We start from the raw sequence: 144,179 nt of genomic DNA, 5'->3' as shown, positions 1-144,179 counted from the left end.
TCTCGTCGACAACAAGTCCGTCAACTTGTGTCGATCACTCGGGGTGGATACTTTAGGCCGCCATAACCTTCACAAACTTTGTCTTCGTGAGCTACAATTACTCTTGGTTACTGAAGAACTTAACCTAACTGTCAAGGGAGTTGGCAACTCTCAAGAGTGAAAGGTGGAGTGTACTAAACTTAGATCTTTGTGGTGCTAACCTACTATCTAGTTTTTTGGGTGTTGGTTTTCTCTCGGTAGATTTTAAACTCAAATCTTTCAAAGAGAGGGTGCTAAGACAAGTGCGGCATTTTGGTGCCCAGGCTCATCTGCACTCGGTCGGAAAAAATCACAAAAAATTCCAAAAATTCCCCAAAAAAATTGCATGGTAGAAAATTTGCTGTGTGAGGCCCGGTCCAATTTTTAGATCATTTGGACATGTTGATAGCTCTGAGCAAAAAAGACAAATTGGATCAGAAAAGTGCATGACGAGTAAACTTTTTATAGACCCCGAATTTGCAATTTTTGCTGAGAGTTACTCAGAAGTCTAAATGATTTGAAAACTGGAGCGAACCTCATGCATCAAATTGTCTACCACCCAAAAAATTGGGATTTTTTGATTTTTTTCTAGTATTTGTTTTGATTTTTTCCTCGGCATGGGTGTGGATGAGCCTGGGCTCAGAAGTGGATTGTCGTGCTAAGATAATCTTGTCACAATAACACAGAGCAGCCAACGATGAACATTGGAGCGGGGTGGCTTTTTATAGCCGCAGCCTTCCCGAGGGGGAATGACCAGTTTGTACATGACATCTAGCCAATGAGCAATCACATGTTTCCAACGGCCGGATTTCAAACGCACCGACAACTTTATTTTAGGACTGAGTAAGCTGACTCCTCGATTGGAAGCAAATCTCTCGCATCCCAGAAGATCAACGTCTCTACTGGCAAGTATTGTTTTGGAACACAAAGAGATTTCTCTCAACTCTCATAGGTTTCGGCTTAGCATCAGAGAAACAAAAGTTTCAAACACTATACCTCTCTTGATACTATGGTGGTCCTATGATTCAAGAAAGAGAAAATGTACTAAGAAAGAAAATACTATGTATTTTCTCCATCTTCATTCTTCTCGTTTGCAGTCCAAATTCATGGACCAGGTATCGAAGCAAATGCTTCACTTCAGCAATTTTTGGGGGTTAACTTCGTCATGCATAATCTTTGATGTAAATCTTCACTGATGCGTACGTGATTATCTTTGGAGTTTGCACCAAACTCCTCTTAACCCTAGGGACCTGTAATCTCTGTGTGCCTAGCAAACACATTAGTTCCTCATTGTTTCCAAAACAAACTCCAAAACACAATGAGGACTATTATTGCACCAACAATCTCCCCCCTTTTGGACGATTGTTGAAAAAACAGATAATCATCAAAGTAAGGATAGACTATGGAACCAGTAGCATGCAAAATTTTAAAGTGTAACAAATATCTCAAAGATGAAATAGGCTCCCCCTAAATGTATGCATTAGTCAAAAGAATTGAAGTCCAATATCCAGCATATATTACTATTGACTCGGTGGAGAGACATTTCATATCCTCGATGATAATGGATTGCAATAATAGATAACAACCAACGAATTATGTAGTGCATCCAACAGTGACTTCTGATAATAATTCCACCTAGAAAATAGATTCTCGAGAGACATATAGTGCAAAAGGAAGTGTTATTAATCATTAAAGACCAGGAGTTCACGAGAGAGTTTCACAACACGATAAAAATCAAATGAAGAACAAGTGTTGTAAACTCAAGATAAAACAACCAAACAAAAGATGAGAAAATCTATCAGCACTCAATGTCTTCTCCTCCTTTTTGTCAACATGTGTCAAAAAGGTGTTGAAGAAACATGAGGCACTAAGGTTGCGCAGAAGAATTTGAATCACTACCAGAGATACATGACTCACTTGGTGAAGACGTTTCTTCTTCAGAAGTAACAACGACCTCTTCTTCTTCCGATTCGCTCTCTCCAAGTTGAACAATTTGTGGCTGAGTGGAAGTTCCCGATACATTTGGTGAGGCATTAGTTTTGATAGGAGGTGGTGCATTTTCTTCAGTGGGCTTGATAGTTGGTGAAGTTGCCTCAGATTCAGCGATATGTTTCTGAAGTTTGAGAAGTAGCAAATCTGTCAAAGCAGCACGATTGGGAAGTGGTGTTGTGTGCTCCTTTGCTAAAGATCTTCAATGGTGAAATTAACATCAATGTAGTCGTATATTCTTGATATCTGCATGTGTCAGTTTGATACGCCTCCAACGTATTTATAATTTATGAAGTATTCATGTTGTATTAACATCAATTATATATAGTTTTAGTGCACTTTTATATAATATTTATTTGGACTAACCTATTAATCCAGTGCCAAAGGCCAGTTCTTGTTTTCTAGTGTCTTTGGAAATATAGGTAACAAATCATGGAGTCAGAATGATCTGAAATTTTTTGCGGATTTTTTCTGGAATATATATCTGATTTTTTGGAGGAAGAATAAACTCAAGGTGGTACCCATGGGCCCCACATGGACAAGCCCTGCAATCTGGGGGGTAGGCTATGCCATGCGTCCATGTGGAGAGGTGTGATACGTCTCCAACGTATCTATATTTTTTGATTGTACCGTGTTGTTATATTATCAATCTTGGATGTTTTATAATCATTTTATAGTCATTATATATCATTTTTTGGTACTAACCTATTGACATAGTGCCAAGTGCTAGTTGTTGTTTTCTGCATGTTTTTTACATTGCAGGAAATCAATACCAAACGGAGTCCAAATGCGAACTTCACAAAGAATTTTTTGGGACCAGAAGACACCTAATGGGCCAAGGCTGCGCCTAGGGGGGTGCTCCAAGGAGAGCACAACCCACCAGGGCGCGCCAGGAGGCCCAGGCGCGCCCTGGTGGGTTGTGCCCCCCTTGGGTGCCCCACGGACCGCCTCTTTGCTCTATAAATACCCCAATATTCCAGAAACCCAAGGGGGTCGACGAAAATCAATTCCAGCCGCGGCAGAGTCCAGAAACACCAGATCCAATCTAGACACCATCACGGAGGGGTTCACCACTTCCATTGGTGCCTCTCCGATGATGCGTGAGTAGTTCTTTGTAGATCTTCGGGTCCGTAGTTAGTAGCTAGATGGCTTCCTCTCTCTCACTGAATTCTCAATACAATGGTCTCTTGGAGATCCATATGATGTAACTCTTTTTGAGGTGTGTTTGTTGGGATCTGATGAACTTTGAGTTTATGATCAGATCTATCTTTTCATATCCATGAAAGTTATTTGAGTTTCTTTGATCTCTTATATGCATGATTGCTTATAGCCTCGTATTTCTTCACCGATATTTAGGTTTTGTTTGGTCAACTTGATCTATTTATCTTGCAATGGGAAGAGGTGCTTTCTAGTGGGTTCGATCTTACGGTGCTTGATCCCAGTGACAGAAGGGGAACCGACATGTATGTATCGTTACTACTAAGGATAAAACGATGGGGTCTATCTCTATATAGATAGATCTTGTCTACATCATGTCATCGTTCTTATTGCATTACTCCGTTTTTCCATGAACTTAATACACTAGATGCATGTTGGATAGCGGTCGATGTGTGGAGTAACAGTAGTAGATGCAGGCAGGAGTCGGTGTACTAATCTTGGACATGATGCCTATATAATGATCATTGCCTGGATATCGTCATGATTATTTGAAGTTCTATCAATTGCCCAACAATAATTTGTTTACCCACCGTTTGCTATTTTTCTCGAGAGAAGCCACAAGTGAAACCTATGGCCCCGGGGTCTCTTTCTCATATTATTTGCCTTCGCGATCTACTTTTCCTTTACTTTTATTTTCAGATCTATTAAACCAAAAATACAAAAATACCTTGCTGCACTTTATTTTATTTGGCGTTCGATCTATCAATATTTACTACTTTCTCCCATCCACGTGCCAATTTCTGGCGCCGTTACCCGAAAGGGATTGACAACCCCTTTAACACGACGGGTTGTGAGTGGTTGTTATTTGTGTGCAGGGGCTGTTTACGTTGTGTTGCTTGGTTCTACTAGTTCGATAACCTTGGTTTCATCACTGAGGGAAATACCTACCGCTGCTATGCTGCATCATCCCGTCCTCTTTGGGGAAATACCGACGTAGTCCTTGCAGACATCAGAAGGAATTTTCTGGTGCCGTTGCCGGGGAGGATCTTCAACATATACCAGGCTCCTAATCACAAATGTCATCTCCTCGCAATTTCTTTTATTTGCCATTTGCTTCTCGTTTTCCTCTCCCCCACTTCACAAAAATTTGCTGTTTTCTTCGCCCTCTTTTTCGTTCGCCATTTTCTTGCCGGATCTGTTTTTTTGTGCAATCTCGTTTGCCGTTATTATCGTCATGGATAGTTCTTCCTCTATTGCGTGCACTCCCGAGAACGAGGTTCTCAACTTTAAACAAAGGGGAGGGGAGAATTTAAAAGATGCTTGGTATAGAATTTGCAATGCTCATAATATATCTATCCATAAGCAATCCACCGTTGTTCTTCTTCGTTGTTTTTATGTGGGCATCACCACTTGGTATAGATTCGTCCTTAATACGATTACCGGTGGAAATTTCTTGATGTGTCCCTCTTTTGATGCTTTTAATGCTATGGGAAATTTAGTAGGGTCACCACCTCTTATGATTAATGAAACAACTTTGACTCTTGAGCATGTTATGGAAAGATTATATGCTATTGAAAAGAAAATGCTTACTGTAGAGCATATTGAAAACTTGGATAAAAAGATGCATAATTTTGCTACTAAAATTGGGTCAAAAGCGGGAGAAGTTTTTAAGTTGTTAAAAGAAAAGGGAACCATAATTCATGAAAGAATTGAAGAAAGTCCGTCTCGGATTGATAAACTGGAAGAAATCTTTAGTAATTTGAGCACGGCTCTTGCTTCCGCTAAAACTATTGAAAAAACTCCCGTGAAGATTGGCAAGATTACTCAAGTTACTAAGAGCAAGGGTGCAACTTCTAGTAATAACAGAAAAGAGGATCTTAAGATGATTAGTATTCACCCGGATTTTGTTGAAGTTATAAGAGATCCCTTTGGCAAGAATGAATGCTTTAATTTGTTCCTAGGAGTATTGTCATTGCAAATCTTTATGCTAAATCTCTGAAGAATTCTAAGTGTTTGATTGAGGAATTGGACAAGGATGACAAAACTTAGATCCTTCCTTTATGCCTAGCTAAGGGCGTAAAACGATAGCGCTTGTTGGAAGGCAACCCAATGAATAAAATTTATTTTTGCTATTTGCTTTATGTTCTTGAGTGTTAGCACAATTATGCTACTGTTATGATTGTGTTTTTTGTGTTTTAATTAGTGTTTGTGCCAAGTAAAGCCTTTAGGATCTTCTTGGGTGATAGTTGTTTGATCTTGCTGAAAAACAGAAACTTGTGCGCTCACGAAAATAATTCTCATTTTTAACATAAGAGAGCTTTTGAGTTGATTCTTTCTGTAGAAGATTAATATACAAATTTCTCAGGTCTTCCTAATTTCGCAAGATTTTTCGAGTTTCAGAAGTATTCGAAATACCCAGATTGCTAGAGACTGTTCTGTTTTTGACAGATTCTGTTTTCTTTGCGTTGTGTGCTTGTTTTGATGATTCTATGGTTTTCTTTGATGAGTTTTTGCCATAGAAAAGTTGGAATACAGTAGATATAATGCAAGAATAAAATATGAATTGGTTTGATACAGTACTTATAGTAGTGATTTGGTTTCTTATACTAACGGATCTCACGAAGGTTTTGTTCGAGTTTTGTGTGATTGAAGTTTTCATGTTTTGGGTTATCTTACGATGGATGAAGGAATAAGGAGTAAGAAGAGCCTAACCTTGGGGATTCCCATGGCACCCCAAGCTATTATCCAAAGAGAAGCAAGCAACTAAGCTTGGGGATGCCCCGAGGTGTATCCCCTCTTTCTTCTAACGACCATCGGTATTTTACTCAACGCTATATTTTTATTCGTCAGATACTATGAGTTTTTCTTGGAGCGTCTTGTATGATATGATTTTTTGCTTGTTTTTTTTGCTTTTTAAGTCTTGAATCTTTGCTGGACACACCTATTTGAGAGAGCCAAAATTATGCCATGACTTGTTAGAATTGCTCTCTATGCTTCACTTAATTTTTTTTATGAGCTATGGATTTGCTCTAGTGCTTCACTTATATCTTTTTTAGCACGGTGTGCTTTAGTATTTTTTAAGAAATGCTCTCTTGCTTCACTTAGATTTATTTTAGAGTTAGTAAAAAATTTCAAGCAATTCTCTCTTGCTTCATTTAAATTAATTTGAGAGAAAAAAATTATGCTCGTGATCTCCATTATATTTGTTTGAGCTTATCAAAAGAACCACATGAAAATTAGTCCCAAAGTGATAGATATCCAAGAAAGGATATAATAAAACTTTCATGAAGATCATTGGACAAAATAAACTTGATTCCTTGTAATAGTTTTGAGATATGATGACGTGATATGTGAGTTATGTTGATGAGTAATTATGCTTTAGTAAGAATATTGGTGTTAAGGTTTGTGATTCCCTATGCAAGCACGAAAGTCAATAACTATGCAATGAAATTATATCCTACTTGTGGTGCATTATTCGGTGTTAATTATGCTTAATGCTCGCTTATGAGATTATTTGTTTCTTGGTTGGTCGCTTCTCAATCTTTTGCTAGCTTTCATTTTGCACTAAGTATGATCACTACTTGTGCATCCAAAAACCTTTAAACCAGTTTTGCCACATGAGTCCACTATATCTACCTATTTGCGGTATTCTTTTGCCGTTCTAAGCAAATTTGTATGTGCCATCTCTAATTTTCAAAATAAACTTCTTTTTTGTTTGTTCGTACTGCTCGTGGAGCGGTGAGCGGTGGCTAATATTTTCCATGCTAGATGTGTTATTCTCATGATGAGTGTTTATTCACTTGTCATTGCACGAGAGTAAGGCAAAGGTATTAGGGATGCCTAGTCCCGAAATGAAAAATGAATTTACTTTATGTTGTCAAATAATAAATTCCTTGGAAAGTGTTGGTATGGAAGGCAACCGTGGATACGACTAGCCATGGAAATTGAAAAGTATGGTCGAAAAAGGAATAAACTTTATTTTCTGTTTGGGAACTGCCTATGATATATCTAGCATGGGAAGTGTTGGGAACTCTAAGTCCTTTTCGTTGGTGGGAAAGACACACCTCCCAAAATGTTTTTATCTCTAAGTTTTTCTCTTTGAGCTCTGGCACCTCTACAAATCCCTACTTCCCTCTGTGAAGGACCTTTCTTTTACTTTATGCAATTTTTATTTTTGAAATTGAGTCTCCATCTTCTGTTATAAAAGCACCAACTAGGAGGCAATATGATCGTACTTGAGTATTGGGTGTAGTTAATATGCGAGTGTGTTTCATGAATGGATCAATGATTGAGCATGATGGGCTAGGGATAGCTTATTTTAGCGTTGATATTTTGAAAGACATGGTTACTTGTTGATATGCTTGATTATTTAAATTATCATGTCAAAACTAGACTATTACTTTGAATCACATAAAAGTCCAAATGTCCATGCTATAAAGAAAAGAATATGATATGACATGTTAGACAGCATTCCACATCATAAATTCTGTTTTTATCACTTACCTACTCGACGACGAGTAGGAGTTAAGCTTGGGGATGCTGATACGTCTCCAACATATATATAATTTTTGATTGTTCCATGCTGTTATATTATCAATCTTGGATGTTTTATAATCATTTTATAGTCAGTTTATATCATTTTTTGGTACTAACCTATTGACATAGTGCCAAGTGCCAGTTGTTGTTTTCTGCATGTTTTTTACATCACAGGAAATCAATACCAAACGGAGTCCAAATGCAACGAAACTTCACAGAGATTTTTTTGGGACCAGAAGACACCTAATGGGCCAAGGCTGCGCCTGGGGGGTGCTCTGAGGAGAGCACAACCCACCAGGGCACGCCAGGAGGCCGAGGCGTGCCCTGGTGGGTTGTGCCCACCTCGGGTGCCCCCCGGACTGCCTCTTTGCTCTGTAAATACCCCAATATTCCAGAAACCCTAGGGGAGTCGACGAAAATCAATTCCAGCCGCCGCAGAGTCCAGAAACACCAGACCCTATCTAGACACCATCACGAAAGGGTTCACCACTTCCATTGGTGCCTCTTCGATGATGCGTGAGTAGTTCTTTGTAGACCTTCGGGTCCGTAGTTAGTAGCTAGGTGGCTTCCTCTCTCTCGCTGAATTCTCAATACAATGGTCTCTTGGAGATCCATATGATGTAACTCTTTTTGCGGTGTGTTTGTTGGGATCCGATGAACTTTGAGTTTATGATCAGATCTATCTTTTTATATCCATGAAAGTTATTTGAGTTTCTTTGATCTCTTATATGCATGATTGCTTATAGCCTCGTATTTCTTCTCCGATATTTGGGTTTTGTTTGGCCAACTTGATCTATTTATCTTGCAGTGGGAAGAGGTGCTTTGTAGTGGGTTCGATCTTACGGTGCTTGATCCCAGTGACAAAAGGGGAACCGACACGTATGTATCGTTGCTACTAAGGATAAAACAATGGGGTCTATGTCTACATAGATAGATCTTGTCTACATCATGTCATCGTTCTTATTGCATCACTCCGTTTTTCCATGAACTTAATACACTAGATGCATGCTGGATAGCGGTCGATGTGTGGAGTAATAGTAGTAGATGCAGGCAAGAGTCAGTCCACTAATCTTGGACGTGATGCCTATATAATGATCATTGCCTGGATATCGTCATGATTATTTGAAGTTCTATCAATTGCCCAACAGTAATTTGTTTACCCACCTTTGCTATTTTTCTCGAGAGAAGCCACTAGTGCAACCTACGCCCCCCCCGGTCTCTTTCTCATATTATTTGCCTTCGCGATCTAATTTTCCTTTGCTTTTGTTTTCAGATCTATTAAACCAAAAATACAAAAATACCTTGCTACACTTTATTTTATTTGGCGTTCGATCTATAAATATTTACTACTTTCTGCCATCCACATGCCAATTTCTGGCGCCGTTACTCGAAAGGGATTGACAACCCCTTTAACACGTCGGGTTGTGAGTGGTTGTTATTTGTGTGCAGGGGCTGTTTATGTTGTGTTGCTTGGTTCTCCTACTGGTTCAATAACCTTGGTTTCATCACTGAGGGAAATACCTATCGCTGCTGTGCTGCATCATCCCTTCCTCTTTGCGAAAATACCGACGTAGTCCTAGTACATCAAGGTGATATGTCTCCATCTTATCTAATTTTCCAAACTCTTTTGCCCTTGTTTTGGACTCTAACTTGCATGATTTGAATGGAACTTACCCGGACTGACGCTGTTTTCAGCAGAATTGCCATGGTGTTATTTTTGTGCAGAATAAAAGGTTCTCGGAATGACCTGAAACTTCACGGAGATAACTTTTGGAATTAATAAAAAATATTGGCAGAAGAATCAAGTGAAGGGGGCCCACACCCTGGTCACAAGGGTGGGGGACGCGCCCACCCCCTAGGGCGCGCCCTCCGACCTTGTGGGCCCCCTGGACCTCCACCGACCTCAACTCCAACTCCATATATTCACTTTCGGGGATAAAAAAATCAGAGAGAAGGATTCATCACGTTTTACGATACGGAGCCGTCGCCAAGCCCTGTTCTTCCTTGGGAGGGCAGATCTGGAGTCCGTTCGGGGCTCCGGAGAGGGGAATCCATCGCCATCGTCATCATCAACCATCCTCCATCACCAATTTCATGATGCTCACCACCGTGCGTGATTAATTCCATCGTAGGCTTGCTGGACTGTGATGGGTTGGATGAGATTTACCATGTGCGTGAGTTAGTATTGTTAGGGTTTGATCCCTAGTATCCACTATGTTCTAAGATTGATGTTGCTATGACTTTGCTATGCTTAATGCTTGTCACTAGGGCCCGAGTGCCATGATTTCAGATCTGAACCTATTATGTTTTCATGAATATATTTGTGTTCTTGGTCCTATCTTGCAAGTCAATAGTCACCTACTACGTGTTATGATCCGGCAACCCCGAAGTGACAATAGTCGGGACCACTCTCGGTGATGACCGTAGTTTGAGTTCATGTATTCACTAAGTGCTAATGCTTTGGTCCGGTACTCTATTAAAAGGAGGCCTTAATATGCCTTAGTTTCCAATAGGACCCCGTTTCCACGGGAGGGTAGGACAAAAGATGTCATGCAAGTTCTTTTACATAAGCACGCATGACTATATTCGGAATACATGCCTACATTATATTGATGAACTGGAGCTAGTTCTGTGTCACCCTATGTTATAACCGTTGCTTGTGAATGCCATCAGACATAATTATCCATCATTGATCCATTGCCTACGAGCTTTTCACATATTGATCTTTGGTTTGTTACTTTTCTGTTGCCACTGTTACGATTGCTACAATACCGTTACTGTTACTTTTGCCACCGTTACCGTTACTTCCATACTACTTTGCTGCAGATATTAAGTCTTTCAGGTGTGGGCGAATTGACAACTCAGCTTCTAATACTCAAGAATATTCTTTGGCTCCCCTTGTGTCGAATCAATAAATTTGCGTTGAATACTCTACCCTTGAAAACTATTGCGATCCCCTATACTTGTGGGTTATCAAGACCTTTTTCTGGCGCCATTGCTGGGGAGCATACACTACTGTAGGATGCTGCTAACGCGACACTACGATCAGAGACCCTTTGAGAAACTGTGTGCGATGCCATAATCGGAAACGGCGCTGTATGAAAACCGTCAGAAATGTGTAAAATGTTTGCGATGACGGATGCATCAAACACGGTTCAGGTTTTAGTTGCGTGTGCGATGAAGGGCATACGGTTCAATTAAATGAACTATTTGTGATGAGGAGGAACAAAACAAATGGGCAGCCAGATGGAGGCGTGTGTGATACACATCATACGGTTCACTCGGATGAACTGTTTGTGATTAGGCAACACAAAAGAAACGGTCAGCCAGATCAAAGGTGTGTGCGATATACGGCATGCGGTTCAATCGGATGAACTGTTTGCGTTGAGACATGAGAACAGAAACGGTCAGCCAGATCAAGGTGTGTGTGATTGAGGGCATATGCTTCAGAAGGATTAACTGTTTGCGATTAGGCAACAGAACAGAAACGGGTAAGCCAGATCAAAGTGTCTGTGATTGATGGCATACACTTCACATGGATGAACTGTTTGCGATTAGCCACAACAAACTGAAACAGTTAGATAGATCAACGTGTGTGCGCTAGACGGGCACACCCATTCTAATTAAAAGACGTGTGCTGACATTTCCTATTGCGGTGCACCCTATGGTGCAAACGCCACGTACGCGGCCGAGAAGGCGTACGTGCCCACGCTACGCCTTCCGGGAATAGTGCCGCACTTATAACCGTCAGTAAATTTTGAGCATGCATCCCGTCACATTCCAAATTGCAAACCTGTTCACACCAATCAAAACCTAAACGGTTTCCCACTTAGGAGCGTATAACTACGCGGTTATAAATACTACTACTCCAAGATGACTGCACATTCCTCCTCAACTCCTCATCCACAAAAAGTCAAAAACAAACAAGTCATTCATCATCGTTCCCTTGCGTCCGCCATGGCCAGCGTGAGTTCTGGGTCGAGAGATTGCGACCAGGGAGAGGCGAGCCTGGAAGCGGGAGCACGAGAGATGTCCTGCCTCGCCGCGATAGCAGCCAATATGTCCCGCCGCACGGCCGTAGCAGCAGAGAGGTCCCGCCGCGCCGCCGAAGCAGCACGGAGGACCCGGCGCGCCGTCGATGCAACAGACTGGTCCGACCGCGCCGTGGAAGCAGAAGAGATGGCCCGTCGCGCCGCGAATGCAGCAGAGATGTCCTCCCTTGCCGCGGCGGCCTGGGAAAATGGCTCACGGGCAGGCGAGTACTCTTACAGGCGCATGCGTGCCCTCGTCCATAGGCTGATGGATCAGATCTCCAGGTGGGCGAGGTTGCAGGATGACCTGCAAGCCTCGTTTGAACAGTCTACCGACATCATCCGACAACTAAATGAGAGCAATGCGAAGCTCCGGGCTGATCGCGACCCGCTGAGGGCGAAGATCGTCGGAAGTGCGGAGCAGCAGGAGCAAACCACTGCCTTGTTGAAGAGGACCGGCGTCAGCATCGAGAAACTTATGGACGAGAATAACAAGCTGCGCATCGAGCGCAAAAGGCTGATGGAGGAATCCGTGGATGCTCTCAAGCAGCATCTTGAGGACAAGAAAGAGCTCGTCACCGCTCGCCGTGGAGACTAGTTCCCGCGGCCTGCAGCAACGCATCAAGAAAGTAGAGATCAGCGAGCCAGATCATTGTCTTCCTTCTTGTTTTGCCCTTGTGTATTTCAGGCGTTGCCGCATGTGGCTTTTTTAATTATGTTTCTAAATATGTAAGACAATTATTATGCACTGTCATTGTCCTTATATTCATCATGCTTGCTATAAGTCGCAGTCGATGCTATATAGGTCCGTCGGATCTTACATCAAGATCTGTGCAAAACTTTCTTTTCAGATTTTCATTTTTCTCTCTTAAATCTCAGTCCAGTGAGACATATAGCCATGCCGTACAACAGGTGCTTGGGCGCCATTAATGGAGACGTTGGGAGGGAGGTGCGCGGCGGGTAGCGGTCAAAGGGCTCTCCTCCCGATGAGCACGCGCAGGGGTCTGATCGCACGCCTCCCGTACTCAAATAGCTACCCCGCACGGCACCTCCTAGCCAATAAAAAAAGGGACGCGTCGCCGCACGTAATTGGTAAGTCGAACGCCCACGGTTTCAATAATACTCGTGTTTTCGATTTGTAACATGACATCACTTGTTCCAAAATGACTTTGTTCATTTTTAATGTGTGGGCCTTCACAAATCGGATAGAAAAATTACCACAACATGTTGGGGCCATGTCATGAGACCATGCCAAGTTTCATGATTTTCAGGCGTGTTTTGGAATTACAGGAATTAAAAAACCAAGTTTCTCAATCTTTCCCGCCGAGCCACGACGACCAGATGTTTGAATTTCACTCTCATCTCTTGCATGGGACCTAGAAATTCACCCAAGGACACACATGTGATATTTCAAACAACTTTGGTGCACTGGAGCATGTGTTTGTAGTTCAAATTTGAATTATGCACATTGAATGCCCAGAAACTCAATAAATGTATAAAAAAGGCCAAACGAACCCGGAATAATTCCAAAATTTAGCACGGTACTTCTATTTGGTCTAATCTGGCTGTGTAAAAAAATAAGGCGGGAGAAGGCAGTGTACATATGTCGTTTTGCACACGGAGGTGACATGTTCCCTCTCGGAACCACGAGCCTTCTTGAGGGAAGCTCCGGTTTGCAAGAAGCTTACACCAAAGCTTGTCCCAATTCGGCCAAAAATATTACCGCAGCATATTGGTGCCATGTCATGACACCATGCCAAGTTTCATGATTTTCAGGCGTGTTTTTGATTCACAGGAATTAAAAAACCAAGTTTCTCAATCTTTCCGGCCGAGCCACGACGCCCAGATGTTTGAATTTCACTCCCATCTCTTGCATGGGACCTAGAAATTAACCCAAGGACACACATGTGATTTTTCAAACAACTTTGGTGCACTGGAGCATGTGCTTGTGGTTCAAATTTGAATTATGCACATTGAATGACCAGAAACTCAATTAATGTATAAAAAAGGCGAAACGAGCCTGGAATAATTCCAAAATTTAGCACGGTACTTCTATTTGGTCTAAACTGGCTGTGTAAAAAAAGGCGGGAGAAGGCAGTGTATTTATGTCGTTTCGCACACGGAGGTGACACACATTCCCTCTCGGAACCACGAGCCTTCTTGAGGGAAGCTCCGGTTTGGAAGAAGCTTACACCAAAGCTTGTCCCAATTCGGCCAAAAATATTACCGCAGCATGTTGGTGCCATGTCATGACACCATGCCAAGTTTCATCATTTTCAGGCTTGTTTTGGAACTACAGGAATTAAAAAAACCAAGTTTCTCAATCTTTCCGGCCGAGCCACGATGCCCAGATGTTTGAATTTCACTCCCATCTCTTGCATGGGACCTAGAAATTCACCCAAGGACACACATGTGATTGTTCAAACAACTTTGGTGCACTGGAGCATGTGCTTGTAGTTCAAATTTGAATTATGCACATTAAATGCCCAGAAAACTCAATTAATGTATAAAAAAGGCGAAACGAGCCCGGAATAATTCCAAAATTTAGCACGGTACGTCTATTTGGTCTAATCTCGCTGTGTAAAAAAAACAAGGCGGGAGAAAGTAGTGTATGTATGTCGTTTCGCACACGGAGGTGACACACGTTCCCTCTCGGAACCACGAGCCTTCTTGAGGGAAGCTCCGGTTTGCAAGAAGCTTACACCAAAGCTTGTCCCAATTCAGCCAAAAATATAACCGCAGGATGTTGGTGCCATGTCATGACACCATGCCAAGTTTCATGATTTTCAGGCGTGTTTTGGAATTACAGGAATTAAAAAACCAAGTTTCTCAATCTTTCCGGCCGAGTCACGACGCCCAGATGTTTGAATTTCACTCCCATCTCTTGCATGGGACCTAGAAATTCACCCAAGGACACACATGTGATTTTTCAAACAAATTTGGTGCACTTGAGCATGTGCTTGTAGTTCAAATTTAAATCATGCACAATAATGCCTAAAAACTCAATTAATGTATAAAAAGGCGAAACGAGCCCGGAATAATTCCAAAATTTAGCAGAGTACGTCTATTTGGTCTAATCTGGCTGTGTAAAAAAAGGCGGGAGAAGTCAGTGTACGTATGTTGTTTCGCACACGGAGGTGACACGTTCCCTCTCGGAACCACGAGCCTTCTTGAGGGAAGCTCCGGTCTGCAAGAAGCTTAAAGCAAAGCTTGTCCCAATCCGGCCAAAAAATCACCGCAGTATGTTCGTGCCATGTCATGAGACCATGCCAAGTTTCATGATTTTCAGGCGTGTTTTGGAATTACAGGATAAAAAACCAAGTTTCTCAATATTTCCGGCCGAGCCACGACGCCCAGATGTTTGAATTTCACTCCCATCTCTTGCATGGGACCTAGAAATTCACCCAAGGACACACATGTGATTTTTCAAACAACTATGGTGCACTAGAGCACATGCTTGTAGTTCAAATTTGAATTATGCACATTAAATGCCCAGAAACTCAATTAATGTATAAAAAAGGCCAAACAAACACTGAGTAATTCCAAAATTTAGCATGATACTTCTATTTGGTCTAATCTGCCTGTGTAAAAAAATTAAGGCGGGAGAAGGCAGTGTACGTATGTCGTTTCACACACGGAGGTGACACGTTCCCTCTCGGAACCAGGAGCCTTCTTGAGGAAGCTCCGGTTTGCAAGAAGCTTACACCAAAGCTTGTCCCAATTCGGCCAAAAAATTTACCGCAGCATGTTGTTGCCATGTCATGACACCATGCCAAGTTTCATGATTTTCAGCCGTGTTTTGGGTTTACAGGAATTAAAAAACGAAGTTTCTCAATCATTCTGCCCGAGCCACGACACCCAGATGTTTGAATTTCACTCCCATCTGTTGCATGGGACCTATATATTCACCCAAAGACACACATGTGATTTTTCAGCAAACTTTGGTGCATTGGAGCACGTGCTTGTAGTTCAAATTTGAATTATGCACATTAAATGCCCAGAAACTCAATTAATGTATAAAAAAGGCCAAATGAACACGGAATAATTCCAAAATTTAGCACGATACTTCTATTTGGTCTAATCTGCCTGTGTAAAAATATTAAGGCGGGAGAAGGCAGTGTACGTATGTCGTTTCACACACGGAGGTGACACGTTCCCTCTCGGAACCAGGAGCCTTCTTGAGGGAAGCTCCGGTTTGCAAGAAGCTTACACCAAAGCTTGTCCCAATTCGGCCAAAAAAATTACTGCAGCATGTTGGTGCCATGTCGTGACACCATGCCAGGTTTCATGATTTTCAGCCGTGTTTTGGATTTACAGGAATTAAAAAAACAAGTTTCTCAATCATTCCGGCTGAGCCATGAAACCCAGATGTTTGAATTTTATTCCCATTGGTCAGGTGGTAGGTGCGACATATGCCAACGGGTGGCTTATCATTGTGGGAGCCAGTAAGACGTCGCCGGTGCCTGGAAACGGGATGAGACGAAGACATGCACGCCGGCGAATCTTACCAGGTTCGGGGCTCTCCGTGGAGATAATACCCCCAGTCCTACTCTGCGGGGTGTCCGCATGATCGCTAGATCAATACAAGTAGCTACAAGTGCTCCTTGAGCTGTCTGGTTAGAGGAAGAAGAAGGGCAAGGCTAGCTCTCCATTTCTCTCTATGTGGTGTGTGAAATTCTATGAGCTCCACCTTTTGCATGGGTGTCTCGGGGGGTTTATATAGGTCTACCCCCCAGGGGTACAATGGTAATCCGGCTGGGCGCGTGTCACGCCCAATATGCGATACTATCCTAAGGAGACTCGAAGGTCCCACCAAGGATAGAACCGCATATTGAAACGCTTTTGCAAGGTGGATATCATTACATCAGCATTACATAATATATGAGGGTACATACAAGGCATACAAATGCCGCAAGAATACATCAATACATCATACATAAGATCAACATCCGACTACGGATGAAACACAAACAGAAACTCCAACGACATCCACCCTGCTAGCCCAGGCTGCCGACCTGGAACCTATTCCCTGATCGAAGAAGAAGCAGAAGAAGAACTCCAAAACAAGTAACATCGCTCTCGCGTCATGATCATCGCACAACCTGTACCTGCAACTGGTGTTGTAGTAATCTGTGAGCCACGAGGACTCAGCAATCCCATTACCATGGGTATCAAGACTAGCAAAGCTTAATGGGAAAGGAAAAGGATAAGTGGTGAGGTTGCAGCAGCGACTAAGCATGTATGGTGGCTAACTTACGCAAATAAGAGCGAGAAGAGAAGCAATGGAACGGTCGTGAAACTAGTAATGATCAAGAAGTGATCCTGAACTCCTACTTACGGCAAACACAACCCAGAAACCGTGTTCACTTCCCGGACTCCGCCGAGAAGAGACCATCACGGCTACACACGCGGTTGATGCGTTTTAATTAAGGTCAAGTCTCAAGTTCTCTACAACCGGATATTGACAAATTCCCATCTGCCACATAACCGCGGGCACGGCTTTCGAAAGATAATACCCTCCAGGGGTGTCCCAACTTAGCCCATTATAAGCTCTGACGGTCAACAAAGGATATTCCTTCTCCCGGGAAGACCCGATCAGTCTCAGAATCCTGGTTACAAGACATTTCAACGATGGTAAAACAAAACCAGCAAAGCCGCCCGAATGTGCCGACAAATCCCGATAGGAGCTGCACATATCTCGTTCTCAAGGCACACCGGATTGTCCAGGCTTCCGGTAGGCCAGACCAGAGTTGCCCCTGGTGGCCACCGGCGACTGAGAGGTTTGGACCAACACTCGAAGGAGCACTGGCCCGGGGGGGGTAAATAAAGATGACCCTCGAGAGAGCGACTCCCCAGGGAAAAGAAATAGGCTAGGCAAATGGTAAACCAAGGTTGGGCCTTGTTGGAAGAGTTTTATTCAAGGCGAACTGTCAAGGGGGTATGATGGACGCAAAATCACCCAACCGTGTGAGGGACGCAAAATCAAGGAACATAACACCGGTATGATGGAAACTAGGGTGGCAAGAGTGGAACAAAACACCAGGCATAAGGCCGAGCCTTCCACCCTTTACCAAGTATATAGATGCATTAATAATATAAGAGATATTGTGATATCCCAACATAAACATAATCCAACATGGAGCAATCTTCATCTTCACCTGCACCTAGCAACTCTATAAGAGGGGCTGAGCAAAGCGGTAACATAGCCAAACAACGGTTTGCTAGGAAGGGTGACAAAGGTTAGAGGTTCATGGCAATTTGGGAGGCTTGAAGAGCAAGTGAATAGGTAGCGCAACATAGCGACAGAACGAAGCAACTAGCATAGCAATGATAGTAATGAGATCCAAGGTGACGGTCATCTTGCCTGAAATCCCGCTAGGAAGAAGAACGAATCCATGAAGAAGATGAAGCCACGAAGACGAACGAATCCTCACGATCGCAACGACACGGGAACTATCGAGAAGAAGCACACAACAAGGTAAACACACCACACATGAACAAGGCATGATGCTCAACCAAGTATGATGCATGACAAGGCTATATGAAGCTACTCATGACGAGAGATGATGCATACAAGAACAACACATCAAGGCAAGTTTAAATGAGGCCGGAAACAACATATAACAAATCCGGTAAGTCCTCATATGCAAATTTCGAAATTGGTCCAGAACTGAACAAGCATTAAGTTGAAGTTGTTAAACAGAAAGTTAAAGAGCACCATGATGATCTACACGAAATTCTAGTCAAGTTACATATAAAGTTCATTAGATTCGGAGCTACGGCCCAGAAGATATGAGCAAAACAAGTTAAACATGGCATTGGTGCAAAATGCATACAAACTTCAAGCAAACACCTCAAAACACGGATGCAACATGATAATATGAAACTACATGAAAAACTAAGCAAGTTTCATATAGAGCACACTCCAAACGGAGCAACAGTGCAACACATACACTCCAAACAAGTTATAGCATCAATCTGTCTAAAACAGCAACTAGGCAGCTAGCAAGCATCAAAACAATATGCTACAGCAACTCAACATGAAAACAAAAGGTATGGACATGATGTACAGGTAAAGAACAACAAAACATGAACACTGAGCTATCTCCAGAAATCACTAGAACATTCTCAAAAGGACGTGGCAAGATTGCAAATAATAACAGGTTCACAGACTTGGCAGAATTACTGGACATGGCAGAAATAACATCAGGTTGCAATGTTTAGCGCTATCAAGAAACATGCCATAGGAACAAATCATAGCAAAGAAAGGCATGGAATGAATCTACTCAAAACATATAACAAATGTCCTTAATGACCATAAGTCAAAGAGGACAAGAAGATATGATGGCAACCATGTAAACATAGCAAGTTCCGTTAACAGGTTCCAGACTTGGCAGAAAAACAGAGCATGGCAGAAACAATAATATGAAGGCATCTTGGTGAGCTTGATGCACTCATCACAAAGCAATGCATGACAAAACAAGCATACCTAAAGCAAGATGGCATGTTTATGAAGCTATCCATCGCAAGAGCAAATACATAGCGTGTATGAAACAACTACAACAAGCTTGGCAAAATTGAATAATACGTAAACAATCTGCCAGGAACATTTTATAGCAAAAGTAGAGCAAGATTGAGTCATGCTGGGGCACTCCATAATTGCAAACAAGGGCAGGAATAGATCAATTACATTAATATCTACAAAACATCCTTACTGAACATCTCCAAAATATGCATGGATCTCTCTGTAGCATCAAGTTTATATGGCACCAAAATAACAGCAGACACAGACTTGGAGAAATCACCAAGTCCCTGAAATCAGAAACATTACGGAGCCTAGTTTGCATGCTTGTTCTAGTCACCACAGAGATCACAAAAATACATGGCATATACCACTGGAAAGATGGCATGGCATAAAACAAAACACATGTAGAGCTTATACTCATAAGATGCACAGATTAAATGCAACAAAAATAACAAATCACCAAGTTCTGATAAGTAACAGCAGATAACAGCAACTAGCACTCTTGCAACGATGATTTGGGCATCAAGATGGACTCAAATTAACATGGTGCAATGGAACAAAATGTAGAGTATCACGAGACGAACAATTTAACATATCACACGCACAAATCGGAGCAGTATGCATGAAGTTATGGCATCACGAACAGAGCAATATAATGACAAGTTTTCGGATCTAGGGTTGACTCGGGCGCGGATCCCGAGGTTCGCCGGCATCTTCGCCGGAGTTGAGGGAGAGGACGGGGAAGGCCGGAGGAAGGCGGATCCGTGCCGGATCTCGCCGGATCCGGCGCCGGCGTGGGCGAGGGCGAGGCCGGGCGGCGGAGCTGCTCCGGGGCGGCTTGGCCACAGCGGGCGGCGAGCAGGGCCGCCGGCGAGGGGCGGCGCCGGCGGGAGGATGCGGGGCGACGGCGCGGCGGCGGAAGGGGCGGCCGGGGTGGCACCGGGCGCCCGCGCGGCGGAGACGGCGGCCCGCGGCGACGGGACCGGGCGGAGCCGAGGCGGGACGCGGGAGGCGCGCCGCGGCGGCGAACTTCCGTCGGAGGCGGCGGCCGGAGCGATGGGCGGCGGGGCCGGAGGACGGCGGCGGAGGCGCGGGATCCCTCGGGCCCGGCGCGGCCCGGGGCGGGCCCGATCTGGGCTCCGCGGGCCCGGCGGCGGAGGGAGGAGAGAGAGTGCCGGCGGGGCGACGTGTCGCGCTGTGGTTGGTCGGGGCGGCGGAGCGGACATGTCCGCCTGTGCGGGGAAGCTTCCGGCGGCGCGAGGGGAAGGAGGCTAGGGTTCATCTGCGCGAAAAATTCGGGGAGGGGCACCTATTTATAGGTAGAGGGAGCTAGGAGAGTCCAAATGAGGTGCGGTTTTCGCCCACACGATCGTGATTGAACGACCGAGAGCATGGAGGGGAGTTTGCTGGGTTAGTGGGCTGCTAGAAGGGGGTTTTGCTGCAACACACAAACGGACTTTGCGGTTGCCCGGTTAACCGTTGGAGCACCAAACGACCTCCAAATGGAACGAAACTTGACCGGTGGTCTACCGGTGGTATACCAAGGCCACTTGACAAGCCTCGGTCCATTCCGAGAACGTTTGACACCCGCTCACGAAAAGAAACAAGAGGGGGTGCGCCGGAGGAGATGGGAGTGCCGGATTGCAAAACAGACAACGGGGAAAATGCTCGGATGCATGAGACGAACACGTATGCAAATGCGATGCACATGATGACATGATATGAAATGCGGATGATGACATGGCAAAATGCAACACGCAAGCAGATGACATGGTAACGATAGCGAATAATTGGCAGACACCTGGCGCATCGGATCCGGGGCGTTACAGCGCGGGTCCCAGCCGTCAGTGTCTATGATCGCCGGCTTCTCCGCCGGTCATTGGGGCCCGCCGACTGGTGGGTCCCGCCGGCTGCCAGCTTCTCGGCCGATAGGCCGGCCCCACCGCTTGGGGGCTTTGTTGGCAGCTGGTTACTGTTGCCTCGCCTCTGATGACGATGTCTTTGTCGAGGTAAGCGTGGCTTCAGTGCCGCCGCCTTGCGAGCTCTCACTATAGCCTTACCTCGTCTTGTTTCCTTAATGGGGCGCTCGCTTCGAGGGAGGGAGGTAGCCGGCTATCGGGAGCCGGCCACACCCCGGGCCGACTAGAGGAGGCCGGGCCGTCTTCAGATGTCTCTCTGGCAAAGGGGCCCGCCGCCCACGGGCCGTACTGGCACCTGCCGTGGGTGACATTGAGGCCAACATGGCTACAGTGCCGCGCCGGACGGGGGATGGCTGGCCCGTACGGCGCCCTATGGCCACGCCCGTTCCGGGATTTGGGGGTAGTGGGCTGTACTGCGGCCACGCCCCATCCTATCGCCGTTACGCGGGTACGATCTTAGCAGGTGCAGTTTCGGCCAGCTTCTGGGAGTCGGCTCTCTTCATGGCCGGCTTCTAGGAGTCGGTCCTCTTGGGGCCGGCTCCCTGGAGTCGGCTATCTCGTATCTTTCTTGGGGGAGGTTCCTGAGGCTGGGCCGCCTCCCGGGAGTTGGCCCTGGGGATAGCCGGCCGGGGGAAGGCGGCCCTATGCTTTGTATGCTTGAAGGCCTGAACGGCCTGATAATTTTCAAAGAGCTAGGGGGAGTCGGTTAGGCTACCCGTGGTCATTTACTCCGACAGTAGTCCTCGAAGCTGGTTGGGCTTCGAGGTTGAGTGGAGGTCGAGAAGCTCGGTCAGCTTCTTATCTTGTCGAGCCAGCAGCTGGGAGCCGGCTTCGGTTGGGCGCGCTGTCTTGGCGAAATTTTTATAGTCGGAAGGCGGGAGTCTGTCGGCGCGTGCGCCGGGCTGCGGGCCGGCCGCTCGCCGCCTGCGAACCACGTGGCGTTCCCTGGCTGAAGAGAGCCTGCCAACCCACGCGCGCGACAAGACGTCACCGCAGGCCAAGGGCCCAACACTCCTACGCCTAGGCCCAGGCGCAGATTCTTTGCGGCCCAAGGCCGCCCGCACGTCTTCCGGCGACGGTTTCCGCACGCCGTTAGGGCGCAATAATCGCGGGACGTGGGGGAGTGGGCGCAGTTAATCCCACGTCTCCCCCCACGCCTCGCCTCCTCGGCTTCGCCGCACGAGGCTATAAGTAGGGGGAGAAGGGGAAGCGGCAGACGCTCGCACGCTCCTCTCCTCTCCGCCATCTTCTTCCTCGTGCTTTCCCTCGCTGCAGCGCCTCACCGCCGTGCCGTCCCACCATTCTTCACTCCGCCCCGCAGCTCTGCCGCCGCAGGGCCGTGCTTTCTCCGCCGCCGCACTCTTCCTCGCTAGCTTCTTGCCATCATGCAGTACGGCGGGGACTGGGATAGCTCCAACGTCCACATGAACCACATCGAGTTCCTTCGCAAGACACGGCGGCTGCCCGGCGCGGACCAGGTGCGGGTCCGCCTCGCGCCTGCGAGGGAGATCACGCCGGAGCCGGAGGAAGGCGAGCGGGTAGTCTTCCGCTCGCATTTCCTGCACGGCATCGGCTTGCCGGCGAGCGCTTTCTTCCGCTCCTTCCTCGACTTCTATCAACTCCAGCCGCACCACCTCACTCCAAACACGGTGGTGCTGCTGTCCGCCTTCGTCACCTTGTGCGAAGGCTTCCTTGGCGTTCTCCCCACCCTCGAGCTCTGGGGGAGTTCTTCCAATCTAAGCTGGGCACCCGCATGCAGGGCGTGCCGGCCCAGAGCGGCGCCTTCATCGCGATGCGGAGGCCGGCGGCCGACAACCCCTTCCCCGTCATCATGCTAATCCAGTCGGTGAAGCGCTGGCAGAAGTCCTACTTGTACATGAAGAACGTCGCCGCACAAGGCGACTACGTCAACTAGCCGGCTTACGTAGCCGGCCCGCCGGCTGGGAGGCGGCCCCACTTGTCCTATCGGGCCGCGTCGCTGACGCCGGCTGGAGCCGCGGTCGTCGCCCGACTGCGGGTGATGATCCAGTCGGAGGGCCTGACTGGGTCCGACTTGCTGGCCGCCTTCGTCGTGCACCGGGGGTGCTTCCGCTTTAGAGCCGCCCTCACCTGATCTGTCAGATGAGCGGCCAGCTCGACCCGAGCCGGATGTGCACCAAGGACATGCCGCATGATGAGGTGGCCCACATGGTGAATTACCTTGCGAACTGCAAGCTCTCCGCAGAGTGGCGGTTTGGCAAGGAGCCATATTCCCGTGCGCATCCTCCGCCCATGGTATGTTTTCTTTTTCCTTTTCTTTCCTCAGTTTTGTTGCCGAATTCCTTCTGGCCGTCTCTGACCAGTCGGGGTGCCTTGGCAGAGGTCTCTCCTTCGACCTGCAGCCGGGTCGGAGATGGGGCGCCGATTCCTCCCCGACCGGGCGAAACATGACCTGGAGGACTACGACTTGGGGGCGGCGGGCATGGAGGACAACACCGAGACGGGTGGCGGCGAAGCCGGCGGCGAAGCAGGCGACCCCGGTCTTGGAGCCAGCTTCGCCGACTGGCCGGATGACGACGAGGCGGAAGTCGTCCCACGCCGCCAGCCGGCGTCTGGCCACGGCGCGGGTTCCTCCGCCGCGCCGCCTGCTCGGGGCGGCGGGCAGAAGCGTCATGCCGCGTCGGGCTTGTTCGGCAGTCGGCCGAAGAAGCCCAAGGGCGGGGCGGTGGCGACCAGGCGGGATGAGGCGGCCGCGAAGGCGGCCCGCTTCCGCAAGGTGGTGAAGCAGCCGCAGACGGTGTCGGCGTAAGTGTATACTCCTTTGTGCATTCTTTCTTCTTTTCTTTGGTAGTTTCTGAATCCTTGTCCTTTCTCAAAAAATCAGGGCTCCGCTGTCGCTCGAGCGGGTTGCTGCCTCCTCCGTCGTTGGATCGCCGGGAGGATCCAGGAGCACCCCTCGCGTGGACCCCTCCGCCGAGCTTCAGGCGGCGACGGAACGAAACGCGCGGGAGGCGCGGGAGGAGCGGGAGGCGGAGGAGTTGAGGGCGGCGGCCGCCAAGGCGGCACAGGAGGAGGAGGCGGCGAAGGCGCACGCCGACGCAGCGGCCAAGGCCCAAGCGGAGGCTGCGGCCGCGGCGATGGCGGAGGGGGCCTTGCTCGTCACCCCCCTGCGCGTCGCGGCGCCTGAGGCCCCAGAGCCCCCGCCAGAGGAAGCCGGCGGCGATCAGCCGGGATTGGTGAGGGAGGACGACGTCGTCGTCCTGGAGAGGGAGGCGGCACCGGCCCCGCCGATTGGGGCGACCCAAGGCGGCCGGCCTAACTTGCCGCTTGTGCAATCGGCCGGGGACGAGCCGGCCGCAAGGACGGATCTGATGGTCCAGTCGCCCTTGCGCCAGCGCATGGGGAAGGCCGCGTCGGAGCCACCGAAGGCCGCGGGCTCCAGCTCGTCAGCCCAGGACATGGAGGCGGCCAGCGCCAGCTCGGGGTGGACGCCGGGTGGAGGGACGGCTGTGGTGAACGTGGCAGCGCAGGACGTCCGGAACCGGCTTCAGGCCCAGGCTGCGGCGCTGAGGAAATATAATGACGAGTTCCTTGCGACGCGGGCGGCCATTCGGGTTAGTCTTCTTATCTTTGCTTTTTTGATCTTGGTTTCTTCCGTGGGGGTGCGTCAGCGCACCCACTGGGTGTAGTCCCCGAGTTCCGAGTCGGCTGCTGAGCAGGCGGCTTGGAACTTCTTAGCGGGCCTTGTTTTGCTATTCTTATTCTCATTCGCTCCTCTGCCTGACTTGCAGGACTACCACAACCTTCGCGCGGCTGCCTTCAACTCCCAGGCTCGGGAGCTGACCTAGAAGACTGCTGACCTATCTGAGAGCCGGGGAAAGTGCTTCGTCTTTTATCTCACGTGGGGGCGCGTCAGCGCACCCACTGGGTGTAGTCCCCGAGATTGCTTCTTTCTTTTCTGCCATCCCTGCAGCAGCCAACGCCAGTCTGAGAGAATAGCTGGGCGGGGCTCAGGCCGCCCTCCGCGCTAAGGAGGCCGAGCTTGCCGCCTTGGCACAGGAGCGTGACCGCCTGGCCAAGAGGTTGGCCGACCAGGAGAAGGGCCACAAGGCGGCCCTGAAGGCGGTGCAGGACAGCGAGGCCGCCCTCCAAGCCGTGTATGAGACAGAGGCAGCCAGCTGGGCCGAAGCGAAGCAGACGCTGATCAACGGCTATGGCCAGATCGAAGACTTGGTTGACGGTAGGCCGCCTTCCTCTTCGTCCTTGCTTGTCGCTTGCCGTTTTAGCTCGTTTTCTGACTTGGTGTTTTTCTCTTCTTTCTCTTTCTTCCTTGTGCAGAGTACTTCCCTGGCTACTCTACCGCCGCCAATCAGGTCGCCGAGGCCCACCGCAAGGCACGAAGGCAGGCTGGCACCGAGATCGCGCCAAACGCTCGCCGGTCGCTGGAGGAGCAGCTCTTGGCGATCCAGGCCCGCCTCCAGCCGGCTCATCGCATGCTCCATCGGCTTCAGCGCGTTGGGGCGCAGGTGTTGGTCGCTCTCTGGCCTGGTGAGGCGATTCCCCGCACCCCTAGTCGGACTGCCGACTGGCTGGAGGTGGCGGTCGGCCGCTTCGAGGCTGGAAGGCTTCTGTGGCTCGGTCCGGTGCCAGGCGGGCGCTGGAGTTCACCAAGGCTTGGTATCCCGAGCTGAGTGGACTAGCTGGCCACCTGGCGGCAGGAGGCTGACACAGAGATGGAGCCGGCGCGGCCGGCTGTCATCCAGCGGGCTTCGGCGATTGCCGACTACATTGACACCAGCGACTTCGCTCCTAAGGTGGACGACAACGGCGTTGCCCAGCCGGAGGAGTGGTTCGGGCTGAACCCGGCAGACGGCAAGGACTTGGCAGAGGAGATCGACTCCAGCGACGAGGGCGAGGAGGAGGAGGAGGAGGGTGAAGACGTCGCGCCAGATGGTGGAGCGGCCGGTCAGCCTCAGCTTGACCGTGCCTCCAGCAACAAGGCACGCGTGCGTGCGCCGTCTGCAGCCGGCGATGATCAAGCCGAGACCCGCCAGCCGGCCACTCCTCCAGCCGGTGGTGCCGTCTCCACCGACCAACCCGGCTCCCACACTGCACCCTTAGTCTAGTCTGCTGCCTCTATTTTCCTATTTCACCATTGTTGGAATAGTGTTTTGTTAAGTTTGCACAATTCCACCCACTGGGTGTATTCGAACTATATTGACTGCCGGCCGGTTTGGGGCCTTATGTGTAAATATAATTATGCATGCGTTTGGCTTTCCCTTGTTCTTTGCTTTTCATCCTTCTGCTGTTTCCTTTGCCGCCCTCCCTTGGTTGCCGCCTTCCCAGCCGGACAGCTGCTCTGCAATCTGTGGTTGGGGAAGTGCTTGGGAGGGCAAGTACTTTAGCTTTGTTGGATTATAGCGAAGTGATTGGGAGGCCAGCCAGCCGGCTGTTTTGACAGCCGGCAAGTGTGGTTGGAGGCCGTCTTTGCGTTATACAAGTTCGTTAGTCCTTAGCCGTTTTTCGTGTGGGCATCCTTTCTGCCTTTGGCTCTTGCCAGTCGGACAGTCGGTTCTTCGAGCTGCGACTTTCAACAAGAGAGGGCTCGGGTGCCGGCACACTACTTGTCTGACTTCAGGTAGAACTTTTAATATAACTTAAGGCGGCCAGTCCCCGGGCCGACTAGTCGAACCCGGTGCCAGACAGAAAATCAAATGTAATAATACATTCATGAGTATGACACTCGTCATTCATGGATAAATGAGGGCAGTCCCCAAGTGCTCCTCGGGGGGCCCGTTGTTTCGTACTTAATACAAAAAGGTAGTATGATACATACTGCTTTCAACTGTAAAATCTTCTCAGGAGGTTCGCGTTCCATGGTCGCTCCGACTCCTTGCCGGAATCATCCCTCTTGCGTGCTCTTGGTTTTTGTGCGTCGACCAGGTAGTAGGAGTCATTGCCTAGTGCCTTGCTGATGACGAAAGGGCCTTCCCAAGGGGCTGAGAGCTTGTGCTGGCCGGCTGTTCGCTGGATCAGCCGAAGCACAAGGTCGCCCTCTTGGAAAGATCTTGGCTTGACCTTTCGGTTGTGGTAGCGGCGCAAACCCTGCTGGTAGATGGCGGACCGACTGAGTGCTAACAGCCGGCCTTCTTCCAGCAGGTCGACACCGTCTTCTCGTGATTCCTTGGACTCCGCCTCCGTGTACATGGTGACCCGAGGCGAGTCGAACTCGATGTCAGTTGGGATGACAGCCTCGGCACCATATACAAGGAAGAACAGAGTGAAGCCGGTTGACTTGTTTGGGGTAGTACGCAAACTCCAGAGGACAGCCGGCAGCTCATCGAACCAGCAGCCGGCCGATCGCTCCAGTGGTACGACCAGTCGGGGCTTGATGCCGGAGAGGATGAGTCCATTTGCTCGCTCCACCTGGCCGTTGGACTGCGGGTGGGCAACGGACGCTAAGTCCAGTCGGATGCCCTGCGTCGCGCAGAAACGTGCCAGTGCTCTTTTGGCAAAGTTTGTGCCGTTGTCGGTGATGATGCTGTGCGGCATGCCGTACCGAGTAGTGATGTCGGCAATGAATGTCATGGCAGTCGACCCGTTCAGCTTGTTGATCAGCTTCGCTTCGATCCACTTGGTAAATTTGTCCACGGCGACAAGGAGATGTGTCAAGCCGCCGCGGCTGTCTTGAATGGGCCCACCATGTCCAGCCCCAGACGGCAAAGGGCCAGGTGAGGGGGATGGTCTTTAGTGCGGAAGCTGGCAGGTGTTGCTTGGAACTCAAGACTTGGCATCCTTTGCAGCTTTTGACTATCTCTTTGGCATCTTCCAAAGCAGTCGGCCAAAAGAAACCATGGCGGAAAGCTTTGGCCACAAGTGATCTTGAGGCTGCGTGGTGGCCGCATTCGCCTTGGTGGATATCCTTGAGGATTGCCACACCTTTCTCTGGCTCGACGCAGCGCTGGAAGACTCCAGTGACGCTGCGCTTGACAAGTTCTCTGTTTATTATTGCATATGCTCCGGCTCGGCGTTGCACTAGTCTTGCCGAGGTCTCATCAGTCGGCAGCTCTCTGTTGACTAGGAAGTTGAGGATGGGCTGGGCCCATGATGGAGCTGTGACTTCTTCTACTGTCAGTACGGCCACTGTGACTCGGCCGCCGCTTCTTGTGTCGCTGTAGTCCCCGGGCCGACTGCTGCAGTCCCCGGGCCGGGTTCTGAAGTCCCCGAGCTGGGTGCGACTACGGCAGTCCCCGGGTTGCTTGTCGAAGTCCTCGAGCCGCCTGCTGGGCTCCTCCAGTCGGATCCGGCTGCATCAGGGGCGGGCCGTACAAAGATAGAGTACGACTCTAGAGACGGCTTGATGGATGGTTTGAGGAGTCGCTGGACAGAGACACCGGTTGGTACAGCCTGTTGGGTGGAGCCGATCCGTGCCAGGGCATCTGCTTGGTCGTTGTCGGCCCATGGCATGTGAAGGAACTCGCATCTTTCGAAGTACCCACTGATTTGTTGGACGAGGAATCGATAGCTCGCCATGTTTGCATCCTTAGCGTCCCAGTCGCCAGATGACTGCTGGACCACCAAGTCCGAGTCCCCATAACACAGGATCCGGCGTATGCCGAGCTCTTTGGCTAGCCGGAGCCCGTGTATGATTGCCTCGTACTCGGCCACGTTGTTGGAGGCGGGGAAGTGGATTTGTAGCGTTTATCTGAGCTTGTCACCTTTGGGAGAGGTGAGGACGATGCCGGCTCCTAAGCCGGTGCGCATCTTGGACCCGTCGAAGTGCATCCGCCAATGAGTAGAGTCGGGAGCCGGCGGTAGGTACTGGGTCTCGGCCCAGTCGACGAGGAAGTCGGCCAATGCTTGGGACTTGATGGCGGTGCGGGGCTGATAGAAGATTGTGTAAGGTGCAAGCGCTATGGCCCATTTAGCCACCCGGCCGGATGCATCCTGGCTGCCTATGATCTCGGCAAGCGGGGCGGTGCACACGACCGTGATGGGATGCTCTTGAAAGTAGGGCGTCAGTTTCTTGGCGGCGAAGTATACTCCATAGCACATCTTCTGGTAGTGCGGGTAGTTTTGCTTTGAGCTGGATAGTACTTCGCTTAGATAATAAACCGGCCTCTGGACTAGCTGGGCTCGGCCTTCTTCTGGGCGTTGGACCACGACGACTGTACTGACCACTCGGCTAGTTGCGGCGATGTATAGGAGCATTGGCTCCTTCTCAGTCGGCGCCGCCAGGACAGGTGGAGTGGTCAGCATCCTCTTCAACTCATGGAAGGCTTGGTCTGCTTGGTCATTCCACTCGAAATGAGTGGATTTCTTCATGAGTCGGTACAGGGGGAGGGCCTTCTCTCCTAGCCGGCTGATAAAGCGATTTAGGGAGGCTAGGCTCCCGGTGAACTTCTGTACGTCTCACAACTTGGTGGGAATCTCCATTCTCTCAATGGCCTTGATCTTCGCAGGGTTGCACTCAATGCCGCGTTCGGAGACCAGAAAGCCTAGAAGCTGGCCGGCTGGTACTCCGAACACGCATTTCTCGGGGTTGAGCTTGATCTGGAATCGGCGCAAGTTGGCAAATGTTTCCTTGAGGTCTTCCAGCAGGGTGCCGTGCTTCTCTGTCTTCACCACAATATCGTCTACGTAGACGTGGGCATTTCTGCCGAGTTGCTTGAGGAGGCATTTCGGCATGCAACGCTGAAAAGTGGCACCGGCATTCCTCAAGCCGAATGTCATAGTCAGGTAACAGAAAGCTCCGAATGGTGTGATGAAGGCGGTCTTCAGGCGGTCTACCGGGTCCAACTTAATCTGGTGGTATCCTGAGTAGGCATCCAAAAAACTCAACAGCTCGCATCCGGCTGTGGAGTCTATCACTTGATCAATCCGTGGCAAAGCAAACGGATCTTTGGGGCAGGCCTTGTTGAGGCTAGTGTAGTCTATACACATACGCCATTTGTTGTTCTTCTTCAACACCAAGACTGGGTTGGCGAGCCACTCTGGGAAAAACACTTCCATAATAAAGCCGGTGGCAAGGAGCTGGGCTATCTCTTCTCCTACGATTCTTCTCTTCTCTTCTGACAGTCGGCGGAGAGGTTGCTTGACCGGCTTCGCGTCGGCTCGGACGTGTAACTTGTGCTCGGCGAAATCCTTCGGAACACCCGGCATGTCCTTTGGGGACCATGCAAAGATGTCTCGATTCTCACGGAGGAAGTCGACGAGCTCGCCTTCCTATTTACTGTCTAGGTTTGCACCAATGACTGCAAACCTCTCCGATTTCTCCGGGTCCAGAGGTATCTTCTTCGTCTCCTCGGCCGGCTGGAAAGAGCCCTGCGCATCACTCTCCTTGGGGTTGGGGGACAAGGCCGGCTGCTTGCCGGCCATGGCCACAACTCGATCCAGCATCTTCTTCTCTTCTGCCACTACGAGGGACTCGGCCAGTCGGCTGCTGGCTGCAGCGCACTCGATGGACTTCTTGTAGTCGCCGGCCACTGTGATGATCCCCATCAAGCTCGGCATCTTCATCTTCAGGTAGGCGTAGTGGGGCACAGCCATGAACTTGGCCAGAGCAGGTCGGCCAAGCAAGGCATGGTAAGGGCTTTCCAGGTCCACTACCTCGAACCAGAGTGCTTCTCGGCGAAGTGATCCTTGTCTCCGAAGAGAACATCCATCTTGATCTTGCTGATCGGGGAACAGGACAGGCCGGGTACGATGCCATGGAAAACGGTCTGGCTCGGCATGAGCTGCTTCGTCTTGAGGTTCAACTTCTCCATGGTGTCGCGGTACAGTATGTTGATACTGCTCTGGCCATCAATCAGAACGCGGGAGAATCGGGCAGCCCGACTCTCCGTTGCGAGGGTGACATCCAACAGCAATGCGTAGGAGCCAGGGGACGGCATCACCTCTGGGTGATCGGCCCGGCTCCAGTTGATAGGCCTTTCGGACCAATGCATGAACTCGGGGTTGCTGGAGGCGACTGCGTTGACCTCTTGGTGCTGTCGGCGCCGGCTGCGCTTGTCTTCAACCTGGCTTGTGAAGACGACGTAGGCGGCGTGCTCGTCAGGGAACTCATCTTGAATGGCTCCGACTGCTGGTCGAGCAGCCGGCTGCAAGGGGGCTGGAGGCGGCGGGCCGGGAGGCGGAGGCGGCACCAGCCCCTCGCCCTTGGAGATTCGTGTGAGCCAGTGGCACTTTCGGGTCGTGTGGTTGGACGGCTTCGCGCCACTGTGGAACTTGCAGGGGCATCGAGAGTCTGCTCGTAGGAGAAGGCCGGCTGCTAAGCCGGCCTGCCGCCCTTCTTCTTGCGAGCTGGCCACTCTTCAGGCTGCTCATCTTCGACTGTGGCCACCTGCCGACTGGTGGAAGGCGGCATTGGGGCCTTGTGCTTGTGGTCGTTTTGGTAGGGGCGCCGATTGGAGTCGCCAGCCGGTGTCTTAGGAGCCGGAGCGAGCACCTTCCCACAGGCGTCCACTCGGAGCTCGGTCTTCATCGAGGAGTCGGCTGTGGCATACTTGTCTGCAATGACAGCAGTTCGTCGAGGGTAGCCGGCTCGGCACCCGGTGGTGAAGTATTCGATGGCTTGAACCTCGTGCACCCCCTCGCAGGAGTTGCGGAGCTCGGCCCACTGCGTGAGGTAGTCGCGGGTCGACTCGCTGGGCCCTTGGACGCATAGGGAGAGCTGGTGGGGCTTGGGAGGCCGCTTGTACGTGCTGGTGAAGTTGCGGACGTAGACTTCCGTGAAGTCCAGCCAGCTGTTGACGCTGTAGGGCTTGAGGCTGTTGAGCCAGGTGCGTGCCGTGCCTTGCAGCATGAGAGGGACGTACTTCACGGCTACGTGCCTGTTGCCGTTCGCTATGTTGACAGCGGTAGAGTAGTCGATGAGCCAATCTTCCGGCCTCACAGAGCCGTTGTACTTAGGCGTGTCTCTGGGGAGCGAGAACCCTTTGGGGAAGGGCTCGTCGCGGATGCGGGGGCCAAAGCATGGCGGGCCGACATCGTCTTCTTCTTCTAGCGCCAGGGATCGTGCTAGGCGGTCGATCCGGTGGCGGGCGTCGTTCTCGCCGACTCCTTCGCGGTGGCCCAGTCGGCCACCGAGAGTCGGATGTGTGCCAGGCGGCGGGGTGGGATGTCTCTCCCCCCGAGTCGGGGGAGGAGGCGGATTGCCTTGGCTCTCTACGCTCGATGGTGATCCGAGTCCGGCTGTGGCTAGCAGCCGGCTCCTTGTCTTTTCTTGCGCGGGCGCCGCTCGCAGTCGGCGACCGGGATGTCGCGGCGTGCTCTCGGCGTGGGGGAGGACTCTCAGCACGGGCCCCGGCTTCATGCCATTCTGCGGCCGCGTCGATCAGCTACTAGATGCGCCTTGTCATGTAAGGGAGCTCATCAGCCCCCAGCCCATTTAGCTCTTCAGCAGCCGCCTGAGCGGCTCGCAGATTCTCGAGCGGTGTGGCGTAGACGGGGCGGTCTGCCCCCAGCATGCTGGCGATGGTCGCGCTTCCTGACGAGGCCGGCTCGGCTCGGCCCATCATGAGGCGGCGTAACGAAGGCGGCGCGGTCGACTTCGCGCTCGTGGGCCTCGGTGAGGCGTCTCATGGAGGCTATCTTCTGGCCCTCCATGATGAGGGCAAGGCGGCGTGCCTCTAGGGTCTCGGCGTCGACGTCGGCCGGGATGGGGACGGACAAGTCATGCATCCCCGCTTGTAGGGCGTCGTGGGCATTCTCGCCCGAGTCGGCGACGTGGCTGATGACCAGCACCTCAGTGATAGCGCTGCTGCCGCTGTCAGCTCGAGGGAGAGGGTCGTTGAAGACTACCACGTCGGATGGGTAGGTGTCGAGCGATGCCGTGTCGGAGTCGACAAGCATCCGGTCGGTGGAGCCGACCGACTCCAAGTCTACAGCAAGCTCACTGGAGACGTGAAGTTGGTCGAGGAGGCTGATGAGGCGACTCTCGGGGTAGTCCGTGCATGCGTCGGACGCGGGCTCGTCGGGGATGCGAGTCTCGCCGAGAAGATCGGCGAGGCAGCTCGCTGCGCAGGCATCATCGACGCCTTGCAGCGCGTCGGGGCAAGCGCCATCGGGTGCAGCAGGCTGGCTGCGCTCGCGGGGGAGAAAAAGAGTTCGCGTCTAGAATAGGTCTCCGGACGACGGTGCACATGGCCCCACGGTGGGCGCCAAATGTCGGGTGGTAGGTGCGACATATGCCAAAGGGTGGCTTATCATTGTGGGAGCCAGTAAGACGTTGCCGGTGCCTGGAAACGGGATGAGGCGAAGACATGCACGCCGGCGAATCTTACCCATGTTCGGGGCTCTCCGTGGAGATAATACCCCTAGTCCTGCTCTGCGGGGTCTCCGCATGATCGCTAGATCAATACAAGTAGCTACAAGTGCTCCTTCAGCTATCTGGTTAGAGGAAGAAGAAGGGCAAGGCTAGCTCTCCTTTTCTCTCTATGTGGTGTGTGAAATTCTATGAGCTCCACCTTTTGCATGGGTGTCCCGGGGGGGTTATATAGGCCTCCCCCCAGGGGTACAATGGTAATCCTGCTGGGCGCGGGTCCCAGCCGTCAGTGTCTATGATCGCCGGCTTCTCCGCCGGTCATTGGGGCCCGCCGACTGGTGGGTCCTGCCGGCTACCGGCTTCCCGGCCGACAGGCCGGCGCCACCGCTTGGGGCTTTGTCGGCGGCTGGTTACTGTTGCCTCGCCTTTGATGACAAGGGCTTTGTCGAGGTAAGCGTGGCTACAGTGCCGCCGCCTTGCGAGCTCTCACTATAGCCTTACCTCGTCTTGTCTCCTTAATGGGGCGCTCGCTTCGAGCGAGGGAGGTAGCCGGCTATCGGGAGCCGGCCACACCCCTGGCCGACTAGAGGAGGCCGGGCTGTCTTCAGATGTCTCTTTGGCAAAGGGGCCCGCTGCCCACGGGCCGTACTGGCACCTGTCGTGGGTGACATTGAGGCCAACACGGCTACAGTGCCGCGCCGGACGGGGGATGCCTGGCCCGTACGGCGCCCTGTGGCCACGCCCGTTCCGGGATTCGGGGGTAGTGGGCTGTACTGCGGCCACGCCCCATCCTATCACCGTTACGCGGGTACGGTCTTAGCAGGTGCAGTTTCGGCCGGCTTCTGGGAGGCGGCTCTCTTCATGGCCGGCTTCTGGGAGTCGGTCCTCTTGGGGCCGGCTCCCTGGAGTCGGCTATCTCGTATCTTTCTTGGGGGAGGTTCCTGAGGCTGGGCCGCCTCCCGGGAGTCGGCCCTGGGGATAGCCGGCTGGGGGAAGGCGGCCCTATGCTTTGTATGCTTGAAGGCCTGAACGGCTTGATAATTTTCAAAGAGCCAGGGGGAGTCGGTTAGGCTACCCGTGGTCATTTACTCCGACACCATTTCTTGCATAGGACCTATAAATTCACCCAAAGACACACATGTGATTTTTCAGCCAACTTTGGTGCATTGGAGCATGTGCTTGTAGTTAAAATTTGAATTATGCACATTAAATGCCCAGAAACTCAATTAATGCATAAAAATGCCAAACGAACCCGGAATAATTCCAAATTTAAACACAACACTCATGTACTAGTTGCATGTTCACTGTACATAAATGTTCTATTAATTCAAACACCATCCTTCCCTCCGTAACACCATTTTGTCTTTCAAAACATTGAAAAAATCAGGTATACCACAAATAGTTTACTAGAAAGAATCGTGTGGGATGCGGTATAAAATATCTTGGCGCACCGTCTTGTCTGGCCTACACAGGAAGCTTCGTCATCTACAGTCCATCGCCCCCGCTTGAACCACACTTGCGCGCCAGTTTCTCGCGGCACCTAGCGAATTTTTTTTGCCACCGCGGAAATATCTATCTCCCCGCCCCCTCCCTCCTACCAAAAGCCACATTTCCACTGTTCCTCCTTGCTTTCCAAATTCAAACCTTCACTGCTGCTTACTGGCAGCTCAGCCTCCTCACCGGTGACTCTTCTTCTTGCAACGCCGCCTCCTCGCCGGCTACCCTTCTTCTTGCAGCGCCGCCTCCTCGCCAGCGACCCTTCTTCTTGCAGCGCCGCCTCCTCGCCGCCGACCCTTCTTCTTGTTGTAACGCCCACGATGCGGCTATATCTCCCACGTGTCGAGGCACGACTTAGAGGCATAACCGCATAGTGGTTTTGTCGCAAGAAGGGTCATCTTCACACAATCCCATGTAATACAAGAATGGGATAAAGAGTTGGCTTACAATCGCCACTTCACACAATACATGAATAAAAATCATACATCATCCAAAATACAAACATATAGACTGGCTACGGCCAAAATCCAGATGAAAATAAGACAACCCCAAATGCTAGATCCCCGATCGTCCCAACTGGGCTCCACTACTGATCATCAGGAAAAGACACATAGTAACGACCACGTTCCTCGTCGAACTACCACTTGAGATCAACCCCATCATCGGCACTGGCATCGTCGGCACCTGCAACTGTTTTGGTAGAATCTGTGAGTCACGAGGACTCAGCAATCTCACACCCGCGAGATCAAGACTATTTAAGCTTATAGGAAAGGGAGGTGTAAAAAGGTGGAGCTGCAGCGGCAAAAGCATATATGGTGGCTAACTTGCGCAAATGAGAGCGAGAAGAGAAGCAACGGAACGGACGTCATCTAGCAATGACCAAGAAGTGATCCTGAACTCCTACTTACGTCATACATAACTCAGACCGTGTTCACTTCCCGGACTCCGCCGAGAAGAGACCATCACGTCTACACACGCAGTTGATGTATTTTAATTGGGGTCAAGTGACAAGTTCTCTACAACCGGACATTAACAAATTCCCATCTGCCTCATAACCGCGGGCACGGCTTTCGAATGATAATACCCTGCAGGGGTGTCCCAACTTAGCCCATCATAAGCTCTCACGGTCAACGAAGGATAAACCTTCTCCCGGAAAGACCCGATCAGTCTCGGAATCCCGGTTTACAAGACATTTCGACAATGGTAAAACAAGACCAGCAAAGCCTCCCGAATGTGCCGACAAATCCCGATAGGAGCTGCACATATCTCGTTCTCAGGGCTCGCCGGATAAGTCAAGCTACGAGTAAAACCAGACCTCGAGTTTCCCCGAGGTGGCCCCGCAGGCTGCTCGGTCGGACCAACACTCGAAGGAGCACTGGCCCCGGGGGGGGGGGGGGTTAATATAAAGATGACCCTCGGGCTCGCGAAAACCCGGGGGAAAAGGCTTAGGCGGCAAATGGTAAAACCAAAGTTGGGCCTTGCTGGAGGAGTTTTATTCAAGGCGAACTGTCAAGGGGGTCCCATAAATCACCCGACCGTGTAAGGAACGCAAACTCAAGGAACATAATCCCGGTATAACAGTAACTAGGGCGGGAAGAGTGGAACAAAACACCAGGCATAAGGCCAAGCCTTCCACCCTTTACCAAATATATAGATGCATTAATTAGATAAGAGATATTGTGATATCCCAATATATCCATGTTCCGACATGGAACAAACTTCAACTTCACCTGCAACTAGCAACGCTATAAGAGGGGCTGAGCAAAAGCGGTAACTTAGCCAAACAACGGTTTGCTAGGAAAGGATGGTTAGGGGCTGACATGGCCAAATGGGAGACATGATATAACAAGTGATAGGTAGCGTAGCATGGCAATAGAGCGAACAACTATCAAAGCAAAGATAGAAGTGATATCGAGGGGTGGTCATCTTGCCTGCAAGGTTCTCAGAGTTGTCGAAAGCTTGATCCTCGTAAGCGTACTCGACAGGTTCCTCATTCACGAACTCGTCTCCCGGCTCTACCCAAGACAAGACACAAACAAACGGAACCACAATCAACCACGAGAAATGCACAAGCAACATGATGCAAAACATGTATGATATGCGAGATATGATATGCGATGCATATGCGTGCTCCGGAATGAAAATGATGAACAAGGCAGTAACTTGGAAAACCAAGCATGCCACTGGAAAGATGAGATGATTTCGGTCGAAATCGATATAAAGATCACCGGAAACGGATGCACGGTTTGCAAATGGCAAGCAAAACAAGAATGACGTGAAACTGCGATTAACAGCATGATAGCACTTAAAATGCAACAGGCAACAATGCTACAGCACTCCAACATAGCAACAAAGCACATGGAAGTAAACTACAGGAGATGCTTGACAAAAGATGAACACTGAGCTACGGCGAGTTCACAACATATCAAGCTCAAACAAGCATGGCAAAATTGCAAAAGATAACAGGATCACAGACTTGGTGAAAAACTGGACATGGCAGAAAACAGCATCAGGTAGCAATGTTCAGAGCACAAAATCAACATGCTACAGGAACTTAACATAGCAAAACAAGGCATGATAGTGTTCTACTAAATGCACATGAGAAAAGTCCCTTAGTGACCATAAGCCAAAAAGGACCAGAAGATATGATGGCAAGCATGTAAACATAGCAAGTTTCGTTATCAGGTTTCAGACTTGGCAGAAAACAGAGCATGGCAGAAATAATAATATGAAGGCCTCTTTTTGAGCTTGATGCACTCACTACAGAGCAATGAATGACAAAACAAGCATACCTACAGCAAGATGGCATGTTTATTAAGCTATCCATGCCAAGAACAATTGCATAGCATGTATGGATCAACTACAACAAGCTTGGCAAAAATGAATATCAGGCTAAGAATCTGACAGAAATATTTTATAGCAAAAGTAGAGCAAGATTGAGTCATGCTATGGCACTCCATAATTGCAAACAATGGCAGGAATGGATCAACTACAATTATATCTACAAAACATCCTTACTGAACATCTCCAAAATATGCATGGATCTCTCTGTAGCATCATGTTTACATGGCAACAAAATAACCGCAGACAGACTCAGAGAAATCACTTCCCTGAAATCAGAAACATTACGGAGCCTACTTTGCATGCTTGTGCTAGTCACCACAGAGATCACAAAAATACATGGCATACACCACTAGAAAGATGGCATGGCATACTTCAAAACACATGTAGAGCTCATGCCCATAAGATGCACAGATTAAATGATACAAAAATGACAAATCTCCAAGTTCTGATAAGAACCAGAGAATAACAGCAACTAGCCCTCTCCCAACAGAGATTTGGGCATCAAAATGACCTCTAATGAGCATGGTGCAATACAACAAAATGTAGAGCATCACGAGACGAACAATTTCACATATTACACGCGTGAATCGGAGCTACATGCAAGGAGTTATGGCATCACGAACAGGGGCATATGCTGTAAAAATTCCAAGACTTGGAAAATATTCTAGGGTTACGGGAGAGTCAACGCTCGCGGGTTTGGATCCAGATCGGATCGAAGCTCACCGGAGCGGTCGCCGGGGCAGAGGGCGAGGCGACCAGCGGGGCGGCGCTGGCGGGCGCTGGGCACGGCGGGGAGGCGGCGTCGGGGCGGCGGCGTCGCAGGTCGGCGGCGGGCGGCCGCGGCGGCGCCGCCGGCGGCGGCCGGAGGCGCGCGGCCTCGGGCGCGAGGAGGAGGGCGGCGGCGGGCGCGCGGGCCGCGCGGGCCAGCTGCGGGCCGGGCGGGCCGCGGCGTACGGCGCGAGCGACGGCGACACGTGGCGGCGGCGGACTCGTGGGAATTTCGTCCGGCGCCGGGCGGACGTGTGCGGCGCGCGGAGGGACGGAGTTAGGGTTTGGACTGAGATTCGTTTCGGGAGGGGATGGAGTTTTATAGGTGGAGGGAGCTAGGAGACTCCAAATGAGGTGCGGTTTTCGCCCACACGATCGTGATCGAACGACCTAGAGCATGGAAGAGAGTTTGGTAGGTTTTGGGCTGGTTTTAGAGGGGGTTTTGCTGCACACACAAGTGGGCTTCGCGGATGCCCGGTTAACCGTTGGAGTACCAAACGACCTCCAAATGGAACGAAACTTGACCGGTGGTCTCCGGGTGGTATATTAGGGCCACTTGACAAGCCGCGGTCCATTCCGAGAAAGTTTGACACCCACACACGAAAGAAAACAAGAGGGATGCACCGGAGGAGATAGGAGCGCCGGATTGCAAAACGGACAACGGGGAAAATGCTCGGATGCAAGAGACGAACACGTATGCAAATGCAATGCACATGATGACATGATATGAAAATGCATGACATGAAAAAATGCAAAACGAAAGACAAAACCCGACCACGGAGAGAATAACATAGCACATAGCCGAAAATGGCAAGAGTCGGAGTTACAAATATGGCAAGTTACATCCGGGGTGTTACACTTGTTGCGCGGCCTCCTCGCCGCAGACCCTTCTTCTTGCTATGCGGCCTCGTCGATATGGTCGGGTAATCCACACCCATGCACACCATCCTCCTCCTTTCCCGTCCCACATGCCCCGACTAATGGAGCGACACCTTCCACCGAAATCATTGCCCCCCTCCTCCAATTAAGCGCTGCCCACAACCATTTTACACGCAGTATAACATGGAGCTGAGTAGCATGCGGCCGCACGCGCGAATGAGGTCGCTATGGCTGACATGCGTGTCGACCGCCAGATCTTCGAGGAGCACCTCATCTTCGAGGCCACTGTCGACACCGCCGCGCGGTTGTCTACTTTAAAATACAGTTCGTGATGTTTTCTCGAGGCCACCGCCAGTGCCTTCTAGTGATTTGTCCTCTGTAATGTTAATATGCAATCTGATGTTCAGTTAACAGTTTGGTCCTCGGAAATGTAATGTTCATTTAACACTCTGGTCCAACAATTGCTACATTTCGTAGTACTGTTCTCAAGCATTCTTTGTTTTGTTAACTGTCTTATCTTCTAGCACATGTTTCTATTCTGCAATGTCGTGCTCAGTTAACTATTTTGGTTCATTTGGTCTGCTGTCCATTTAACTGTTTGGTTCAGTTATGCAATTTGATTTACATTTGCTGTGGGTACAATTTTGTATTGTTATGCATGTGACACCAATCAAATTTGGCTGTACTCAATACATATTCTACTGATAGTATGGCAACTCTCAGTTAACCTGACCAAGATCTTCCTTATGTGTGTTGCAGGGAAACAATCGGAGACACTGCGGTTTACCATCGAGGTTTGTTCAAGCAGGGTCCTTTGGCTAATAGCACATTATTGTGCAGTTGCAGGAATCATTATAATATTTAGGTTTCTTGCAATTTGGTCTTGCACATTTAGGTCCTGCTGTCAGAGGCTTAGACCCACTGTTCGACCCATTTTTCATATGGGGAAATGAGATGTCCATGAATATCAGGCAAGTCAAGAAACTCAGAAAGATTGTTAGGATGAAGAAACTTGCGACGAATAACAGCAAGATCTTTGTTTGCACAATCAAGAAGACATCAGTCAACTATAGGATGGTAGCAACTCTTTTACCTTGTTTTTACCCCTTGCGCCATTTCAAAATTTACAACAGCGATTTATGCATAGCTTTGTTTTCAGTACTTTTCAAAGCAATTCACTGATGATTACCTCTCAAACCACCTGCATGGTCAAGAGGCAAGGAAGGTATTCATTCAACACCCATGGTACAATATTGAAGTCTTGCTGAAGAGGACGAAGGTTGGGCGGGCAATTATCCATAGCCACTGGCCTAAAGTTGCAAGGACATTCAACATCACTGAAGGCTCAATATTTGCCTTCCGCTTTTGCAGTTTCCCTGATGAGATTCATCTGTCTATTTACCGTGTATGATGCTACTTTCCAAAGGTTTTTGATGCTGCATGTGAAGCTTGGTGCTGCTGTGTAATGGCGTAACTGAGTGCCGAAGCTATTTGATGTAATTCGATTATGAAATCCTGGTTGCTTTTATACGGATATGAAATATCTGGCATGTTTTATAAGAAATATCAGTTTGATTAGTACATGGATTTTCAATAATAGGCTAATTACCCTGCTTATAGGGGTTTTCTATTGCAAACGGTTACTCAGACAGCACCGTGGGCGATGAACTCAAACAACCCGCACGGTTTCTAGAAAGTAGGCGTGTTCGATCAACTAACAATCACACACGGCCTCCGGTAGCGAACTGTTTGCGTTAGGCCACCTTGCACACATGTTTCCACACAAAGAACTGTGTGGGATGTACATACCTACGGAAATGATTTTCTGGGATTCACCGTGTGGGATGTGCATACCTATGGAAATGATTTCTGGGATTCACCGTGTGGGATAAACATACCTACGGAAATGATTTCTGGGATTCACCGTGTGGGATGTACATACCTACGAAAATGATTTTTTGGATTCACCGTGTGGGATGTACATACCTACGGAAATGATTTCTGGGACTCACCGTGTGGGATGTACATATCTACGGAAATGATTGGGTTTCCATGCATCGCCCGATCGCACATGGCCCCAGCCTGGGTCCCATGAGGGCCTATCCCCGACGATTTCTGGGTCGTGTGGGAAGGACCCCCCTATCGCCCACACTCACTTGGCGATGGTTCCAAATGTCGTCGCGGAAAGGGGTTTTAAACCGTTTGTTTATGACCGACGCGCACCAGTGATAGCTCTATTCTCTGAGTCACTTGGGATTTATTCTATTGATTAATATGAGGAATCTGAAAGATCAAAGAACTAAGATTTTCCCCTCAACTACGAGGGGAGGTAAGGAACTGCCATCTAGCTCTGCACTTGTTTCTCCTTCTGTTTTGAGTAAACGTGCGACACCTACACCTGCTATTGATTCTGATATGTCGCATGTTATTGATGATGCCACTTCTGCTATGCATGATACTCATGATGAAACTACTTCTCTGCTTGATAATACTGTGCGACTAGGTGAATTTCTTGATGAACAACTTGCTAGGGTTAGAGAGAATGAAATTATTGAAACTGATGATATTATTGAAACTGAAGATTATGATTCTCCTCCTAGATATGAATTGCCAGTTGTCTGTGAGGGTTATGTTATGGATGAAGAAACTGCTAGAGACTTCTTTGCTTGCAATGATAGAGAGGATCTTAAGAAACTTTTAGCTAAGCTGAAAGAAAAATCCTTGAATGCTAGAATGAAATATGATCCCGCTTTTGCTACTTCACCTATCTTCGTTACTGATAAGGATTATGAATTCTTTGTCGATCCTGAGTTAATTACTTTGGTTGAATCTGATCCTTTTCATGGTTATGAATCTGAAACTATTGTGGCACATCTTACAAAATTGAAAGATATAGCCACCCTATTTGCTCATGAGGAAAAAAATTGTTATTACCATATTCTTAAGTTGAGTCCTTTCTCATTAAAGGGTGATGCTAAGTTATGGTTTAATTCTCTTGCTCCTGGATGTGTGCGTAGTCCCCAGGATATGATTTATTACTTCTCTAAAAAATATTTCCCTGCTCATAAGAAACAAGCTGCCTTAAAGGAAATATTTAATTTTGTGCAAATTGAAGAAGAGAATCTCCCAGAAGCTTGGGGGAGGCTTCTTCGATTACATAATGCTTTGCCTGATCACCCTCTCAAGAAAATTGAAATACTTGATATCTTTTATAATGGACTAACCGATGCTTCCAGAGACCACCTGAATAGTTGTGCTGGTTGGGTTTTCAGGGAAAGAACGGTTGAGCAAGCTGAATTTCTATTGAATAATATATTGAGTAATGAAAATGATTGGACACTTCCTGAAGCAACTCCGAAGCCAACTCCGAAGAAAAGGGGTATTCTATTTCTCAGTCCCGAAGATATGCAGGAGGCAAAGAAATCTATGAAAGAAAAAGGTATTAAAGCTGAAGATGTTAAGAATTTACCGCCTATTGAAGAAATACATGGTCCTGATAACCCGACACAGGTAGTAGAGGTAAACTCTCTCCGTTGATTTGATGAAGGTGATATTCCTCATAATAAGTCTGATAGACAATGCTTGAATGAGTTTGATAATTTTATTGTTAAACAAGAAAATTTCAATGCTTATGTTAGTAGACAATTGAAACGTAATGCTTACATGCTTGACCACTTGCGTGATTATATGAGTAGAACTGATAATGATCTCAAGCTTATTAGTAAACATGCTTCCATGGTTACAACTCAAGTAGAACAAGTACTTAAGGCTCAGGATGATTTTCTTAATGAGTTGAATAATAAGAATAATGATAATGTTGTTAGGGTTACGACTAGAGGCCGTAAAATGACCCAGGAACCTTTGTATCCTGAGGGCCATCCTAAGAGAGTTGAGCAGGATTCTCAGAGAACTAATACTGATGCACCTAGTCCTCGTACTAAAAACAAAACTGATAGGACTTTGCATGCTAGTGAACCTGCTATAGACACACTTGAGAATCCCAATGATATTTCTATTTTTGATGCTGAGACACAATCTGGTAATGAACATGAACCTAGTGAATAATGATGTTCATGTTGATGCTCAACCTAGTAATGATAATGATGTAGAGATTGAACCTGCTGTTGATCATGATAACCCATAATCAAAGAATCAACGTTATGATAAGAGAGACTTTTTTGCTAGGAAACATGTTAAAGAAAGAGAACCATGGGATCAAAAACCCATGCCCTTTCCTCCTAAGCCATCCAAGAAAAAGGATGATGAGGATTTTGAGTGCTTTGCTGAAATGATTAGACCTATATTTTTGCGTATGCGTTTGACTGATATGCTTAAAATGCCTCCTTATGCTAAGCATATGAAAGATATTGTTACTAATAAAAGAAAGATACCGGAAGCTGAAATTTCCACCATGCTGGCTAATTATACTTTTAGGGTGGAATACCAAAGAAACTTGGAGATCCAGGAGTACCAACTATACCATGCTCCATTAAAAGAAACTATTTTAAAACTTCTTTATGTGATCTTGGAGCCGGTGTTAGTGTTATGCCTTTCTCTTTGTATCGTAGACTTGATTTGAATAAGTTGACACCTACTGAAATCTCTTTGCAAATGGCTGATAAATCAACTGCTATACCCATCGATATTCGTGAGGATGTGCCTATTGTGGTTGCAAACCTTACTATCTTAACGGACTTTGTTATTCTTGATATTCTCGAGGACGACAGTATGTTGATTATTCTTGGTAGACCCTTTTTGAATACTCCAGGGGCTGTTATTGATTGCAACAAAGGTAATGTCACTTTTCATGTTAATGGTAATGAGAATATGGTGCACTTTCCGAAGAAAGAACCTCAAGTTCGTAATATCATCTCTATTGGCAAATTTTCAACTATGACTATTGGAGGTTTTGAATTCCCTCTTCCTACTGTCAAAAAGAAATATGATATTCTTATTGTTGGGGACATGCATATCCCCGTTGAGGTAACCTAGTGTTATTCGAAAGTTCTCTGGTTTCATGTCATTCAGAAGAAGTTTGTTAATAAGACTTGATCAACCTTGTTAATGGAGTCCATTTGATGAGCATGAGATGGATGAATTTAGAAAGCACAACTCTCTGTACCCATCTGTAACATCCCAAATTTTCAATTTGGAATGTTATACACAGATCATTCATGCATATCATATTTTACTGCATTTTGTTTCACGATCCTCGAAATCCTAAGAAACTCAAGGACCCTCAGAGAGAGTTGGGGATTTCATTGCTTTCATATTTGAATTTTATCAAATATTGAAACGAGGATTTTGGTTTTAATTATTTTTCTCTCCAAAAATATTTCATATTAAAATATATGAGAGGAGATAATGCGACTTCTCCAAAATAATTGAAATATTGGAGTAAAAATATTAAAATCAAATATTTGATTTTATTTGGATTTTATTGCTATTTTATTTGCATTAGAAAAAATTGCACGTTTTTCAAAATTGCATTTTAGGGCCAAGAAAATGTTCATCTCGTTCTAAATATTTTATTTAGACGGAGAAAATTTGTTTTGGCATTTTTAGATTTTTATTTTATTTTCTAGGATTCATTTAATTTCCGGCGAAATTATTTAAAAAAAATTTCTCAGCGCCCCGACTGGGCCGAAGCCCAGCCGAGCCGGCCCGCTAGCCCCGCACCGCCGTCTCCCTCCAGGAGACCGCACCAGCGCCGCCGCCCGACCCCGAGTCCGGCCGGGACTCCTCCCCGCGCCGCCTTGCCCCTCCCCCAAGCAAGCCCCCCTCCTTAAATACCCCGCCCCCGGACCACCACCACCACCGACCCCGCGCACTTGCCTCGCCCCGCCCCGCAGCGCCGCCGCCGCGCCACCGCCCCTTCCCGCGCGCTGCCGCTCGCCGTTGCTACCTGCCGCCGCCCCGAGCTGCCCCGCCTCGCCGGAGGTATACGCTGCCGTCGCCGCTCGGTTTAGTCTAAAACCGATCCGGTTTTTTTGAAAACCCTAGTTCGTTTTTTTAGATCGGTTCACCGGTTTTCGCGGTTTAGTCTATTTAGCGGACGTTCGTCTGTACGTTCATTTTAACGAACGGTTTTCGCTCGTTAGTTACAGACAACGAACGTTCGTTCGTTAGCCCGTTCGTCAGTTTTCTTTTTCTCAGATTTCTGATCCGATTTTCGTTTTAGTTTATCTTTTCGCTCGTTTATCGGAATCAAGCGATTCAAGCGCCCAGATCTTTGTCTCGAAACCCTCTTTCTGTTTAACCAACTTGAACAAGATTTTGGTACTGTAAAATTTGACTTTAGTTCAGATTAGTAAACGGATCTTGTTTCTTTCGTAGTTTGAGTTTCGTTGCTCCGTTTGATTTGATTCTTTTTGCAAACCGGAGTTCTTAAGTTGAACTTTCTGGTTAGTTCTTCTTATTTGAGTTTTGCCCGTGCATCTTAGCTTGATTGCTTATGTATGATATTGTTTGCGATAGAATTCCCGGAGTGCGAAGCGTGCTACTACGAGTCCCTAGGTTTTGCGGATCGTCACCAAGGCAAGTAACACATTGATCATATTCTTTTCATACCCAGTTTTTATGCATTAGTTCCAATCCTCAAACATTGCGTGATTAGGATGTGATTAACATGTGGGTTGGGAAGTAGTTGATGAGGTAGAACCTATTGCCCTGTTATATTCAAACCTTGGGAGTTACTTCTACGTATTGCTTATATTGCTATGCTATGCTCGTAGACGTGGATTGGGTGAGTGAATCCATGACAGATGTGAGATGATTAATTAACGGTTCAACTTAAGGTGGCAACTTTAATACACATCTGGGTGGATTATTTGTCGGGCACCTGGAGAATCCAGTGTTGTCCTAGGATATCCCGGAGTACCCGTGTGATCATCCTAAGGTCCGCCACCCAGGCTCAAAGGGAACTGAGATATTTTCATGCTAGAAACCTTCGTGTGCAGCCACAAGCTATTATGGGCTCTAGCATAGTTGAGTAAGTTGCATGATCTCTTGAAGAGGTGGATCAGCAGGTAGAGGGATGTAGGTTTGGTATGGTCTGCCAGGAGTAAAGAGTTAATGTTTCTGAAAGACTGTGTCTCGGTCATCCGTTTCTCACAAACCATGTAGTGCGAGAAATCTAACGAAGGAGATCGAGTCTTGTGGGGAAAAGTGCGCAAACCTCTGCAGAGTGTACAATCTAATCATGGTTAGCCGTGTCCCCGGTTATGGACAATCTTGAGTATCTAGTACTTGGAGTATCCTAAGTATCTCATCACTCTTAATTATTATTGTTGGGTTGATAATTACTTTGATTGGGATTGAGTTGGAGGAACCTTCTCAATGATGTTTCAACTACCATGATAGTTAAATAAAAACTTATTCCTTTGTTCTAGGGAAAAATTGGCTTTTCGCAAAAACTATAACCATAGAGCTTTCCACCAGCCAAATATGCATGTAGTGATAGCATTATTATGTTCTTGCTTTACTGTGTTATATTGCCAGCATATTCCATGTGCTGACCCGTTTTCGGGCTGCAACGTATTATGTTGCGGACTTTTCAGACGAGGAGTAAGGTTCGTTAGGTCGTTGCCGTGCAGCTCAGCTATGCCGTTGGAGTTGATGGACTCACTTTATCTTCCAAGCCTTCCGCTGTTACGGTATTAGATGGCCTTAAACCATATTTATTGTAATAAGTTCTCTTTTGAGACATTCGATGTAATAAGTGTGTGATTGCTACTCTGTTATAAATCCTTTGAGTACTGTGTGTGTCAGCATTACCTATCCAGGGATGACACTAAAGCACAGAGACTTGACCGTTTGAGGTCGGGTCGCTACAAGATGGTATCAGAGCACACGCTGAGTGTAGGACATGACCACTAAGATAAGCCATAGGTCACTCTTCTCTACTCATTTCCGACTCCTCTCCATTTTCTACTCCTTAGGATGGCGGATTTGAAGAACAAGTTTGCACAACCGGATGAAGACACACCCTTTGGACGCCACTTGAAGGAAGTCACTAGGTACTTGAACATCGGAATACCAAGCTTCACCGGGACTTACAACGCCACTTTACCAGAAGAGGAGCGCTGGATGATTCAAGTTCAACTTCCAGGAAGGACGTTCTCGCCAACCACTAAGCCCATAGAATTTTCTTTTGAAGCACCCACCTGGAGTCTAGGCAAGAGCATGGCAGCCCACATTACCATGGGACGCATTGGAGAAGTCTACAACAAGGATCTTAAGGACACTATCTACCAGATATGTGGGCACCGAGATGAGCAATGGGAGATGATCCTCACCAAGAAGGACAGATCCATTGCAGATTTCATCCAGGAGTTAAACCAGCACATTCGACGCCAGGAGAATCAGATGTGCGCAGACATGATAGATTTGAAGAAGGCGAAGACAAAGATCACTGAGCTGGAAGAAGAGCTTAAGTCTACACGCGATGGATATGAGGAGGAAATTGCAACACTATTGGAGAAGACTGACGACCTGATAAAGAAGATTGGAGTATTCATGGGAGATCCCGCGCCAGGAGGAGAGGACGACAATTCAACTTGCCCTGAGAACTACATCATCATCGACGACACCGACTCCGACCCCAGTGATGATGACTTTGAAGACGAAGCTGGAGCAGACATCATGGAGTCCTCCACCGATCAAATTTCTAGATGACCACCAAATAATTAGTAGTATTCCCCCATGTATATAGTAGTAGTTGAGCACTTTCTACGATAGTTCTAGACCGTTTGTATGCCCTTGATTGATTGATTGAGTGAAATGATTGTGTTTGTCTCATGTGCATATGGGTAGTGCTTTCTCACTAGACCCCTTTTCTATTCTAATCTCTCCCCTCTAAACCCGCCAGATGCCTCCGAGACGTGACACCGAATTTGCCTTCCTGCCAGAGCTTACTCAGTTGATCCAGCAGCAGAATGCCTGGATGCAATTGTTAGTCCAGAACCAAGGCAACAACAACAACAACAACCCGCCTCCAGTTGACAACTTAGCTCGCTTTCTGAGGTTGCAGCCGCCAGTGTTTTCCAGTAGCACCGAGCCTATAGTTGCTGATGATTGGCTACGCCGTATTGGAAGGGAGTTGACCACCGCAGGATGCACAGATGCTGAGAAGGTGTGCTTTGCCGCACATCAATTGGATGGACCAGCAGCCTCATGGTGGGAGAATTATACGGCCACTTTCCCCATAGCCAACGTCACTTGGGATCAGTTTCAGCAAGCTTTCCGCACGGCCCATGTCTCAACTGGAGCTATGAATATGAAGAAGCGTGAGTTTCGCAACTTACGCCAGGGGAACTGTACTGTGGCTCAGTACGTGGATGAGTTTAGCAAGTTATCACGCTATGCCCCGGATGATGTGGCTACAGATGCCGCGAAGCAGGAGAAATTTATGGAAGGGCTAAATGATGAGATGAGCATGCAGTTGATGGTGGCAACATTCAACAACTACCAGGAGTTGGTAGATAAGGCTCTTATGATTGAAGGGAAGCAATAGCAAATTGAGAGCCGTAAGAGGAAGTATGGGCAAGGGAGGTATAACTCAGGAGCTCAGCAGAAGCCTCGCCTAACCCCGAACTCGGGAGGACTTGTTCATAACCATGGAGGTCATAACCACACCGGAGGAAATTCGCATAACCACAATGGTTCTAAGAATGGGACTGGGAACGGAACAAACAACAATCAGAACCGCCCCAATCCAGCCACACCCGCCAAGAGAGATCTAAGTCACATTACTTGCTTCAAGTGCGGGAAGACTGGACACTATGCCACGGAGTGCCCTGAAGCGAAGAATGGAAACAGCAATGGGAGCGCTAGGAAGAAGCCCAATCCATTCAACAAAGGACAAGTGAACCACGTTAATATGGAGGAGGTTGAAGAGCAGCCAGACGCGGTTATAGGTAAGTTTTTGGTTAAATTTTTTACCGCCCTTGTTCTTTTTGATACCGGTGCATCGCATTCATACATATCAAGGGGATTCGTGGATAAGTTTAAACTACCAACCCAAACCCTTAGGACCCCTCTGTTAGTGAGTTCACCTGGAGCAGAGTATATGGCTAGTCGATGGTGCGACCAGATACCCTTAACCATTGGTAGCCATGTTTTTCTGTCCGACCTAATAATCTTGGAGTCACAAGGATTGGATGTGATATTAGGCATGGACTGGATGTCAAAGTATGGAGGAAGCATTGACTGTGCTAGTAAGTCGATTTATCTCACCACCCCGGAGGGAAAAAGGATTAAGTATGTATCTAAGCATGCACCTAGGAGGAGCCAAGTAAATACCCTCACGGGAGTTGTTCAGGAGGAAGTGCCTGTAGTGAAGGATTACCCGGATGTTTTTCCAGAGGAGTTACCAGGCATGCCACCGGATCGAGACATCGAGTTTTTGATAGAGCTATTGCCAGGTACAGGGCCAATATCAAAGAGACCCTATCGGATGCCCGCAAATGATCTGGAAGAGATTAAGAAGCAGATCAAGGAGTTATTGGAGAAAGGTTACATTCGACGGAGTTCATCACCATGGGGAGCCCCAGTGCTTTTGGTTGACAAGAAGGATAAGTCTCTAAGAATGGTTGTTGATTATCGTGCGTTGAATGAGGTGACGATCAAGAACAAATACCCACTGCCGATGATCAATGATTTGTTTGACCAGCTGCAAGGAGCTAAGGTGTTTTCAAAGATCGATGTGCGATCAGGATATCATCAGCTGAAGATTCGAGAGAAGGATATACCAAAGACAACATTCACCACATGGTACGGGTTGTATGAATATACGGTCATGTCATTTGGACTGACTCACGCCCCTGCCTACTTCATGAGCATGATGAAAAAAGTGTTCATGGAATATTTGGATAAGTTTGTTGTGGTGTTCATTGATGATATAATGGTATACTCAAAGAATGAGGAGGAGCACAAGGAGCATTTGCGTTTGGTTCTCGAGAAACTCAGGGAACACCAGTTGTATGCCAAGTTCAGCAAATGCGAGTTTTGGTTGAAGGAAGTCGGATTCCTTGGACATGTTATATCAGGAGAAGGTATAGCGGTAGACCCCACCAAGGTTCAGTCAGTCACTGAATGGTTGGCACCCACTTCAGTTAGCGAGATCCGCTGTTTCCTTGGACTCGCGGGATACTACCGGAGATTCATTGAGAATTTTTCCAAGATTGCGAAGCCAATGACGGAGTTATTGAAGAAGGATACTAAATTTAAATGGACGGAAGAATGTGAGGCAAGTTTTCAGGAGTTAAAGAAACGTTTGACTACAGCCCCAGTGTTGATTCTGCCAGATATACGCAAGGATTTCCAAGTGTATTACGACGCCTCTCGCCTAGGACTTGGAAGTGTGCTTATGCAGGACAGAAGAGTTGTTTCGTATGCCTCACGACAACTAAAACCACACAAATTGAATTATTCCACACATGAATTGGAGTTAGCAGCAGTAGTGCATGCGCTCAAGACTTGGAGACATTACCTTATTGGAAACCGTTGTGATGTGTACACGGATCATAAGAGTTTGAAGTACATTTTCACACAGAAGGAGCTGAACCTTAGGCAGAGGAGATGGTTGGAGCTTATAAAGGATTATGACATGAAGCTGCACTATCATCCAGGCAAGGCCAATGTCGTAGCAGACACTTTGAGTCGGAAGAGTTATGCTAACACCCTAGTGAGCACATGATTACCAAAGGAGTTAGCAGAGGATCTCAGGGAACTTCAATTGGAGATTGTTCCTAGAGGTTTTGTTGCAACAATGGAAGTTCAGTCTACATTGTTAGGAAAGATTCGAGAAGCTCAGAAGGATGACAAAGAGATTGCCGAGATGAAAGAGAGAATGAGCAAGGGAAAGGCCAAAGGTTTTCGTGAGGATGAGCACGACACCTTATGGTTTGAGGACCGTGTTTATGTGCCCAATAACACAGAGATCATGAAGTTAATACTTCAGGAGGCTCATGACTCACCATACTCGATACACCCCGGAAACACCAAGATGTATTTGGATTTGAAGGAACGTTTCTGGTGGACTGGTATGAAGAAGGATATTGCCGAGTATGTAGCTGTATGTGATGTATGTCAGAGAGTGAAGGCTAAGCATCAAAAGCCAGTAGGATTGTTACAGCCTATGCCGATACCCGAATGGAAGTGGGATAAGCTTGGCATGGATTTTATCACCGAATTGCCCAGGACCAAATCAGGATATGATTCTATATGGGTAGTAGTTGATCGCTTGACCAAAGTGGCTCACTTTATCCCAGTGAAAACAACCTATACAAGTGCAAAGTTGGCCAAGATATACATGACCAGGATCGTATGTCTGCATGGAGTTCCGAGGACCATCGTATCAGATAGAGGAACACAGTTTACCTCAAAGTTTTGGCATCAGCTGCACCAGACTTTGGGAACGAGATTGGAGTTCAGTACAACATTTCACCAGCAGACGGATGGACAGACCGAGAGAGTCAACCAGATTCTGGAGGACATGTTGAGGCCTGTGCGCCAGATTATGGATCTAGTTGGGATGACAATTTGCCCTACGTAGAGTTCTCATACAATAATAGCTACCAAGCCAGTTTGAAGATGGCACCGTTCGAAGCCCTGTATGGACGAAGGTGCAGAACACCGTTGATGTGGGACGAAGTTGGAGACCGATAGTTGTTTGGACCAGACTTGATCAAGGAGTCTGAAGAGAAAGTTAAGTTGATCCGAGATAGACTGAAGGTAGCTCAATCCAGGCAGAAGAGTTATGCAGATTTGAAACGCAGGGAGGTAACCTATGAAATTGGAGATAGAGCATATCTGCGAGTATCACCTTTGCGAGGAGTGAAACGTTTTGGAGTTAAGGGAAAGTTAGCCCCGAGATTTGTAGGACCGTATCGTGTTTTGGAACGTATGGGAGAAGTTGCCTACAAGTTGGAGTTACCTGAAGGACTGTCAGGAGTTCATGATGTATTTCATGTTTCACAGTTGAAGAAGTGTCATGCTGAGATGGCCGATATACCGTTAAGAGGTACAGTACCCTTGGAGGCAATTCAGTTGGACAGTGATCTGACCTACGAGGAGAAGCCAGTCAGGATTCTTGAATTGGCCAGCCGAGTCACCCGCAGCAAGGTTATCAAGTTTTGCAAAGTTCAGTGGAGCCACCATACTAAGGATGAAGCCACCTGGGAACGAGAGGATGATCTTCGCAAAGACCACCCACACCTAAGTTCTCTGGTTTCATGTCATTCAGAAGAAGTTTGTTAATAAGACTTGATCAACATTGTTAATGGATTCCATTTGATGAGCATGAGATGGATGAATTTAGAAAGCACAACTCTCTGTACCCATGTGTAACAACCCAAATTTTCAATTTGGAATGTTATACATAGATCATTCATGCATATCATATTTTACTGCATTTCGTTTCGCGATCCTCGAAATCCTGAGCAACTCAAGGACCCTCGGAGAGAGTTGGGGATTTCATTGCTTTCATATTTGAATTTTATCAAATATTGAAACGAGGATTTTGGTTTTAATTATTTTTCTCTCCGAAAATATTTCATATTAAAATATATGAGAGGAGATAATATGACTTCTCCAAAATAATTGAAATACTGGAGGAAAAATATTAAAATCAAATATTTGATTTTATTCGGATTTTATTGCTATTTTATTTGCATTAGAAAAATTGCACGTTTTTCAAAATTGCGTTTTAGGGCCAAGAAAATGTTCATCTTGTTCTAAATATTTTATGTAGACGGAGAAAATTTGTTTTGGCATTTTTAGATTTTTATTTTATTTTCTAGGAGTTATTTAAGTTCTGGCGAAATTATTTAAAAAAAATCTCTCAGCTCCCGGCTGGGCCGAAGCCCAGCCGAGCCGGCCCGCTAGCCCCGCGCCGCCGTCTCCCTCCAGGAGACCACGCCAGCGCCGCCGCCCGACCTCGAGTCCGGCCGGGACTCCTCCCCGCGCCGCCTTGCCATTATATGCCCTTCCTTAAATACCCCGCCCCGGACCACCACCACCACCAACCCCGCCGCCTGCCTCGCCCCGCCCCGCAGCGCCGCCGCCCCTTGCCGCGCGCTGCCGCTCGCCGTTGCCGCCTGCCGCCGCCCCAAGCCGCCCCGCCTCACCGGAGCCTCACTGGAGGTATACGCCCCCGCCGCCGCTCGGTTTATTCTAAAACCGATCCTGTTTTTTTTGAAAATCCTAGTTCATTTTTAGATAGGTTCGCCGGTTTTCGCAGTTTAGTCTATTTAGCGGACGTTTGTCCGTACGTTTGTTTTAACGAACGGTTTTCGCTCGTTAGTTACAGACAACGAACGTTCGTTCGTTAGCCTGTTCGTCAGTTTTCTTTTTCTCAGATTTTCCGCGATTATTTTTCGATCGCAATTTCTGATCCGATTTTCGTTTCAGTTCATCTTTTCGCTCGTTTATCGGAATCAGGCGATTCAAGCGCCTAGATCTTCGTCTCGAAACCCTCTTTCTGTTTAACCAACTTGAACAAGATTTTGGTACTGTAAAATTTGACTTTAGTTCAGATTAGTAAATAGATCTTGTTTCTTTCGCAGTTTGAGTTTTGTTGCTCCGTTTGATTTGATTCTTTTTGCAAACCAGAGTTCTTTAGTTGAACTTTCTGGTTAGTTCTTCTTATTTGAGTTTTGCCTGTGCATCTTTGCTTGATTGCTTATGTATGCGATTGTTTGTTTGCGATAGAATTCCCGGAGTGCGAAGCGTGCTACTACGAGTCCCTAGGTTTTGCGGATCGTCAGCAAGGCAAGTAACACATTGATCATACTCTTTTCATACCCATTTTTTATGCATTAGTTCCAATCCTCAAACATTGCATGATTAGGATGTGAGTAACATGTGGGTTGGGAAGTAGTTGATGAGGTAGAACCTATTGCCCTGTTATATTCAAACCTTGGGAGTTACTTCTACCTATTTCTTATATTGCTATGCTATGCTCATAGACGTGGATTGGGTGAGTGAATCCATGACAGATGTGAGATGATTAATTAATGGTTCAACTTAAGGTGGCAACTTTAATACACATCTGGGTGGATTGCTTGTCGTGCACCTGGGGAATCCAGTGTTGTCCTAGGATATCCCGGAGTACCCGTGTGATCATCCTAAGGTCCGCCACCCAGGCTCAAAGGGAACTGAGATATTTTCATGCTAGAAACTTCCGTGTGCAGCCACAAGCTATTATGGGCTCTAGCATAGTTGAGTAAGTTGCATGAGCTCTTGAAGAGGTGGATCAGCAGGTAGAGGGATGTAGGTTTGGTATGGTCTGCCCGGAGTAAAGAGTTAATGTTTCTGAAAGACTGTGTCTCGGTCATCCGTTTCTCAAACACCATGTAGTGCGAGAAATCTAACGGAGGAGACCGAGTCTTGTGGGGAAAAGTGCGCAAACCTCTGCAGAGTGTACAATCTAATCATGGTTAGCCGTGTCCCCGGTTATGGACAATCTTGAGTATCTAGTGCATGGAGTATCGTAAGTATCTCATCACTCTTAATTAATATTGTTGGGTTGACAATTACTTTAATTGGGATTGAGTTGGAGGAACCTTCTCAATGATGTTTCAACTACCATGATAGTTAAATAAAAACTTATTCCTTTGTTGTAGGGAAAAATTGGCTTTTCGCAAAAACTATAACCATATAGATTTCCACTAGCCAAATATGCATGTAGTGATAGCATTATTATGTTCTTGCTTTACTGTGTTATATTGCCAGCATATTCCATGTGCTGACCCGTTTTCAGGCTGCAACGTATTATGTTACAGACTTTTCAGACAAGGAGGAAGGTTCGTTAGGTCGTTGCCGTGCAGCTCAGCTATGCCGTTGGAGTTGATGGACTCACTTTATCTTCCAAGCCTTCCGCTGTTACCGTATTAGATGGCCTTAAGCCATATTTATTGTCATAAGGTCTCTTTTGAGACATTCGATGTAATAAGTGTGTCATTGCTACTCTGTTATAAATCCTTCGAGTACTGTGTGTCAGCATCACCGATCCAGGGATGACACTGAAGCACAGAGACTTGACCGTTTGAGGTCGGGTCGCTAAACCATCTTTTACTTTCTGTTACTTAGATTAAATAAAGCAAAAATAGTATTTTTTTTGTCTGTTTTCTGAATTATCCGTGCAATAAAAATGTCCTGAAAATAAAAGTTCTCCAAATGCCCTGAAAATTTAATATGATTTTATGTATTATTTAAGAATTTATGGTACTAAGAACACATCAGGGGGCCTCACCAGCTGGCCACAAGGGTGGAGGGCGCGCCCCCTGACCTTGTGGGCCCCACGTGGCCCCTCTCCACTTATTCCAGCACCCATCCACTCCTTCTTCTCTAGAAAAAATCACTCCATAGCTCAAACTCGTGTTCTTGCTCATCTTGCTGCCATTTTCGATCTCCTTGTTCAAAGCTCCATTCACAAAACTGCTTTAGGGGATTGTTCTTCATTATGTGACTCCTCCAATGGTCCAATTAGTTTTTGTTCTAGTGCTTTATTCATTGAAATTTTTTGCTGCTGTGGTGACCTTGTTCTTGAGCTTGCATTTCAAATTTATATGGTCCAAAGTAGTTTTGATGCATGATATATCATCTAGGCACTTGTAGGAGTAGTTGCTATCAATTTTGTTGAGTTTGGTTCACTTTTATTTTGAGTCACTAAAAATTTCAGAAAATTTCAGAGGGAGAAAATGATGAGGAGATTGTTGAGAGGCTCCTCGAGCCGGGGTTCGAAGGAAAAAGAAAATGAGGTGAGGGAAAAGCCCAAGTATAATCTTCCTCTCGCCGTGGAGATTTGGCTGTGTGAATGGCCATGTGATGCATTCTTACAAGCTGCCGGAATTTATGATGATTTCTATTATTTAGCTGAGAATGCCGGCATCACCGACTTCCTCCAGGACCAGTGTGATCAGTATCTCCTACTCACTAATACTTTCGTGCAAAATTTTCATTTTCGTGCTAGGAGATTACCACTCACGGTAGATTTTCACTTATATGATGAGTACAAAGAAATTACGCTTTATGACTTTTCTGAGGTTTGTAAATTACCTTATGAAGGTAGCGTCGAGGAACCACGTCCTAGTGATGTGGAAAGCCTTATCCATGAAATTACCATAGGGGAAGGCAGAGGAGTGTCGGGAGCGAGAGTGGCTAGCATACATTTCCCTATTTTATGTTATTACTCATTATTTGCTGGGAGATGTTTAATTGGTTGTGGAGAGAGTCGAGGCCTTAGTGCCCCTGACCTCGCCATTTTGCGCCACACTTTACATAGAGATAGAACTTACAGTTTGGACGCTATGGTTGCTAAACGGTTGAGTATGAACCGTGCAAAGGGTCCTATTTTCGGAGGTATCTTCGCCTCCGGCCTTGCTAAACACTTTGAGATACCCATTAGGCATTATGAAAAAGAGGAGAAACTGCTACCCACTACATATTTAGATTATGACAGCATGGTAGCACATAAGTTTATTCGCCATGATTAGGAAAAGATACTTATTTATAACCTGGTATTTAGCGAGGTCACCTTTCAGATTATTACCTTGCCTGCACCTGTTTTGTTCGATATTCATTCAGGCAGGTATACTTCGTTTTGCCCACGGACAGTCATGCATACTCGGAGGGGACACGATCCCCACCTCTTGAGCCAGAGCCATCACCGGATCCACCCAAGAGTCTATTTATCAGTGGGATCCACAGGAGCTCGCTAACCAGTGGAACCCCCAGGTTCCTGCACAGTACACCGGAGAGAACTACTTTGATCCATGGGCTTAGACCAACTTAGGCTAACAGCCTAAGCTTGGGGGAGTACGTATTTCTCACCGACGTTATATTCATGTTCACACACTTATTTCAGTTGTCGGTGCTCATATTCTTTCATTGTAATATCCACGATAGTTTATTTCTTTTTCCCGCTTTCTTCTTGTGTGTTTGAAAAACCTTAAGAAAGACCAAAAAAAATTAGTTGTAGTTAGTTTACTTTCTATGCATGCTTAGTAGTAATATTAAAAGAAAACCCAAAAATATTTCCCGTTCTTCTTTTGCTTGTCGGGAGCTTTCCCGGGTATATAGTTTTTCTCGTTCTTGTTTTACTTTCTTCAGAAAAACAAAAACTCCAAAAATATTTCAGTGTGTTTCTTTGAAATTATTTTCTTTTCTTGGGGGGTCGAGAGGACAAGACCACGATGAAAATGTTGAGTGGCTCTCATATGCATTATTGTTGATCTAACAAAAAGCCTATATTACCTTGCCTTCTCCTTTGAATATTTTTTTTGCAGATTCTACCTTAGTCCAATGCACGTGCACTATTATTATTATCCACATCGTTCGGTCGTGCGAGTGAAAGGCAATAATGACGATATATGATGAAATGATTGAGATGAGGAAAAGCTGGTATGAACTTGACCTATCTTGTTTTTGTAAATATGATTAGTTCATCGTTCCTGATTTGGCCTATTATGAATTAAACATGTTTGCAATGACAATTAGAGATTATAGTTACTCATGCCATGCTTAATTAGCTAGGATTTTATAATGGTTTTCCTTCCGTGCCAACATGCTTTTAAAATGGTTGTGATGAAGTATGACAGGATGGTATCGTCCTTTGAATGATTCGAGTGGCTTGACTTGGCACAAGTTCACGCATGTAGTTGAAACAAAATCAATATAGCCTCCACGATATTTATGTTCATGGTGATTTATATCCTACTCATGCTTGCATTCAATGTTGGTTAATCTCAATGCATATTTATGACTGTTGTTGCTCTCTAGTTGGTTGCTTCCCAATCTCTTTCTAGCCTTCACTTGTACTAAGCGGGAATACTACTTGTGCATCCACTTCCATAAACCCCAAAGTTGTTCCATTTGAGTCCACCATACCTTCCTATATGCAGTATTTACCTACCGTTCCAAGTAAATTTGCATGTGCCAAACTCTAAACCTTCAAATGACAATCTGTTTTGTATGCTCGAATCGCTCATGTACCAACTAGGGTTGTCAATGACTACCATGCTAGGTGGGTTATTCTCACGATGAGTGGACTCCGCTCATCATTCACGAGAAAATGGCTGATAACTGGGATGCCCAGTCCCATGCTCAAATCAAATAAAAAATAATTGCAGACAAAACTCCCCCAGGACTGTTGTTAGTTGGACGGTACCCGTTGTTTCAGACCAGCCGTGGAGTGTGCTTGTTGGTGGTGGGGAGTATAAACTTTACCATTCTGTTTGGGAACCGCCTATAATGTATGTAGGATGGAAGATACCGAGATCTCTTGGTTGTTATGTTGACAATGAAAGCATGCCACTCAAAATATTATTTATCTCTATTTCAAAACTCGAGCTCTGGCACCTCTGCAAATCCTTGCTTCCCTCTGTGAAGGGCCTGTCTATTTACTTTTATTGCTGAGTCATCATCCTCTTATAAAAAGCACCAGTTAGAGAGCACCGCTGTCATTTGTATGCATTGTTATTAATTTATAATCAGTATGACTGTGGCTGGATCTCTTTTACCATGAATTACAATGTCTAGTCAGTCCTTGATCTTCAGGGGTGCTCTGCGTTTATGTTTTGCGGTCTCAGAAAGGGCTAGCGAGATATCATCTTGTTATATCATATCATGATTGTTTTGAGAAAGCGTTGTCATCCGAGATTTATTATTATTGCTCGCTAGTTGATTATGCCATTGATATGAGTAAATGAGAGACCTAAGCATTATTGTGAATATGGTTAGTTCATAATCTTTGCAAAAAAACTTGAATGTTGGCTTTACATATTTGCAACAACAAGATCAAACAGAGTTTGTAAAAGTTTTTTCTTTATCACTTTCAGTTTGTCAACTGAATTGCTTGAGGAGAAGCAATGGGTTAAGATTGGGGGAGTTGATGCGTCTCCATCGTATCTACTTTTCCAAACTCTTTTGACCTTGTTTTGGACTCTAACTCGCATGATTTGAGTGGAACTAACCCGGACTGACACTGTTTTCAGCAGAATTGCCATGGTGTTATTTCTATGCAGAATAAGAAGTTCTCGGAATGACCTGAAACTTCAAGGAGATAACTTTTGGAATTAATAAAAAATATTGGCAAAAGAATCAAGTGAAGGGGCCCACACCCTAGTCCCAAGGGTGGGGGGCGCGCCCTCCGACCTTCTGGGCCCCCTGGACCTGCATCGACCTCAACTCCAACTCCATATATTCATTTTCCGGGAGAAAAAAATCAGAGATAGGGCTTCATCGCGTTTTACGATACGAAGCCGCCACCAAGCCCTGCTCTTCCTCGGGAGGGCAGATCTGCAGTCCGTTCGGGGCTCCGGAGAGGGGAATCCATTGCCATCGTCATCATCAACCATCCTCCATCACCAATTTCATGATGCTCACCGTCGTGCGTGAGTAATTCCATCGTAGGCTTGCTGGACCGTGATGGGTTGGATGAGATTTACCATGTAATCGAGTTAGTTTTGTTAGGGTTTGATCCCTAGTATCCACTATGTTCTAAGATTGATGTTGCTATGACTTTGCTATGCTTAATGCTTGTCACTAGGGCCCGAGTGCCATGATTTCAGATATGAACCTATTATGTTTTCATGAATATATTTGTGTTCTTGATCCTATCTTGCAAGTCAATAGTCACCTACTACGTGTTATGATCTGGCAACCCCGGAGTGACAATAGTCAGGACCACTCCCGGTGATGACCATAGTTTGAGGAGTTCATGTATTCACTAAGTGCTAATGCTTTGGTCCGGTACTCTATTAAAAGGAGGCCTTAATATCCCTTAGTTTCCAATAAGACCCCGCTGCCACGGGAGGGTAGGACAAAAGATGTCATGCATGTTCTTTTCCATAAGCACATATGACTATATTCGGAATACGTGCGTACATTATATTGATGAACTGGAGCTAGTTCTGTGTCACCCTATCTTATAACCGTTGCATGATGACTGCCATCCAACATAATTATCCATCATTGATCCATTGCCTACGAGCTTTTCACATATTGATCTTTGCTTCGTTACTTTTCTGTTGCCACTGTTACGATTGCTACAATACTGCTACTGTTACTTTTTCCACCATTACTGTTACTTCCATACTACTTTACTACTAAATATTTTGCTGCAGATACTAAGTCTTTCAGGTGTGGTTGAATTGACAACTCGGCTGCTAATACTCAAGAATATTCTTTGGCTCCCCTTGTGTCGAATCAATAAATTTCGGTTGAATACTCTACCCTCAAAAACTGTTGCGACCCCCTATACTTGTGGGTTATCAAGAGGTCGTAGGTCGATCGAGACTCTACTTCGGACGCAAGAAAGCTAATTTATAGAAAAGAGAAAATAATGTTTTTCATCCCTCAAGTTTACGATAAGTATACATTTGGTCTCATCATATTTTTTAGACTACATTTGGTCCCTCATATTTTCAAACCGGACATGAATCGTCCAAACCCAGACTAGGGCTGGTGTGTCATCGGTTTTGAATCCCACTTTACCAAGTCAAAGTCAACTCCACTACCACGTCATATTTCTTCCTCTTCTCTGTTCGTGTAGTCATTTTATCGAGCACCTTGTGCTCCCTCACAACTAGTGGATATTCTCGTCACTAGCCATCCTCTTGCGTCTCACCAGTGTGGCACCTCGAGCTCCCCCACATGCTCGCTCAAACTCCGCGACCATGTGTGCCACCTGAAACTAGGAAGGCAGCAGAGGTCGACGACCATGAGAATGGATAGAGGGCTACATGGCTATTCTGGAGATGTGCGGCATGCTAGGTGGGGGAAGCCGGAGACGACGAGAGCGCCATCCCGAGTGGTTGACAACCATGATGATGATGCAAGGTTCGCTGGAGCTTCATTGCCAGCAGCCAGGTGATGTGGAGACAGTTGCCGAGGATATGTCGCTGCCTCCAGAGCTCGCTCGGGTCAGGTTATCTCTGCTGCAATCGAAGGACGTAGGAGGTCTGTGAGGTCGAGTGGATGATGCATGCCAAGGAATTAAAAGAAGACAAACTGAGTGGCTAGCCATTGACGGCGAGGCCGTGGCAGTAGTTTCCGACGAAGCTTAAGGAGAAGACCTGTGTGCCATGAGTTAGAGAGGTGGGTAGCTACAAGGAGGCGAGGGGATGTAAGTGAAGCTTGTGGGAACGACCCTAGTGGAGCTAGTGCAGGCGCACCATGGAGGTGGCGCACGGTAGCCATGGCATGGCGAGGAGGGATTTCACGGCTGCGTCGGTGATACATCTTCAACGTATCTATAATTTTTGATTATTCCATGTTATTATAGTACCTGATGACCCACAAGTATAGGGGTCAATCATAGTCCTTTCGATAAGTAAGAGTGTCGAACCCAACGAGGAGCAGAAGGAAATGACAAGTGGTATTCAGCAAGGTATTCTCTGCAAGCACTGAAATTATAAGTAACGAGTAGTTTATCACAAGATAATTTGTAACGAGCAAGTAATGATAGTAGTAACAAAAGTGCAGCAAGGTAGCCCAATACTTTTGAGGCAAAGCACAGGCCAAAACGGTCTCTTATGATAAGCAAAGTGTTCTTGAGGGTACACAGGAATTTCATCTAGTCACTTTCATCATGTTGGTTTGATTCGTGTTCGCTACTTTGATAATTTGATATGTGGGTGGACCGGTGCTTAGGTGTTGTTCTTACTTGAACAAACCTCTTACTTATGATTAACCCCCTCACAAGCATCCGCAACTACGAGAAAAGTATTAAGAATAAATTCTAACCATAGCATTAAACTTTTGGATCCAAATCTGTCCCTTGCGGAATAGCGTATATACTAGGGTTTAAGCTTATGTCACTCTTGCAACCCATCATCTAATAACTACTCCACAGTGCATTCCCTTAGGCCCAAATATGGTGAAAGTGTCATGTAGTCGACGTTCACATAACACCACTAAGGGAATCACAACATACATATCATCAAAATATCGAACACACATATCTAGTTCACATGATTACTTGCAACAAGATTTCTCCCGTGACCTCAAGAACAAAAGTAACTACCACAAATGATAATCATGCTTAAGATCAGAGGGGTATTAAATAGCATATTGGATCTGAACATATAATCTTCCACCAAATAAACGATATAGTAATCAACTACAAGATGTAATCAACACTACTAGTCACCCACAAGTACCAATCTATAGTTCTGGTACAAAGATTGAACACAAGAGATGAACTAGGATTTGAGAGGAGATGGTGTTGTTGAAGATGTAGATGGATATTGCCCTCCCCAAGATGGGAGAGTTGTTGGTGATGACGATGACAATGATTTCCCCCTCCGGGAGGGAAGTTCCCCCAGCGGAATCGCTCCGCCGGAGGGAAAAAGTGCTCCTGCCCAAGTTCCCCCTCGAGGCGGCGGCGCTCCGTCCCAAAAGTCCTCCTTGTATTTTTTCTAGGTCAAAATGACTTATATACTAGAAGACGGGCACCGGAGGTGGGTTGGGCTGAGCACAACCCACCAGAGCGCGCCGGGGGGGGGGGGCTGGCGCGTCCTGGTGTCTTGTGCTCACCAGGTGGCCCCCCTCCAGTAGTTATTTGCTCCAGTATTTCTTATTTATTCCATAAAAATTCCTCGTGAAGTTTCACCTCATTTGGAGTTGTGCAGAATAGGTAGCCTGACGAAGCTTTTTCAGGTCCAGATTTCGATCTGCTGGAATTCTCCCTTTCTGTGAACCTTGCATATTATGAGAGAAAAAGGCATTAGAATTACTCCAAAAAGCATTATTATGCATAAAAACATTATAAATAACAGTGGGTAAACATGATGCAAAATGGACGTATCAACTCCCCCAAGCTTAGACCTCGCGTGTCCTCAAGCAAAAACCAAAATCAAAAAACATGTCCACATGCTTAGAGAGAGAGGTGTCGATAAAACAAAAGACGGACATATAAGCATCATGTGAATTATTATAACAGCAACAAACTTTAACATAAAACTTTTATCATAGACTTCTCATGAATAAGTAACAATTCATCACAACATCGAAGTATAAAGCATAAACTCTATTGGAAACCAACAAACTATGTTCTCAGTCAACTTTGCAGCTACAATTCATCATCTTTTCAAGAAGGGTCACGTATCGGATACACATAGGATTGCTAACACTCACCGTATACACATGAGCAAAACATTTCAACCGGACACATAGAAAGATAGGGGCTTATAATTTCGCCTTCCAACATATTCACCTCAAGGGTGATGTCAACAATAATAACTCATGCTACCCATATCCAACTGGATATATGTGTCTAGATCTTCCCTCACCACATGATGCTTGCCAAAAGAGAAAAACAAAAAGGAATAGAGAGAAAAACTTTGACTCTTGCATGAAAGTAAATACATAAAAGTAAAATATAGGCCCTTCGCAGAGGGAAGCAGAGGTTGCCATGCACTTTTTGTTTGTATGCTCCATCCCTTAGTGCAAAAGAACTTCACGTTATATTGCCCCTTATGATAGCAACCTTTATTATGCAGTCTGTCGCTTTTATTCCTTGACATCACAAGTTCGTACAACGCTCAATTTTCTCTTACACTAAATGATCTAACACTTTTAGAAGCAATTTTTATTGCCTTATTGCACCGATGACAACTTACTTGAAGGATCTTACTCAATCCTTAGGTAGGTATGTTGGACTCTTGAAAATAAGGTTTGGGTTTAAGGGTTTTTGGATGTAAAAGTAGTATCTCTACTTGGTGCGGAATTTCTGGCTAGCAAAGATGGGGGGCAAACACCACTTGTTGAAGGATCTATGACAATATAACTTCTATGTGAATATGAACAAACATAAATCATTATGTTGTCTTCCTTGTCCAACGTCAACAATTTTGACATATAATATTTTGATGGGGGCTCACAATCACAAAAGATTTCCAAGATAGTGTATTTACATGTGAATCTTCTCTTCCCTTATTAATTCTTTCATGAATTGCATCATTGACCAATGCTATGTTTGTCAATCTCCCATAAAATTTTCTACTTATACTTTTCCTTATGTGGTGTCATTACTTACCATAAGATTAGCTTATGATCCTTTTCATTTATTTCCTTTCTTTTTATTGAACATGAAAATAAAGAAGACAAAACTCAAACTAAACTTTATTATATATCTCGCACACGATTACAAGGATAGATCACTAAGCAAACTCTCGGAAAGAAAGGATCGAACTAAACTTTTATTCATCTAAAGCAAAAGATAACTATGGATCAAACTAATCACTACAAAAAAACACACTTACGTGATGATACGTGTTTGTCATAGTAGGTCACGTTTTCTATCATGCATGTACATCCATGACAATTTTATGACAGAATCAAGATAGTCAAACCTGTTCTGTCGTAGAAGTGTTCCATGACATTACCAAAATTATCATCACGGAAGTGTCCACTTCCATGACAATAAATCGTGCGTCATAGAAGTGCTTTCGTCAAGGGTGACCGACATGTGGCATCGACCGTAACGGCTCGCCGTTAAGCTATCGGGTCTGGTTTTGGATCCGATAACCCGTTAACAGCCAGGACCAATGGGGATTTTCCATGTGTAAAATTCTCATTGGCCGACGGAACCACGTGTCAGCTCCTCGTTGGGATAAATGCCATCCACTCATTGGACATGAGGCGCCTATGATACGTCGACACATGGCACGGCCCAATAGAGGCCCATTCCGGTGAAAAGGCCGGCCCAGCTAAAGGCCCACCATGTTTTTTCAGACACTAGTGGGCTGGCCCGTTAACAGCCTGCCATTTGTTTGGGTCAAATTGAGGCCCATATCAGATCAGGCCCGTTCACACCCTGCCGAGTTTTGGGCCAAATTACGGCCCATATCGGATCACGCCCGTTAACAGGCCACTGTACCTTTGGGCCCATTCTAAGACAGGTTTGTATTTCAGCCTGTTAAATGCCCGTTTACCAGTTCGGCCCGATAATAGTTTCGGCCTGTTAGCGGCCCATGAAGTATCTCGGACGTTGTCGGCCCGGTTTAACTTTAGGCCATTTAACGGCCCACGCAGAAACTAGGCTATTTTCTTGTCCGACGTAACTTTAGGCCCCTTAATGGCCCGTAGTCTTCTTGGATAAATTTCAGCCCAACTGGCCTATCGGCCTGTTAATGGCCCGTGTAACAGTTGGGCCTAATTACAGCCCGCGTTGAATCCGGCCTGCGGCCCGTGACACTTTTGGGCCTATGGCCCGTGTGGATACCGGCCTGCTTAAAGCCCATAATTTTATTGGGCCAAATAGTCCCAAGATATATTTTGGCCTGTTAACTGCTCGTCCTATTTGGGCCCAACATGGGCCTTAGGCAGTTTTGGCCTGTATTGGCCCGTGAATTTTTCGGGTCAATGCTAGCCCAATCTAGGTTTTAGACTGTTAAAAGCCCATGGTATTCTCTGGCCCAGCTGGCCAGAGCTTTACTCGGCCTGTTAAAGGCGGGAAACTACTATAGGTTTAGACCTGCTAATGGCCCAAGATGATTATAGGCCCACGTTTTGGCCGATATGAGTAACGGGACGACCTAAAGACCGACAACACTGAGATCCACTTAACCTTCCGGCCTAAATCACAGCATACCGACCAAAGAATAAACCTAGACTATACAATAAAGAAATTACGGCATATTACATCCACTGGGAATCAAAGTTCGCTACTGGTGATAATAAAGCGCAACATGACAGCGGATTACATATACTGGGCATCAAAGGTCGCCACCAGTGCATATAAACGCGCTGACAAAAGAAATTCAGAAGGCACTAGGTCTGGCAAGGTCGGGCCCAGCAAGCAGCCGAACAAGCTGATGAGTCTTCAATTGTGTCAATGATAGATGCTTCATCCCTAGCTGTATGGCACCATAGTGCGCACGGTAGTCCCCTGACATCTTCATTATGTCTTTGACCTCAAGTTGGAGCTGAGCTGAAGCAAGCCTTTCCGCTTTAAGTTGAGACTGAAGAAGTTGAACTGTTTGAGGCAGCGACTGCACAGAGGTTGTCTCACACCTGCTGGTGAGTAGCTTCAACTCACTGTCTTCATCAAGACAGTACCTTGGGGTCATCTCGCTGTCCTCAAGATGGTTTGGCTCACTATCTTCCCTAAAGTTCTGCCTGGCGTAAGAGATACGAGTCTGAAAGAGAAACAAGGAGACATGTAACAGGTTTCACAATTATATAAGCAAATAAATGGATCTGTTCTGCATAAGGAACATGTTTTTACAACTAGAATTTGAAACTGGTAGTTGTTGCAAACATCCAATCAGATGTAAACAGCAAAGCAAACAGCAGTGGACGAAATGATGCCTATCCAAATCTATACTAGAACAAAGTTTGAAGGCTTGAGAAGCATGAACTTACATTACATGTTAACACGGGCTGGACAAAGCCCTTCTCCATGTTGATGGAAGGATAATTCAATAAATTCCCCAAAGAAAATTCTTTATAAGCATTGCCATTATTCTACATTTTGCAAAGAGTAAATATAGATCAAATAATATTGGAAGAAATAGAGGATAATGAAGCTCAGGTGCAGACTGATGATACATAATCAAATAGCAATTAATTAAGTACAGCGTTACAAGGCAAAAGGTACTGACAAGAGGAATGCAGGTAAGAGTATATGTAGATATGATAATTTGGAGAAAGTGGAGGGCTGGGCAGATAAGATGCAGAGTAATGCTAGACAATCAACTATCTCGCGATGCAAGTACAGTAATACCACCACCGTTTGTTATTACTTGTCGCTCAAATGGATGTATCTAGCACTATTAAGTTCTAAATACATCCAATTGATCAACAATTAATTCGATATAGAGGGAGTACATGACAACATGTACTTGCATGAGCAATCCAAAACTTCATAACCATTGTGTTAATTCTACATTTATCTAAGTGTAAATATAGATCTTATAATTTCAAGCAAAGGGAGGATAAAGAAGCGAACATTTACAGTGATGCTACATAATCAAACAACAATGAGTGTAAGTATGCTGACAAAGGGCAAGAGGTACTGAAAAGTGCAATGCAGAGCCCAGTATTGTCGTGAGATCCTATGATCCTTTGAGCAAGGAGATTCATCTGAAATTAGTTTCCATACAAGAGAGAAGGTAAGGCACATGCAGAAATTTAGGAGTTCAAATTTTGAATTGATATCATAGACAGTACCTGACGCTGGGCTCTCAGCAGTTCTAATAGGGGTTTGGCCACTGGAGTAGGGGTAAAGTGTGGTACAGTTGGGCCTGTGCTTTCTGTGGCTGCTGATGTATCTATTTAACAGGTATCACTACCTTTTCCAAATACCTAGTTTGTACTCCTTGAGGATATGCACTCACCCTCTTCCTTTTGGACATCTATTACGAAAGAACAACATTTGACTGGAAAAACATAGTATGACGACACATGGAATAGGTACAGAAAATGGATAGGTATGGCATATACTCATATATGATGCTTAAACTAAGCAGATAGTGTAACAAAGTAGAAGTGATGCAAGAGGTCAGATGCAAAATATGTACGACCAATACAACCTTGCCAAGTTAGAGAAAGCACCTTGATGGGTGAATAAGATAGGCCATCCTCCACCATGCCAAGTTTGTTAGCCAGTGGATTATTCCGCAATATTCCTCTTGTGCGACCATTCTCATATTCATTTTGATAATGTTCAATACCTGACATGCATGAAAACATAAAAACAAGTGAGATTATCTTTGTAATGCAGAAGTGATTCTAATCCAATACTTCCTCCCTGTAAACCACTTTGTGCTATCTCTGCAATTCTTCTAAGAGGTGCCATGCATGCTGTATTTTGGTGTGTGCATTAATATAATGTGGCCTACTACTGAAAATATGATAGCTCCAGAAGTGATGATACTTCGCAGATGACAACTTCAACATATAGTAAAGAAGAACAAGTCGACCTGACCTGACAGATTCAAAATATACTAAGGGAGAATAACTCGACCTGAACAGTCGACCGCAAGAGAAGAGGTTCATCTTAAAGAAGAGCAGAAGAGCAAGCAGATTGAAGATACTACAAGTCTTTCTATACAATGTCGGTTGGCCACCCATGATGAACCAGAGCGCACAGAGAAATACTATTCCTTCCGGTCTCTCCATATGCGGCTCACATGCATTTCGAAACTAAAGTAGGAACATTTAGCTGACCAATTAAACATCTCTCAATTTTACTAATATCAGCATAATATCATGTTTGAATTTGTACAACTAAGCTTGTTTAGCTCGATGGGTGGAGCAGTGCTATTACGACACGAACCACATAGGTTGATCGTGGTCATTATAAAATGGGGAAACCATAAGCATGATGAGTATAGTGTTGACCGTGGCAGTGGGATGGCAGATCTGAAGCTGCAAACCGCGCAAAGGGTAGTTAGCAACCGATGTTTGCTTTGAAATACCAACTAAGATTTGGTATGGACAAGAAAGTACAGTCAACAAGTGACAAAGAAATGCAATTCTGTTGTCTCTCTATATGTCGCGACATGCATTTGGAAACTCAAGTGGGACCTTTAGCTAACCAATTAAATGTGTCTGTTAACTAATATCAGTATCATATCACAATCATATTTGAACAACTAAGCTTTTGAATTTTGAGTTTTGTGTTGTTTATCTTGAAGGGTGGAGTAATGCTAGTATGACAGAAAGCACCTACGCAGATCATACTAGTGTAGATAAAAGGGCAAAACCCTAAGCATCAAGAGTAAAATCAGGAAAGTGGAACTAGCTGGACCAGTGGGTGGCGCACATGCTTTTCGAAATGAATATAGGAATAGTAGGTGACCAATTAAACATTCTTTGTTTTAGTAATATGAGCTTCATATCAGATTCGTATTTCAACATGTAAGCTTTGGAATTATGAGTGGCATGTTGTTTCGCTTGATGGGTTGAGGTCTCGAGGAGCAGTGCTAGCACGACACGAAGCAGTGAAGCACCTACGATGATGGTAGTGAATACAAAGGGGGGAAACCATAAGCTTTACGAGTATAGTGAATGTGGCATGGCGTATCTGAAGGGGCAAACCGGACAAAGCTACTTCGCAACCAATGTTTGCTTTCAACTAGCCACTATGATTTGGTACGGACAAGAAAAGTACAGTAGACAATTTAAGATCTATTTTCTGGGTGAGATCAATAACTTAAGCACATATGGAAGAGTACCACCTCTCTTACGACGCCGTGTAGGCCCCTGCTGATTCGTTGAGGGTGCTGCGGGTGCGATGGCTGTCGGCGGCGGGGAAGAAGACTTTAGATGGCAGACGGCTGGGTCGGGGGATAAATCCTGTTATCGTGGACGAGGCAGTCGTAGGAGCGGCGACGGCAAGGTGGACGACGGCGCCGATGAAGCGAGATGATGCGATGAAAGGATCCTGGTCCAGCGCCGTGGATGAGAGACGTCCATCTCTTGCAGTGGACGACGGGGTAGGGGTAGCGGCTCCGGCAAGGTGGAGGATGGGGTGGTGGACGGAGGAGGCTGGCCGCAGTGGGGAGGTTGTCGTGGCGCCGACGGTGTATGAATGGGGAAATGGAGGGGGAGGGGGGATCTCAAACTTTGGGACGCGCTTGTTTGAAATGTGGGAAAGTTATGAACTTCTCCCCCGTTTAAAATTTCGGACATCACGTTGGTTGGGGATAGGACGGTAATCTCGCATCTCCCAAATATTTGCCGGTAACGATTTCGGGCGAGGAGAGGGTGTTTTGCCGCCCACGGTTGGCACCCACGGTGTATGAACGGGGCTAACAGGTAGGGCGGTTGTGTCACGTCTGAGGGAAGTTACACATTTGCCCCTATTTAAAATATTAGCCTACATCGATTTTGGATGAGGAGAGTTTGTTTTGCCGCCCATCGTGGATGAATGGGGAAATGGAGGGAGAGACACATGTCTTTCGGACGAGCTTGAATCAAATGTGTTTTGCCGCCCAGGTTTGGCGCCCACCGTGTCTGAATGGGCTCAGAGGCCGTCGTGTCACGTCTGATTGAAGTTACTAGTCTACCCCTATCGACAGCAGTGTAAATCCGGTCGATAAGGATGTCAAGTGTCAGGGGTAGACAGTAATTTCCATCTCGCAAACACTTTGCTTCGGGCAGCCCACAAATGATAGTGGGTGTTTAGCTGCTTCGTTCAAAACTTGGGAGAATTAGCATTCACGTTTGCCCTTGGCCCTGGCAACTAAATCCAAATCCAATTTTTATTCGATTACGAATATCCATAGATAATTCTACGTTTTGTTATTTATTTCTTCAAAACCACAACAAAGATTTATTCCACCTTTATATATGATTATGATTTAGAAATGCCATGATCTTCGAATTCAGTAGGTTGGATACACTTTGAGTCAAACAGTTATTTCATCCAATACAATATGCTCACACAAAATATAGTTCACCTTATGTTAATCATACAAGTACTGAGGATTACCTCGCCTACAAAATTCGGATCATTACAACTCATGGACAACATAGGGGGTCTTACAACATAATCCATTCAGAGACATGACACGACATGCAAGTACAATAATCTAATGACAATTTCAACTCTAAAGAAGAACTGGGATTACCGTGGGCTTCAGATAGCAGAAGCAGCAGGACCTCCTCCGTCTTCAAATGCAACATTCTTACTTCCTCCAATTCTTGGGTTGCTTGCATAATGCGTGCAGCTAATTGCATGATTTCTAGCTTCAAGATCGAGATTACCTCATTCATGGCAGCCACGCCATCTCTTTCTGCCTCTAGTAGAGCCTCAAGAACTATAATATCTGTGCTCAGACTGCTCTCCGGCGGTGTTGCCTCTGAACTGCTACCATCTGGTAACATGGATGGCGCACTGCTTCCACAAATAGATTATGGGGTTGTACATTGTGTCCTAGTGTGAACGGCATCCTGAAAGGTTTCCGCTGGACATAAGTAAGAGATGGTAATCGCATGATCCTGGTAGTAAGCTTACATGGTAAACGACATTCGCCAGTCCCATCTAGTTAGTTTTTGATAGCTCCCTAGTTCATTTTCCTCAAAAAACAAAAACTCTTTTGAACTATGATACCACTAGTGGACTTTAATCGGGATTAAACGGGACCCAGTTGACATCCCTAGTTGAAAGGGAGTGTACCACCGCTATATTTAAGTTGCCAAGGCATCTAAGCAGTTGAAATAATCTAAGAAAGCACTTAATAGTGTGGCCTCATATAAACTACAAAGACAGTCTTGTGATGAAGTTCAGAGGAAAAGTTAAGGACTCAAATGAACTAGGCATGCATTTCTTTACAATAGTACAGCAGGCACTGCTGTCATATTGGCCAACTCAGGTATAGCGTAACAAGTAACGAACAAGCATTCGAATCAAGCAATACAGCAAAGCAGACAACTGAACTATTTGTAATTCTGTAGGATTACAGGTTGAGGGCACAAGCCAAGAAAGCGGCCCACACGCATTAAATTTCACATGTACTAAAACACACTGGCTTACCATATGTTGCTGTGAAGCCTCGCTGTTGTTGCAATGTTCTTTGAAGATATCGTCAGCATCCCATGGTTGCAAATCTAGTTGTTGTAGTTTATTCTGCACCCTCTATTTATGTAAAATTAATTTTAATCGCATGCACTGGTTCGAATTGATCATCAATGGTTCATCTAAACTAATGAAAGAAGGGTGTGTGCATACACGACAATAATCTGCTTCCCTCTATTTTTATGCTTGTTCGAGGTGCCAGCCCCAAAAGAACAAATATTTTGCTTGATGGGGTTGGCAGCTCCATAATTAATAGAAGCATCAAATTAGTCATGCAACTTGGGAAGATCAAGAACACACAAAAAAGTAATGAATAGAGGCTCGGAGCAGTGGTGTAATAGCTAGCATCAGAAAATGTAGGGTAAAATGAACAAAAAGCAGTGGAACCACATGGTAGTTTGCTGATGTGTAATTAAGCATAGAGAACATGAAGCAGTCCGATGGAACCAACAGGTGGCATCAGAACAACACCATTATCATAAATATAGCATGCAATAAGTAAAATAGTAGGCAGTGATATCTAGGAAGTACAGTAATACTTAGGACAAAACTAAAGCATATTAACTATAGGTGCACTAGTATGTAGTTTAGCACATGTAACATGTTCACTGCCAGAAGTATGGCCCTACAGGGGCAAGCAGAATAACGAGTCTCATGAAAAATTGAATGATGTCCTAAAGAAATACAAAGGTGCGGTGCTTATGCTAAGAAAGTGAACGTAGGCGCCGGCCGTTGGATAATAGTACCTGATTCTCGGCGGCGTATGGGTATCATTGTCATACTTGATAGCTAAGGGTCGTCGATGGTGCTCGTGTTGCGGTTGAGTTTGGGCCGGCTGTCGCCGTCACTCAAGCGGCTCTGGTGCTTCGGTTGCGGCGCCTGTCGACATGCAAGAAAGCTCATCTGTGGTGAGTGAACAGTTGCACGATCAAGAAGAGAAAAACCGAAGGAGTACAAATCGAAATAACCTGATGAGGCTGCGGCGTCAGTGAAGCAGGGCCGGTGGAGTTGAATATGGCGTCCGTGGAGCGGGTCCGGTGCAGTGGACGAAGGCTTCGGCGGGTGGGGTGTACAGTGCTTTTGGTGAGGCGGATCTGTTGCGGCGGACGAGGGCTTGTATTAGGGGCCAGCGATGGGGCTGGCGAGGGAGTCAGTGAAGGGCCTACACTATGGTGGACGAGGGCACCGGTTAAGCAGATCCAGTGCGGTGGACCATGATGGCGGTCAAGGAGATGTGGAGCGGTGTACAAGCCAGTCGCTGAAGCGGCTCCGGTGAAGTGGTGAGTTGGCAGTTGGGGGTTCGAAGGTGCGGAAGGTAGATCCGGCAGGGTGTGAGGTCCACCGCTCCGCCGGAGGACTAGATTCGGCAGCTTGCCAGGGTTGGGGGGTTGGGGAGGCGAAGGGGAGGGCTCTGGGGAAGAATGTTGGGGGCAAAGAGGGGAAAACAATGGAGTTACCAAAGCAGCCCTTTTCCATTCATGTGGCAGGGGTAAAACAGGAATATCGCAGGGCTAAACTTTCGGGCGCGAGATATTTCGATGTGAGCGGGAAGTTTCAAAGCTTTTGGAGCCTGAAATTGTAAGTGTTCTGCTCTTGTACGGCTGACTATGATATCATGGCCGAGAATTTATTTGTTTTGCACGCAAAAAAAGTGCAAGTTTTGAAAATCAATGTCTCCAACTCGAAACTTAGATTTTCCATTCAATTCAAATACGGATCATTGAGCTAGTACAAGCAAATACCATCATACGGTCCAATTCAAATGAAATTCCAAATGTGTTTATCCTAAATATGATGACAAAAGAAAAAATGTGTATGTGTATGAATAAAGTGGATGATTATAAAGTTTGAACATGCCCGTATGTGTATATCTCTAGGTTTGATATATGAATTTGAAATCACGAAATCCCATCTTAAAAAATGTACCTTCGTTTAAATGAATTACAAAAGCTAATGATGGAGTCGAATTCCAAAATTCCAATCTTAGGTTTGTAATTCTAGTACATCAAGGTATAGCACGCATGTTCAAAAGTATCATTATCTCATAGTCCAAACTGTGAAACAAATTGATCAACCATGAGTGCACACACTATTGACCATATATATCTCAATTACACAAGTCGTTCTCTCCCCCAGACACGAACACATGAACACACGAGCACATTAACACCCCCTTCTCTTCTAAAGTCCGGACCCCAATATAGGTCTCTATCTTGTCTCTCGAGCATGCACACATCTCTTCCCCCACTCTCTAGGTCTCCCAGCATCTCTCTTTGCCAAGCACACACACTATGTAGAGTGTATCTTTCCCATACACACAAAACGTTGCCCCCAAACGTCTATCTCCCTAGTTATGTAGTTCTCGCACACTCACCTCACACACCACCCCCACTGCAAACAAGCACACTTTGTCTCCTTGTGCACCACTCTCCTCTTTCTATCTCTCCCACATGCGGACCCGCCCTAGCTCCTTCCCTGTATACATATATGCCGTGACTCTTTCCATAGCTCCCTAATGTATCATCGTTCCAATCTTGCACGTTGTTCTCTACATCGTCTATTATAGATCTCTCATGAAGTCCCTATCACACACACGATGATTCGCTTCCCATGCGTCTCCGTACATAGGCCAATTTCGAACAACATCAACATTGTCTTCCTATCTATACGCCATTTATGGACAGAAACGACCCCTCCCCCCCCTCTCTCTCCCCGTCGCTCGCTCCCTCCCTCCCTCTCTCTCTCTCTCTCTCTCTCTCTCTCTCTCTCTCTCTCTCTCGCTCTCGCTCTCACACCCCTCTCCTAGACACACTCGATGTCTCTTCCAAATAGTCTGCTCCCCGCCTGCACCCATGCTATCCCGCTACTACACATGCCTTTGTCTCTCTGTGACACACATGTCACACCATTCCCCCTTCCCTTATACTAGGTTTACATCATTAGTGGCCTCTCTAGTCCACATACACACACTCCCTCTCACACACAAATGCGCACACAAACACAAACAGACACGCATGAACACCCATTTATCTGGATCCTCATCTCTCCCCATGTCCGCATGTGTATCTCACACACTCACTCTCTGATTATGTCTATGTGTCTCCACGTTACACAACACAAAGCCCCATGTACATGTCTCTCTCTATCCTCCACACACATAGACACAAAGAATCTCTTATCATTGCCTCAGTCTCTAGACATATCACACACGCACAGTGTGTGTCTCTCTCTCGCAAACACGCCCAACAAGGGTTTCCCCGTGAATAACTTACCGTCTATTCATCAACAGTCGTGGCAGTACGGCGAACACGATACGTGAAAAAGAATAAATCTACACGTGCGTAGACCACCTAGTATGACTACTAGGACTAGAGCAAGCCAAAAACACGCCGCCGTCACCCCCTCCTTATCGGCGATGGGAAAACCTTTGTTTTACACAGTCGAGAAGTCATTGTGCTAAGGCCCCACATGCTGAGGCATTGAATAGAATGTAGATCCTAGTTTACGGAAACAAGTATCGATAATACGTTTGTATCTCCATACTTATAGTTCTTCTCTTATAAAAAACCGAGTTGGTGATGATGGTATGCGTGCCATCTTACAATATAGACCGTCCGATCTATATCTGACGGATGGAAATTAAACTAAAAGATACCCGCACCTCTCTCCACACTTGCACACAAGGCCTTCCCTCGTTAATCCTTATCTCCAACAACCTCATTGTTGAGCAATAAAAAAGGAAGCCTTTGGAACAAACTGGCCTGGTTGCCGCTGCCGGCGTCGACCATCCCCATGCCTCCGCTCAGTCCGACCACCAATCACCACCACGCCCCACTCCTCTTCACCTTATCTCTTATTTCTCGAGATATCATTAGTTTTTACACATGGGATTACTCCCGCATGGGTCAATCGCAACAAGTGTTTTATAAAAAATGTATCTTGATGTTCTGTGCAATGCACGGACATCTTGCTGGTACTCCCACAGAAGACTAAGTTGGTGATGATGGTGTGTCTGCCATCCGTCATTTCTAACCATTAGATCTACATCTAATGACTGTGAGGTAAGTTGTTGCCTTTTCTCACCAACATCCCACTTCTCTACCAATTTGCAGAAAAACCCATAATTTGTATCTTAAAACCAACCACATCCCTCCCTCACCTCACCAAAACAACCCAAGGAATATATTTGGATTGAAACATAATATATCTCTAGTGATATATGTATATCAAAATTAGAGTGTTTTGTATCAAGTTTGTGAATAAGTATTATTCTAATTATGATCCGTTGCAACGCACGTGAACATTGCTAGCATTTCCAACCATGCAAAAAAATGCTAGTATTTCCATAGTTTCGAGTTTTCCATCAAGATATTAGTCACTCATGGTTGATATTTACTTTCAATCACGTAGACATATGCACTATGTAACTAGCCTTGCTTATTGTCTTCCAAAGCTTAACTTTTACTCCTACTTACAATATGTAGAGTATTTAACAAAAAACTACCACTTTCAACCAGCCCTAGGAAGAAACATACCCAAAATTTGTTAATCCACACCAAAAACTACTACCTAGTGCCGATTAGGCTCGTTTAAACCCGTTTATGACAGGGTTGGCCCACACGTCCGTGCTGACGAGGCAGCTTAAACCAACACATTTTGTTTGACCGTTGACACGAGGGACCCACATCTGACCTTCTATCCTATTATTCCCCCTCAAATCATTATTTTTCCTGAACATTACTTCAAACAGTACTGATGCGTGTCCGTCGGTGGTGCCGGTAATGAGCGAGTTGGCCGCCGCTCCGCCGGACGGGTCGGACGCCGCGCTGGCCTACGCACGGGTTGGCAAGCTGGCCCGAGCGTGACTCACGAGCGAGCAAGCCGCCGTGCTGGCCTTCGCTCGAGCCAGATGTCTGGCCTTAGCGCGGCGCGCGCGAGCCAGCCGCCGCACCGCCGTGCCAATCTAGCTAGCAAACCATGCAGACAAGCAGCTGGACGGAGCTATCTTGGCTAGCTAGCGGCCACGAGCGCCGGACGGAGCTGGCATCCGGGCTGCCGCAAGATGGGCTCCGCACCGCCGGCGGTTTTGACCTCGCCTTCTGTCGGCGGCGGTAGCTGCGTCCCATGGCCGGGGATGACTAGGTGGACGGGCCGGAGGTAGGAGGTCAGTCGGGGATTTTTGTGCAGACTGACATGTAGGTCCCACAAGTCATAACGCCAAACTTGCCGGTCGAATAGAAGGCGTTGACTTAAGGGGCGACATGGGTTGAAACATGCCTATAACGGCACTTTTAGAGTAGTCGTTTCTTGCTAGGGCTAGTTGGTAAGGGCATGTACAATGGTTGATAAGGTAGTCTTATCTTAAGTCTGCCACATATGCAAGTGGTAGTAGTTTCTTGGCATTATTAGTGGTTTCCTATAAGGAACAATGTACTGCTAGCGATAAAAGGCGATTCTAGGTTGCGTTGTTCTCTAACGAGTACTACTAGTGGTCGCGGGAGTGTATACCTCGTTTTGTGGGTTCGATCCCGGCCGAATGCACGGCGGCCTTTTTTTAAATAGTAACTTCGCTGCGAGCCAATATTGTACACGGGTAGTTTGAGTTTTGAAGTCGAACGGATGTGTCGCACCACAATCTGGGTGCACTGGATAGCCCAGCCACGTGAACGGGTTTTCCTTCCCATCATCTCGTGGCTCCCATGCTCGCCCTAGCCACACCTCGCTTGCAGCTTCCTCGTCAGCTAGTAGCATATTTAAACTAGCGCCTCCCAATTAAGCCCGAGGAGCCAGAAAAGCCTGGCGCGGCATTGGGAACTATGCAATATGGCTCTGTACGTAAAGTGCTAGTACTCTACTAGTACTCTGTAGCTTGTGGCGTTGCACGCATGGACTTCACTCCATTATCGGCTCTATAAAAGAAATTCCTCTTGACGTGATTTTTTTTAAACGGAGGCAAAAGCTTTGCCTCATCTCATTCATAAAGAAGGAACTACTAACAAAGTTCGATGAGATCCATTACACCTCCACAAATGGAAGCGAAAAGCCTAGTCTCGCTGTATCAAATAACTCAAATGTTCTGCCCCCACAGTAACCGTCGCTGATAAATAGGCTGCTAGTGTGTGCGTGAGAGGAGCGACTGAGTAGGCCAGCTACGCGGTTGAATAGAGCACCGAGAGTACCCACTACGCAGGTGTACTTTCCCTGCATTGATAGTACAGCGATGGTTCTAGAGAACAGTATTACCCTCCACTTCCAACTATAGCTCCTTGGCCCTGAGATTAAGAGTTCAAAACTGGTTTACTATACTAGAAGCACAGTACATCGCACTACTAGTTGAGAAAGTAGTACTAGTACTGCTACAGTACGAGTATGTAGTAAATAATAGCCTCACCCCTTCGCTAAGGAATGATCGAGGAGCTACAGTTGGAAGGGAAGAGGCCCTGCGGTTACTACGCTCTTATCTCCTCCTCGCCAATTCCCCTCCCCCGAAGAGAAGGCAGTTTGTCGCTGCTCCCATGGATTCGCCAGGCGGTTCTCCTCCTCGTCGGGGCTGGGAGACCTTGGACGACGATCCTCTGGGAGAAATCGCACGCCGCTCCGACGTCCTCACCGCCGCAAGACTCGGTGCTTCCTGCACCAACTTTTTCAAGACGGTGCTTAAACAGGCTTGGGAAAAGGCCATGCTTGTTGGTCTTCCATGCGTCCTCAAGGAGAAGGTTCTTCTATGGGACAATCATTCGAACAATCCACCGCTCCCTGGCCATGGTTGCATGTTGACTCCACTAGAGTTGCCGACGTTGAGAGGTAGTCGGATTTTGTCCGATGAGCAGGTCAGTCATGGAGTTTGATCATGTAGTACTTAGTTATTCCATTTCCATCCCGTAATTTCTTTGCTACCCACAATCTTATATATAGGTATGGGTCGGTGCCAACGAAGATTGGCTTGCATACCTCTGGCCGGATACCACCATCAGTTTGCACAACATCCACAGCAGTGCGGCCGTTCCCGTAGACCCCTTCTCAACCATTGGGATCGGCCTTCTGGACTGGCTGGGCTTGGATACGTATGATGATGCCTACATGAGATTGAAGAAGATAGCAATTGCGGACCCGCCGACAAAGAGACGCGGCTACAAAGATTACTATCTCATCGCGGTGTTCGACATAAGGATTGCCATCAATGCAAGAGGCAGTAATGGTAGAGGCTGGCGCATGTTGGCCGCGGCAGATTTGTACCCCTACACGTTCGAAGATGTTGTGCGCCATCTAGGCCACATCTTCGCGGTGACAAGCCAGGGGACTTGTTTCATCTGGTTGCCATCCTATGGTACGGGAGATTACAAACAGAATGCACAAACCATCATTTGCATCCCTAACGGTACTCCACAATTTTGCAGGGACCAATCATCCCCAGATCAAAATAAGATCGCCGATCCTGGATGTGCATTTGCATCCGCGATTCGGTCTAACCTGGAACCTTGTAGCTAACTTTGGCATATTGGGATCAACTATCTTAGCAGTCGTTACCCATGGTACCATTGATGTGCAACATGGTCACACAATCTACCACGATCGGACCGTCACCATCTCCCCAGGTATTCCATTTAGTATTATATTTTTTAACCCTCTCGCCTTCTCTTTCGTTGTTGTACTACGTACTAGTAGGAGTACTTTTTACCTTGGAGGACGGGTATAGCTAGCTAGGCCCTTGAAGACTTGAACCCACTAGCTGCCACCATTTTTGTTTTTCCATGTCTTACTATCTCATCCATGTAGCCAAGAGTGGCTATATATAATAAGCCGGTTATTTTACTTCCTCTATACCGGAGTAGTACTATTTGCTGCACAGTATTACTGACCGCCATATTTGAGCACAATATTATTATGCATGGACCTTGACTGTGTACGTCTGTGTCCAGATTTGAGATGCCGCATGTACCAGATGAACGGCGCCGAGTTCGACCCCCATGATGCTACGTGGGTGCCAAGGAACAGTCTTGGAGAGTACTCGCTTTTCATTGGGGACAACTACCCCATTGTGAAGCGGATGATGCTACCTCTTGAGCACTGCGTTGGTTTTCCCTTGAAGAGGAAAGGGTGATGCAGCAAAGTAGCGTAAGTATTTCCCTCAGTTTTTGAGAACCAAGGTATTAATCCAGTAGGAGGCTGCACGCGAGTCCCTCGCACCTACACAAAACAAATAAATCCTCGCAACCAACGCGATAAGGGGGTGTCAATCCCTACACGGCCACTTACGAGAGTGAGATCTGATAGATATGATAGGATAATATTTTTGGTATTTTTGTGATAAAGACGCAAAGTAAAATAAAAGCAAAGTAAAAAGCAAAGGAAAGAACTAAGTATTGGAAGATTAATATGATGAAGATAGACCCGGCGGCCATAGGTTTCACTAGTGGCTTCTCTCGAGAGCATAAGTATTCTACGGTGGGTGAACAAATTACTGTTGAGCAATTGACAGAATTGAGCATAGTTATGAGAATATCTAGGTATGATCATGTATATAGGCATCACGTCCGAGACAAGTAGACCGACTCCTGCCTGCATCTACTACTATTACTCCACTCATCGACCGCTATCCAGCATGCATCTAGAGTATTAAGTTCATAAAAACAGAGTAACGCCTTAAGCAAGATGACATGATGTAGAGGGATAAATTCATGCAATATGATAAAAAACCCATCTTGTTATCCTCGATGGCAACAATACAATATGTGCCTTGCTGCCCCTACTGTCACTGGGAAAGGACACCGCAAGATTGGACCCAAAGCTAAGCACTTCTCCCATTGCAAGAAAGATCAATCTAGTAGGCCAAACCAAACTGATAATTCGAAGAGACTTGCAAAGATAACCAATCATACATAAAAGAATTTAGAGAAGATTCAAATAGTGTTCATAGATAAACTTGATCATAACCCACAATTCATCGGTCTCAACAAACACACCGCAAAAGAAGATTACATCGAATAGATCTCCAAGAGAGAGGGGGAGAACATTGTATTGAGATCCAAAAAGAGAGAAGAAGCCATCTAGCTAATAACTATGGACCCGAAGGTCTGAGGGAAACTACTCACACTTCATTGGAGGGGCTATGGTGATGATGTAGAAGCCCTCCGTGATCGATGCCCCCTCCGGCGGAGCTCCGGAATTGGCCCCAAGATGGGATCTCGTGGATACAGAAGGTTGCGGCAGTGGAATTAGGTTTTTGGCTCCGTATCTGATCGCTTGGGGGTACGTAGGTATATATAGGAGGAAGGAGTACGTCGGTGGAGCAATAGGGGGCCCACGAGGGTGGAGGGCGCGCCCTGGGGGGGGGTAGGCGCGCCCCCTACCACGTGGCCTCCTCCTTTATTTCAAGACATAGGGTCCAAGTCTCCTGGATCTTGTTCGTTCTAAAAATCACGTTCCCGAAGGTTTCATTCCATTTGGACTCCGTTTGATATTCCTTTTCTGCAAAACTCTGAAATAGGCAAAAAACAACAATTCTTGGCTGGGCCTCTGTGACACCCAAGTTTTTATTTGGATTTTTCAAAAGTTTTTATTTGACTTGAGGGGAGTGATTGAAATTTTTCCTTTAAGAGAACTCTCCCTCTCAAATATTTTTTTATGGCAAAAGTTTTATTTGGATTCACCCAAGATCTGTCTTTGGTCTTGGAGGTTCTTGCTTTTCTTTTGGACTCAAGACCAAATGTTTTTCTTTTGGGAAAACAACTTTTAAAAATCTTTTTGGAAATGCACTATGGCTTTTGGAAAACTCCTTTGCCACTTTCAACAATTCCTTCTTGCCATGGCCTTAGTGAAAATTCCCTCTCCTAACCCTTTCCTCACCTTTGGATCTTGATTTGCATCAAATCCAGCAAGTTGAACCTCCCCATGTGATTACTTCCATTCAAATTTTATTCAAATAAAATTTCTGCCTTCCTTTCTAGCACTTGGAGATTTACAAAGGAACTCCACTTTCTGTCTTGATTTTTGCCCCCAAACCTTTTTCCCCTCCTAGCCCTTTGAACCCTCAACCTAGAACCATGAAGATCCACTGGTCTTCAGTTCAAAATTTTCAAACTACACTTGCTGCACGTTTGGACTAGATTTGTCAAATTTGGTGAAATTCATTCAAAACCTTCTCCAAAATTTCCAAGTAAAATCAGGCAGCCCCCTGGGTGCTTTGAGTGGTCATCTCACCAAGTTACAGCTCCAGAAAAATTTATCTCATAGCCAAAACCTTCTGTCGAACACCTGCAGTGCACTGTCTATGTCAAGTTCAGAAAATTCAGAGATTCAGTCAGTGGCTTGCTGTCGTTTTCTTCAGAGAAGGACGTCGATCTCGCTAGTGCCACCGCGTCGCCTTGCTCCTCGTCCCCGCCCTCTTGTTCCTGCACCGCACGAACCCCTGGCACCTTGCGGGCGTCGGCGACGAGCAGCAGAAAGTGCGCCGCCCCGTGACCGACGCCGGCGGCGGCTTTGCGGACGCCAGCGGGAGACACGGCGCCGACGACGCCACCCAGGGCCGCCCAAACCACCGGAGCCCGCCGCGTGGCCTTCCACTCCCCCGAATGCGCTGCCGCTCTCGTCGTGAACCGCAGGGCGCAGAGCGCGCTCTCTACCGCCGTTGAGCCCGTGCGGTCACCTCACCGTGGACCGACGCCATTACGCCAAGACCATCTCCGTTTAGCTGTGAAACGACTCCAGTGACCTCCACTGGTGCTGCCTGGCCGCTCAAACCACCTGCCAATCCACTGCTCCGCCGTAATCGCTCGCCGGAGATTCTCCGTTCACGGCCACCCCGTCGATCTGCCTATAAATAGAGGCCCCGAGCTTCAACTCGAGCACCCACCATCCCTGCACTCCCCCTAGAGCACGCCTAGCCACTGGAAGAGCCCCGAGGAGGTCTCCTTCCTCGACTCCGGCCGCCGCGACCCGCCACGGGGTCCAGCCCGATTTGCCCCCGTGTGTGCTCCTCCGCCTCCATGCTCTTACCAGTAGCTTCACCATGCATCCCTGTTTCTGACCCGCACTTCAATTTGAAGCTTGCAGCCCTCCACCGGAGTTCCCCATCTTCACCCGAACCACCGTCCGCCGGAGAAAGTGTCGCCGTCGACGTGGTGCTCCCCGTTGGACGAGTCCACCACCCACCGACGCGGAAGAAGACGCTGAAGCTCTTGGTACCCTCCGTTTCTCCTAACTCACCGTGGTTCGACGCCGGCGTCCACCGCAGTCTTCGGGCGCCGGCGAGCTTTTCAAACCTGACATGTGGACCCCGCATGTCAGCCTCTGTTCTTTCATTTGCGAACCGTTTTCTGTTGGCGCCTTCGGGCAAAATACGCTTTCTCCTTTACGCTTGCACATTCCCAACCGAAGCGTTTTCTGTTTACTCAGTTAAAACCCTGGAACTTTTCTGTTTCATTACAGATAAGTCCCTGGACAGAAACCTTTATAACTTTTTAATAAAAGGTATTTTTGAGTGATTCTTTTTCTGACAATCTTCATATTTTGTCTAGTTTTTTATGGGATTTATTTGAAAAATATTTGGAAAAGTTTCTGTGTATGTGTTGGTTTTCACGTTAGTACCCGTTTCGTGATTGCCGTAGGTTCCGGAAGAGGTGACGGAGCCGCGAACTTCGCCGAGCTAGACTCCGACTTCTCCGAACCAAGCAAGCATGTTTTGAACATTTGATATGACAGGTGTTTTACATGTTCACGTGAGAGTTTGTGCGTGGCATATGAGTGTCGGTAACTACCTCGTTGCTTGTAAGGCAACGTCCCGGTTGTTCCAAAGTCGCGATGATCTCTGATGGGAGATGGCCTAATCATGTGGTGACATGAAGGGCAGCAAGGTGGTACTGTTGTAGCATACCAGCCTTGCGTCATCCGACTTTCCCCGATGTTAACGTGGTTGGAGCCACGTTATCGTTCTTTTCCCGCATGTTCCAAAGTTGCGATGATCTCTGATGAGAGATGGCCTAATCATGTGGTGACATGAAGGGCAGCAAGGTGGTACTGTTGTAGCATACCAGCCTTGCGTCATCCGACTTTCTCCGACGTTAACGTGGTTGGAGCCACGTTACCGTTCTTTCCCCTTTCCGTGCTACCACATGTCTCATTGCCAGGATGCGGTTTAGTAAGTTGGTAACCTCTTTCCGTGTACACACCAAACAGAGAGGCCGGGATGATGGTACCTTGGCCCAGGATTAAAGCCAGGCATCCGGTCAGGGGGCATGGGTGTTTCCGGTTGGGACCGAGAGGGGGGGGGCACCCCCTTAGAGCGCGCATATAGAAATTTGATCCCATGCTACGCGAGGTTGTAGCCTCCCCGTCTCAAGGTTTTTCTTGAATGTTGCCGAGGGTGATCCCTGGCTTCGGATGGTTGAATTGGGTGTGTACTGGTTAGACGTGTTTCTTCCAAAACACCGTAGACGGAACCAGTCCCCGTGACTACTGAAATCCGTTGGCTGTGGTGAAGTACAAACTCTGCAGAGTCAATTCTTTCCAAATCATCATATTCATGATCAAGTAGTGTAAACATTATATCCATATCTATCCGTGAGAAAACTTGTCCCCGGTGAACAAGCTCAAGTGGTAAATTCAGATTTATTGAATTCCTGTGGATGGACTAACTTTATATTTGTCTTGTGCTTGTGATAAATTATGTTCCCGAACTATTGTATTATTGAGCTACAATATAAGCCCTTTATGAGACGTCGCGCAGACGTCCGACTGTGGCGTGTACTCGTTTCTCACTTTAAATATAAGCCCTTTATGTGGTGTCGCCCCGACGCCCGACTGTGGCATTATTATTCTGCATTTTCCTCTCGAGGAGTCTTTCAGACACTCGTTTGGCACCTGTATTATTATTCCGCATTTTCCGCTCGAGGAGTCTTTCAGACACTCGTTTGGCACCTGTATTATTATTCTGCATTTTCCTCTCGAGGAGTCTTTCAGACACTCGTTTGGCACCTGTATTATTATTCCGCATTTTCCGCTCGAGGAGTCTTTCCGACACTCGTTTGGCACCTGTATTATTATTCCGCATTTTCCGCTCGAGGAGTCTTTCAGACACTCGTTTGGCACCTGTATTATTATTCCGCATTTTCCGCTCGAGGAGTCTTTCAGACACTCGTTTGGCACCGGTATTACTATTCTGCAGTTTCCGCTCGAGGCGTCATTCAGACCCTCGCTTGGCACCCAGTATTTATTATCTCTATGTCTGATCGCACTGGTTAACTTGTTCATATGCTTCATGTTGCATTCGTTATATCTTATGTCCGAAACTGTCTTGCGAGTACTTTCATAGTACTCACCTGGCTTGTTGATTTGGCCAGATGTTGATGAAGGCGATCTCTTGGATGAAGAGTTTGATAGCACGTCCGATGCCTAGAGGAGTCCCAGTCAGTCCTGCGCGATCCCGGATATTGGTCACTTGTATTGTATACGCTTCCGCCACCCGCAATGAGTCTTCTCGAGCCTCACTCCGACGCTCGAAGAGTTGTAGTCTTCTGGAATCATATCACTCGCTTCGCGATGATATTTCTACCACCGTTATTATCGTGAGTTAGTAGTTTGCCACCCTATCCGCCGTCTTGTTTTAGCGGCGTGCATGTAATAAATTGTTGGGCAGTCTCTGCTCAACCTTGTATTATATTTAGTACTCCTGGTATTTTTCTTCTGTGACCAAGATATTGTCTATCAGTGAGAAGGAATTCTTGCTAGCTGGTCTGTAAAAGGGATTGGTCTCTCAATAATTATTTTATTGAAAAACCGGTCGTGACAAGCTTGGTCTCAGAGCCAGGCTGACTGTAGGAAGCCACTAGGTGCGAGCGCTAATCGGTTATTAGCGTTTTTGTGCTTTTTCAGCATTTTTGCAATTGTAGCTATTTTCTGTTGGTCATCATAAATTTATGACATGACTACTCAGAATTTTTGCCTACTTTTGTAGATGGCTGGCAGCAGCTGTGAGAATCGAGTGTTCACCAACGTGCCCGAGGGGTTTGTCAAGCTCCTCGTCTCCATCACCAAGCTCGCCATCGGGCCAGCAGCTCGCCCGGAGTTCACACTCTATCAGCACAAGCTCAGTGACAACGTGTCTATGCACCAAGCTGTGGTGCAGTTCAAGGGAGGACGTTCTGCTGCACGCCACTTCCGTTTTGTGGGAAGGGCCATGCCTACGGAGAGGCATGCCATGCAGATAGCTGCCCGTGAGGCGATAGCTCGCCTTTGGGACATCCTTCCTACGATGAAGACTCGTCGCTACCGCTACCTCCCATGCCATGTGCCATACACCAGCCACTATGCGTTCGCCTGCCATCGGGGAGAAAGAGATGAAGCCATCGAGATGGTTGTGGAGTATCTCAAGGCTCTGGAGGAGTCTTTCGACAACCTCGTAGATGATCTTGTGGCTGCCCACATGGACTTAGTCCGGGACGGTCCTGCCAGCAGGAAGGAGCTTCTCCACACGGCGCCGCCTCTGACATTCGTCTCATCTTTAGCCTCGTATGCACCGGCCGTTTTGGCCACTGCTCGCCATCTGCCTACCACTGAGGAGTTCGACCGAGTCATCGCTCCTACTCCAATCAGAGCCGCACCGCCTACCGCACGCGCTCTACCACCAGTCGCCCCCGCACCATCACCGCAGCGCAGCGTCACGCGCCAGGAGCCAGCTAGAGAGGAGGAGGTTGATTCTCCTGGACCGCTGAGCCTTGCCATCTGCAAGGGGAAGGAGATCTTCACCATCTCCGACTGAGAGCACCGAGTAGCCGCGTGTTATGCCTGCTTGTATGATGTGTTGTTTTATCTGTATGCTAGTTTGTATTGGTGTGTTTGCTGCCTTCCGGAGTAGTACGCTAGTTTTTAATAACATGTCAGGATTGTGTACGCGCATCCGGAGTGTTGTATCTTGTGTTTGCTTTTCGCATGTAAGATTTATGTTAAGCACTTCTTCTCCGTGAAAGATCATTTGTGTTTCTTTGAAAACCTTGAAGCCTTTTGATTGTTGCCTTTGCAAGATTTTTCTTGTGCTACACAGTTTTTCTCATGGGTTTTGCAAATAATACCCCAGACTGGAAAAATGTCTCGCCCGTGGACTCGCTCCATGCCCAATTAGCCAGAAGAGGTTTACGGGACACAGACCAGCAACAATTTCACTCAGGGTCAGTCCAGCCAACAAGACAGCGAAGCAGCACTGTCTCAAGTATGCCGTCTCTTCGAGCAAAGCCAGCAACAACACCAAGAGATGATGAACCATGTCATCAACATGGGAAACCACCGTGAACCCTATCAACCCCATTCCAAGTTATCTGAGTTACAGAAGACTCGCCCCTCAACTTTTGCTCACACCGACAGATCGCTGGAAGCCGATGATTGGCTTCATGAGATTGAAAGGAAACTGATTATTGCTCAGTGCTCAGATCATGAGAAGGTGCTTTATGCACCACACTACCTTACTGGAGCAGCCGGAGCATGGTGGGAAAACTTCCTACACATGCATCCCAGGGAACACAACATCACCTGGGAAGAGTTCAAGGAAGGCTTCCGTGGGGCACACATCCCCAGGAGCATCCTAAAGATCAAAAAGAGAGAGTTTGATGACCTGAAGCAAAGAGGCATGTCAGTGACAGAGTACAATGGTCAGTTCACCCAGCTGTCTTGTTATGCCTACGACGAGCACATGACAGAAAGCAAGAAGATGGAAAAATTCCTGGACGGCCTGGCACCAGCGCTGAGATCAACTGATTGTACACACCTTTCCGGATTTTAAGACGCTGGTGGACAAGGCCATCACCTTGGAGAATGAGCGCCGTAGTCTGGAAGATATCCGCAAGCGAAAGAGGGACAAGACGACTCTTGCTCGCAGCAACCGAGGCAAAACTGAGGTCCCGAGGACAGACGCAAGGAGATCCACGACTACTGAGCCAAGGCCCGTCGGACAATTTCATGCCAGAGACAAGGAGTTCACATACCGTCCAGGGGTCACCTGCTATGCATGTGGTCAACAAGGGCATTATGCTAAACAGTGCCCGAAGCCAAGAGACTCGGCACCCAAGCCGAACAATGGTGGAAACAATCCAGCCCCCAAGCGCAACAACTTCAATCCCAGCAACAACCACAGGAAGGGTCACCTGAACCATGTGACCAGGGAAGAAGCGCAGAATGCCCCAGACATCGTGCTCGGTACGTTCCCTGTCAACACAGTACCTGCCACGGTTTTGTTTGATTCTGGAGCTTCCCATTCGTTCGTTTCGAAGAGTTTTGTTTCGCAACATGGTTTTCCGATACTTCCCTTGGAAAAATCTATGATCATCAAGTCTCCCGGAAATAAGCAAATCGCTCAGGGTTACTGCCAAGGAGTGGTCATTGAGTTCGAAGGACTACAATTCCACGTGAATCTCATCGTGTTGGAAAGTAAAGGACTGGATGTCATTTTAGGGATGGACTGGTTGACCACCAACAAAGGATTCATCGACTGTTTCAATCGGACCGTGATTCTCACTCACCATCACAGCAAGACTATAAGAGTTTCCACTCAAGAAAGACCACGATCACAGCAGCCAAAGCTGAACAACATGGACATTTCGGAACTGAGAAAAGTTCCAGTGGTATGCGAGTTTCCTGATGTGTTCCCTGAAGAACTACCAGGCATGCCACCAGACCGAGAGATCGAATTCAGCATTGAACTAGCACCTGGCACCGCTCCCATCTATAAGAAGCCGTATAGAATGGCACCCTCAGAATTGGTGGAGTTGAAGAAGCAGATAAAAGAGTTGTTGGACAAAGGATTTATTCGAGCCAGCTCCTCACCTTGGGGTTCGCCTGTGTTGTTCGCCAAAAAGAAGGATGGGACACTGAGACTGTGTATAGACTATCGAGACCTCAATATGGTCACCATCAAAAACAAATATCCGATGCCACGGATCAATGATTTGTTTGACCAGCTCGCACAAGCCAAGGTATTTTCAAAGATTGATTTGAGATCGGGATACCATCAACTGAAGGTACGGACAGAAGATATCCCCAAGACAGCATTCACTTCCAGATATGGGTTATACGAGTTTACAGTGATGCCTTTTGGACTAACGAACGCCCCCACATATTTCGTCCACCTCATGAACAAAGTATTCATGAAATTCATGGACAAATTTGTGGTGGTATTCATTGATGATATTCTGGTTTACTCAAGGACACCAGAAGAGCATGCTGAGCACCTCAGAATTGTTTTGGGAGAATTGAGGAAACATCAGTTGTACGCCAAATTTAGCAAGTGCGAATTTTGGCTAAGGCAAGTTGGTTTCTTGGGCCATATACTGAACCAAGAAGGCGTGGCCGTAGACCCGGAAAAAGTCAAGGCCATACTGGACTGGAAGCCACCCGCCAATGTTACTGATGTGCGGAGTTTTCTAGGAATGGCCGGGTATTACAGGAGATTTATTGAAGGATTCTCCACTGTGGCAAAACCTATGACACAGTTACTCAAGAAGGACAAGAAATTTGTATGGACGGAGGCATGCGAGCAGAGCTTCCAAGAACTCAAGAAGAAGCTGACAACCGCACCAGTCTTAACTGTGCCAGACATACACAAGAGCTTTGAAGTGTATTGTGACGCGTCCAGAAAAGGTCTCGGATGTGTGCTAATGCAGGATGGCAAAGTTGTCGCATATGCCTCCAGGCAGCTGCGAAAACATGAGGAAAATTACCCAACACATGACCTGGAGCTAGCAGCAGTCATACATGCACTCAAGGAATGGAGGCACTTTCTGTTGGGAAATCGCTGTGAAATATATACAGACCATAAGAGCCTCAAATATATTTTCACACAGCCAGATCTGAATTTACGCCAACGACGCTGGTTGGAACTGGTCAAAGACTATGACGTCGGCATTCACTACCACCCAGGGAAAGCAAATGTAGTGACCGATGCCCTTAGTCGAAACCCCAGCACGGACAATGACGGTCCGCAAAACTTGAGGCCTGAGTTTCAGCGAGAGTTCGCTAGGCTCAACATGATGTTAGTCTCTGAGGGCACCGTATCGAATCTGGAGATACAATCCACCCTGGTGGAACAAATCAAGAAGGCGCAGCAGGGACATCCCAGCATCGAAGGCATAAAGAAGAAAATGAATCTTAGTAAGACTTCAGAGTTCGTCACCGACAGTGAAGGAACATTATGGTACCGAGACAGACTTTGCGTACCTAACATTAAGGAACTCAAGCAACAGATCTTGACGGAGAGCCACACCGCTCCATACTCGATTCATCCTGGAGGAACCAAGATGTACAAGGACATTCAGGAAAGATTTTGGTGGCACGGTATGAAAAGAGATATAGCCACATTCATTGCTTGTTGCGATTCGTGTCAGCGCATCAAGGCCGAGCATCAAAAGCCAGCAGGGCTACTCCAACCAAACAGGATACCAGAGTGGAAATGGGATGAAATAGGAATGGATTTCATCATCGGATTACCCCGATCACAGCGTGGGAATGACGCCATATGGGTCATCATAGACCGACTAACCAAGGTTGCTCATTTCATTCCCGTGAAGACTACCCACTCCACCCAAAGACTGGCAAAACTTTATCTCTCCCGTATAGTTTGTTTGCACGGAGTCCCAAAGACTATAATATCAGACCGAGGCACCCAATTTGTCTCCAAATTTTGGGACCACCTACAACAAGCTCTGGGCACGCAACTAGCTTTCAGTACAGCACACCACCCTTAGACTGATGGACAGACGGAACGTGTCAACCAGATCCTAGAGGATATGCTAAGAGCCTGTGTGCTCACCTATGGATCCAGTTGGGAAGAGAGTTTGCCGTATGCCAAATTCGCTTACAACAACAGTTACCAAGCCAGCTTGCAAATGGCACCCTTTGAAGCATTGTACGGACGAAGGTGTCGTACCCCATTAAATTGGTCAGAGACAGGTGACAGCCGTATCTTCGGCCCGGATATGCTTAAAGAGGCCGAGGAGAAAGTTAAACAAATCCGGGACAGACTCAAGACAGCACAGAGCCGCCAAAAGAGCTACTATGATCAGAAGCACCGTGAGGTCAGCTTTGAACCCGGTGATTCCGTATACCTCCGAGTATCTCCTATGAGGGGTCTGCAACGGTTCAAAATAAAGGGGAAGCTGGCCCCAAGATTTATTGGACCATTTTGTGTAAAGGCACGAAGAGGCACGGTGGCCTACCAACTAGACCTCCCCAAGGAGCTGTCAGACGTCCATGACGTGTTCCACGTCTCACAGTTAAGAAAATGTGTGAGCAACCCAGAAAAACATGTACCTCATGAGGACATTGATATGCAACCAGATCTCACCTACAGAGAAAGACCAGTAAAGATTTTAGAAGGGTCTGAACGGAGGACCCGTCAGAAAACAACAAGATTTTTCAGGGTTCAGTGGAGCAACCACACTGAGGATGAAGCTACATGGGAAAGGGAGGATTTCCTTCGAGCAGAGTATCCATATCTATTTGAGGATCAGCAGAAATCTCGAGGACGAGATATTTCCTAAGGGGGTAGGTGCTGTAACACCCAAGTTTTTATTTGGATTTTTCAAAAGTTTTTATTTGACTTGAGGGGAGTGATTGAAATTTTTCCTTTAAGAGAACTCTCCTTCTCAAATATTTTTTTATGGCAAAAGTTTTATTTGGATTCACCCAAGATCCATCTTTGGTCTTGGAGGTTCTTGCTTTTCTTTTGGACTCGAGACCAAATGTTTTTCTTTTGGGGAAAACAACTTTTAAAAATCTTTTTGGAAATGCACTATGGCTTTTGGAAAACTCCTTTGCCACTTTCAACAATTCCTTCTTGCCATGGCCTTAGTGCAAATCCCCTCTCCTAACCCTTTCCTCACCTTTGGATCTTGATTTGCATCAAATCCAGCAAGTTGAACCTCCCCATGTGATTACTTCCATTCAAATTTTATTCAAATAAAATTTCTGCTTTCCTTTCTAGCACTTCGAGATTTACAAAGGAACTCCACTTTCTGTCTTGATTTTTGCCCCCAAACCTTTTTCCCCTCCTAGCCCTTTGAACCCTCAACCTAGAACCATGAAGATCCACTGGTCTTCAGTTCAAAATTTTCAAACTACACTTGCTGCAAGTTTGGACCAGATTTGTCAAATTTGGTGAAATTCATTCAAAACCTTCTCCAAAAATTCCAAGTAAAATCAGGCAGCCCCTGGGTGCTTTGAGTGGTCATCTCACCAAGTTACACCTCCAGAAAAATTTATCTCATAGCCAAAACCTTCTGTCGAACACCTGCAGTGCACTGTCTATGTCAAGTTCAGAAAATTCAGAGATTCAGTCAGTGGCTTGCTGTCGTTTTCTTCAGAGAAGGACGTCGATCTCGCCAGTGCCACCGCGTCGCCTTGCTCCTCGTCCCCGCCCTCTTGTTCCTGCACCGCACGAACGCCTGGCACCTTGCGGGCGTCGGCGACGAGCAGCAGAAGGTGCGCCGCCCCGTGACCGACGCCGGCGGCGGCTTTGAGGACGCCAGCGGGAGACACGGCGCCGACGACGCCACCCAGCGCCGCCCAAACCACCGGAGCCCGCCGCGTGGCCTTCCACTCCCCCGAATGCGCTGCCGCTCTCGTCGTGAACCGCAGGGCGCGGAGCGCGCTCTCTGCCGCCGTTGAGCCCGTGCGGTCACCTCACCGTGGACCGACGCCATTACGCCAAGACCATCTCCGTTTAGCTGTGAAACGACTCCAGTGACCTCCACTGGTGCTGCCTGGCCGCTCAAACCACCTGCCAATCCACTGCTCCGCTGTAATCGCTCGCCGGAGATTCTCCGTTCACGGCCACCCCGTCGATCTGCCTATAAATAGAGGGCCCGAGCTTCAACTCGAGCACCCACCATCCCTGCACTCCCCCTAGAGCACGCCTAGCCACTGGAAGAGCCCCGAGGAGGTCTCCTTCCTCGACTCCGGCCGCCGCGACCCGCCACGGGGTCCAGCCCGATTCGCCCCCGTGTGTGCTCCTCCGCCTCCATGCTCTTACCAGTAGCTTCACCATGCATCCCTCTTTCTGACCCGCACTTCAATTTGAAGCTTGCAGCCCTCCACCGGAGTTCCCCATCCTCACCCGAACCGCCGTCCGCCGGAGAAAGTGTCGCCGTCGACGTGGTGCTCCCCGTTGGACGAGTCCACCACCCACCGACACGGAAGAAGACGCTGAAGCTCTTGGTACCCTCCGTTTCTCCTAACTCACCGTGGTTCGACGCCGGCGTCCACCGCAGTCTTCGGGCGTCGGCGAGCTTTTCAAACCTGACATGTGGACCCCGCATGTCAGCCTCTGTTCTTTCATTTGCGAACCGTTTTCTGTTGGCGCCTTCGGGCAAAATACGCTTTCTCCTTTACGCTTGCGCATTCCCAACCGAAGCGTTTTCTGTTTTCTCAGTTAAAACCCTGGAACTTTTCTGTTTCATTACATATAAGTCCCTGGACAGAAACCTTTATAACTTTTTAATAAAAAGGTATTTTTGAGTGATTCTTTTTCTGACAATCTTCAAATTTTGTCTAGTTTTTTATGGGATTTATTTGAAAAATATTTGGAAAAGTTTCTGTGTATGTGTTGGTTTTCACGTTAGTACCCGTTTCGTGATTGCCGTAGGTTCCGGAAGAGGTGACGGAGCCGCGAACTTCGCCGAGCTAGACTCCGACTTCTCCGAACCAAGCAAGCATGTTTTGAACATTTGATATTACAGGTGTTTTACATGTTCACGTGAGAGTTTGTGCGTGGCATATGAGTGTCGGTAACTACCTCGTTGCTTGTAAGGCAACGACCCGGTTGTTCCAAAGTCGCGATGATCTCTGATGGGAGATGGCCTAATCATGTGGTGACATGAAGGGCAGCAAGGTGGTACTGTTGTAGCATACCAGCCTTGCGTCATCCGACTTTCCCCGATGTTAACGTGGTTGGAGCCACGTTATCGTTCTTTTCCCGCATGTTCCAAAGTTGCGATGATCTCTGATGAGAGATGGCCTAATCATGTGGTGACATGAAGGGCAGCAAGGTGGTACTGTTGTAGCATACCAGCCTTGCGTCATCCGACTTTCTCCGACGTTAACGTGGTTGGAGCCACGTTACCGTTCTTTCCCCTTTCCGTGCTACCACATGTCTCATTGCCAGGATGCGGTTTAGTAAGTTGGTAACCTCTTTCCGTGTACACACCAAATAGAGAGGCCGGGATGATGGTACCTTGGCCCAGGATTAAAGCCAGGCATCCGGTCAGGGGGCATGGGTGTTTCCGGTTGGGACCGAGAGGGGGGGGCACCCCCTTAGAGCGCGCGTATAGAAATTTGATCCCATGCTATGCGAGGTTGTAGCCTCCCCGTCTCAAGGTTTTTCTTGAATGTTGCCGAGGGTGATCCCTGGCTTCGGATGGTTGAATTGGGTGTGTACTGGTTAGACGTGTTTCTTCCAAAACACCGTAGACGGAACTAGTCCCCGTGACTACTGAAATCCGTTGGCTGTGGTTAAGTACAAACTCTGCAGAGTCAATTCTTTCCAAATCATCGTATCCATGATCAAGTAGTGTAAACATTATATCCATATCTATCCGTGAGAAAACTTGTCCCCGGTGAACAAGCTCAAGTGGTAAATTCAGATTTATTGAATTCCTGTGGATGGACTAACTTTATATTTGTCTCGTGCTTGTGATAAATTATGTTCCCGAACTATTGTATTATTGAGCTACAATATAAGCCCTTTACGAGACGTCGCGCAGACGTCCGACTGTGGCGTGTACTCGTTTCTCACTTTAAATATAAGCCCTTTATGTGGTGTCGCCCCGACGCCCGACTGTGGCATTATTATTCTGCATTTTCCTCTCGAGGAGTCTTTCAGACACTCGTTTGGCACCTGTATTATTATTCCGCATTTTCCGCTCGAGGAGTCTTTCAGACACTCGTTTGGCACCTGTATTATTATTCTGCATTTTCCTCTCGAGGAGTCTTTCAGACACTCGTTTGGCACCTGTATTATTATTCCGCATTTTCCGCTCGAGGAGTCTTTCAGACACTCGTTTGGCACCTGTATTATTATTCCGCATTTTCCGCTCGAGGAGTCTTTCAGACACTCGTTTGGCACCTGTATTATTATTCCGCATTTTCCGCTCGAGGAGTCTTTCAGACACTCGTTTGGCACCGGTATTACTATTCTACAGTTTCCGCTCGAGGCGTCATTCAGACCCTTGCTTGGCACCCAGTATTTATTATCTCTATGTCTGATCGCACTGGTTAACTTGTTCATATGCTTCATGTTGCATTCGTTATATCTTATGTCCGAAACTGTCTTGCGAGTACTTTCATAGTACTCACTTGGCTTGTTGATTTGGCCAGATGTTGACGAAGGCGATCTCTTGGATGAAGAGTTTGATAGCACGTCCGATGCCTAGAGGAGTCCCAGTCAGTCCTGCGCGATCCCGGATATTGGTCACTTGTATTGTATACGCTTCCGCCACCCGCAATGAGTCTTCTCGAGCCTCACTCCGATGCTCGAAGAGTTGTAGTCTTCTGGAATCATATCACTCGCTTCACGATGATATTTCTACCACCGTTATTATCGCGAGTTAGTAGTTTGCCACCCTATCCGCCGTCTTGTTTTGGCAGCGTGCATGTAATAAATTGTTGGGCAGTCTCTGCTCAACCTTGTATTATATTTAGTACTCCTGGTATTTTTCTTCTGTGACCAAGATATTGTCTATCAGTGAGAAGGAATTCTTCCTCGCTGGTCCGTAAAAGGGATTGGTCTCTCAATAATTATTTTATTGAAAAACCGGTCGTGACAGCCTCCGGTTAATGGGGTAGTCCCAAAAATAATATAAAAGTGAATAATAAAGCCCAACAATGTCCAAAACAGTAGATAATATAGCATGGAGCAATAAAAAATTACAGATACGTTGGAGACATATCAAGCATCCCCAAGCTTAATTCCTGCTCGTCCTCGAGTAGGTAAATGATAAAAACAGAATTTTTGATGCGGAGTGCTACTTGGCATAATTTCAATGTAATTCTTCTTAATTGTGGTATGAATATTCAGATCCGAAGGATTCAAGACAAAAGTTTAATGTTGACATAAAAATAATAACTTCAAGCTTACTAACAAAGCAATTATGTCTTCTCAAAATAACATGGCCAAAGAAAGTTATCCCTACAAAATCATATAGTCTGGCTATGCTCTATCTTCACCACACAAAATATTTAAATCATGCACAACCCCGATGACAAGCCAAGCAATTGTTTCATACTTTTAACATTCTCAAACTTTTTCAATCTTCACGCAATACATGAGCGTGAGCCATGGACATAGCACTATATGTGGAATAGAATGGTGGTTGTGGAGAAGACAAAAAGGAGAAGATAGTCTCACATCAACTAGGCGTATCAACGGGCTATGGAGATGCCCATCAATAGATATCAATGTGAGTGAGTAGGGATTGCCATGCAACGGATGCACTAGAGCTATAAGTATATGAAAGCTCAACAAAAGAAACTACGTGGGTGCGCATCCAACTCGCTTGCTCACGAAGACCTAGGGCAGTTTGAGGAAGCCCATCATTGGAATATACAAGCCAAGTTCTATAATGAAAAATTCCCATTAGTATATGAACGTGACAAAATGAGAGGCTCTCTATCATGAAGATCATGGTGCTACTTTGAAGCACAAGTGTGGTAAAAGGATACTAACATTGCCCCTTCTCTCTTTTTCTCTTTATTTTTTATTTGGGCCTTTTCCCTTTTTTTATGGCCTCTTTCCTTTTGTTTCGTCCGGAGTCTCATCCCGACTTGTGGGGGAATCATAGTCTCCATCATCCTTTCCTCACTTGGGACAATGCTCTAAAAATGATGATCATCACACTTTTATTTTCTTACAACTCAACAATTACAACTCGATAATTAGAAAAAAAATATGACTCTATATGAAAGAATTATGAATGGTGGCTTTGCCACAAATACGATGTCAACTACATGATCATGCAAAGCAATATGACAATGATGGAGCGTGTCATAATAAATGGAACGGTGGAAAGTTGCATGGAAATATATCTCGGAATGGCTATGGAAATGCCATGATAGGTAGGTATGGTGGCTGTTTTCAGGAATGTTTATGGTGGGTGTATGATACCAGCGAAAAGTGCACGGTATTAGAGAGGCTAGCAATGGTGGAAGGAAGAAGAGTGCGTATAATCCATGGACTCAACACTAGTCATAAAGAACTCATATACTTATTGCAAAAATCTACAAGTTATGAAAGCAAAGTATTACGCGCATGCTCCTAGGGGGATAGATTGCTAGGAAAAGACCATCGCTCGTCCCCGACCGCCACCCATAAGGAAAACAATAAATAAATAAATCATGCTCCGACTTCATCACATAACGGTTCACCATACGTGCATGCTACGGGAATCACAAACTTTAACACAAGTATCTCTCAAATTCACAACTACTCAACTAGCATGACTCTAATATCACCATCTTTATATCTCAAAACAATTATCAAGCATCAAACTTTTCTTAGTATTCAACACACTCATAAGAAAGTTTTTACTAATCTTGAATACCAAGCATATTAGGATTATTTAAGCAAATTACCATGGTATTTCAGACTATCAAAATAATCTAAGTGAAGCATTAGAGATCAATAGTTTCTATAAAACAAATCCACCACCGTGCTCTAAAAGATAAAAGTGAAGCACTAGAGCTAAACTATATAACTCAAAAGATATAAGCGAAGCACATAGAGTATGCTAACAAATTCCAAATCATGTATGGTTCTCTCAAAAGGTGTGTACAGCAAGGATGATGGTGGTAAACTAAAAAGCACAGACTCAAATCATACAAGACGCTCCAAGCAAAACACATATCATGTGGTGAATAAAAATATAGCTCCAAGTAAAGTTACCGATGGAAGTAGACGAAAGAGGGGATGCCTTCCGGGGCATCCCCAAGCTTTGGCTTTATGGTGTCCTTATATTATCTTGGGAGTGCCATGGGCATCCCCAAGCTTAGGCTCTTGCCACTCCTTGTTCCATAATCCATCTAATCTTTCACCCAAAACTTGAAAACTTCACAACACAAAACTCAACAGAAAATCTCGTGAGCTCCGTTAGCGAAAGAAAACAAAAGACCACTTCAAGGTACTGTAATGAACTCATTCTTTATTTATATTGGTGTTAAACCTACTTTATTCCAACTTCTCTATGGTTTATAAACTATTTTACTAGCAATAGATTCATCAAAATAAGCAAACAACACACGAAAAACAGAATCTGTCAGAAACAGAACAGTCTGTAGTAATCTTTAACTAACGCAAACTTCTGGAACTCCAAAAAATAATCCAAAACAGGAAGACCTAGGCAATTTTTTATTGATCAGCAGGAATTGGAATCAAGATTTTATCACGTTCTGGTGATTTTTAACAATTGTTTTCGTGAACAGAAAGTTTTTGGAAATTACAGCAAGATCAAATAACTATCATCCAAGAAGATCCTATAGGTTTAACTTGGCACAAACACTAATTAAAACATAAAAACACATCTAACCAGAGGCTAGAACAAACATCCTAAAGAGAAGCAAAAAGCAAAAAACTAAAAATAAAATTGGGTTGCCTCCCAAGAAGCGCTATCGTTTAACGCCCCTAGCTAGGCATAAAAGCAAGGATAGATCTAGGTAGTGCCATAGTAATAGGATAGATCGGTGAAACTCATCTCATACTCTCTACGTTTGGCAGCAAGTTTTCTTTGAGGCAAGCAAAAGTAATCAAAAGGGCTAAATTTAATGGGACACAAGTCCCCAAGATCAATTTAGGAGGTATAGGTTCCTCCTTCGGCCCTTCGTATTGCACAACCAATTCATCATTATAAGCATTCTTTTGATAGAACTTTGTGAGCCTATACTCGAGAGAATATCCTAGCCCATCATTTCGAATAGCCAAATCATCATTAAGTTCAGAAATTCTCTCAACTAGAATATTGGTAGGGACCTTTTTTCTAAGGTTTTCATTGAAAGCAACATAGTCTAGAGATTGAAAACACATTATTTCTTCTTGATCAAAGAGGATAGCTTCTATGGGAGGAAGGCAAGCGTCCACCCTATAATGCGCAAAGATTTCTTTGGCCTCTTTTATTATAAATCTGAACTCATTAGCCAAAAAGATAGTAGCGGCACGCTTAACAGAAGAGTCCTCTATATTAGAAAATTCTAGGAAAATCCTTTGTATGCAAGGGTGCATGGGCATAAATTGCCTTTCAAGTTCAACTATAAACATGGCAATATCGTCCGCAAGACTACTAGTTCTATGGAGAATAGAACCGCCCATAGAAGGCAAAGCACCGGCACAAGTAAAGAAATCTTGAATAACCCCTTTTCCAATAATATTACCACTACCAATTTGAATTTTTTTTGTATGCAAGGTAGGGGGTTCTTCAGCAGGAGCATCAGAATTTTCCATGATATTATTATTGTCCATATCGGCAATAATTTCCCCAATTTCAGACATAACGATAGAAAGAGCGAGGGGCAAAAAAGAAGAAGGCAAACGGAAAAGAGAGGGCGAATAAAATGGCAAGGGTGATGTGGGGGAGAGGAAAACGAGAGGCAAATGGCAAATAATGTAATGCGGGAGATAAGGGTTTGTGATTGGTACTTGGTATGTTGACTTTTGCGTAGACCTCCCCGGCAATGGCGCCAGAAATCCTTCTTGCTACCTCTTGAGCACTGCGTTGGTTTTCCCTTGAAGAGGAAAGGGTGATGCAGCAAAGTAGCGTAATTATTTCCCTCAGTTTTTGAGAACCAGGGTATCAATCTAGTAGGAGGCTACGCGCGTGTCCCTCGCACCTACACAAAACAAATAAATCCTCGCAACCAACGCGATAAGGGGTTGTGAATCCCTACACGGCCACTTACGAGAGTGAGATCTGATAGATATGGTAGGATAATATTTTTGGTATTTTTGTGATAAAGATGGAAAGTAAAATAAAAGCAAAGTAAAAAAGCAAAGGAAATAATTAAGTATTGGAAGATTAATATGATGAAGATAGACCCGGGGGCCATAGGTTTCACTAGTGGCTTCTCTCGAGAGCATAAGTATTCTACGGTGGGTGAACAAATTACTGTTGAGCAATTGACAGAATTGAGCATAGTTCTGAGAATATCTAGGTATGAGCATGTATATAGGCATCACGTCCGAGACAAGTAGACCGACTCCTTCCCGCATCTACTACTATTACTCCACTCATCGACCGCTATCCAGCATGCATCTAGAGTATTAAGTTCAAAAAAACAGAGTAACGCCTTAAGCAAGATGACATGATGTAGAGGGATAAATTCATGCAATATGATAAAAAAAACCCATCTTGTTATCCTCGATGGCAACAATACAATATGTGCCTTGCTGCCCCTACTGTCACTGGGAAAGGACACCGCAAGATTGAACCCAAAGCTAAGCACTTCTCCCATTGCAAGAAAGATCAATCTAGTAGGCCAAACCAAACTGATAATTCAAAGAGACTTGCAAAGATAACCAATCATACATAAAAGAATTCAGAGAAGATTCAAATAGTGTTCATAGATAAACTTGATCATAAACCCACAATTCATCGGTCTCAACAAACACACCGCAAAAGAAGATTACATCGAATAGATCTCCACGAGAGAGGGGGAGAACATTGTATTGAGGTCCAAAAAGAGAGAAGAAGCCATCTAGCTAATAACTATGGACCCTAAGGTCTGTGGTAAACTACTCACACTTCATCGGAGGGGCTATGGTGATGATGTAGAAGCCCTCCGTGATCGATGCCCCCTCCGGCGGAGCTCCGAACAGGCCCCAAGATGGGATCTCGTGGGTACAGAAGGTTGCGGCGGTGGAATTAGGTTTTTGGATGCGTATCTGATCGTTTGGGGGTACGTAGGTATATATAGGAGGAAGGAGTATGTCGGTGGAGCAATAGGGGGCCCACGAGGGTGGAGGGCGCGCCCTAGGGGTAGGCGCGCCCCCTACCTCATGGCCTCCTCCTTTATTTCTTGACATAGGGTCCAAGTCTCCTGGATCTTGTTCGTTCTGAAAATCACGTTCCCGAAGGTTTCATATCGTTTGGACTCCATTTGATATTCCTTTTCTGCGAAACTCTGAAATAGGCAAAAAACAGCAATTCTGGGTTGGGCCTCCGGTTAATGGGTTAGTCCCAAAAATAATATAAAAGTGAATAATAGAGCCCAATAATGTCCAAAACAGTAGATAATATAGCATGAAGCAATCAAAAATTATAAATACGTTGGAGACGTATCAGATGCCACCTTCCGTGCACGACACCGAAGGCCTGCTGTTCATGAAGCATGGTTGTGTCTTTAGTGCGCACCGCCGGATGAACGACATGCTGGGACACGCTATCCCTGATTTATGCCGCTTCAGCTTGGATGAGTCTCCATCGTGAGGAACCGGACTAGAAAGTTGTGACAATGATTCCCGTTGCCCACCGCTATGGATCGTGCCATCCATGAAGAACACCTGGGACTGGAACCTGTAGGAGGACATGTAGCCCATCTATAACGTGAATATATGTAGACTAGTCATGCACAAATTTATCTAATGAATGTGTGGCATACTGGCATTTGTCCTTTAGAATTTATTACTAGTAAATGTGTTATGTGTACGTGCAACTTGTGTGGTTGTTGCACGGGATCCAACACGCTCATTGAGAAAAAAGGTGGCACAACTTTGGGTATAGGTGACGTGGCGGCATCATACAGTAGCATCGTTAGCTATAGTTGCAATACTCCTACTAGGACGACAACTCCTTTAAAACCTTGCACTTGGCTCTTTGCCTCTTCGGGAGGTTCAACAGTTCATACTCGTGTGAACCTTGCACTTGGCTCTTCGCCTCTTCGGAAGGTCCAACAATTATGATACTACAGTACAATATGCTTCTGGCAATCTGACACCGATTGAACTGCTGCACGTCCACCGCGAGCGCAAGGGCGAGCGAGAGGGAGAGGGCACTGTAGTCAAAACCCTCTCCTCGTCCTACGAGCCACCGCACGCGTGGGCGAGGGAGAGGCGTAGTAAGCAAGCTTCTCCTCGTTCGGCGAGTTGACGGGACACATCAAGGCAGTACAAGTACTAGTCCTTTCCGGTTAAATATGGCTTAATTTGAAATGAGAAAAATACACTGGCGGTCAACGTATGTAACAAGACGCTCTTTACGGTCACTATATATAGTTTTGCGGTGATTATACGATCACTAGCTCATCGTAGAGCACCGTATTGCGTCCTACTGACCGGCCACATAGTCGATGTGGCACTTTGTTGACTGTTTAAATTGTCACCTGGTTTCTGGGTCCCACCTGTCAGTTGGCAGAGCAAAGAAATCAGTTGAACAAAACTTTACGCAGGTGCGACAGGAGTCCAACCCTTGCGCGCGAACTACCCTGGCTGTGTATGTGAGTGCATGCACGTGTACTCCCTCGGTCTTCCAACAAAAAGTGTACATCGGCTAAAAAACAAAGAGTGTGCATCTACACTTCCAATGCATTTAGCCTTTAATCTAAAATCGATATTGATTGACTAATGCACCAACTTGTGCTCTAGCTAAAGGCTACATGTCTATCCTTAATTACAGCATGCAAAAACCTTCATTTAATCTTCTTCTCTCAATGGTCGCATGCACACATAAATCTGCTACTTTTGGGCGTTAATTATGCCCTGGTCAATGTGTAAATCTCTAAATGTACAGTCTTTCACGGACGTAGGGAGTAGGTTGAGCACTTGAACGTGAGCGCGTGTGTTGTGTCGCATGCTGTGTGCGGCATGGGTGCGTGAGTGTTGCATGCGTCCATGTGTACATGTGAGTGTTGCATGTTGCATGCATGAGGCTTTTACTCCCTCCCATTGACATGTTCATATTTCAAGCTTCCTCTGTTCCCTCCATATTGTGATACTCCCTCTATTACCAAATACGGAGTAAAAGCCTCCCTCTGTTCCCACGGAGTATTTGTCTCTCTAGAGATTTCAACAAGTGACTACGTACGGAGCAAAATGAGTGAATCTACACTCTAAAATATGTCTACATACATCCATATGTTGTATTCCATTTGAATGTCTAAGAAGACAATATTTAGGAACGGAGGGAGTAGCAAATAAATATTAAGTTCTCTTGCTTTTCCCTCCTTGGTCACGGTGCACAACCAAAGATGACTCACCTGGATGGAGGGAGTAGATGGTCAAAGTTTGACACAAAATTAATGCATGGGTAAACATAATTTTTTTGAGGAAAACGAGTGCATTAATTGAGTGTCTTTGCAAACTACAAAAATTATTCCACCACTCATCATCTACCTTGGTTGATGAGATTTTTGAATTGAGCCCTATAAACCGGAAAGGAGGTAGTACTAGTACTCCTACATTATTGGCGCCGGGTGCCTTCACCAATGTTTCATCTTGTTGGACAGGATGCATCGATGCTTACATGGGGTTCTAAGCACATTAAAAACTTTAGCAACTAAAGCTCCCAATGCTTACATGTACAGGTGCTTAACTTGTTGGTGCTAAGCATCCTTTATTTAATGATTTTGTAACTAAAGTTCTTCATGCATTGGTGGGATTATTCCATTTAAGTCTTTTGTCTAGGTTCTCGTGCTTAGTACTGGGGTCACCACACTTATCTCTCCTCTTAATTACCTTGCCACATCAGACATTTTGCCTACATGGCAGCCTTAGCACCTATACAAGGCGGAGCATTGGGAGGGGCCCGAGCGTACAGGCATAGGGATACTGTAGATAGGAAGTCTTCGCGATCCATTATTCCCCATCTCGGTCAGAGAAAATATTCAACTAGTCTTCACAGTGAAGTGACAATACACGCTGCAGTAGATGGGACACTTGATTGATAAGCTGAAACAGCGTGTTGGTGTTACTAAATCAGCCTTACCTAGTACTGCCATCATGTTTGCCAGTGGAGCACGCTTCCGCAAATACGACTACGCACCTCTCTCCTCCATTAACTGACATATGGGCCCTCTTGAGGTAGACCCACTTGTCATCGGCGTAACTATTTACACTCCGAAGGACGGTATATCTTGGTATTAGTACTAGTAGAATTGCGATTTAATGCACTTTCTTCCCCGTCTTTCACTCTTCTTCCTCCTCTCTTCTTCTTCTTCTTCTTCCTCTCTTCCCCATCGTCGGACGCACACCATTTCCCCCCGCTCACTGCACGCCCGCCCGCGCCATCTTCCTTGGTAGCTCGCGCGTACCATATCCCCCCGCTCACTGCTCGGCCACACACGCCATCTTCTTCGCTCCCCCGCCCAAATCCACTTCCCCGCTGGCTCGCAGGCACCGAAAACTGCAGTCAGTCAGTGCCCTAAAAAACCCTATGGAAGAACCGACTATCACGCAGAGCCGTGATTGGAATTCCCTCCCCGATGTTCTCTTGGAGCAGATCTGTAATCGTATGGACCTGCTCAGCACCGTCCGTCTGGCCGCATGCTCGGTGTCTTTGTACCATCTACTCATCTGCAACCGGCTGACTCTTTTCAAGACACCCTGCTTGCTGATGCCCGATCCTCGCAGGTGGCCCAGACACCGACTTGACGATCCTACGGAGGTTGCCGTGGTGCCCCTCGACATGCTACCACTACCCGTCCACCTGTCCTTCATGTGCGGCCACTACTGGGCGGGCATGAAGGCCAGCTGGATCGTCCTCATCCACCAATCCGGTAGTCCGTGGCGTCTCGTGGATATCTACACCCAGCGAGAGATCACCCTTCCATCGTTGGATACCGCCGCCATCGAGCCTCGCGGCCCGTCGGACACTCCTGCCTACTACGCACGAGACGCGTCGATCTTTTGGCTCGACCTCTGTTTGCTGAAGGTTGTAATCTACGAAGTGCCCACACCATCACAAGACTACATGAATTACAAGCTCATTGCCGTGTTGAACATGGGATTAGTCTATTTGGAATTCGGTCGCCATACATGGTTATGGCTCATCGTCGATCCTCTTCACCCAACATTTCTGTCTGATGCTATAGTGCACGATGGCATCGTTTATGCGGTCGACGCACAGATTGGCTTCCTGTACTGGTGGAATCTATCGTCGTGTAATTGTTCTATCTCATCGCATCTTTACCTTAAGAATACGACTACCTGTTCATTGTTACAAATTTAGAATACATAGTATGTCTATAACCACATCATTGCTATATGTTCCTCTCATTTCCTAGATATTTATGACCACACATGTTATTGTTAGAGTTGATATGAGAACAATTGGCATCTAATGATTGTTAGAATAGATATTATGAGTATAACCTCATGATTGCTATATGTTACTATCATTTCCAGGATTTTTATAACAATGCATGTTATTGCTTAGAGTTGATATGATAACTGTAGTAAGTGCTATGGTATAATATGAGTAGGCCCTGTCATATCTGTTTTCCTCTCATTGTTACATGATGTTCGAACCATGATATATTGCTAGAATATGAAAGCCATTGGCTTATTTTTTTAACTTGGGGTATGATTATGACCACGGCATTGCAATTCTTTGTCTATGATATGTGTCACTGTTATAATAATCTTAATTCCACACATACTCTGAACATGATTGTTTATTTTTGTCCTTTTGGTCTCCAATTTGAATTGTTGTAGCAGACGCAAATGCGCTGACCTTCATGATTCCAGGACCTGGAATCATAACAGCCGATGTGTGGTGGTTTATCGCTCGTTCAGCTGACAGCGGTCATTTGATGCTCATTTTCACGTACCAAATTGACCAAACCATTTCATCAAACTACATGCAGTATAATGCTTGGGGTGTTCGTGACATTGAGTGGCAATGGCTGCTTCGTGTTCGAGAAAGATCCTAGCTCCATTGGGCCAGGCGTATTCAACTGGAGGTGGGTTTATAGCCTCGGCAACCACTCCATGTTCCTCGGGCTCAATTATCCGAGCATCCAACCAATCACCGATCATATCACCGGTGATGATTACCGTGCTATGCAACTTCCATTCGCCAGGGGGAACTGTGTTTACACATCATACCATGGGTTCCATGAATCACCATATCCAGAGATTCGTCGACACAGCTTGTTGCCAGATAATCTTCAGTGTGTGAAAGGCATCAAGCTTCCACGCGATGGATGGATTTTGCAAACCCGACATGCGGCGATGTGGTTGATGCCTACAGCAAATATGCTCAATTTGATTCATACTGATATCTAGATTGAGCCATGTGTCCGGCTGCTGTAGCATGACCCTCTTTTGTTGGATATTATGTACTGTTGTTAGTTTGAAGCACTCCTGGTTAGAAGGATAGATACCTTTCTGGGATCAAGTGCATCCTAACTCACCTGCGTAGGATGTACTGATAATGATGATGGAGATGTTGTGCAGAAGCCATATATATATATATATATATATATATATATATATATATATATATATATATATCAATTAGGCTTCAAGTGTGTACTTGTTGGTGAAAGTGTTGTCCAATGGGAATTATATTTTGTATTACTCATGTAGCCTACAAAGTCTGTGGCACAGCCTTGTAACTTCTTACCCCATTTCTAAATTTGTACTAGTCCTCTATACCGTATATTGCGCTACTCGTACTACTACCTGCCTCCTGGGTTACTGGTCCCCTTCGTAATTTGTGTCAAATTTTGACCATAAATTTCACTAACTAAATGTTAATGCATGTCACAAAAAATTATATCGTTTTATTCGTATTTGAACATAGTTTCCAATGGAATAATTTTCGGTGACATGCATTGATTTTTTTTAGTTAAACCTATGGTTAAAATGTGACACTAAATACGACTAGTAAGTATAGTACAGTAGTAGTACTAGTATACGTCGGTCAAATTATTTATCATGTCCACACATTGAATTGACGTGACAACACGCTGCGCGTGAGGTGACACGAGAATCCCGGCGGCGTCTTCGGGTATTGTGGACTTCAGATTTGGAGTACCACTTATTTGTCGAAATCTTTCATCATTCACTTAAAACAGTCGATTGATCATACATTGAGTACCATATAACTGGAATTAACCAATGCAAGTCCAAGAAGGATTGGCCGATGCTACCGGCTGGCGTCAAGTTCGATCCCACGGATCAGGAGCTGACCGAGCACCTTGAGGCCAAAGTAACTGCTGACAGCGCGAGATCTCACCCTCTCAATGATTTGTTCATACCAATCATCAACAGCGAGCACGGCATATGCTACACCCATCCTGAGAAACTTCCAGGTAAGACACCGATCGGCCGTCTACTTGCGCAAACATATTCCTTTGTTTATAGCTCTATTTTTCTTTTTAGATGCAAAACTAGTGAAGCAATTACAATTTGACAGTTAATAAAAAGTGAAGCAAGTGACTACAACATGCCAAAGATGTTATGAAAATGCCAACCACGTACACTAAAACCTGTATTCGACAATACTGCAGGTATCACACTGAGTGGCCTAAGCAAGCATTTATTCCAGCGCAATTCCAGGGCGTTCAAAAGGGGCACATGGACGCGTCGCAAGATACAGTCGGAGTGAGGCATGCACGCGATGTGGCACAAGACCGACAATACCTTGCCGGTGGTGGTCAACAGCCGGCAGACGGACAGCAAAAAGGTTCTGGTGCTGCACACCAACAAGAACTTCGACTAGCAGAGGACCAACTGGGTGATGCACCAGTACCACCTCGGGGACCTGGAGCAAGAGAAGGAGCGGGAGCTGGTCCTCTACAAGATTTTCTACCAGACGAACACTAGGGCCAGGAGTAAAAAGATTATAAGTTAGTTTGGTATTGGTACTTGTACTACCTTGTCGTCCGCAAGTTGGTATTGTTGTTAAAGATATTTCAGTATGAACTTGGCATTTGCTTCCAACCATCATGCTGAGGGTCGACGTGGATATAAAGCTGAATCATTTGTTTCGAAACGAATTTTCAGGCACCTGATTTTTATTTGATGGGTAGCATAAGCACCTGCCGTTCAAATTCCCAGTTCTCCAATTTTTTCGAAACAAGTGCATGCACTTATTATCACAATGAAAAAACAATATACCTACTACATCCCAGTTATCAGTCTGTACTTGCAGAATTCTCTCCTTTATTGAGCAGGTATATTGTTTTTTCAGGCCGAGCAAGTTTCAACTGGGCTGTAGACTGCCCAGGCTTGGTTTTGTTTTTAGGGTTTTTTACATCTGTGCCCCAGGTTCCTTAGTGACGGAGTCCTGGACTAAGGGGTCCTTGGGCGTCCGGTCTGCTATCTATGGGTCGGACTGAGGAGCTATGAAGATACGAAGGCCGAAGACTATACCCGTGTCCGGATTGGACTCTCCTTGGCATGGAAGGCAAGCTAGGCGACCAGCTGTGAAGATTCCTTCTTATGTAACCGACTCCATGTAACCCTAGATCTCTCGGGTTTCTATATAAACCAGAGAGCATAGTCCGGATAGGGGACATTCATTACCATATACATATAGGCTAGGCTTCTAGGGTTTAGCCATTACGATCTCGTGGTAGATCAACTCTTGTAACACTCATATTCATCAAGATCAATCAAGCAGGAAGTAGGGTATTACCTCCATAGAGAGGGCCCGAACCTGGGAAACATCGTTTCCCCGTCTCCTGTTACCATCAATCCTAGACGCACAGTTCGGGACCCCCTACCTGAGATCCGCCGGTTTTGACACCGACATTGGTGCTTTCATTGAGAGTTCCACTGTGCCATCGTCAAAAGGTTTGATGGCCCCTTCAATCGTCGATGATGACGCTGTCCTGGGAGAAACCTTTCTCCCCGGACAGATCTTCGTGTTCGGCGGCTTTGTACTGCGGGCCAACTCGCTCGGCCATCTGAAGCAGATCGATAGCTACGCCCCTGGCCATCAGGTCAGATTCGGAAGCTTGAACTACATTGCGGACATCCGTGGAGACTTGATCTTCGACGGATTCGAGACCGCGACAATCGCTCCCCGCTGCCCCGATGGACATGGCTTAAACCAGTCATCGGGTCGCATCCAGGAGAGAGCTCCTGCAGCAACTCTGGCCTTAGATCCGGAGCTGATCATGACCCCTGAAGATGGGAAGCTTAACCCCATTGCGGGGGCTACCGATTCTGCGGCGTTGGAGCCGCTCGCAGATTCCACTGCGTATGGCATCTGCATCAACGGAACCCCGGACTCTTCTCCGGCGTCGAGTTTCGAACCCTGCGAGCCCGCGGATACCAAACTCGATCGGTTATCGATCTTCAAGTTTAGCGCCGTAGATGTCTTCCAACACTCGCCCATGGGCGACTTACTAAACTCATTAAAAAACCTATCCCTGGCAGATGGCTCGTCGCCGAACTATGTTCGGTTCGAACTTACGGCGGATGATGGAGAATTTTGCTTCCCACCCGCCACCCACTTTATAGCCACCGTCGAAGACCCAACCAATATGCCTGACCCCCGCTCCGAAGACATCGCCGGTATGGACGACGATGAGGGGCAGGGCCAGAGCTCGCTACCCGCTAGACACGGGATGGCCACTTCCTGGTATGATGTGTGTATGATAGACACACCCGATGATGAGAAGGATCCAGTTGAGAATAAACCTCCTGGTATGCAGTCCGAACACCGGCACCCACGGCGCCGCTCCAAGCCACATTGCCCAAGAGAAAACACTGCTAGCACCAGAAAAGACAACACTCCGGACAATGAAGACCCAGTTGAGGTAGAATCCGAACAGGAGGAACAGGAAAGCGGGCAAGACAGCCCTGATGAACAGGCCACATATGGAGACTTGGAGGACGGCAATTATCTCCCACCCTCCGAGGAAGAGGAGATCCTCGGCAGCGAGGATTTTATCGTGCCTAAGGAACCTCTCGAGTAGGAGCATTTCAAACACCGGCTTATAGCCACTGCAAGGAGCTTAAGGAAGAAGCAGCTGCAACTTCAAGCAAGCCAAGATTTGCTCAATGATAGATGGACCGAGGTCCTGGCCGCCGAAGAATACGGCCTTAGTAGCCCAGACAAAAGCCACCCAAAGGGTAGGTGGCTCCCCCAATACGATGGCAGGGCGCTGGAGCCCACACCACCGTCGAACAGTGCAGCGGGCCGGCCACAGTTCGGTCCAGACAAAGCAGCAGCCCAAACAGAGCAACATACCAACTGATACGTCTCCAACGTATCCATAATTTTTTATTGTTCCATGTTATATTATATTCTGTTTTGGACATTAATGGGCTTTATTATACACTTTTATATTATTTTTGGGACTAACCTATTAACCGGAGGCCCAGCCCAGAATTGCTGTTTTTGGCCTATTTCAGAGTTTCGCAGAAAAAGAATATCAAACGGAGTCCAAACGGAATGAAACCTCCGGGAACGTGATTTTCGGAACGAACGTGATCCAGAGGACTTGGACCCTACGTCAAGACATCAACCAGGAGGGCACGAGGTAGGGGGGCGCGCCTACCCCCTGGGCGCGCCCTCCACCCTCGTGGGCCCCACGTTGCTCCACCGACGTACTTCTTCCTCCTATATATACCTATGTACCCCCAAACTACCAGATACGGAGCCAAAAAACCTAATTCCACCACCGCAACCTTCTGTACCCGTGAGATCCCATCTTGGGGCCTTTTCCGGAGCTCCGCAGGAGGGGGCATCGATCACGGAGGGCTTCTGCATCAACACCATAGCCTCTCCGATGATGTGTGAGTAGTTTACCTCAGACCTTTGGGTCCATAGTTATTAGCTAGATGGCTTCTTCTCTCTTTTTGGATCTCAATACAATGTTCTCCCCCTCTCTTGTGGAGATCTATTCGATGTAATCTTCTTTTGCGGTGTGTTTGTTGAGACCGATGAATTGTGGGCTTATGATCAAGTTTATCTATGAACAATATTTGAATCTCCTCTGAATTCTTTTATGTATGATTGGTTATCTTTGCAAGTCTCTTCGAATTATCAGTTTGATTTGGCCTACTAGATTGATCTTTCTTGCAATGGGAGAAGTGCTTAGCTTTGGGTTCAATCTTGCGGTGTCCTTTCCCAGAGACAGTAGGGGCAGCAAGGCACGTATTGTATTGTTGCCATCGAGGATAACAAGATGGGGTTTATATCATATTGCATGAGTTTATCCCTCTACATCATGTCATCTTACTTAAAGCGTTACTCTGTTCTTTTGAACTTAATAGTCTAGATGCATGCTGGATAGCGGTCGATGTGTGGAGTAATAGTAGTAGATGCAGGCAGGAGTCGGTCTACTTGTCTCGGACGTGATGCCTATATACATGATCATACCTAGATATTCTCATAACTATGCTCAATTCTGTCAATTGCTCAACAGTAATTTGTTCACCCACCGTAATACTTATGCTCTTGATAGAAGCCACTAGTGAAACCTATGGCCCCCGGGTCTATTTTCCATCATATTAATCTTCCAGCACTTAGTTATTTTTATTGCCTTTTATTTTACTTTGCATCTTTATCATAAAAATACCAAAAATATTATCTTATCATATCTATCAGATCTCACTCTCGTAAGTGACCGTGAAGGGATTGACAACCCCTTTCTTGTGTTGGTTGCGAGGATTTATTTGTTTGTGTAGGTGCGAGGGACTCGTGCGTGGCCTCCTACTGGATTGATACCTTCGTTCTCAAAAACTGAGGGAAATACTTACGCTACTTTGCTGCATCACCCTTTCTTCTTCGAGGGAAAACCAACGCAATGCTCAAGAGGTAGCAAGAAGGATTTCTGGCGCCGTTGCCGGGGAGTCTACGCAAAAGTCAACATACCAAGTACCCATCACAAACCCTTATCTCCCGCATTACATTATTTGCCATTTGCCTCTCATTTTCCTCTCCCCCACTTCACCCTTGCCGTTTTATTCGCCCTCTCTTTTCCGTTCGTCCTTTTGTTTGCTCGTGTTGCCATGTGCCTTCTATATGCTTGCATCTTCGCTTGCTGAAAATCTATTGATATGGATCCACTTAAAGTGTTCTACTTGGATCATCTTCGATCTTTATGCGCTCGTGCTGAAACCCCAACTAGCCTAGTTGATGAGAAATCTTTAGATGAGCATGCTCATTTTGTGCGCCATCGTTTGTCTAAAAAAGGCAAGCTCTTATGGTATCATATAAATAGTTTGCTATGCTATGCTTGGAATCTTTGTGAAATTTGTGATTTTACTTGTTGCTCTAAGAACCCTAAAAAACACCTTCCCTACCTATGTGAGTTAAATGATAATGAAATCTTATCTTCTTATGCAAAGGGTATTTATACTTACTATGATATCGAAGAAATTTAAGAATTTGTTGTTTTTAAGGTTGCTCATGAAGTTGCTTCTTTGATTGAAAAGTATGATTTTACTCTCAACAAATCTGGAAATTCCGTCATACTTAAATATTGCAATAAAAACTTTTCTCATAATGTCTATGTCCAAGAATTTATTGAAAGAATGACCGTTGCTTTGGAACAAAATAATGATATGCATGAATCTATAGATAATGATGATTCTGATGATTTGATTGAAATATCCCTTGATGAACATGATGCTTGCTATTCTTGTGGCCATGATGCCAATATTTATGAAGATGAATTTGCTATAGTCCCTTATGTTAAAAATGAGATCGTTGCTATTGCACCCATGCTTGATAGTTCCTTCGATGAAAAGCATGATTGCAATGATGTTACTATAAATTCTCTTGATGTCAATTGTGCTGATAATATGCAAAACCCTAAGCTTGGGGATGCTAGTTTTGCTATGTCTACTACTTGTTGCAATGATCATGATTGGGTGATTCTTCTTATGATCTTGAAAATTTATTTAATACCCATGATGAATATGAGATTGATAATATTGTTTGCAATAATATTGAAAGTGGGTTTGGAAGAGTGTCAACTTTAGATCCCACATATTTGGAGAATATTCAATCTTATGAAATTTTTGATAAAAGTGGGTTTGGAGAGGTCATGACTTTAGTTAATGTTAATCCCACTATTTCGGAAGAGTGTCAACTTTGCATGCATGTGGATCGTGTTGAAAATATTTTATATGATAGCTATATTGTTGAATTTTCTTATGATCCTACATGTAATTATTATGAGAGAGGAAAATATGGTTGTAGAAATTTTCATGTTACTAAATTACCTCTCGTCAGGTTGAGATTGCTATCGTCTCTTTCTTCTTCCTTCCATATGCCAGTTTTTGCTTGCCTTGATAATTTGTTTGATTATAAAATGCCTATACATAGGAAGTATGTTAGACTTAGATGTGTTTGTCACATGCTATTTGATGCTCTCTTTGTGCTTCAATTCTTGTCTCTCATGCGAGCATCATTAAAATTATCTACGCCTAGCTAGGGGCGTTAAACGATAGCGCTTGTTGGGAGGCAACCCAATTTTCTTTTTAGTTTTTTGCTTTTTGCTTCTGTTTAGGAATAAATATTTGATCTAGCCTCTGGTTATATTTGTTTTTATGTTTTAATTAGTGTTTGTGCCAAGTTTAACCTATAGGATCTTCTTGGATGATAGTTATTTGATCTTGCTGAAAATTCCAGAAACTTTCTGTTCACGAAAATAATTGTTAAAAATTACCAGAACGTGATAAAATATTGATTCCAATTTCTGCTGATAAATAAACAAATTGTATAGGTCGTCCTATTCTGGCTGAAATTTTTGAGTTCCAGAAGTTTGCGTTAGTTGCAGATTACTACAGACTGTTCTGTTTTTGACAGATTCTGTTTTTCGTGTGTTGTTTGCTTATTTTGATGAATCTATGGCTAGTAAAATAGTTTATAAACCATAGATAAGTTGGAATACAGTAGGTTTAACACCAATATAAATAAATAATGAGTTCATTACAGTACCTTGAAGTAGTGTTTTGTTTTCTTTCGCTAACAGAGCTCACGAGATTTTCTGTTAAGTTTTGTGTTGTGAAGTTTTCAAATTTTGGGTAAAAGATTTGATGGATTATGGAACAAGGGGTGGGAACAGCCTAAGCTTGGGGATGCCCATGGCACCCCAAGATAATCTAAGGACACCAAAAAGCCAAAGCTTGGGGATGCCCCGGAAGGCATCCCCTCTTTCGTCTACTTCCATCGGTAACTTTACTTGGAGCTATATTTTTATTCACCACATGATATGTGTTTTGCTTGGAGCGTCTTGTATGATTTGAGTCTTTATTTGTTAGTTTTCCACAATCATCCTTGCTGTACACACCCTTTGAGAGAGACACACATGATTCAGAATTTATTAGAATACTCTATGTGCTTCACTTATATCTTTTGAGCGATATAGTTTTTGCTCTAGTGCTTCACTTATATCTTTTAGAGCACGGTGGTGGATTTGTTTTATAGAAACTATTGTTCTCTCATGCTTCACTTAGATTATTTTGAGAGTTCTACATAACAGCATGGTAATTTGCTTTAATTATGATAGGCATTCAAGATTAGTAAAAAAAATTCTTATGAGTGTGTTGAATACTATGAGAAGTTAGATGCTTGATAATTGTTTTGAGATATGGAGATGATGATATTAGAGTCATGCTAGTTGAGTAGTTGTGAATTTGAGAAACACTTGTGTTAAAGTTTGTGATTCCCGTACCATGCATGTATGGTGAACCGTTATGTGATGAAGTCGGAGCATGATTTATTTATTGATTGTCTTCCTTATGAGTGGCGGTCGGGGACGAGCGATGGTCTTTTCCTACCAATCTATCCCCCTAGGAGCATGCGCGTAATACTTTGCTTTGATAACTTGTAGATTTTGCAATAAGTATATGAGTGTTTATGACTAATGTTGAGTCCATGGATTATACGCACTTTTCTTCCTTCCACCATTGCTAGCCTCTCTAATACCGCGCTCTTTTCGCCGGTATCATACACCCACCATATACCTTCCTCAAAACAGCCACCATACCTACCTATCATGGCATTTCCATAGCCGTTCCTAGATATATTGCCATGCAACTTTCCATCGTTCCGTTTGCTATGACACGCTCCATCATTGTCATATTGCTTTGCATGATCATGTAGTCGACATCGTATTTGTGGCAAAGCCACCGTTCAAAATTCTTTCATACATGTCACTCTTGATTCATTGCATATCCTGGTACACCGCCGGAGGCATTCACATAGAGTCATATTTTGTTCAAAGTATTGAGTTGTAATCGTTGAGTTGTAAGTAAATAAAAGTGTGATGATCATCATTTTTAGAGCATTGTCCCAAGTGAGGAAAGGATGATGGAGACTATGATTCCCCCACAAGTCGGGATGAGACTGCGGACTAAAAAAAGAGGCCATAAAAAAAGAGAAAAGGCCCAAATAAAAAAAATGGGAGAAAAAGAGAGAAGGGACAATGTTACTATCCTTTTACCACACTTGTGCTTCAAAGTAGCACCATGATCTGCATGATAGAGAGTCTCCTATGATATCACTTTCATATACTAGTGGGAAATTTTCATTATAAAACTTGGCTTGTATATTCCAATGATGGGCTTCCTCAAAATGCCCTAGGTCTTCGTGAGCAAGCGAGTTGGATGCACACCCACTTAGTTTCTATTGTTGAGCTTTCATATACTTATAGCTCTAGTGCATCCGTTGCATGGCAATCCCTACTCACTCACATTGATATCTATTAATGGGCATCTTCATAGCCTGTTGATACGCCTAGTTGATGTGAGACTATCTTCTCCCATTTTGTCTTCTCCACAACCACCATTCTAATCCACATATAGTGCTATGTCCATGGCGCACGCTCATGTATTCCGTGAAGATTGAAAAAGTTTGAGAACATCAAAAGTATGAAACAATTGCTTGGCTTGTCATCTGGGTTGTGCATGATTTAAATACTTTGTGTGGTGAAGATAGAGCATAGCCAAACTATATGATTTTCTAGGGATAACTTTCTTTGGCCATGTTATTTTGAGAAGACATAATTGCTTAGTTAGTAGTATTATTATTTTTATGTCAATATTAAACTTTTGTCTTGAATCTTTCGGATCTGAAATACCACAATTAAGAGAATTACATTGAAATTATGCCAAGTAGCATTCCACATCAAAAAATCTATTTTTATCATTTACCTACTCGAGGACAAGCAGGAATTAAGCTTGGGGATGCTTGATACGTCTCCAACGTATCTATGATTTTTTATTGTTCCATGCTATATTATATTCTGTTTTGGACATTAATGGGCTTTATTATACACTTTTATATTATTTTTGGGACTAACCTATTAACTGGAGGCCCAGCCCAAAATTGCTGTTTTTTTGCCTATTTCAGAGTTTCGCAGAAAAAGAATATCAAACGGAGTCCAAACAGAATGAAACCTCCAGGAACGTGATTTTCGGAACGAACGTGATCCAGAGTACTTGGACCCTACGTCAAGACATCAACCAGGACGGCACGAGGTAGGGGGCGCGCCTACCCCCCTGGGCGCGCCCTCCACCCTCGTGGGCCCCACGTTGCTCCACCGACGTACTTCTTCCTCCTATATATCACGGAGGGCTTCTGCATCAACACCATAGCCTCTCCGGTGATGTGTGAGTAGTTTACCTCAGACCTTCGGGTCCATAGTTATTAGCTAGATGGCTTCTTCTCTCTTTTTGGATCTCAATACAATGTTCTCCCCCTCTCTTGTGGAGATCTATTCGATGTAATTTTCTTTTGCGGTGTGTTTGTTGAGACCGATGAATTGTGGGTTTATGATCAAGTTTATCTACGAACAATATTTGAATCTTCTCTGAATTCTTTTATGTATGATTGGTTATCTTTGCAAGTCTCTTCAATTATCAGTTTGGTTTGGCCTACTAGATTGATCTTTCTTGCAATGGGAGAAGTGCTTAGCTTTGGGTTCAATCTTGCGGTGTCCTTTCCCAGTGACAGTAGGGGCAGCAAGGCACGTATTGTATTGTTGCCATCGAGGATAACAAGATGGGGTTTATATCATATTGCATGAGTTTATCCCTCTACATCATGTCATCTTACTTAGAGCGTTACTCTGTTCTTTTGAACTTAATACTCTAGATGCATGCTGGATAGCGGTCGATGTGTGGAGTAATAGTAGTAGATGCAGGCAGGAGTCGGTCTACTTGTCTCGGACGTGATGCCTATATACATGATCATACCTAGATATTCTCATAACTATGCTCAATTCTGTCAATTGCTCAACAGTAATTTGTTCACCCACCGTAATACTTATGCTCTTGAGAGAAGCCACTAGTGAAACCTATGGCCCCCGGGTCTATTTTCCATCATATTAATCTTCCAGCACTTAGTTATTTTTATTGCCTTTTATTTTACTTTGCATCTTTATCATAAAAATACCAAAAATATTATCTTATCATATCTATCAGATCTCACTCTCGTAAGTGACCGTGAAGGGATTGACAACACCTTTATTGCGTTGGTTGCGAGGATTTATTTGTTTGTGTAGGTACGAGGGACTCATGCGTGGCCTCCTACTGGATTGATACCTTGGTTCTCAAAAATTGAGGGAAATACTTACGCTACTTTGCTGCATCACCCTTTCCTCTTCAAGGGAAAACCAACGCAGTGCTCAAGAGGTAGCACCAACACATCCGGCCACCAAATCAAGAGCAAAACAGCTCGAGGGAACACTCGTGACATCAACAAAGACCCGGAGAATAGAGCAGGGCGTACAAGATCGATGTACAAATCACGGAGATACACCCCGACCGACTATAATGGTCACCCATTCGGACACTACAAAGCCGACAATGCCTGGTCCAAACTCCGTAAGCGGAGTCCGCCGGAGGTGCTTCACCGTGTGGCCCAACATAGAGGAGCCGCACACCCTCTCTGCTTCACCGACGAGGTAATGGAGCACGAATTCCCAGACGGGTTCAAACCCATTAACATCGAATCATACGATGGAACAACAGATCCCGCGGTATGAATTGAGGAATACCTCCTCCATATTCACATGGCTCACGGAGACGACCTTCATGCCATTAAATATACCTCTCAAGCTTAAGGGGCCAGCTCGCTACTGGCTAAACAGTTTACCAAAAAATTCTATTGGTAGCTGGGAAGACTTGGAAGACGCCTTTCAAGACAACTTCCAAGGAACATATGTCCGGCCTCTAGATGCCGATGACTTAAGTCATATTGTCCAGAAGCCCGATGAGTCAGTCAGGGAGCTCTGGACTAGGTTCTTAGTCAAAAAGAACCAAATTGGCGACTGTCCGGACGCAGAAGCCCTCGCAGCCTTCAAACATGGCGTTCGGGATGAATGGCAAGCGCGTCACCTCGGCCAGGAAGGACCCAAGTCCATGACAGCCCTTACCGCTCTAATGACTCGCTTTTGTGCGGGAGAAGACAACTGGCTCGCTCGTAAAAGCAACAACGCCAGTGACCCGGGCACTTCCGAAATTCGAGATGGCAACGGTAAGCCACGACGAACCGAACACAACAGTCGCAGTAATACATGCGACACAGCGGTGAACGCCGGATTTCACAATCTGAAGCCCGGTCAACGGAAGAAGCCACTAAAGGCAAACCAGAATGGACCATCCACCCTTGACAGGATATTGGACCGACCTTGTCAGATTCACGGTCACCCTGATAGGCCAGCTAATCATAGCAACAGAAGCTGTTGGGTCCTCAAGCAGGCAAGCAAGCTCAACGCCGATCACAAGGGGAGGAGGCCACCAGGTGATAGAGACGACGGATCGGCTCGCCAGCCGAACACCAGGGGCCAGAAACACTTTCCCTCTGAAGTTCGACCAGTCCCAGAACGGAAATAGCAGTTCGGCTTCCGCCGCCCACCTACTGTACTGGCAAAGTTCACACCACGCGTACATCACTATGCACTCAAGATACCATGGGCGTCGGCGGAAGCACAATATGGACAACCCTGCAAGAATCCCCGTAACGTTCTTATCCGTCTTTCTTATTTTTCTGTATCATTTCTTAAAAACAGGTGACTATCAGGACAACATCTACATCAGACTCTCTCGAAGTTCGGATCCGCACACTCACCCAAGGGGCCACTCCCGTTAAGGATTCCCCTCACCGAGGACGGGCGGCGCAGACGTGCGACAGGAGGTCCAAAATAAGCTTTTTTAGACCGTGCTCTTTCTTTCGAGCCTGTACCATGCCCTTTTCCTCTGTTCCCAACCCCGAGCATGTCAAATAGCTGGGTTGTGGTTTTAACTCTTTATATACATTTATCATTGGCATATTGCTCCGCTCCCAGTAAACTTTATACAAACTAATCTTTTATGCTCTTTCTACAATGAGCCCGGCCGTAACGGCTGCCTTACAAGACGCGCCTCTGCATAACTTGCCAGGGGCCCGGTACGGGAACAAACGAGCCGCCAGTAAAAGTCCGAACAGCTCTATAGCGTACTTCGGCATCGCAAGTTTGGCCTTATATGCATCAACTCCGAATCATTGTCTTTGGTCAATAGTTGGGTTGCCCGGCTCCTGTGCTTGCTACCCTACGTTCTGCTCTATCGGCTAGGGTAGTAAAGGGAGAACTACTGCGATTGTGCCCTGGCCTAGACCTGATGAGCACCTCAGTAGAGAAAGCCGAAAACTGACTGTCATGATGCGGCGAGAGCTGGTCAACCACTTGACGACTTATTTGAATCTTTAGTGATTCTCCGTGTCACACGAGGGATCTTTTTAGATCAACATATGTAAAGCACCATGCGCCATATACATACCAGGGGCTATGTCGTAGCCCCAACATAAAACTCCTATGGCTAAGTGAAAGTGTTAACGCCCTATAGTCCGATTGCCTGGTTCGCCGTATTATCACCTCCTTTATGGACCAAGACGTTGGATAAAGAGTGATTAAATGCTTTTTCGAACACCCCCGTACTTCATACGAGGGGGCTGAAGCCGACGACTGGAAAACTTTCAGATTATACTAAAACGGCCACAGAGGAGGAATTCAAGCTTTTGAGCAAAATATAAATAGATTAACTATAAAGTTGTCTGTTACATCATTATATAAATCACTCGAACATTATATCTTTCGAGCATTGACCCTCTATCAAGCGGGCGGCATCCAAGATGTCTTCAAAATAGTGCTCTGGCTCATTACGGTCCTGCACCTTGGCTGGACTCCTCGCCGCAACATCAATGGCCTTCATCTTTCCCCAAAATGTTTTGACTCGGGCAAAGGCCATCCGTGCACCCTCAATGCACGCCGACCGCTTCACAGCGTCGATATGTGGCACCGCATCAACAAGCCGCCGCACCAGGCCAAAATAACTACTCGAAATAGGCTCACTGGGCCACAACCGGATTATGACGTTCTTCATGGCGTCGCCAGATATCCTATGAAGCTCGGCCCACTAGGACATCTGTTCATTGAGCAACAGAGGGCGCTTCGACACGCCGAATTGTGACCAGAAAAGCTTCTCCGTTGCATACCCCTCTTGTGCATGGTAAAATTGCGCCGCATCGGAAGAACTCTTCGGCAAGTCCAAAAATTTAGCCGGAGAACTCCAGACCTGGTTTAGCTGAGCATAGTCCGGATCACCAAACTTGGTCTGGAGCAAAAAGGGCTTACCGGCTGCTATCTCCTTAGCCTGCCGAATCTCTTCACGAGTTGCCCTAGATTCAGACCGAGCTTCACTCGCCTCTCGTACGGCCTTATCAAGCTCAGCCATTTTGGATTTATTCTCCTTCTCAAGGAATTCATAGCGGCTGGCAGTATTCTTCAATTCAAGCGCCAGTGAGGATATTTTCTCCTCACTTTGGCGTCGAGCTGCTTGTTCGGCTCTTAGATAAGCCGATGCCTTCTCGGCAGCCACATCACTACGCCAGGCCCGCTCCTTGGCCCGGGCTAGCTCCGCCCGAAGAGCTTCAACGGCGGCAGCACCATCTGCAAACATGCACATTTCATATAAACCCTTTTCGGCATAAGGCCTACATTACAAGCACATTGGTGTAAGGAATGGTCGACATATATACCTTGCGAGTCGTCAAGACGCCTGTTGATCAATGCAATGTCATCTTCCGCAATATCCAGCTTTCGCTGCAGTTCGGCCACTTCCATATTTCGGGTAGCCGCAGGAGGGGAGGCATTCTGTATTCCAAGTTAAATCAAGGTTAGCAACTGAGCATATCTTTTTGATCCTTCGAACGCTTCCGTCAGAAGGCAATCCAAGTCTCAGGGGCTACTTCATATACAACAGGTGCATTCTGTCAATATTATTCAATTGGCAAAACTACATCACAAACCTCAATACCCCTTAGGAGGCTCGTGAAGGCCTCGTTCAACCTGCTCTTCGCGGATAGAACCTTTTCGACCACCGTAACCATCAAGACATCGTGTTCCTCCGAAACGGACGCTTGTTGCAGCATGTCCGTCAGCATTTTCGGCGCTTCTGGGTCTTCGGATGCCGCCGCCGGAATACGGTATTCCTTTGAAGGAATCCCCCCACTCGCCCCCGGGATCGTCTCCGGCTCTAAGCCGAATAGGGCAGGGCCGCCATGCTTGATTCCCGAACCCTGAGTGACGGAGACACCACCTTCGGGTAATGCCCACTTCGTTTCCTGCACTGCTTGTCGACCAGGAGGAGCCCCCCGGGACGATACCTCAGAATCATCCGCCTTGTTGGGCGAGGAGGCCGGATAAGGTGTGTCACTCTCCATCATCTCCGGAAGAAGGTCTCCCGAGGAGGAGGACGATTGGGAAACCCCAGGCGTTAACCTGCGAGGACATACGTATGTCGGAGGATTACTTCAGTAATAAGAAAGGAAGGAGGTATGGTTTAAGTACCCTGCTGCACTTACGGTTTGGACAGAGGTTTATCCTCATCATAAAGCTCCACGTCAACATCGCTTGCCCGGCCCAAGCCGCCCGTCGATGGCGTTTTCCCTTTCTTGGAAGGTTTCCCCTCCTGACCTTCAGGAGCGGCCCTTTTCTTGCCTTGGAAGGCCTCCTCTGCACCTTTGCCCTCGGGCAAGAGGGTTTCGGTTTCCCCGAACACAACATCTGATTTATCCTTGGGGCAGAGACCACCTCAGGCCTCCCTGTTCTCACCCTCCTCCGTAGACACCTGGTACGGTGTCAGATTTAGCATCCTCGTTAGTAGGGCGTTCGCAGAGTCTTCGGGAAGGGGCGCCGGACACCAGCTGATCAACACCACTTTCTTTATCCAGTCCACTGAACGGACGGATTGTTCAATATCTTACCAAGAGATACTCGAATAAAGGGTGTGCGGAGACCGAATACTTACCGCGGTGTCCGGATGATTGCAGTCGAGGCCCACATCTTCGGTGGAGTCCGGCCATTGCTCTCGTTCCCTGAAATATAATTTCCACATACCCTCGTGCGTAGAGCCGAGGAAGTGCTGAAGAGTCCGCCGTCCTTCGGGATTAAACTCCCACATACGGAGAGGCCGCCGCTGACATGGCAGGGTCCGGCGGACTAGCATTACTTGAACGACGTTCACAAGTCCGATGCCCTTCTCGATAAGGCTTCAGACGCGACCTTGCAGAGTCTGCACTTCATTGACGGATCCCCAGTCCAGTCCCTTATTGATCTATGAAGCAAGCTGAATTGGAGGGCCGGGTCGGAACGCAGGCGTAGGCGCCCATTTGGAGCCCCACGGCTCGTTGATATAAACCCACCCCTGCTGCCGTAGGTCGGAAGACTTGGCGAAAGATCTTTCAAACCGAACCGCGCTGGCAAGCTTGCCTGTTGTGACGCTGCCGCACTCTGCCTGCTCCTCCTCTGTCACCTGCGGCCTCACGTCAAAGGTCTTGAGCCACAAACCAAAGTGCGGAGGAGTTCGGAGGAAGGCCTCACATGTAACGATAAATGTCGAGATGAGGAGAATAGAGTCTGAAGCCAGATCGTGAAAGTCTAGCCCATAAAAAAACATGAGCCCCCGGACGAAGGGGTTAAGCGCGAACCCTAACCCATGGAGGAAGTGGGGTACAAACACTACCCTCTCGCCGGATTTAGGGGTAGGTGTCGGTGTCAAAATCGGCGGATCTCGGGTAGGGGGTCCCGAACTGTGCGTCTAGGATCGATGGTAACAGGAGACGAGGGACACGATGTTTACCCAGGTTCGGGCCCTCTCTATGAAGGTAATACCCTACTTCCTGCTTGATTGATCTTGATGAATATGAGTGTTACAAAAGTTGATCTACCATGAGATCGTAATGGCTAAACCCTAGAAGTCTAGCCTATGTGAATATGGTAATGAATCTGTCCTATCCGGACTATGCTATCCGGTTTATATAGACACCGGAGAGATCTAGGGTTACATGGAGTAGGTTACATAAGAGGGAATCTTCGTAGTCAGTCGCCAAGCTTGTCTTCCACGCCAAGTAGAGTCCAATTCGGACACGGGTTCAATCTTCGGTCTTCATGTCTTCATAGCCCATCAGTCCAGCCCACGGACACCAGGCCGGACGCCCGAGGACCCCTTAGTCCAGGACTCCCTCAGGAGCCCCCGAACTAGGCTTCAATGACGAGGCATTCGGCGTTCGGATTGTCTTCGGCATTGCAAGGCGGGTTCCCTTCTCCAAGTAACGTATTCGGCCGCTGACTCAATTTTGTTCTCCTTGGCTTCTGTGCGCTAATAACTTCGTCTTCCATGTGTCGAGCGAATGCGGAAAGTCAGGGTATTTTTGCAAATAACACCCCGTCCATGCAAGAGAGCGCGCCTATTAAAGATACTGGATCTTAGATCCACGTGACACCACATCGAGAAGATTCCCGGAGACTGCCAGGAGAAACCATTCCAACATGGCTAACACTCCCAGTTCCTCCTCCTGTTCCAGCCCAAAGAAAAGTGAGTGGGAGAAGTTCTCTATGTCTGACGGTCAGTTAGCAAAGTTGCAAACGCAGGGGTTCCTCCCCCCCCCCCCCCCCCCCCGTGGATCTGGTCCCTGTTCGAGCAGGGCTGGCTTCCTTCAATGGCGTAACCCAGGCGGAGGACTCCCCCAATCCATCCGGGGGGAGCGGGTGTGCTTCGTCCCTTATCTGATAATAGGCGTCGGATTTCCAATCCATCTGTTCCTCCGAGGGCTCCTGGAATATTATGGCCTCCAGTTGCACAACTTCACTCCCGCCTCTATCTTGCACATCCCAGGTTATGTTGCTTTATGCGAGTTATTTCTGGGTATCGAAGCCCACTTTGAACTGTGGAGAAAATTGTTCTTTCTTGTCCCGCGTAACCATGAGGGGTCAATATTTGAAGTGGGCGGAGCCGAAGTGTGGTGCTTCGCCGATACCGGATACCTGTCCGGCACACCGAGGAAGGCATGTAAAGAATGGCCTTCCGAATGGTTCTACATTGAGGACGTCGCACTTCCCGACCCAGTTCGAAAGGGTCTCCCTGAATTTGCAAGCATTCCGCTAAAGAAACGTCATAGTTGGCGCCCCCGGAGCCTTGAGGAAGATGAAAGTGCGGAGGTTCATCAACTGCTGGGCGAGATAAAGACGCTCGCCCAGTCCGGATTAACAATGGTTGAGGTAATGGCGACCTCCATAGCGCGAGGGGTTCAGCCGCTTCAATATACAGGGCTCCCAATGTGGCACTACAACGGGGAGGACGACGCCTCCGGCTGCGGTCAGAAAGGTCGGGGCACCCCCGCCGCTCTGGCCAAAATACTGGCCAAGCTGTTCAAAGGGGAGGAAGAGGAATTTCTTCGCATCAACAGCAGGGATGGATATTCTATGTATAATCCTCCCAGTTGGGTAAGTCCCAATCCTTCTGCTTTACTCATTCCGCTTCCCGGATTACCTTTGATAAAACCGCTTATGACAGCATTGGCGAAAAATCACCGAGGGGTTTCACAGCCCCGCCCCACAGCCGGAGAACCACAACTGGGAGCTGGATCCTGGGTTCGAAGAAGATCCGGATATATTCGTGGTACTCGCGGAAGGGGTGTTTTACCAGGCGAGCTACGATGGCACGGAAGTGGCCATTATCGCCGATTACCCTGGTCTTCTCCCTGCTTCCCACGTAAGTCATCAAGATAAAATCTCACTCGAGAGCTTCCTCGCACTACCTCACCCATCGCACTGTCTCGTGCTCCACAAGGGAGGCGTTCGGCGCGTCACGCTACTTCGGGGGCGGCTCCAAAGAGAGCGGCTCCGGCGCTGAGCAAGGCTTCTAAAAGGAAGGTCGATGAAGGCATGACTGTTCCCTCGTCAAAGAGGTAAGGATTTGAAGGCATACTTTAGTAGTCACATCCAGCTGTAACCTGTACGTTTGTTTGATATCAAGAAAAAAGGTTCACCGGACTAAGTCCGGGGGTTCGGCCAGCCGTACTCCCAGCGCCCGGGATTTAGACCCTGTTGGAGAGGTGGGGGCCGACGTAGGAACAGTGCTGGACTATCCTTCGGCCGAGGGTTCGGAAAATATGTCCGTTACCAACTCGGAAGTGGAGAGTGCCATGAATTTTCAGCGCTGCAGGGCTGTTTTACGAGACCCTGAGTTCTTGGAAGAGGCATTCAATGCCTTCAGTTCGGCTGACGCGTATATCCGAGCTGCTCGAAACGGGCTTAGTAGAGCCACCAAGCAGCATTTAACAGACGTGCGGGTAAGTTTTCTTTGTCCGAATAGGATAGCCATGTGCTAGTAGCCCCCGGGACTGAAAGCAGTTGGTACAACTGATTTAAGGACCGTTGTATCACCAGGTTCTTACAGAGAAGAACAACCTGCTGACCCAAGAGCTGAAACAGTGTCGGGCGTAGCTAAATGCTGCCACCGCCGAACTGGAAAATTTGAAGAAGCTGTCCACTGGTAACGTTTCCCCTCCATCGAGGAATAGTAAATGTATACCAACTGTGCTAATACTACCACTGTTCGCATAATAGGGTCGCCGGATCAGCTTGAGGAGAAGTTGAAGATCGCCCAAGAGGGAGAAAGAGAGGCAAAGAGGCAACACGCCGCAGGCGAGCGTGTGTTGACCCGCGTTAGGGACGAGAAAAACAAGCTACAGGATTCCAACACTAAGTTGGGTGAAGAGTTGAAAGATGTGCGGGCCCAGCTAGCCGACTCCGTAAAGGAGAAAAAAAACCTGCAGGGCGGTATCTTTAGTATGTGTCTGAACTATTTGTGGATTAGCTCAAAAAATAGATGGGACTGATATAGTCATGTTTGTAGGTGTACCGACGGGCCGTCCTGAAGAGGAGGTGTTCGGATCATCGAGTGATCTGCTGCAGAGGTTGTCACAGGTGCACGAGCATGCTCGGCTAGCCAGGCGGAGCGTGGCTAAGGCCTTATGGTCGTCCGAATCCCCTCCAGGAAGTATGGAGGAGCTTGTAGAGCTGTTCAAGGGAGCACAGCGGCGTATCTGACTATGGAAGATATCGGCCTGCCGAGAAGGTGCGCGGGAAGCCTGGACCATGTTGAAAACACGATATACCAAGCTGGACCCGAATCACATGGCCAGGGTTGGACCACTAGGGTCAAATGGGGAGGAAATTCCCGTTAGTTTAGTATATGACCAAGTAGAGGTGGCCGCCAAATATTCCCAACAGGATTGTAAATTAGGCCGCCTGTTGGATGGTATAGAGAGGGTAGTGTTTGAGTCCAAGTGACTATGTATTTTCCTTGCCCTTTGTAATTCTATCTGAATTGTATAGCATTTGTCATGGCCGACCTTTTCGCTTCAACCTTCGGACTCAAAGGTGCAGAGTGTTTCCGGATAACCTCACGGCCGAATAGGCCGGGGCATGCCTGGAAAACTAGGCATAGGGGTCATAATTGCTTGAATAGATAAGTTGTATTCTGCTAGTTATGTTATATTACATTTGAGTCATAAGAAACATCTTCCAGAGAGAATAGTTCCCTTAAGGGTTCCTTTCCCTGGGTGTGCATCCATTAGTAGACATGTCCGAATTGTGATGTGAAAATCACAGTGTGTATAGCTTCTGGGGGTTCACAATAGAGTGAGTGCAAAAGAGATTTTTCATCCACCGACCGAATATTCCCTTAAGAACGCTAGCTTTCGGCTTCACCCAGTCTGAGGTACACATCCGGATGACCCGGAAGTAACAATCGCAGAGGTGCTCCCTTTACCACCTAGTCGAACAATCTGGAACGTAGGGGTAAGCACAGGCGCCAGGCAACCCAGCTTGGCAAAAACTTAAGTCATATCAATGCATATAATGGCGAAGAAAAGACATGCGGGAAAACGCGCATGTGTGATGAGCTTGATGCTCGGAAAATAATATTAACAAGCTTCTGTTAAAGAAGCCCCCAGCTACAATGGGCGTACATATGTAAAGATGTGTACGTCAGCACTGTTCGGTCAAGCCAAATGAGTGCTTTAAAGCGAAAAAATTGTGTAAAAGGGAGAAAGAGTAATGGAAACTATAGGGGAGAAGGAGACTAACAAAGAGTTCAGCGCTAGGCATAGAACCTTCGGAGTCTGGCCGCGTTCCAGGGGTTCGGCTCTAGGCGATTGTCTGATGCGTCACGAAGACGGTACGCTCCTCCGGTGAGAACTTCGTCGATTATGAAGGGACCCTCCCATTTGGGCTTGAGTTTGTCCTTTTTCTTCTCCGGCAAGCGTAGAACGAGTTTGCCAACATTGTAAGTCTTGGCCCGTACTTCTCTGCTTTGATATCTTCGAGCCTGCTGTTGGTAAAATGCTAAATGGGCTTTGGTGACATCGCGCTCCTCCTCCAGGGCATCTAGGCTGTCCTGCCGATCCAACTCGGCCTCTTTCTCTTCATACATGTGCACTCGAGGTGAGTCATGTATAATATCGCAGGGTAATACAGCCTCTGCACCGTACACCATGAAGAAAGGTGTGTATCTGGTAGTGCGGTTGGGCGTGGTCCGCAGCCCCCAGAGTACGGAGTCGAGCTCCTCGACCTAGTGTTTGTCAGATTCTTTCAAAGATCGCACTAGCTTGGGTTTGATGCCGCTCATAATAAGACCATTGGCTCGCTCGACTTGACCGTTTGTTTGCCGGTGGTAGACAGAGGCGTAATCGAGCTTAATGCCCAGATTAGCACACCAGGTTTTCACCTCATCAGCTGTGAAATTTGAACCGTTATCGGTGATGATGCTGTGTGGTACGGTGTACCACATCGGATATAAATGCAATCACCGGTCCGGACTCGGCCGTCTTAACTGGTCTAGCCTCTATCCACTTGGTGAATTTGTCCACCATGACCAACAGATATTTTTTCTTATGGCTTCTCCCTTTAAGGAGTCCGACCATGTCCAAGCCCCAGACCGCAAAGGGCCATGTATTGGGGATTGTTTGTAGAGCGGTTGGGGCATATGGCTTTGGTTGGCGAAGAGTTGGCATCAGACACAGCGTTGGACGAGGTCCTGTGCGTCTGCCCGGGCCGTAGGCCAGTAAAATCCTGTACGGAAGGCCTTGCTGACAAGTGCCCAGGCTGCGGCGTGGTGCCCACCGAGACTGGCGTGAATTTCTGCCAAGAGTTGCCGCCCCTCCTCCTCGAAGATACACCTTTGAAGGACTCCGGTAGTGCTTTTCTTGTAGAGCTCTCCTTCGTGAACTTTGTAGGCCTTCGAACGCCGGACTATGCGGCGAGCCTCGTTCCGATCTTATGGGAGCTCCTTCCTATTAAAGTAGGCCAAGAATGGTTCGGTCCACGGTGCTATTACTGCCATGATGATTTGGGCCAATGGTGTTACTTCGGTGGTTGAGCCTCCGATGATATCGGCGTGTTCGTTATCTGTGTTTGTGTTCGGAACGGGACTGTCATTGCTATCTCCGCCTTGCCATACCACGGATGGCTTAAAGAGCCTTTCGAGGAAGATGTTAGGTGGGACGGGATCGCGCTTAGCGCCGATGCGAGCAAGGACGTCTGCCGCTTGGTTACTTTCGCGGGTGATGTGATGAAATTCAAGTCCCTCGAACCGAGCCGACATCTTCAAAACGGCATTGCGATAAGCTGCCATCTTTGGATCTTTGGCATCAAAGTCTCCATTAATTTGGGATATTGCGAGGTTTGAGTCCCCGCGCACCTCCAGGCGTTGTATGCCCATTGATACGGCCACCTGGAGGCCATGTAGCAAGGCCTCCTATTCGGCTGCGTTGTTGGAGTCTGTGTATAATATTTGGAGTACGTACTGGACGATGTCTCCTGTGGGGGACGTTAATACGACCCCCACCCCTAGCCCTGCCAACATCTTGGAGCCGTCAAAATGCATCACCCAGTTGGAATACACACCGTACTCTTTAGGGAGTTCGGCTTCTGTTCATTCGGCGACGAAGTCGGCCAGTACCTAGGATTTGATGGCTTGACGTGGTTTGTACGTGATGTCGAATGGCAGGAGCTCAATGGCCCATTTGGCAATCCGGCCCGTTGCATCTCGGTTGTTAATTATATCATTGAGGGGCACTTCGGAGGCCATCGTGATAGAGCACTCCTGAAAGTAGTGTTGCAATTTTCGAGATGCCATGAAGACTACATATGCTATTTGTTGATAATGAGGGTACCGGGATTTGCATTGTGTGAGGACGGTGGATACGTAGTATACCGGCTTCTGGAGCGGAAATTTGTGTCCATCCTGTTCTCGTTCGACGACGAGTACGGCGCTCACCACATGGTGTGTTGCTCATATGTATAAGAGCATTGGTTCGCCGGCGTTTGGCGCGGCCAGGATTGGGTTGCTTGCCAGAAGGGCTTTTATTTCTTCCAGTCCGGCCGTCGCCGCGTCTGTCCACTCGAAGTTATCGGTGTGCCGTAGAAGGCGATAGAGCGGCAGCGCCTTTTCTCCCAACCTGGAGATAAAGCGGCTTAAAGCTGCCACGCACCCAGCGAGTTTTTGGACCTGCTTGAGTTCGGTTGGCGTAGCCAGTTGTGATAGAGCTCGGATTTTGGCTGGATTTGCTTCAATTCCTCTATTGGAAATGATGAAGCCTAATAGTTTACCGGCGGGGACGCAGAAGCCTTGTTAAGGTCTTTGAAATCGACACATAGGCCCCAGGATTTATCCTTCTTTGGTACCATTACCAAGTTTGCCTGCCAGTCCGAATGTTTAATGTCTTTGATGAATCCGGCCTCGTTGAGTTTGGCTAGGTCCTCCCCCATAGCTTGTCGTTTGGGTTCGAAAAAGCACCGCAGAGTTTGCTTGACCGGCTTATATCCCTTTAGTATGTTGAGGCTATGTTCGGCCAGCTCGCACGGGATTCCTGGCATATCGGAAGGATGCCAGGCGAATATATCCCAGTTTTCGCGCAGGAAGTCTCGTAGTGCGGCGTCGACTGCAGGGCTGAGTTGCCCTCCGATAGATGTTGTCTTCTTCGGGTCTGTTGGATGGACCCGAAATTCGACTATTTCTTCTGCTGGCTTGAAGGAATTGGATTTGGGTCGTTTGTCCAGGATCACATCGTCCTTATCCACGGTGGAGCGTAGTGCGGTTAGTTCTTCGGCCACAAGGTGTCGGCGTACAAAAAGAGGGGTGCGTTTTTGTACCCCTATACCTGTGCACGGGCAGTCGGAGCTGCGCCTACGGTCACGCCAAGCAGAATAGGGGAGGTGAGCCAAGGTAAGACCAAAGCCCAAGATAATAAGAGCAACGCCAACGCCAAGACCACAAAGAGCAGAGGAACGAAGCAGGTTCCCCCGGCAAGACCTTTATCGGGGCAGCCTCAGCAGCCCCGGCAAGATCCTTGCCGGGACAGCTCGCCCCGCGCCAACAGAGCGGGCCACCCTTGAGCCCACGGTCTCCAACATCACGTTGGGCCAGGGCTCGGCAGGCACCTCCGTGGTGGCATGCAGATCTTTCTGTAGACATATTCAAGATTAGATGAGGATTAGAAGACGATGATCCTCGGCAAGATCCTTGCCGAGGAAGGCCACCAGACCCCCGGCAAGGCCCTTGCCGGGGACGACAGCGCGCCACGGCAAGACCCTTGCCGGGCCACATGGCAAGACCCTTGCCGAGCCACCCGGCAAGGCCCTCACCAAGGACGCCAGCAGGGCCACCGCCAGGCCCATGCCAACCAAGCTTCCACCGCCGTTCACATGCAGCTGCCAGCCCAACCAGCTGGGTGGGCACCTGCGTGGCAACATGCAGCTCCCAGGCCAACTCATCGAGCGCCAGCGTGGCAGCATGCATATCTTCGTGAAGGCTCCGCCACTGCGCCACCTCAGCTGCCTGCCTACCTACATGGCACCACGCGCCTCACTGGCCAGGGCGTGTGTCAAAGCGAGGAGGAGCGGCGACGGACGGGACGGGCCTCGCCCCCGTCCCCAATAAAGCAAGGGGACACCTAAGCTACGCATTAAATGCGTCATGTCCTATAATACGAGTGATATGCTCAGGGCACTGTACGCCTTTCCACCTCCTGTGTGCCACTGTGGCAGCCCCTTCCGACTATAAAAGGAGGCCCATGGCATACTGGAGAAGGATTCGGCTCTTTTGAACCACGCACTGACCACAGCTAGTTCGAGAGCTCAAGAACTCTCTGAAATACACCCACCAAAGCAGGACTAGGGTTTTACGCATCCTCGCGGCCCGAACCTGGGTAAACGATCCTTGTGCTGTCTACTATCCCTGCTCTTCTCGCAACCCGGTGCCCCGGCAACCGTAGTAGGGATTCTTGTGATCCCATAGGTGCCGTTCCACACCGACATCTTTGGCGCGCCAGGTAGGGAGCGCAATTGTGAGAATCTGGTCTAGTAGTTAGCCTAGCAGTTCTTCATCGCCCTTGGCTCGTGAGAAGAAGGCGGCCGGAGGAACAACGCCGGCTCGGCAACAAAAAAGCTAAGTCATTCAGAGCTTTGAGTTATTTCCTCCTATACATAAGGTTATCGTCCTCGGATATCTCGCCTATGTATGAGAAACCTGCACGCAAAGGGGCCCTCCAGCAATTGGCAACGCCCTTGTTCTGTTTCCAGTCGGCTCAACAGCTCAAAGCGGCCGCGTCGAGAGTGGCGTGGTAGCCTTCCGCACTTGGCAACGCTCCCGACTCTGACTCAAGTCAAGCTCGATAGTTCGGGCGGCCGCGCTAAGGGCGGCAAGGTGGTTCGCCCGGCAGCAAGCACACCCGGCAAGCCAATGGGGATCCATCCCCAAGACGCCGCTTTGGGTTTACGCGTTGGCGAGCCTACCCAGTAACGTAGGGAGGAGATACAAAGGAAAATTGAACAGGAAAATAACATGCATAATCCTGAAAGTGCTGCACAGTTATATTACATCGAATTGTTGCTGCGGTTCTAACTAGAGATAGCGATTGTCTTGGTTGTGAACCTGCACTGGCGATAAAGAACGGGATGCCTAATCCCGGCGCTGGCCCTCCACCCTCTGAATTTTGCCGACTCGGCTGATGATGGGCTTGATGCGCTTCCTGAGCGGCGCGAGGTCAGTACCCTCCGGCAAGCTCTCCAGCGCGGCGTCGAAGTCGAGGTCGGGGTACCAGTGCGCCACCTTGGTGAGAACCTTGGTCATGGCACCCTGGCAAAGCCTACGGGACTCGTCGGCCAGTGAGGCCCCCCGGTTGGCGTGGAGCCGCTCCAGAGCACCGACGACCTTCTCAAAGAACATGGTCAGGCTGCAATTGGCGCTCACGCTCCGCTCCGGGACATACCTCACGTCCGGCATCCCCATGATGGCCAGCTGCGCGGCGGCCTGGTTGGCGACGGTGGTGAGGCGATCGAGCCAACGGTTCTCGCCCTCCACGTGATCCGCGAAGTTGAGGCCCTCGTTCTTCCGCAACTGCTTCTCGGCCTCCAGCTCCTTGGCCAGGGTCCCCTCTCGAGTTTTGGCCTTCGATAGCACCTTCTCGAGACCCTCCGGCTTGAGCTTGAGGTCTTTGATGGAGTTGTTGGCCTCGGAGAGCTCCCCGGCCTTGCTGACAACCGCGCCCTGCGCCTTTATCAGGGCACTATTAAGCGTGTCCTTCTCCTGGGACAGCTTCAGGGCCTGCTACTTCAGCCCGTCGCGCTCCGCGTCCAACTCCTCCACCTTGCCGGCGTGAACCTGGGCCTGGGCATTGAGTGCCTCTTTGTGCCTCTGCTCCAGCTCACTGGTCCGCTGCAAGACAAGCTTCTCCACCTCTGCATCCTTGCCGCGAAGCATGGCAACAAGCTCCTCCCGTGCAGCGAGGTCCTCCTCCTGGGAGTTCAGCGCGGCCTCGTGCTGGGTCCGGGTGGCTTCGGCGGCCGCGGACAAGTTCCTCGCCGTCTCTTGAGCTTTCTCGACGTCGGCGAGCTTCATGGTGAGCTCCACGTCGTGCTTGGCCAGCTCGCCCTGGGCAGCCTTGAGCTCCTTGTGGGCCTCGCGGAACCAGTCCTGCGTCTCGGCAACGCGCTTTTGGAGGTCCGCCTCCGCCTTCTCCACCACCGCCGTCCTGGAATTAGCCTTGTCCAGGCGGGCGCGGTGGAGCGCCTGGAGCTTCCGGAAGCTGGCGCCCATGGCGTGGAGGAGCCGCTCTTCTTGCGAACCGTCGCCGCCAACGATCGGCTCCTCGACGACTTCAAGCCCGGCAGCGGCAAGCACTTCGTTGTCGAACACCTCTCCCTCAACGGGTGTCCTGGTGCTCAACGCGCCTGGAAGGTGGACGAACAAGTAGTCGCTCACCCTCAAGTACTTGCCGGAGCCGGAAGCAGCATAAGAGGAACGCTGGTCATCAGCCACCTCCTCCTCCTCCTCGGCAGCGGCCCCGCTGGCCTCTTCGGCAGGCCCCTTGCCGGTCTCCTCAGCGGCAGCCTTGCCGGCCTCCCCGGTAGGCCCCTCGGCGGATTCCTCGGCAGCACCCTTGGCGGCCTCCTCGGCGGCGATCTTCTCGGCGTCCGCCTCGGCGGCCTTGGCGACGTCCTCGATGACGGCGTCCACGTCGTCTGGGTTCACCGAGGAGGAATCTGGATGCCGAAGAAGGGGGTGAGGCAAGGCCAGGACCAAGAGCCAGAAAGAAAAAGAAGCAGGGACGAACGGCGAACGACTTACCTGTGCCAGTACCCGGCTGGGAAACGGAAGTCCCCTCCCTGCCAACATTTGGCGTCGAGGCAAAGCCGCCGGCGCCCAAGTTCTCCTCCTCCTCCTCCATGTGCGTGGGCTCGGTGCCTGGTGCCCTTGCCGGGGACACCCCTCGGGGCGGCGTGCTCGATGGGGGCGGCGTGCTCGATGGGGGCGGCGTGTTGGGAGTAGCCCTCTGTGGCTCCTCCTGCTGCTGCTCTCCTCTTGCGTACCTGGCAAGGTCAGCACCAAAGTGTCGTGCCCCTGACACATGTCGACGGGGGAAGAGTGATGAACTTACGCTGGGGGCTATGCCGGGGGCTGCTGTCCGGGCTGCTCAACACCACCAGTGGCACCCCCAAAGTACCAACTGGGGGCTGGCCACCTGCCGAGACCTTGGCCCTCTTCACTCTCTAGGCCAGCGTCTCCACGTCCCTGCAAAGATGAAGACAAGTCAAGACGAGCAACACAGATTGAGGAGGCAGAGATAACGAAAAGGAACCAGATACTTACTCGTCGTCCGCCTCCTCCTCTGTTGTTTTCCTCTTCCTCCTCGGGCTGAGGGATCCATAATCGAAAGTAACCTCCGTATCAACATCCACCGGAGGAGGAGAAGGAGGTGGTGTCTGGACACGCGTGGACGAAGAAGGGGCGGCTGTCTTCTTCTTCACCGCGGCCTTCGCCGGCTTCTTTGCCGCCGCGGCCCTCGTGTGGCGCCCGGACCCCTCCAAGGTTAGCTATGGTCGTGCAGCCCTGCCGGGCCGGACCGGCTTGCCGGAACTGGCCCGCCGCAGGACTCGCCCTCTCCCCATAGTCGGCATCGGGCCTGCGGTCTCGGCCTCCTCCTCTGACGACTCGCCGGTCACATCTTCAACCAGAGGAGCCTCGGTGTCGGCGCTGCTGGCTCCCCCGGCGGTCGCGGCCCATCGGGCGAGCTCCTCCTCCTCCGCGGCCGTCGCGGCCTTGTCCTCCACACCGCCAGCGCTGCCGGCCTCCTTGGCAAGCTGTGCCTCCCTCACCCTGGTGGCGATGTAGTCCAGCTCCGCCTGGGTGGTGTCCTGGACAAGCAACCGCTCGACATCGGCGTTGACATACCCCTCGTCCAGAGTGTCAAAGAACTGCAGCACCTTGGCGTCCTCAGGCTCCTTCCAGCTCGGGTCGGGGCCATGCACGTTGCAGTCCGGCATCATGGCAATGATATCGGACCGGCGCGAGTTATTGCACAACGGGACCACCCCCGTCGGCAGCTTGAACAGAGGCCCCTTGAGGACCTTGCCGGCCTTTGCGGCGGCCCTCGCGACCTTGCCGGTCCGCTCGACCTCGCCGTCGCCGCCCACGTCAAGCTGGAAGAGCCGCTGGCAGATATGGGCATGCCCCATCACTGTGAAATTGTGGTCGAGGCTGGGACGAAGCCGCATGATGTCGGCAGGGTTCATGAAGAGCCAGGCTGGCCTCCCCTTGTTATGCAGTGGAGCGATCCGGCGGCGGATGAAGTCCGCCCCAATCATCTCAAGGGTGAGGCCAGCCTCGGTGAGCCAGAGGATCCTGGTGTTGGCAACCGTGAGCTTCTCGTCGTCAGCATCGACGTCGCTCCAATCGCTTCTGCGGACCGGCGGCGCCCGGCGAACTTCGCAGAACGCCGGCGGGTCCTTCTCCTTGATCCAGCACCACCGGCCCGGCCATTCTTCCCACCTCTCCTTCATGGCGCCCTCCGGATACGCCCCCTTGGATCTTGAGACCCAGGCAATGCAACCGGAGATGGCGCCCCTTGGTTGGATCCGTGGGTAGAAGTAATGGCGGAAGAGCGCCGTGTTGGGGTGCACCCGGGCGAAGCCCTCGCAGAGATGCGTGAAAAGGGCCATGCACGCCACCGCATTTGGAGTAAACTCCAGGAGGCAGAAGCCAAAGGTATGCATGAAATCGCTGAAGAAATCGAAGAAGGGAGGACAGAGCCCGCAGGAAAAATAATCGACAAAGAAGGGGTACCGATTTGGGGGAGCCTCGGCGCAGTCAGCGGGGATGACACGCGTGGCTGGATGCCCCGAATCCCCCCCCCCCCCCCGTCTTCACTCCCCACAGGGGCCTGAAGGAATGCCGAAGCTCGATCACGTCAACTGTCGAGGGGAAGGTGGACTGCGTCCGCTGCACCACCAACGCACTCTCCGGCGGCTCCGCGACTCTGGCATCCTTGGCCACTCCCTTGCCCTTGGTGGATTTTGGTGCCATGGCGGCTGGGGGAGGAGGGCAGGACAGAGGGCGGCGGAAGCGCAACGGTGGCGAGCAGGAACGAAGCTTGGACAAGAAGAGGAAGGCAGGGGGAGGTTTCCGAGATTGGGGTTGCGCGAAGGGTAAAAGGAATACTGCGCCCGCAGTTATCCCTTTTTATGGGGAAGCCGCGGGGCGCGCTACCCATTTACTCCGATATGACGCATGCGTGTGGAAACCGCCCCACACATGCCGCCCATGTCCGCACACCCCTCCATGCTGCGCCACGCGCGCGGGTCGTGGAAAGCGCCGCGCGCGAAAAGTCTTACCGCGGTAAAAACCGCCCCGCCTGCCCGCACACCGTTTTGGGCCTGGCCCAACAACGTGTCGCGCTTATGTGTGGCCCAGGCCCGGGGGCTCCTGTCGGTGTACAAAAAGAGGGGTGCGTTTTTGTACCCCTATACCTATGCACGGGAAGTCGGAGCCACGCCTACGGTCACGCCAAGCAGAACAGGGGAGGTGAGCCAAGGTAAGACCAAAGCCCAAGATAATAAGAGCAACGCCAAGGCCAAGACCACAAAAGCAGAGGGACGAAGCAGGTTCCCCCAGCAAGATCCTTGCCGGGACAGCTCGCCCCGCGCCAATAGAGCGGGCCACCCTTGAGCCCACGGTCTCCAACATCACGTTGGGCCAGGGCTCGGGAGGCACCTCCGTGGTGGCATGCAGATCTTTGTGAAGACATATTCAAGATCAGATGAGGATTAGAAGACAACGATCCTCAGCAAGATCCTTGCCGAGGAAGGCCACCAGACCCCTGGCAAGGCCCTTTCCGGGGACGACAGCGCACCACGGCAAGACCCTTGCCGGGCCACACGGCAAGACCCTTGCCGGGCCACACGGCAAGACCCTTGCCGGGCCACCCGGCAAGGCCCTCACCAAGGACGCCAGCAGGGCCACCGCTAGGCCCACGCCAACCAAGCTTCCACCGCCGTTCACATGCAGCTGCCAGCCCAACTAGCTGGGCGGGCACCTGCGTGGCAACATGCAGCTCCCAGGCCAACTCATCGAGCGCCTGCGTGGCGGCATGCATATCTTCGTGAAGGCTCCGCCACTGCGCCACCTCAGCTGCCTGCCTGCCTACATGGCACCACGCGCCTCACTGGCCAGGGCGCGTGTCAAAGCGAGGAGGAGCGGCGACGGACGGGACGGGCCTCGCCCCCGTCCCCAATAAAGCAAGGGGACACCTAAGCTACGCATTAAATGCGTCTTGTCCTATAATACGAGTGATAAGCTCAGGGCACTGTACGCCTTTCCACCTCCTGTGTGCCACTGTGGCAGCCCCTTCCGACTATAAAAGGAGGCCCATGGCATACTGGAGAAGGATTCGGCTCTTTCGAACCACGCACTGACCACAGCTAGTTCGAGAGCTCAAGAACTCTCTGAAATACACCCACCAAAGCAGGACTAGGGTTTTACGCATCCTCGCGGCCCGAACCTGGGTAAACGATCCTTGTGCTATCTACTAACCCCGCTCTTCTCGCAACCCCGTGCCCCGGCAACCGTAGTAGGGATTCTTGTGATCCCATAGGTGTCGTTCCACACCGACACAAGGGCCTCAGACAATGCCTCGAGGGCCAAGGGTGCGGTTTTATTCTCGGCACGAAGGGCTATGTCCGGATCGCTGACGAGGGTGATTATTCCATTAGGCCCGGGCATTTTTAGCTTCATATACCCATAATGAGGTATGGCTTGAAAGCGCATGAAGGCCTCTCGCCCTAATAGGGCGTGGTACCCACTGTTGAAAGGGGCTACCTGGAAAGTTATTTCTTCGGACCGATAATTCTCCGGCGTGCCGAACACCACATCAAGTGTAATTTTTCCTGCACACCGAGCTTCCCGGCTGGGAATGATACCTCAAAAGGTTGTGCTACTTTTCTCGATGTGGCTCATGTCTATTTCCATCTTGTGGAGCGTGTCCTCTTAAATGAGGTTTAGTCCACTGCCGCCGTCCATGAGGACTTTTGTAAGTCGAAAACCGTCCATGATGGGACTGAGGACTAGGGCAGCTGGCGCTCGGACTGTTCTGTATTTAGGTTCGTCACTGGCATTGAAAGTTATGGCCGTGTCGTTCCAAGGGTCAATTGCAGCGACCTGGCAAACTTCGGCGAGATCGTGCAGGGCCCTTTTACGCTTGTTGTTTGAAGCGAATGTCTCGAAGACTACCAATACTCGATTGTCGTTGTTTGCTGGAGGGTGTTGTTCTGGGGTGTCCTTGATAAGGATGTCCTCGCCGCTCTTGGCTACCTGCCGAAGTATCCAACAGGCTCTAAGGCTGTGGGTTGCCACGGTATCCGGCGTCGTGTGTATTTTGCATGGGCCATTGAGCCATTCCTCCAAAACGGTGCCGTGCAACATAATAGGTTTATGTTTTTTTACTGTTCGGCTGGGCGTGCCATGGGGGCGCGCCCTTTTTGCCTATAGGGGAGCCGGGATGGTTCCTAGCAAGCTGCCTGAGTTTTCCAGGCGCTTTCCATCGCGTTGTACTTTTGTGCAATAGTTGCTAGGTCAGCGAACTTTGGTGTGCGGCGGCGATTGATGGCGTTAAGGATACCTTCGTCCGCGCAGTTGTTGCGGAATGCTGCTATCGCGTCTTCGTCGTGGTAGTCTTTTACCTTGTTTTTAACAAGGAGGAATCTGGCCCAGAAGTGGTGGACCGTTTCCTAAGACTGTTGTTTGATGCTCCTGAGAGCATCTATGTCTGGGTGGGTGGGTGGAATTGAATCCGAACCCTGACCCGATTTTGGATCCGGAGTTTGGATGTCTACCGGGCCGGACAGTTCGGGTTCCGGGATATCGACTGATTTTTTAGGCTCGTCATCCGACTCTATGTTCGGAGGAAGAGACATGCTTTTCTGCCGGAAAATATCCGGCTCTTCGAGGTCGGCGATCTGAACATAGTTCGTCTTCAATATAGTGGAAGAGTTGCTCCGCTCCTCGACTACTGCTATCTGATGGGTTATCGGTGGAGTTTTAATTTCTCTCTGGTCGGGTTTAAGCCCGACCTGATCGTAGTCTGTAGCAACCCCCAAGGCGGCCATGCGATCCAAGAGTTCATTCAACGACGATAACTCCATTGGATCCATGCGAGCGGAGTATTCGGGATCAATGCGGAGGCGATTTTTGATGACTTGAGAGGTCATCATCGGCTTAAGGGCCGAGCCGGCGATCATGACGAAGCCGCCGAGCCGGAGGGTCTGGCCTGGGGCCAGGGCTCCTCCGGAGATGAAATTATCCTTGACAACAAGGCGAGCCATCAACCCTCTTGGCGACGGCACAGTGGAACTCTCAATGAAAGCACCAATGTCGGTGTCAAAACCGGCGGATCTCGGGTAGGGGGTCCCGAACTGTGCGTCTAGGATCAACGATAACAGGAGATGGGGGACACGATGTTTACCCAGGTTCGGGCCCTCTCTATGGAGTTAATACCCTACTTCCTGCTTGATTGATCTTGATGAATATGAGTGTTACAAGAGTTGATCTACCACGAGATCGTAATGGCTAAACCCTAGAAGTCTAGCCTATGTGAATATGGTAATGAATCTGTCCTATCCGGACTATGCTCTCCGGTTTATATAGACACCGGAGAGATCTAGGGTGAAATGGAGTCGGTTACATAAGAGGGAATCTTCATAGTCGGTCGCCAAGCTTGTCTTCCACGCCAAGGAGAGTCCAATCCGGACACGGGTTCAATCTTCGGTCTTCATGTCTTCATAGCCCATGAGTCCGGCCCACGGACACCAGGCCGGACGCCCGAGGGCCCCTTAGTCCAGGACTCCCTCAGTAGGAACGACTTGCCCCTGTGCAGGAAGCCGATGGAGGATTTCCGGGGTTAGATACCTCGCTGCGCGGAGCTTCGCAATATCCTCCTTTGTAACAGAAGAGCCACCCACTGGACTGGTCAGCAGGATCCGGACATGATTGGGGCTGGTGGCGATGGGAACCCGAGGGTTGGAACTTGGGGTGGCTAGGGTTGAGGAAGAAGCGAGCGCAAAGGAAGAAGATGAGTCTGGGACCCTATATAAAGACCCCAAGTACTAAGCGTATCCACCAGGGTCTCGAAACTTACCAATCTCCAGAGAGTTGTACCCGGGGATGGTTGGGTTACCCACGCCTGCATTAATGAAAATCCCGTGAATAAGGGAACACGATCTCTGCCTTGGCAAGACAAGCCAGTAAAACCGCGTCTCGAGACGTGGGGCGACGCGCCAGCCAACGGTTGGAAATAGTGACCGGGCAGGCATGATGTCATAAACAGTTACCAATAAATTAGGCTCGCATATTTTCTGCAACTATATATACAGGTCCGGATATATCTACTACATCCGAAGACTATCTTGGAGTTCGGAGAAAGTGGAACCCGCCTTGCAATGCCGAAGACAATCTGCGCACCAGACTCCTCGTCATTGAAGCCAGGTTCAGGGGCTACTGAGGGAGTCCCGGACTAAGGGGTCCTCGGGCGTCCGGCCAGCTATCTATGGGCCGGACTGAGGAGCTATGAAGATACGAAGGCCGAAGACTATACCCGTGTCCGGATTGGACTCTCCTTGGCGTGGAAGGCAAGCTAGGCGACCAGCTGTGAAGATTCCGTCTTATGTAATCGACTCCATGTAACCCTAGATCTCTCCGGTGTCTATATAAACCGGAGAGCATAGTCTGGATAGGGGACATTCATTACCATATACATATAGGCTAGGCTTCTAGGGTTTAGCCATTACGATCTCGTGGTAGATCAACTCTTGTAACACTCATATTCATCAAGATCAATCAAGCAAGAAGTAGGGTATTACCTCCATAGAGAGGGCCCGAACCTGGGTAAACATCGTGTCCCCCGTATCCTGTTACCATCAATCCTAGACGCACAGTTCGGGACCCCCTACCCGAGATCCGCCGGTTTTGACACCGACACTTAGCATACTCATTCATCCCCACGCTCTTAACTTTTGCTCACTTTTCCCCACTCCCTTGCCCGAAACCCTCAGAACTGGTCACAAACGGCGGATGCCGTCGGGTCAATGCTTTGACCATTAACTCTGACGAGTGGGGCCGCACTGACTGTGTCGCCCGTTGGACCTGATGAGTGGGGTCGCGGCGGACGGTGCCGCGGTTAGCCCATTGGGTCGTGGCTAGACTTGGGTCGTGCGCGAGCCGCAACGACAGAAGCCCGTTATGCATGCACGACATGTCCAGCTAGCCTGCATGCATGCACGTAGCTAGCTTACCTTCATGCGCCGCCGCCCGCTGCCACGATGCGCTGACCGGCCTCTTATTCATGCGAGCCGCCACAGACGCTGACCGGCCTCATTTTCACGCGAGCCACCACGGGCGGAGGGACGGTTGCTGCCACTGGTTCGTATCATCTCCCACACATGTCTCCTCGATGTAGAGCATTGTTTCACACTTTTCGATCCACTCGCATCTATTCAATGTGGCAATTAAAACCTGTTGGCAATTAAAGTGGCATATCGATCGACGCGGCTCATTTGAACGTAGAAAATCCAAAGCGCGGGCGGTGCCACTCCCCTTCCCTTCCCCTTTCCCTATTTAAACCACCACCCCTCCACCTATTCTCCACACATCCATTGGCACCGCCCCCTTCTCTTCTTCACCAAAACCCAGAGCACTCTCAAAGCGAGGCGAGGATGCAGTACAACGGCCCCACCTTCGAGCTCCCACCGACCGTGCCGGAGAGATGGTATCCGGCCGGCGTCATCGTGGAGAGGACACTCCGCGTGTGGGCATTCTCATGCTGGAGGGGTGCAAGGGGGTTTTCCTAGTAATTCCTCCATGCGGGGCTCGCCCACCTCCCAGCGGGCTCGCTGGCGATATTCCGACTGGATGAAGTGCGTCCAAACTCCAGGACTCCGCCGATAGGGCTCACCGTCACCTTCACCAATAGATTTGATGTGTACCACCTCCTCGGCAAGGTGTTTTGGTATGGATGCAAATTCATCACATTCACAACCCACAACATCTTCACAAACTTCGACTGGATCTTCCCCACCCGCGATGGTATGCACAGCCTCCCCTACTACATCGACCAGGACGGCATGGAGAGGGAGCAGTGAAGAGAAGGCGCAGTGAAGATGGTGGTGAAGTCCCGGTCTCGATCGTGAGCTTGTCTCGCCCTAGGGTGTTAGGGCTTTTTATCTTTTATATATTTCTATCTTAATTATGTCGTTGATTGTACCATGAACTTTTAATCTCTGTCGTGTTACCCCCTCCCTAAGAACTTTGTTATGCTTGCTACCCTTATTTGATTTTTTTAGAAACACTACCCTTATTTGATATGTCGTTGGTTATCAGTGCTTTTGCTTGCTATTTCTATCTTATTTGACGTGAGATAAATCGCTAGATGGATATGGTGCCGTACACGAGCCCTTCTGCTAAATCAATCAATGATTGAGTATTCCTCAATGAAAACCAGCAAGTTTTCGCCCATTTAGAGTAGGGTCAAGTTTTCGCACGTGCAGATAATGGAGTAGTTGAAGTGCAAAAAGGAAACTAAAGCTAGAAAAATGAGCCATGTTGATGTTGAAAAGAAGAAGAAAAGCTAAATTTTTTAAATTTTGGTTGGCCCTATTCCGTATATTGTATGAACAAAAACAAGCTAATTTTTGAATAGTTTGTGGACTATGCTATGGTTTAGGGTACATTATGTTTTATGTAAGAAGTATGCTATGGTTGCTACTTTTTATATTATGGATGTATGCTTGCTATGTGAGATATCGGTCGATGGATATGGTGCCGTAGCCGAGCCGTAGACAAGCTCTCTAGATGGATATGGTGCCATAGCTGAGCCTAGACATGCTCTCTAGATGGATATGCTGGCTAATGGTGCCACTGGACTTTATTTTAGACGTGGTTTCAGATGGATATCATGATCTACATAATTAAGTCTGACATGTTCTTAATAAAACAACAACAAATCATGTATACAATATTTTTCTTGCAACAAAAACTTGTTTATAATACCCGCATATCAAAAAATGAACCCAAAAATGAAAGTGTTGTGCCATAGGCTATATACAAAAGGAAATTGCCATGATATGTACAAATAAATTTGACATGTGCAAGTCCAACAATAAATCGATTTACCATCATGCACTATTTTTGTTCGGCATGGCAAACCGTGGATTTACCATGGTAATAATCAAGGTTAAAAACAGAGCCAGCGCATGGGCCTTTGACACTCAACGTGATGAGACGGCCCAACGAGAGCTTAGTTTCAATTTAGGCTCTAGAACTACGTTTTTTTTCTTCTGTGGTCGGTGTTGTCAGACGAAATTGAAGAAATTGAAAGTGCACAAAACTGACGAAACTGACGGGTACCCGAAACTGACATGATCCACAAATTAAGCAACACAGAGCATAGAGCACATGATCCAAAATTAAGCAACACAGAACATAGAGCACATGATCCACAAATTTAAGCAAATCATAGAGCACATGATCCACAAATTAACCAAATCCTAGAGCACATGACACCACACTAATAACATCTCTAACGACTGATGACCAGCAAGTAAGAAAATCCTAGAGCAACTACACATAAATAAAAGGGATAAAATCCTAAAGCTATCAGATTCGCCTGCATGTTCAATTGAATCATCTGCTTCAAGCTCTTGTTCATCTTCTTTATTTCCCCCTTCAGATCTGCATCCCCAATTGTCAGAGCAGCACTTTCAGAGACCAAATTCGTTGTTGCTGACGGCAGATTGAGCTCCCGGGTTGGGGCCCCATTGAATTGAATCCGCTTAACATATTCATCCAGCCCTTCAAAATGTGTGCATTTCTTCATGATATGAATCGAAAAAATGAACCCTAAATCCCAGATCAAAAAAGAATTAAAAGAAAATAGAAGAAGAAATCAGAGAAAAAATATGAGATCTAACCTGCCCCTCTGGCTTGCTCTCGCATTTCACGAACTCGCGCCCATAGTTGCCATTCTTGACCTCCTTCGAAGTCAACCGTATTAGTGGCGCGCTGCGTGGGCAGTAAGGACATCGCTCCATGGGAAGTGGACCATACTGGGTCCACGAGGGGAGGGAGGCTGAAGTGGAGCTTGACATATCGCCCAAAGTCGCC

This window comes from Aegilops tauschii, chromosome 2, assembly GCF_002575655.3.
Source record: "Aegilops tauschii subsp. strangulata cultivar AL8/78 chromosome 2, Aet v6.0, whole genome shotgun sequence".
Taxonomy (NCBI): Eukaryota; Viridiplantae; Streptophyta; class Magnoliopsida; order Poales; family Poaceae; genus Aegilops; species Aegilops tauschii.
This window is presented reverse-complemented; position numbering follows the sequence as displayed.